Below are 144179 nucleotides of genomic sequence, written 5' to 3'. Positions count from 1 at the left end.
TAATACAAAACCGATACGAGAGGCTCTCTGGCGCGTATGTGCTTCATAGTTTCCAAATAGTCTGAATTATGGAACAAAACCAAATAAAAATCTCAAATTTATCTTAGAGCAATCATTTTAAGCAATCCACCTCGTGACATATCTATAGCATTTCACTAATGACTGACCTTCAATGTATTCTTGTAAATATGAAAAGTGAATAATCAGCGAATCATTCTTACTTAGTTATGATTTTTCTCTTCGACACAATGATGGACTATTTAGATTCAAAAACCTGAAAATAATGATAGTAATAATGAGAATGCAAGTCACCTGGAAATAGTTTATCAAAATCTGCGAGCGCACTCGAAGTTTCCCTCCATATATAACCCGACCTCCTCGTTTCAAAAGCAGTAGCTAGATATGGAAATTTATAGGCAAACTTAGATGAAAAGTAAAGTATTATTTAAGCTTCTTAACCTAGCTTTGGCAATGGCACTTAAAACATTATACTCAGATAGACCTCGTCGAATGCTTCAAAAATGTCAATACTGGGTTGATGAATAGTGCACACCACAGTTCTTCCAGTGTCAACAGTATTACGAACAACTCTTATCACAATTGCTGCAGCCCGTGCATCAAGTCCTGATGTAGGCTCATCCATGAATATAATGGAAGGATTTGCAACAAGCTCCACCGCAATAGTTAAACGTTTTCTTTGCTCTGTTGATAAGCCACTGCTACCTGGTAAACCAACTATAGCACTCCTTAGTGTATCAAGCTCTACCAAACGCATCACTTCTTCAACAAACTCCTATAGGAAAGTGTGCAAAAAAGAAAATGAGAAACGCAGTGAAGTGAAACTAGACTAAGTACAAAACAAATATAAATTGCTGAAAGGATTATGCAGCTCACAATTTTCTGGTCCTTGCTAATTTCTTTGGGAAGACGGAGACTGGAGGAAAACCAGAGAGACTCCTCAACTGTGACTTGAGGAGAATGTATATCATTTTGTTCAACATATCCTGAAATTCTGGCAAATGTTTCCTGTACCTTTGGGTATCCTGATATCTTAATATCCCCTTCAATGTATCCACCGGTTTTCCTTCCGGAAAGTAAGTCCATCAATGTAGTCTTTCCTGCTCCGCTTGACCCGACTAAGGCCGTAAGAACGCCCGGAGTGAATACTCCACTAACATTTGAGAGAAGTTGCAATCTCGTTTCAGGTATGCCTTGTGCTTTCATTTCCTAAGATATTTGACAAAATAAAAGAGGGAAATTGAAATGTGAGGCTTCACATCAGTAAAATATATACGAAACAGCAATAAATAAATAAATAAACCACTAGAGAATCATACCCTAGGCATATCCACAAAGTAATTGACATTATGAAATGTCATTGCTAATGGTTCAAATGGAAGAATCATTCCCTTCTTACTGCTGCCCTGAGCAGATGCAGAATCTGATGTCAACTTTTTGCTTTCAACTGCAAAGATATTTTGAAATTTGTGAAGGAATTATCACAATCCTTTAAAACAGGCATACAAGCCGTATATATGAAAAATAAGTTGATGCTGCATATATCAAATAAGACTAACCATCCTTCGTAACAGAATCTTCTTTTGTGTCTTCTGGTACAATTGCCTTGCCTCTACTTAAAGCTGTCGTGAAGAGAAAAACTATATAAGAGAATCTTTAGATACATGATGAAGTTTAGAGAAAGGAAGTTGTGAATGAGTTTAATAATTTAAAGGATAACCCACGATTCAGGTAGGCTAGGGCCAGTGTCACGGTGATGTTGAAAACCACAGCATAACCTACTAACACACCAACTCCAAGCCAATACCAATATTTAGCAGAAGGTAAACCATGTTGATGAAGCACATTGTATCCGACGGTATTGTTTCCGGTAGCAGATATCTGATACATGTCTCAAAAATTACATGTCTAGCATATTAATCATTACCAGTAAACAGAAATTTGAAGCAAGCATGTTGATTAATGCACCTTTTTCCACCTTGTCGCTGTGAATTCGTTAATGGAAATTGCTCTTTGCGCATACTGTAATGGTGACAGACATGAAGCCCAAACCCACCATGGCTTAATTTGGTCTGAAAGAAGAGTAAATCAATCAACAATATATATATATGCATGTATTTCTTTTAGAAGAATCAGCACCAAAAACATTTTATCTTCTATTCCAAGGTAAAATATATTACACAACATACCTTTAGGTATAACAAATCCACCCAACAAAAATACAAGTAAAAGTGCAGCTGACCCAAAGATATTTGCAATGACCATATCTCGAGCAAGGGAAGCAATCGTTCGAAATAGACCAATTGCCATTTGGTGTACTACGAATTGTACCAAGATGAAGCGGAAAAATCTGAATACAAAAACTAGAAATAATGAGAAGCAATTCCTGATAGCTAAAAACATCATGGGAGAGAGTGAAATAGGAGATACCTCCCAGCAGAAGGGGCAAAACCAACTGTGTAGTATAAAACACAAGACCATACTACAGCTTCAATAACAGAGTAAGGTACACGTATAATCCAACTGACGACGGACCATATCCATGCAGGATGAAATAGATTATCGCTTTGTTTGTAAAACACTGGGAGCCGAAATATGAGAAGTGATAGCTCAGAAAATCCACTAAACATCATATGGACCACCCCGAAGAAAAGGCATGAGAGGTAGAGGTTGCCATTAATCTCATCTACGGGATGTAGTTTTGTTCTTAAAAAAATTGTGCTCGTGAAAAAAGCCACAAATGCAACCTTAAACACGTAATGCATAAATTCAAAAGTGAGACACGTGAGAAAAACTTCTAAAGAAAAATTAATGACAAAAAAAATAAAAATCACAATATTATGCCATGTATAATATAAATCAAGCAAAGAATAGAAGTAACAGTGAAAAAAAAACCCTCACAGATAGATATGTAGATAAGTAGTGAGTCAATTCTAAGTTTATTACTGAAAAATGAAAAAGCATAATACACAAAAGTTCTCACTTCATATATCATCAAGCCATAGATGGTTAAGAATGTCAGTGTCAAATTATGATGTAAAGTTGATCCGTAAACATGACAAGCGCAGAAGTGGCAACTCAAAGCCTACCTGGAATGTCCTGAAAATGTAAAGGAAACTCTGCCCCTTCATCAGTAGTTTTTCTCGTGCAAAGCAAGAATTTAAAAGCTCCCATCTTGATGCAGCATATTTCGTTTTGGACAAAGCTGAAGGATGGCTTTGAGATTTATTATATGGTTCACTAAGTGTTGACTCCAGAGACTTCCCAAATCTGGAATTTTTAAATGCAATGGCCATTTCCGAAACGGGAATGAACATATATGGCTTCGACGGATCAGCCCAATATTGAGCTTGATCTTATTTAGAGGTCACCTGACGACGACGACAGCAACCACTAGTTAGGTAAGTACCTAAAGAAGATCTAGCCATATATGCAGCTGTGAAGAAATGAATACCTCTTGAAGAAAATCTGCAACCCCCTTTTGCGGTGGCAGTTTGAATCCTAATGACTCAAAGAATTCCAAAACTTTTCCTCGAGGGCCCTGATACACCATATATCCCTCGGATAACAACATTATATCATCAAATAGCTCATATGTCTCCGGTGCAGGCTGTAGCAGACCCATAAGTACAGTTGCTTCCATTAGATGAACAAAATTTCACATACATTTTACTATTTGGAACGTGGTAGAGCTATCAAGTCCAGTGATATTTCATCCATAAAAAGAGTTTTTCTCGGCCCAACAATCATCTCTCCTGCACGGGGACAGTGTAGACAATTATAATTAGATGCAAAGTAACAAAATTGTAATGCATCATCCAAAGCATTATAATTGAATTATAGATGAAGTGGTTAAATGCACTTGTCCTAGATTTGATCTTTGGGCAACTTCTACCACACCCCTTATTAAAAAAAAAATTGAATGATAATCTTATATAGTGTCTTCCATAAATAAATCAAATCATAATTCTGAGTAATGTCTTCCGTGAATTAATTAAAATTGCATCGTAAGAATTTAAACTAAAAAAAAATAGAATCTTATTTGACAGAACTCAGTGACGACAAATTTGTATCAAGAGAGATACCTGTAGTAACTCTTTTCCTTTGGCCACCGGAGACACCCCTAAGCATATCATTTCCGACGAAAGTGTCTGAACATACGTCAAGACCAAGAACTTTTAAGACATAATCTGTTGAAATGTTATGTGTTTTACCCCCAATGGATGATGCCTGTGCAAAATCAAAGTAAAAGCAATAATGCAGTAAATAAATAAAGAATGGAAACAAAGGCACCGATCTATCATAATATATGTTGAGAGGTCCACCGGTTTCGGACAACACTTTGAATATTTCTTAGAAAAAAATCGATTATTGATCAAGTAATAGCATACATGCCCCTAAATGTCATATAAGGACAAGGGTTCAAACACTATCAACTGTGAGATGCCCACATCCCTTTACTAGGTAGTCGTGTGCCATGCATGGCTCAATCTAATAAGGCACTCTCACTTCGTAATCCCTATCGTTAATTTGGGTGGTCAATGGAACCGGATGGCAAAACCCTAACTTAGGATAATACCAGATTTATTTAGGGGTTCGCCGCTACGGACTAATGACATTTCAAAAACTACATCAAAAGGGAGTCGACCTCCCTCAACAATATATATTAAGTATATTAAGCATATTTTAAAACTAACCTTCATGAAAGCGTCAATCTCCGGAACTGGGCGTATATTCCTTTTCTTTTCTAGTTTGGTTAAATCTTTCATATACCCTGTAAGTATAAATTAAGTAGGAGAGAAGTGGTGAGATAAAAGAAAAGTTAGAAGCAAAACATAAATATTCTCAATAGAATAATATAAGTAAATCGATAGCGTTCTAAGTTTATATTATGTAAATCTTAGACCACTGTAGAGATGATCGACTTCATATTATCCAACTAAACTATATAGGTTGAGGTCATTCTCGTCATAGTCTACATAAAAGAGAGTAGTGTATCTGCAATCTGCAATTTTGAAGAGGTAGAAACTAGGATCTTCGCATTAAAATTGATCAAAATTTGTAAGAATGTGAGAAGATTTAATCAATTTAATACTTTTTTTAAAAAAAAATTAAAGCTTTAGCGTTTACAAATATTTTAGAGTTTAATTAAAAATTTTAAAAATTTTAGAAAACTTATGAGATTTATAAAAAAAAAAACCCAATTAGTATTCTTTTTATATGTTATCAAGAAGTCCTTTTTTTTTATGTAATTTACATAATTTCGATTACCAATCTTTTATGTATTTTGGTGTCCCTAATCATCCACTCGTTTTTTTTTGTCCAATTCCGAGTTTGTATAGCATAGAGAAAACTCTATAAGATTAATCTTTTGGGCCCGCTTCAATCAATTCGTGTTGGATAATAACTTCTTCCCCTTATGTTTTCTTCCACTTAATTAAATAAAATTTTAAAAATTTTAATTTCTGAAAAATTTTGGGAAAGAGACCGTCCAGTAACGGGGTAATGAACAAGAATTCTGCTTTAGTGGGTGCACATTGACTTCCCAACACAAATAGAATGTTTCGGGAGTTATTCTATCAAATATTTTTTTAAACGCGGTTCAATTTTACTATATTAACTAATGTACTAAACTTCATGATACCAATTGTTGGTCACCAAATTAATATATCATAGTATTCAAATTAATTTTGTACAAAAATATTTTTTAGACTGCTTTTAACCAAAAGCTAATGTTCAAAGTGTGAATTAAAGTGAAATTTAGGTAAGTGACTAATATTTGGTGATATTGAAAGTAAACAAACCTGCCATGCCCTCACTTGCACCTTGAAACCTAGCAGCAAAATCAAATGTTTCTCGAACAGTTAGCTCTGGTAGGTGATCATCTGTTTGGCTAATGTATGCTGAAGTCCTTCTAACATAGAACTCATCAAGTTTTGTGCCGTTGTATGTAATATCACCACTCACCTGCACAGCGTAAAATACAAGTCTTTTTTGTATTGACAAGAGCTTAAGAGTTAAGTGCTACTTCATGTTCCAAGAGTCTGCTAATTTTAGACTTTGGTTTATAATTTCATAAATAAGGCAGGTTGGGCTACACAGTCAAGCAAACCCAACATACCATCTTAGGCTAAAACGTTGGCAGTTTATAAGCCACGTGCAATTGTTTTGACCAGTGGCATTATAATTACGTCCTTTCACCAGGTGGTGTTCATGAATCACATATGGAGAAAAACAACTTGAAAGGTGACACGGAGTGACTCGTGAAAATGACGGGAACAGGTATGCAAATGAGTTACATCGTGTGATTTCCCCAAAAGTTGATGGAAGGCAAGCATGACTTACATTCAAGGATTTGCGATCAAGTTTCCCAGCAAGAGCTAAAAGCAAGGTGGATTTGCCCGATCCTGGTGGTCCTAAAAGCAACGTCATCCTAAAACAAGCAGCAAAGTAATGGGAAAACAAGATCATTTAAATTTGCGCCATCATGTGAACCATAAATATTTATACCTTCCTGGTTTAACAACACCACTGATATCTTTCAAGATATGTAACCGGAATTTATTTGGACGTAAAATCCTCAAACCCATTAAAACGTACTGTCAAACAACATAATTGCGGTTATTAATAGAATATAAAAGAATACCAGAAATGAATCACAGATTTGACTTACAAAAAAATGAAAGAAAAGAAAGATACGTAAAGTTACCGAACCTCAAAGAAGTCACGAGCAACGTTGACTAAAGTAGGTAAAGCTCTTGACCCAATTTCTGCATTGGCATTGATGTTTAAGTTCTGGAACCTTACTTCAACCTTTGGCACCTCTATTCCAACTCTGCAAAAAATTTATACTCATTTACATCTAATTACGTATATCCAAATTTAATGCCCATCAACTCTACCTTGTTTTCTATTCAAGAACAAGTTTTCTTTTATTCTGCACCCTAGGCCAAAAATTAGAATTTGCGATTTGTGAAGAAAAAGAAGTGAATACATCTTAATTAAAAACAGAAAATTAAGGATCAAAATTAATAAAATCACAACGAAAACGAATTACCTATCAAGGCGATCTTTAATAGCAGAGAGAAGCTTATAATTATCTTGATCATCACTAGCCAATGCGTTCTTTACAACCAGTTCCCTTCTAGCTCGATCTAGCCTCGTCACATCAATCGTCTCCGTACTTCCAGTTTCTCCGCCTCCTTCTACTCCTCCGGCTCCTACACTATGTTCAATCTCCGATGGAGTCCTTCTCAAAATCGCGAAGCGTCCTCTCTTCACCGACGGCAACCGAGCGATCGCTTCTCATATAAGATCTTCCTCATCTCGCTCAACCACCTCTGCGGTCGACCGTCTATGAAATGACTCCTCATTGTCTGCCTATACGTCGAGCTCAAAAGCATTCGATTGCATCCTACCTAATCTCTATTTGTTTGATTTTATTCTCCTTCTTCTTCTTCTTTTTTTGTAAAAGAAAATACACAGAAAGTGGTGAAGTTTTAAAGTTTTTTTATAGAGTTAGTTAAGAGCTCCAAAAGGAGGAAGACACATAAGCTGATCGGGTAATGTTTAGATTTTTCCACGTGATTAGGTAATTTTAACACTTGAGTGGTTTGGAACAATTGTAGTAAATCTTATGTGAATATCTAATCTCAAATCAGTTAATATTAGTTAGGAGCTTAACTTTAATGTAAGGATAGAATAGATCAAACCAAACAAATCATGTTATGTTTTATAAAAAGTTGTTAGCTTTTATTTAACATTTACTAAATGGAATGGATTATTTTAACATAGTTTTCAACATGCCTCGTGTATTTTATTTAAAATTGTTCTCTAAAAACATAGAAAAATTGTCTAATTTTATCTACAATAATAACTCTGAAAGTCAATTATATTGCTTCCACAAATAAACTTTTGTATGGAAAGTGTTATATCTTTTTTACCCAAAATCAATTTATTTTCTTCTTTTTTTTTTTTTGAACAACCGCAATTTATACAACCAATATAGCTTGGTCTCGCAACATCTTCAATTCAGCAAGTGTGAATAGTAGCTGCAGCAGCGAATACGCTAAAGAATTATGGCAGTCATCACCCACGAGGTGGGTTAGAGTTAACATGGATAGCAGTCTCTCAAAGCAGACATCCTTTGCTATTGTGGGTGAGTGATTCGGGATCATGAAGGGAACTGGTTAATTGGTTTTGGTATGAGAATTAGCAGATCTGGTATTTTTCAATCGAAAGTAAGGGTATTTTATGAGGGACTTGTTGTTGCTTGACAAGAAAGGTTTCGACAAATCGAAGTGGAAAGTGATAATGTTGTTAGTAATGGATATGCAATTGACAATAAGACACTTGTCAACCCACTAACTCTGTTTGTGAAGTTTAAAAATTTTATTGGCAGTGTACCAAATATTATTCCTTTTAATATTTGTGTTATAATATATATTTAATTTTTAATAAATATTAATTATTGGAGTGCATTTAATATTTTAAATATGATTTATTTATCTTTTTAAATTTTCTTTTACTCACAATTTAAACTAATTGTTCTTTTAATTTCATACATATTACAAATACGTTATTATTATTAATTTCAAACTTTACGTTTCATAATTTATTCTTTACTGTTTGTTATTTTTAAACACAAACATATGTTCCAAATATTTTTTTTTTCTATTTTTCTTTTAGACGAAACATGCAATCTTAAAGTTTGAGGATATTTGTCCAAATAAAAATAAATATATATTAAAGAGGCAATATTGTACTGATTAATTTGATACCTAACAAGCAAATATCAAGTCATTAATGGGGAATTTTAAAGTTGTGATCTATTGTCCAAATGTTTACCTTTTTCACTATTAATCTAAGTTTTGTAAAAGTTTGACTTTTAAGTAAGCTCTAAGCATACTATGTGTAATCAAATAATTTTTGACAAATAAATAAATTGATAATACTCACAAATGTATTAGGGTTTAAAAATATAATCAAAATATGGTCCGTAATGCTTTCAACATTTCCACAATTTTTGTTGCCATGTCTCAAATTTCAAAATTTTCCTTTAATACGATCAATAATTCACAAATTTTACACTAAATAAATTAATTAACGACATTTTTCTAAGGCAAAAAGTATTCAGCAATGACTAATACAATTCATATATATTAATAAAAATATGAAATTTTAAATTAAGAATTTAAAACGTATTGAATTCACTAATAATATTAATACAATTTATATATATACTAGGGTTAATGCCTACTTACCCTGGGGAATTAATAAAATTTTAATAATATATTTTATTATTAATAAAATTTATTTATAAAATTAATTTTATTAAGTAGTATATTTATTTAATAAGATGATTATTCAAATAGGTTAAAATAAATGTTAAAATACTTGTGGTTGAAGGTTACTATCAATCTTTAGAATTGCATGTGATTAGGTATTTTAACATTTGATTGGTTTGTACCAATTGTAATCAACCGGGCTTAACTTTTAGTGTAACAATAAAATAGATGAATCGAAACAAATCATGTTGTGTTTTATAAAAACGTGATAGCATTTATTTAGAATTTAAAAATTATTTATTTTTTAGTATTATATTATACTCTTATAAAATACTTGTCAACCCATTAACTCTACTTGTAGAGTTAAAAAACTCTACTAGTAGTGTACCAAATATTATTCCTTTTAATATTTGTATTATAGTATATATTTAATTTTTAATAAATATTAACTATTGGAGTGCATTTATTATTCTTAATAAGATTTATTTATCTTTTTAAATTTTATTATAATCACAATTTAAACTAATTTTTCTTTTAAATTTCATACATATTACAAATACGTTATTATTATTAATTTCAAACTTTACGTTTTATTATTTATTTTTTAATGTTTGTTATTTTTAAATACAAACATATGCTCCAACTATATGGTTTCGGGTGATAGAATTTTTAATATTTTATTTAAAAATGTTGAAAAATTATGGACGGCCATATTAATGTATTACAGATGAAAGTCCATCCAATAGAACACCAAATTGGTCGAACAAATACTTTTTTTTTCCTTTTTCCTTTTTCCTTTTAGACGACACATGCAATCTTAGAGTTTGAAGATATTTGTCCAAATTAAAATAAATATATATTAAAAAGGCAAAATTGTACTGATTAATTTGATACTAAATATACTCTCCAAACACAACCAAATGTATAACCTCCGCATACAACTAAGTATACCCTCCAAACACAATCGATATACCCTTCAACATAATTACTTAAACATGTATACTTACTATTTTATACACACTTGAGATTTTAAGAATGAAAACATAAGTGTTCTTCAAAATTGAAAAGAGATTTTGTGTTTAATGAGCTTAGGAATAAAAAAGAATAAACTAATTTCGAAAGAAAAACTTTGATTTGGTGTTGTTAAATAGCAAACCTCTTTCTAAAAATTGGGCCATTGCCCATTTAATAACCTCCAATTTCTTCCCTTTTTCAAATAGGTCCTTGCTTTTCAATCAAAACAAATTTCAAAATTATTTTCAAATCAAACCTTGTTTTTTAAAATCCGTTTCAACCAAATTAGTTTCTGGACACCTAATTTTAATTTCCTAACCAAAAATTATTAATTCTATTTATTTTAACATTTTATACAATTAATTTCTAATTATTTTAACTATCTAACCCAATTACGGTTTTCGATTCACTAGCCCCCGATTTACTATTTCCTTTCATTTTTTAACGGCTAAATTTCAACTCTAATCCTTTTATTTTTCAAGATTATATAAGAATAGTTATTTTTTAATTTGATCTCTATACTTCGCCCAAATTTGAGATTTAATCTCTATACTTCAATTTTGAAATAATTTGGTATCTTAACTCTTACAATGCCATTAGTTAATCTAAATACTTTATTTCGATTAAAATGTTTATGTGAATTTTTAAGAGTTGTTAACATTGTTAAAATTCTCTACAATATTACACTGTCATTTTGTTACATGGATAACAAGTGAGTTTTTTTTTTTAATTTCAAATTTTCACGACTACAAATTTAACAAATGAATTTTAACAGTGTTAATAAATAAATCTACATTTTTAAACTCGAAAAAGTAGAGAGACTAAATTTTTTAAAATAAATATATGAATAGTAGAAAACTTAAAGCATATTGCAACCTATAAATTTTTACTCTATAACGAACAAAAAAATATTTAGCCCCATGCGAAGCATGGGTGGGAATCATACTAGTTTTAATTAAAACTTATTTACTTATATGATTTTTAATTTATTAACAACGTTCGTATTTAATTTAAATGAATAATGGTAAATTTAGCTATTAATGTTAACATTTTTTATCATTTTATCCTAATTTTTATTTTTCAAATGTAATGCCCCAAAATTTGAATGTTTGACTAAGAAATATTAGTGTAATTAAGTTTCTTTATTTGTGGTTAAGGGTTTTGCATATGTGGTTAAGGTCAGAGGTTTGAGTAGTATTTTAGAAAGTTTTGCTATTTATTTTAGCATAACTATTTCCCCTGAATAGTTAATTTAAGTTTAATTCTATGCAAAACTATAACATGAATGAGTTTGCTGGGTTGATGGTTAAGTTTTTTATATTTTCTTTGGTTCTATGTTCAAATCTCAACAGAAATATTTTTTATTATTGTCAGAATTTTGATCGGTGGTTTTAACCATTAAATTAACGTTCTTTCCTCTCTCTCTTTTTTCCCTTTTTGTTGCACTGATTTCCATTCCTCTTTTCCTTTTCTTAAAATTTTCTTGGTTCGTTCCTTCTCATTGGTTGTTGTTAAATCCTTTGCAGTATATTATGGTAAGTGCATTCATTGTATTGTTGATTGAAAGTTAATTGTGTAAATCTCATTGTGAATTTCTTAAAAACGTCGGGTTGTTCTGTCGAAATGACTTCATTTTTGTTGAGTTGAATTCTTATCATTAAACAACTTTTGGCTTTTTTATTTTAGGCATAGGTGTCGGAAGTAACGTTTCTTGATAGGTTATGCGAGTGGTCACCGCTGATTCGTTTGTAAACGTTAGTTCCGTTGGATGTTCATGTTGAGGTTTTCGAGATAGTTCAGTAAAGGTTAATTGTGTGAATTACATTGTGGTAGTCATTTAATTGGTTTTCATTTGGTTAATTTAGGCTTTGGGATTCCACTGTGTTGTTTCAACGTTAAAACTGCTTCAGGTGCGTACCAAAAACCCAACTTTCTGCGAACTTCAGATGCCAAAAAATATGGTTGTCAACACCACATGGTCGTGTGGTAGACCGTGTGACTCACTATTTGCCACTTGTGTAAGGCACACGGACTTGTGCCAAGTCGTGTGAGGCACACGAGCGATCTTACGGTCGTGTGCCAGGTCATGTGAGGCACACAGGCGATCGCACAGTCATGTTCTAGGCCATATAGAACCACATAAGTCACTTATATTAGGCCGTGTGAAACTACACAAGCATGTGGACCAATATTCTAATTTTTCGTTAGGGTCGTAAACGTTGTTTCTGACGAACATAGGCCTCCCATAGGGTCCGTATAGTCCGATTTGAGTAATAAAATCCATTAGCAGATAACCTATTTTTGTATAAATTGTTATTGTGTACATAACAATTATATTGTAAGCAAGCAAGTAAATGTATGTTGTTTTTAACTGGGTATAATCTGAATCTGTTACCTCGATACTTATATTTGCATCTGTTAGATTACATCAACATCGAGATTGGGACTTTGTAAAGAATGAGTGTGAAAAATTAATTATCTATTGAATTCGGTGGCGATTATCGCATTCTGATCAAGCAACTATATTGCGATTATTCTGAAACGTGACATACAATCACTGTGTTGTGTAGGGGTGGATGGGTACTTGATGCCCTATATGGTGTGTTAGGCTAAGTGGAAATGGTGTGTAGCGGATAGGGTTAGGAATCAGTATCTGAATTTGATTTATTCTACATTTGAACTTGATATGTTCTGCATCTGCATCTAACATACCATGTAACCGTATTCGACTTACTCCGTTCTGTTCTATATCTAATTCTGAGTACTGGATGATTTACGGGAAATGAAATTACAATAGTAGTTTACTGATCATTATTAAATGTAAGTTACACACACTGAGTTGCAAACTCAGTTGTTGTATGGATTTTCAGGTAACCCACAGACTTAGGTGGGTCAGCGTGACAGGATCTCGGTCATCTCTTTACTTCTTATTTAATGTTTTATCTGGATTTATACTCTTATATGTGTTTCAGATTTCAGACTATGAATTGGACTCTATATTGACTTAATTATATATGATCACGTTTGTCAAACTTTAAATAGTTCAAAAGTAGGTTTTTTCTAAAATAATGTTGTAACGCCCCAAAATTTTAATTTTTGATTTTGTGTATGTGTGACACACAAGTGTGTATCTAATTCAGTGGTTAAGTGTTCTGGGTGTATGCGTGAGGTCTCAAGTTCAAGCCTTACTTGGGAAAATTTTGGTATTTTTATAAAAAAAAAGCCTTATGTGCAAAGGGCTTAAGTTTAATTATTGGTAAGTTTATATCAGAATAGGCCTACTGGTCTGGTGGTTAACTGGAGTGTTGAGTGTTGGAAATCTTGTGTTCAATTCTCTGTGTTGGTGTGGAGACAGTATTTTTGCTCCAATTTCGGCTAAGAGTTGTGTTGGGGCAAAATTCTAAGTAGTTGTGTTTTAGTGGGTTAATAGGGAGTGACCTTAGGAGATAATTGGGGAGAGGTTATCAGAAAATAATCTGATTATCTTTTTGTTGCAAAAAAATAATAATAATAGAGTTTCAGTTTTCTCTCCAATTCCCCAAACTTTTTCTGACGTTTTCTTCTTCTTCTTTTCTCTCCTCTATCGATTCTTTCCCTTAGTTGCCGCTGAAATTTCCATTATTTTTCCCCTTCTGTTTCTTTCTTTTTTTTCCAATTGATTCAGTTGTTTATCGTTGGTTGCGTGTGTTTGATAAGTAACGTTTTGTCTATTGTTAATCGTTCTTGGTTAATCTCTAAAAGGGGGATTCCTTTTTGGTGTTTAGGAGTTAATCAAAGGGGCTGGTGGCTTTGAATCGATGCTGTGATTGTGCGAAGTCGTGGTTACTCAAGAGAGGTAAGGGTTTTGTTTGGTTGATTAAAAATGGATTAAGTGATTAATCTGGAGATATGCTGGTTGATTTTTAGTTTCTAGAGGCTTAGGAATGCTTACGTATTAGAAACGACACCAGGTGTGTACCCAAAACACAGAAAATAGGATTCAGAATGTAACACCCCAAACCCGTATCCGTTACCAGAACAGGGTTACGAGGTATTACCAAACTATCATTGTAATAGTTTGATTTTGACCCTAGTCAAAATAATGGTTTTGAGACCACATATCTAAATTAGAAAAATATTTTAATATTATTTTCCGTGCCTATTATATGTGAATGAGCAGGTGTGAAAGTCTCATATGAAAATTTTAATGTTTGTGTGTTTAATTTTGAAAAATGACCTAATCGCATAAAATGTAAAAGTTGCTTGCTACTTGTTAAAGTGTCTATTTGATATGGCTTTGTAAACGAGAGGTCCTTATGTGGTTATTTGACCATTGGAAGTTTTAATGGACATTAATAACCATCTATTATGTGATTTTATAATGGTTTAACAATGGTTATAATGGTAAAATGTTTATTATGTAAATATTATTACAAAAAACATGAAAAATAAGGCCATTATGTATGTTCATCCACCGAAAATAGAAAAGAAAACCTATGTTTGAAGAGCTTTAAGTTTCAGCACACACAAGGCTTAATTAAGGTATGAGTTTTAATCGGTTTTTGATAATTTTTACGTTTTTGTGATTGTTGTTAAGTATTGTAACTAGCCCATGCCTCAATTTCTAATTTTGTTGATGATTTGAAAATGTGCCATGGATGAATTCATGAGCTTTGTGATGTTATATGATGAATTAAGAAAGCTTGATGTTGGGTTTGAATGTTTTGTTTTTGGATTTTCGATGAATTTAAGTAATTTGGGCTAAATTGTAAAAATGTTATTTTGAGGGACTAAAATGTGAAATAAATTAAATGTGTGGACTAGTATGAGTACTAGGAGAATTCATCTAAGCTTGTGTATATGAAAATTATGTGTATTTTGTGAATTTGTAAAATAGGGACTAAAGTGTCGAAATGTGAAAATATGAGGGCTAGTTTGTAAAATACCTAAAATATGTGTTTATGGATTGAACTGAATTATTTGGTGAATAAAAGGGTTAATTTTGAAAACATATAGATTAAGAAAGGAGGAATTCGGACTTAGATCGAGGAATGTCGAAGGTTATCAAGTAGACAATTCAAATCAACAATTCCGAGTGCGAGATAAGTTCGTACGTAATAAATAATGCTAAAGCTATGTTTTAAGGCGTTGGTAATGCATAAATTGTATAGATATTTGATTATGATTTGAGCATAATGTTATTCAACTATGCTTGGCACTAAGTGTGCGGTTTAATATAGTTTCGGCTACAAATGGCACTAAGTGTGCGAGTTGGAATAGCTTCGGCTATATAAGGCACTAAGTGTGCGATACCAACTTAGCTTCGGCTAACTAAAATGGCACTAAGTGTGTGGAATCGTTTTAGCTTCGGCTAACCCTTACAGCACTAAGTGTGCGGATGTTAAAGTATGAATAATTTACGGAAAGTCTTGAATTACTCAAGCAAGAGGTAAGAATGAAAGTGAAAAAGTATGGGAAGATCCAGGTATGTATGATACCTTTGTGGTAGATGACATTATCTAGGTGAAGTTCATTGAATTATTATGAACTTATGGATCAGATTGGTATAGATTTGATAGATGATTTGAAAATTTATATATATTTATGTATTGATGTTTTATGTTTATATACTGTTGATAATTGTAATACGAACTTACTAAGCTTTTGAAAGCTTACTTTGTGTGTGCGTTTAAATTGTTTTATAGATATCGAAGCTACCATAAGCTCGGGGACTGTCAAGGATCATCACCATACTATCGAACTCATTTTGGTACTTTTGAAAATGTAAATATTTTTTTTAAGTATGGCATGTATAGGCTAGAATGTATATGTATTTAATCTTTAATATGCATATATGTTATGCCATGAGAGTTGGCTAGCAAATGGTATGTTTGTGCTTAGTTTTGGTAATGGTTTGTGATTCCAAATTGTGTATGCTTGTAATGGTTATATAGCCTTGTATGTGGTGGTCATTTTGAAATATGCCAAGTTGAGGAAATGGTAAGTTTAAGCATGGGTTAGAAGGTGCCATAAGTAAGTTATGAAATGAGTATTTTGGCATGTTGTTGTAATAAGATTTTTAATGTGTTTTGGTATGGATTTGAATAGGTTATTAAATGATGATGATTTAGTTATAATGAAGCATGTTTTGAGTATGGAATTGGCTAAAAATTTTGGTATATAAGTTGTTTAATATTGCTTGTAGGAATGACCCAAATAGGGGTGGCAAGTTGGCTTAAACCAAACTTGCATTGTGCCACATGGTCAAGGAACACTGGCGTGCCTTGTGGCCATGTATGCAAAGCAGTAACCTCTTAAGATCACATGGTTGAGACACATGGGCATGTTATATGGCCGTGGGCTCAAGTCAATAGCTAGCTAAGTATCACACGGCCATAGCACACGGGCGTGTCTGTTGGCCGTGGGTGAAAGTCAGTATGTATGCCTTGTTTTGGCACGACTGGATCACATGGGCGTGCCTGGTGCCCGTGTGAGGCACACGGCCTGGTCACAAAGGCGTGTGATCTCAATAGAATTGAAAATTTTTTTGAGTTTTGAAATTTATGAATGTGTTCGGTTTAGTCCCGACTTTCTTTAAAAGTATGTTTTAGGTCTCATAGACCATCATAAGGGATGAATAGTTGATGATTGCTTATGTATTAATGTTATGTGATATCTGTGATTCTGAATCGGTCTGAAATGTTCTGTCTGTCTGGTAATGCCCTTTACCTATTTCGGTGACGGTTACAGGATAGGGGTGTTACAATCACATCATAACATATACATATCTCATACATTTAAACATTTAACACATACATCATTCATATACAATCATATTGTCCCTTATAAGGCTCTATGAGATCTTAAAACATGCTTGGAAGAGATTGGGACTAAACCGATAACATTTGAAAACTTTGGGAAACAAAGAAAATTTTCTTAAATACAAAGGTCACACGCCAGTGTGCCCAAGCCGTGTGCCTCACACGGCCACCAGACACGCCCATGTAATGACACGACCACATGCCCGTGTGTTAGCCCGTGTGCCACACATGACCAATAGACATGTACGTGTGTCTAGGCGCCGTGTAACTCTCTGATTTATTTTAACTAAGCTCCAGCAGGCACACGGTCGAGTCACACGCCTGTGTGTTCAACCGTGTGGATGAGAAATAGGCTTATTTAAGCCACTTTTCCTCACCCAAACTCAATCACCTATAAGCATACATATAAAACCATACTCTCATTCAATTTGGCAACCAAAACAACCATTTCAAAAACACATTATGTGCCATTTAAAAATCCAAGCAATACCATTTGTGCCATCAAACACATACCAAACCAATATGACTTGTAAGCCAATATATGCATATAATCTATTCAATAATTCAAACAATTTGCATATCTTCATCTCACCAACTACTTGCCAAAACATGCCATATTTAATACACATATACATAACCAATATTTAACCAAGTTAAGCCAAATCACGTGGCTTAAACACATCAATGCGTATAAGCTTCAATAGCTAAAATAACTCATACATCTCATATCATCAACTACCCTATACATGCCATATTACCAATTTCAAATAGTTCAAAAATGCCAAATCAACTTCTGGATAGTGTGATGAAATCTTCAATGACTTCCAACCCGAGCGAGCTTTCAAATCACTGTAAAATACATAAAATAAACAGAGTAAGCTAATAATCTTAGTAAGCTCCTATGACTAGTATGTACTATATACAATTTAACAATTAATTCAGAATTAGAGAAACATGAGGACATATAAATCAGCTCCATCAAAATCAACACATAATACAATAACAACCTGGTAATTCCTGTATGTATTCATAGGTTTTCACTTACGCATCATATGAAATTATTAATTATCACTTACTTGTCGAGCGTGTCACGTATACCTGAACTGATTCATATCATCATTTCAATTCTCGTACCGTTATCTTCTCCGTTGAACCATGGAAATAACATCGAATATTTTGTATCTTGTACACTAATGGGCATATATGTGGTTAAACTACCTATATCACGATTCACATATATAACATTTGTTCATACATCATTATAACCTATATTACCATTTCAATACAATCCAACCAAATTTTCCAAATGCATAAGCATATAAAATCATCAATTCCATGTAATTCACATTACATTATGGCAATTCATTTCTATTCGTATAAACTGTAATTCATTCATATAACCAGTAGTTCATCCGTATAAATAGTAGTTCATCAGTAATAACAGTAATTCATCTGTATTAACAATAATTAATCCATATAAATGCATATCTTATTCATATGATTAGTAACAGTAATTATGTTCGCTGAACCTATTAGAATATCGAAGAATACTCAGGTGATACACTCTAATTATATTAATCAGTAATTTGTCAATTCATTATTATTTATGCTCTTTCAAGCCATGACCAGTAAGCTTCTCTTGAGCTGATAAACAGTAAGCTCATACGAGCTGAAACGGTAAGCTCCATTGAGCTGAAAATAGTAAGCTCTCACAAGTTAATATACCGGTAAACTCAAACGAGCTGTGGTGAGTCCACAACAAATGCAGGAGCTCGACCAAAATGGTAACCTAGTAACATGTCACTCGTATTCTACGATTTTCTAAAGTTTGAACGGGGCTCGGTATTTTCCAACTTCATCACTTAAGCATTTAATGATCAATAATTCAATTTATCAAATTATATACATTCAATTCAATTAAATATATACATTTAAAAACTCAATTTTCATATTTAATGCATATGATCATACCGAATCCATGTAACCTATATAACATTTGTGACATTTCACTTCCATTCATGTAAAAAGTAATACAATCATATAATCGGTAATTCAAATTTCAAGTGGATTATTCATTCAAATTATACACATAAATTTTAAAAAATTACATGTATTTAATAATTCGGTTCTACCTATACGAACTTCCACTTTTCGTTTTTCCCAATCTAGTTCTGATAATTGCTTATCTTGATCTACATATAGTATCAAATTCAGTATATTAACTTTCAAATTATTCAATTTAACATATAATACACATTTTGGAAAAATTATGCTTTTGCCCCTAATGTTTTACATTTTTACAATTTAGTCCTTATCACGTAAAATTGCAAATTCATGCAATTTAAGGAAAACCCATGCTAGCCGAATTTTACCCGTACTACTAGAAGCCCATATTTTCAATTTATTCACACATCTAACCATGAATTTTACACTTTTCTCAATTTAGTCCTTAATTGACATTTTTGTCAAAAATCACTTTATAAAACATGTTAATCTAGCTTCAAACATTAATAATCTATCATAAAACATCTAAAAAACCAAACATTAAACAATGGAATCATTCAAAATCTATAGCAATTTCAAAAACGAAGGTACAAGCTAGCTAGATTAAGCTACAACGAATTCAAAAACGTAGAACTCATTAAAAATCGAGCTAAAACCGTACCTTAATCAAGATAATAGTGTGCCGAACCCAATAACTCTTCCATGGCTGTTTTCTTTATTCAATTTCGGTGAAATAGATGAGAAAAATAAACTTAAACTTGTTTTTGTTTTATTTTATTAACCTTATTTACCAATTTACTAAATTAACCTTTAAAAATATTAAAAATTACACCATTTGCCATGTTATCATCATCCACTAACCACAATTGGTATATTTATCACTTAAGTACCTTTACTTTAATATTCTATAGCTATTTGACACTTTTGGCTAATAGAACACAAGTTTTACGAGTTACGCGATTTAGTCCTTTTTACTGAATTAACCACTCAAACGGTAAAATTTCTTTATGAAATTTTCACACAAACATTCTATCATACTGTAAAACTTAATAAAATAATCAAATAAATATTTAGACTTCAAATTGTGGTTCCAAAACTACTGTTCCGATTAACCCTAAAAACAGGTTCTTACACAGGGCAAAGTCGAAATTGCTTGCTATCAAGAAATAAGAGAAATAAGAGAAAATGATGCGAAAAAAATTGGAGAGAAAGGAAATAAGGGTGTTATAAACTTGGAAATCAACATTTTGCACTAAAATAGTTTGGGACAACAGTAGTAGTCTAACTTTGAAAAATCATCAAAAATAGTAAAAATTGAGTTAGAGATTGAATAAAATATGAAATTAAATTTTATTGAGTTTAGTTTTTCATGGAAGAAACAGTGAAAGCAATGGAATTGTAAATTATGAGATATAATAAATTTTGTAAGACAATGTCAGAATGATTTCAGGTTCCCCTATTCTGACTTTGGAAAATCATCAAAAATTGTAAAAAAACAATTAGTGGCTTAAACTTATATTTTTAAATCCTTAATGAGTCTAATTTCAAGAGAAACAAATGGAAACATCATCCAAATTCCGTATTAAGAGATAAATAATTTTTAGCAAGGAAAGGTTGAAGCTATCAAACAGTAGAATAGGGATAAATTTGAAGATTTTATTATACTTATTTGATAAAATATAAATTCTAAAAATTTTATGGTATAAAGGTATTTGAGTCTAGTTTCAAAAACATCAAGTAGATCTTAATTTGGAATTCTGTAGCTTAAGATATAAATAATTTAGTGACAATGAGTCAAGTAGACAACTTTGAATGAACATATAAGTAAATAGTGAAAACATATATGAATATTTAGCTAGCATGGGTTACATTAAAAATGGATCACACGGCCAAGGACAATTTGGGCCGAGTGGGCCACATGGACAGATCACATGGGCATGTGAGCCCATTTTTACTGAAATGTTTCTAAGGTTGCACGGGTCGCTCAAGTCGACTGTGAATCTACTTTAAGGTCGGTAAGCGCTACTTAGACCTCTAAATGTGTGAAATTGACTGAATGATATATGTATGGAGCATGTTAATGTTTGAACTGAATATATGTACTGAAATTGCATAATAGCATATCATCCATGTATGTTGCATTGCATTGGGTTGGGGGTTGTTATTCGGAGGAAGTGTACTGAAAGGCTTTAAGCCTAATTTATTGGTAGCTCAGCTACAAACTACTGTTTTGTGCCGCATTCGGTACTACTTGGAGTGTAGGGATGGGTGAGTTGATTATATCCTCACACGGAGTGTAGGGTTGGACGAAGATGGTGTGTAGAGGCTGGTTGGGTAGGATTTTGCTACTGCATAATTGTTACTACTACTGATACTGTGATGGGCTAAGGCCCTACTGCATTTTTGACACTGTATTGAAATGGGCTAAGGTCCAAACTGTCACTGATATTGAAAAGGGCTTAGGCCCAAGACTGTTCAACTATTCACTGTGAATAATGATTGTTTGTTTGTTTCTGCGGGATGACACACTAAGTTTATGTAAACTCACCATTTTTGTTTAATGTGCACAGGTAATCCCTAGACTTAGACGGATCAGTGCGACAGAGGACTCAGTGGTGACCATAATAATATTGGACTTCATGGTTTTCAATTTATGATTTATAATTTAATTATTTTTTTATTATTTGGGTTGTAATTTAAGGACCCTCTGGGACTTTGGTTTTAAATTTGGGTTTTTATTTTATGGATTTACACCTACTGGTAGTAGGAAATTCGGTTTTCAAAAAGTTAAAGTATTTTCTAAACGCATGATCACTTAAACTATTTTATTAAAGCTTCCGCAACGAGGGATGTTTCAAAATAAATGTTTTAAATGAATAAAGACAACTTCCTAAGTTCTAACAAAAGTTTACTAAAGATAATAACATGGAATGTTTTCATCGTAACAACGAGGTTTCAAAAACACTATCGTGTGACATTGCCAAATACGACCATAACGTCTAGGCCGGGTTTGGGGTGTTACATTTAGTGGTATCAGAGCCAGGTTACAAAACTCAAATGTGGATTATGAGTTTTTATAAAAAAATGGGCTTTCGAAAAATTGATTAATTTCTAAATAATTTGAAATGCTTTTACCGAGTAAGTGGTACACTAAGTCTTTGGCGCCGATCCTGTAAGTATTCTGAACTATGATCTATTTTAAATTGAAACTGTTATAGATAGTATATTCTGAAACTACTATAGGTAGTAAACTGTACTGAAAACACTCTAGTTAGTGTATACTAAAAATTGGAAAAAAACTAAAAACTGAAAATTATAGTGAAACTGCGATTTACGAAAACGAACTCTGAATAACCGGTACTATTTTCCATAAAACATTTGTTAATAAACGCTAGAACTGTAACTGATTCATAAAAATGTTAATACTGATAAACGTAATTAGGAAATGAGCGCACGAGGTATCTGCGGACGGGGTACTAAAGGCTGAGGTAGCGGCGGCAGAGAAGCTCGAGTTGAGTCTTTTTCACTGGGTAGCATACCGAATTTGGATACAAGTGAGACGACAGTGTCGCTTGCTACTGAGACTGGGTCTTAAGATCGCATGGCTGGGGATGACGCATTGTCCCAAGCTATGCTAAGGATTTTGGAGAGGGTCGCTAGGCCCAATACTGGATCTGGGGGCTAAAGGTCGGTTACAGAACGACTCTGGTCCAATAGAGCTGAGCTCTTCAAGGGTGTCGTTGGAGTTTCCTCTAATGTGGCCGAGTACTGGATTGAGGCCACGGGATCATGGATGACTTAGAGTGCACCCCAGAGTAGAAATTAAAGGTTGTAATCTCATTGTTAAGCGATGAGGCTTATCAGTGGTGGCTCACTATAAGGAGGGCACTCAGCCCGAACGTCTAACTTGGAAGTTCTTTAAGACCGCATTCCAGGGGAAATATGTGAGGGCGAGATACGTGGATGCTCGTAAAAGGGAATTCTTGAATCTAACTCAGGGAGATCGATCAGTGGCTGAGTATGACACCGAGTTCCTGTGACTGAGCCGCAATGCGCAAGGTATGGTGGCCTCTGAGCATTAGCAATGTATTCGTTTTGAGTATGGGCTTAGAGATAATTTGAGAGTCTTGATAGCTTCGCAGAGAGAGCGTAATTTTTTTGCACTGGTGGAGAAGGCGAAGATCACCAAAGAGGTTAAGCGCATTGAGCGCCAGAATCGTAACCGCGAGAGGGGTAAGAATAAAAGGGATCTGGAACCCTCGAGTTCTATACAGAGGCCAAAGAAAAAGGCCAGAGCTAATGGGCCGGTTAGAGTTCAGCCCCCTGTTACTGTTATTTGACTGCAGTCATGTACTGATTGTGGTAGATGCCATCAGGGCGAGTGTTGGAGAAGGGCTGGGGCGTGCTTGTAGTGTGGGTCATTGGAGCACCGTATTAGGGAGTGTCCGTTGAGGGCCGATCAGATTCAAGCTCAGGATACTAGTATGGCACAGCCACAGAGGGTAATGCAGCAGCCATCGAGGGGCCATGGACAGGCCAAAGGTGGTAATGATATGAGTCGTGGGCAGAGAGTACTGGACAAAGGTGCTAGACAGGCTGAGACGAGACAACCGGCCCTAGTTTATGCTGCTCGTCCACGAGAGGATGGAGATACTTCGGATGTCATCAAGGGTATGTTCTTTATTCTTGATGTACCATATATTGCCTTGATAGACATAGGGTCTACTCACTCATATATAGCTACCAACATATCTAGAAACTTAGGGATTTCAGTTGAGAGCACTACAAGTGAGGTTACGGTACTGAGTCCATTAGGGCAATCTGTTAGAGTTAGTAAACTGTACAAGGACATTCCTTTAGAGGTACAAGGGGCAATTCCTGGCTGATTTGATGAAGCTTCCATTTGGGGAGTTCAACCTAATTTTAGGGATGGACTGGTTGGTCAAGCATCGTGTTAGCTTGGACTGTGCGACTAAAAGGGTCATACTTAGGACTGAGGAGGATAAGGAGTTAGTCATGATTGAAGAACGTCGGAATTACTTATCTAATGTGATCTCTACATTGATGGCAGAGAAGATGGGTCGTAAGGAATGTGAGGCATTCTTAGCCTAAGTAAGTGTTTTGGATTCTGGGTATTCTATAGCTAAGGATATCAGAATGGTAAAGGTTTTTTCGGACGTCTTTTCGAAAGAGCAACCGAGGTTACCTCCGAATCACAAGTTGGAATTTAGGATTGAGCCATTTCCAAGTACAGCTCCGGTGTCCACCGCTCCTTATTGAATGGCGCCGAAGGAGCTTGTGGAACTTAAGGCTCAGATTCAAGAGCTGTGCTATTGATTTTCGAGGTAGTTGGGAGTATTATCTCCCGCTAATAGAGTTCGCCTATAATAATAGTTTCCAGTCTAGCATCCAGATTGTACCTTACGAGGCACTGTATAGTCGTAAGTGTCGCACTCCTTTATGTTGGACTGAGTTGGGCAAGCTATGTGTTCTGGGTCTTGAGTTAGTATGGAGACTGAAGATAAGGTTAGACTGATTCGGGATAGTCTGAAAGTGATATCTAACAGACAGAAATCTTATGCAGATCTAAAGCGTCGAGAGATTGAGTATTTTGTGGGGGACTTCGTATTTCTCAAGGTCTCGCCATGGAAGAAGGTACTGAGGTTTGGTCGTAAGGGCAAGTTGAGCCCTAGGTTTATTAGACCTTATCATATTCTGAAGTGAGTGGGACCAGTTCCTTATCAATTGGAGCTACCTACAGATTTGGATTAGATTCATGACTTGTTCCACATCTCTATGTTGAGGCTCTATCGCTCTGATCCTACTCATATTGTTCCTATTGAGGAGATTGAGGTAAGGCCAGACTTAACCTTTGAGGAGGAACCGATTCAGATTCTTGATCGTAACGTTAAGGTTCTGCGAAGGAAGTCTATCCCTCTGGTGAGGGTTTTGTGGCGTAATTATAGTACCGAGGAGGCAATGTGGGAGCCTGAGGATACGATGCGTCAGTTGTATCCTCATCTGTTTTGATCAAGTAAATTTCGAGGACGAAATTTCCTTTTTAGGGGGTAGAGTTATAATGCCCTCAAATTTTAATTTTTGATTTCATGTATGTGTGACACATAAGTGTGTATGTGCTTCAGTTGTTCAGTCGGTTCTGACTGCTATGAAATGAGCTGACTTTGTAAGTCGATCAATAATTACCCAGATAGCATTATTTTTGGTTGCTGATATCGGTAATCCTGTAACAAAATCCATAGTGATACAATCCCCTTTCCACTCGGGGATACTAATAGGCTGAAGTAGACCTGTTGGTACCTGATGTTCTGCTTTTACCAGCTGACATGTCAAACATTTACCGACAAATTCAACTATGTCTCTTTTCATCCTTGGCCACCAGTATAATTCTCTTAAATCATGATACATCTTCGTACCTCCGGGGTGTAAGGAAAATGGACTATCATGAGCTTATCGAAGAATTAACTCTTTAAGCTCAGAAGTAGCTAGAATACAAATCAGATTTTGGAATCTCAAACAACCATGATCATCAATACTAAAGTTTTCTGCTCTGCCATTCTGTACCATCTCTCTTTTTCAACAATTTATCATCTTTCAACTGTGCTGATCTAATCTGATCAAACTTTATCGGCTTTACTCTTAACTTGGCCAAAAGACTCCCATCATTATTGATACTGAGCTGTGCAAACATTGCTCTTAATTCAATTACAGCTTTTCTACTTAGTGCATCAGCTACAAATTAGCTTTTCCCGGATGGTAATCTATAACACAGTCATAATCTTTTAGGAGCTCTATCCACCGTCTTTGTCTCAAGTTCAATTCTTTTTGGGAGAGGAGATATTTCAAACTTTTATGATAGGTATAGATGTAGCATTTCTCACTGTACAAATAATGTCTCCAAATCTTAAGAGCGAAAATCACAACTGCTAGTTCCAAATCATGAGTCGGATAGTTACGTTCGTGTGGCTTCAATTGACGAGATGCATAGGCTATTACCTTTTCATTCTGCATCAGTACACAACCCAGACCACTCAAAGAAGCATCACTATACACTACAAAATTTTTCCCCGACTCTAGCAATTTCAGAACTGGTGCCTCTGTTAACATTTGCTTCAACTTTTCAAAACTTTCTTGGCACTGATCATCCCACACAAACAGTACATTCTTTTGTAGCAGCTTGGTCATCGGCAAAGCTATCTTCGAAAATCCATTTACAAATCTTCTGTAATAACCAGCTAAACCAAGAAAACTACGTACCTCTGATATGTCTCTTGGTGGTTTCCACTGTACAATCGCTTCAATCTTCTTTGGATCAACTCGGATTCCATCTGAAAATACTACATGACCCTGAAATTCAACCTCTGACAACCAAAATTCACATTTACTGAGCTTTCCATATAATTGTTTTTCTCGTAATATCTGTAGTACAATATTGAGATGCTGATCATGCTCTGAATCTGACTTCGAATAAACCAGTATATCATCAATAAAAACTACTACAAACTGGTCTAAATACAGTTGAAAGATAGGATTCATGAGATCCATAAAAGCAGCTGAAGCATTTGTCAACCCGAATGGCATCACTAGGAACTCATAGTGACCATACCTTATACGGAAAGCAATCTTTGGAAAGTCGTTTTCTTTTACTTTCAACTGGTAGTAGCCTGACCTTAAGTCAATCTTCGAAAATACAGAAGCTCCTCTCAACTGATCAAACAAATCATCAATGCGAGGCAGTGGATACTTATTCTTGATTGTTACCTTATTCACTTGCTGATAATCAATACAAAGTCTCATCGAGCCATCTTTCTTTTTAACAAATAATACCGGAACTCCCATTGAGATATGTTCAGTCGAATAAAACCACGGTCTAATAAATCTTGCAACTGTATCTTCAGCTCTTCGAACTCTGTAGGTGACATCTGATACGGAGGTATAGAGATTAGTGATGTGCCCAGATAAACCTCTATAGCAAATTTAGCTTTTCTATTTGGCGGTAAACCCGGTAGTTCTTCGGGAAATACATCAGGAAACTCACAAACTGTCTGAATTTTACTACACTGGCTTCCAACCGAATCTGAATTAATAACATATGCCAAATATGCTGAACAACCCTGTTGAAGTAATTTACTAGCATTTATTGCTAAAATGATACGTGCTGGCCCATTAGTACGAATACCACTTACTTCAATCCGATCTCCACTTTCTGTCTAAATACTGAATTTCTTTTTATAGCAGTTCAAAATTACTCCATATTCAGATAACTATTCCATTCCCAGTATTATATCAAAATCCCCAAAAGGCATAATCAACAAGTTAACCGGAAAAGTTTTATTCTGTATAATCAACGGGCATCTTGGACAGATCTGATTCACTAACACTGTTTGCCCTAACGGACTCGACACCTCAATAGACACTCTAGATATTTTAGATTTTAATTTCCTCGACTCAACTAATTTTGAATTAATATAGGAGCGTGAAGACCCGGGATCAATAAAAGCATTAACAGGCTCAAAATATAATTAAAATATACATGTTACCACATCATGAGCATCGCCTTCTTCACGAGTTCTGACCACGTAAGCTCTGGCTGGTACTCTGGCTTCAGACTGCTGGGTAACAATATCACTGCTCCTTCTACCAATACCTCCTCTAGAAACCGAACTACCTCTACCTGATCCTCTATCTCTAGCAGTAGATACTGATTTCTATGATGTCACGGGTGCAGAACTATCTGTTTCGGACAATCTATGATGAAATAATCAGTAGAACCACACTTAAAGTATCCCCTAGTCAATTTCCAACAGTCTCCTCTGTGTTTCTTTCTGCAATGCTCACAGTCTGGAATTTCTACACTTCGGGATGGACCTCTCACACTACCAGTAGATATTGTCATCTATTTACCCCTGCTTCTTCCACATTTGTCCGATTTAAAACTGAATCTCCAACCACCCTGAGATTCTTTTGGTCTTTTCGGCTGAGGATTCGAACTGGTAGCTCCCATACGCTTCTCAACTGGTCGAACACTTTCAGTCTTTTTATTAAGGCCCAACACTTGTTCTACCATTTTAGCTCACTCAATCAAGTCTACCATTGCAGTAATACGATGTGATACTAGTTGTACCTTGATCTCGTCTTGTAAACTCCGTAAAAATATTTTACAATTATTAGCTTCAGTTGGAATAAACTCAGAGGCATATCTGCTAAGTCTCGAAAATTCCCTCTCGTAATCTATAATTGACATATTACCCTATTGCAGCATTAGAAACTCTTGCTTCTTGTCTTCGATATACATTTCTCCGATGTATTTATTTTGAAACTTTTTCTGAAATAAATCCCAAGTTATCTGATTCTTTGGTAAATGTTGAACCATTGATTCCCACCATAAATAAACCTCCCCTTGCAGTAATGATACAACAGAAATCCAACTCTCTTGGGGGGTACAATCCAATTGCTGTAAAATTCTCTTAGTCGATTCCATCCAATTTTCAGCAGTTGATGGATCAAATCCTTTTAGACCCATAAATTCAGTGGCACCATACTTTCTCAATTCCTTTATCGGGGCCCGTCTTTGAGTTGGAATTGAAGTCGTAGCAGGAACAGTTCCCGCTACTCTTTGTAGTGCATCGACAATTTTTCTCAATATATCAGAATCATCTCTATCATTTCTTCTTTCTGCTCTAGGAGATTGGTTTTTCATCGGGTTAATACTAGGTGTTACCGATTCAGTTTCATCTAACCCGTAAAATTCTTCTTCTCCAGTATGTATTTCTTCATCAGTATCATTTATTCTTTCATCCGACATCTTTAATCTATAAAACAAAATAAACAAATAGGTCAGCATCAAAGATCCAGACTCAATTTCGACTCGACAGTGGCATGTACTTCTAAATTCACTTATGAGCCCGATTTAGCTCGAGAATCGACTAAACCTGATAGCTCTGATACCAACAATTGTAACACCCCCTAACGCTAAACAGTCGCCGGAACAAGATTATGAGGCATTACCAGATAATCGGATAATTTATGATTAATATTCAAATAATTATCGAACATATTATAATATAATCATAAGTTCGTATAAAACTTTTTCTAATTGACTCTTTTTTTTTAGAAAATTTCAATATAACTCCTTTATAAATATTTAACCTTCCCTGCAAATTCAAATCGCAACCAATTCAAAACCAATATCACAATCCATATAATTTCATATTTAAATACACCTAAACATAGCTTAACATCAACTCAGTAATTTACTAAGTAAACATTCGCATATATTGTTTAATTAAATAAACTTCATTCATTCTATTTCAAATTGTTCCCAACTATACCAAATATGTTATGATAATTCTATTTCCATTTCATTAAACCAAGTATCAAAAGATCATGTTAGTATTAATTATACCAAATATATCATATAAGTTTTCATACCCTTTCATTGTTTAAACACCAAAATATCAAATATCATTCTTTACAACAAAAATCATATAGCATTTTAAAGTATTAAAATAATACCTATGTACATGCCACTTTTACTAAAAGAAGAATACATCATCGAGTTTGTGCTAGAGTTGAGATTGTCTCGATGCTGAACCGAAACTCTGAATACCTGTTAGCCTGCGCACAGAAACAATCATACGCTGAGTATTTTATACTCAGTGGTATTACCATAATTCAAATTATAAACATAATAATCATGTAAATTAAACCATCTAACTTTAATATTTACTAAACCAATTCAAACATAAATTTGTCATTCTCAATATATTCATACAATTTAATTTAGCTAATCATCAATTGAAATCATAAACATTCATGTTGAACCATTAGTTCATGCTTTCTATTCTCATACTCACATTCAAATCATATTTTCAATTCATGTTTCATTTTTACATTTCTTTCAGTGGCTCAACCAATTCATTTTATTCAACTTAACTATTCTTTTAATTACCCCTAGTAATAGACTCGAACTTTGGCGGATACACGAATCCAACCAAACACACCAATTTGGCACTCATTGCCTCATCGGATAGTTCGAAGCAAAGTTGACACCCAGTGTCTCATCGGCCTAGCCGAAGTAAAGTGGTACCCAGTACGTCATTGAATCTATCCGAAGTAACAGTATGACACCCAGTGTCTCATCGACTCGAGGTCGAAGCATCCCTGAATACTTCCAATCCTATGGCATGCCAACTATATCCGACTCAGCCTGACTAGTTAATAGGGTTTCTGGATCACAAATAAATCTCAATTCAATTCAGTCGCAATTTCTCACATTTTCAATTCAATCATTTTCCATTTTTCAATAAATTTTCAATTCACATATTCATAATTCAATACACTTTCTCAATTCAATATGCATTTCAATTATTCATATATAATCACAATTCAATTTAATTTCATACAATTCAATACTAATACTTACTATGCATATTAACTTAAAATTCAACAATTAATAATAATTAAATTCGAATTATAGTAATACTAACACGTATTTCTCATTCAATTCAATTTTCTAAATTCAATTCAATAAAATTACTTACCTCAATATTTATTTACTATAAAATAAATAAATTTAAAATTAATACTTAATAATAAATAACTTGAATTATAGTAATACAAATCCGAAATTCTTGATTTACTCCTCGGTAATCTTCTCCTTTCTTTTTTGAGCCGATATCTCTGGTTCTTTGTTAACTACGAAAATTAAAATAATTATACTATAATTACAACACTAATTAAAATAAATAATTGAATTTCTAATCAATTCCTACCTTATTCCCAATTTAATCCTAGATAATTTTACTTACTTTTGTTATTCAATTCATACTTTATTTCTATTCAAATTTCCTCCATACTTACATTTAATTATTAATTTTTTAGTATATTTTCCTAATTTCAAAATTTCTTCAATTTAATCCATACAACATAAAACTTATAGCCTAGTTTATAATTTAATCATTTAATCAATTCTAACTTAAAATTTATTCAATTAAATACCTAATTCTTCTTTCTGTTCAACATAAACTATACTTAAAAACTTATGAACTTCCAAACTATCAACTTAATTCTATCAAAATCTTGTTTTAAGACTTCTAAAATATCAAAATTAAAAGAAAAAGGCTTGATTGACTTACCTATCAAAGCTTTAAACCCTAAACCCTTAGTTTTTCTTTTTCTTTTTTCCTTTTCTTTCTTTCTTTTCCTACTACCTTCGAAATGCTCTCTGTTTCTCTCTCTCTCTCTCTCCCTCTCTCTCTCTCTCTCTTTTTCTTTTGTTTTGTTTCTTTGTTTTTTTTTATTTCTTTTATGCTTTATTATTTTATTAACATAATATAATATAAATATCATATATTAAAATTTCTTTTACTTTAATATTAAGTAAATTAATTATTATATAACAAGTGTACACATTTATATTATTACAAATGTCATTATCTAATTTGTTTTTCAAAAAAAATCTCATAATTTATTTATTTAATTTAATAAATATCTTTAACATAATAATAATTAATAAATATCTATTTTAATATTAATTACATATATTACATTTGTACACATACATGTTATTACATTTGTACCCTATCATCCTCATACATTTGTCATAACTTTAATTTATTTGTTATATAAAAATCTCATAATATAATTAATACAATTAATTATTATAAAATATATTTATACTTAAATTATAAGTAATTTGAGTATTTAAATTACAAATGTACCAATATAATTTTTACAAATGTATATTTTTATTATTATAAAATTATTTACCATTTAATTTATTTAATAATAGTACTAATAATAATAATCTAATATAAAACCATTATGTTAATTAATAATTATAATAATTATATATAATATTTAAATATAACCTAAAAAATCTTAGGTTTTAATACATATATGCCGCCTCAACTTTTGTAAATGATTTAATTACTATTATAATCCTTTTCATTTTCTATTACTTTATAATTAAACTTTTACCCCTTATTCAATTTAGTCCTTTTTACTAATTACTCTAAATTAAGCTAAATTCACCTAATTAAAACCTAATTAGACATACCACTAGGCTCATAATTATTTTTATTAATTATTTTTGAACTTATTTTACTAAGACGAAGGCCCTATAACTCATTTTTTCGATACCTATGAATTTTGGGTCATTACATACCGGTAATGACGTCAGGAGCATCTCTGTCTTCTCGGTGATGTGCACCATAATCCAAAGCAAGTTGCCTCGCTTCAGTCTGTCCAGCACCTCTGCCCGGTGCTCTCTATCCATGACCCAAACTATTACCACCCCTAGCCTGTTTCCGGCCCCTAGGCGGCTGCTACACTGCTCTCTGATGCTATATAATACTCGGAACTGAAGCTCGCATCTGATTTTCTTGCTTTGGACACTCTTTAATACGGTGCTCAAGAGACCCACGCCTCAAACAAGTTTTAATCCTTCTCCAGCTCTCGCCCGGATGGCGTCTCCCACAATCACCACAAGGTAGCATCCCAGTAGAAGCAACAAGGCCTCTCACTCTAACTGGCCCATCAGATCTAGCCTTTTTCTTAGGCCTCTGCACAGAACTCGAGGGTTTTGAATCCCTCTTGTTCTTACTTCTCTCCCTATCTCTATTCTGGCACTTCGCGCGCTTAACATCATCAGCTATCTTCGCCTTCTTGACCAGAACAGAAAACTCGTGCTCCCTCTATGAAGCTATCAAAACTCTCAGATTATCTTTCATTCCATCCTCAAAACGAACACACCTCTCATATTCTGATGCCACTATACCTCGAGCATAGCAGCTTAGCCTAAAAAATTCGGCCTCATACTCGGCCACAGATCGATCACCTTGCGTGAGGTTCAAAAACTCACGCCTGGGAGCATCGACATAGCTAGCTCCCACATACTTGCTCTGAAATATAATCTTAAAGAATTCTCAAGTCAGACGATCCGACTGAGTTCCCTCCTTAACCGTTAATCACCACTGGAAAGCCTCATCGGGAAACAGGAGACTGCACCTTCAATTTCTGCTCAGGGGTACAACCCAAATCATCCATAATCCTCTCAGTGGCCTCCAACCAATACTCATCTACATTAGGGGCGACTTTTGTGACACCCCTAAACAACTCCATTAGACCGGAGTAGCTCAGTTACTGACCCTCAACCCCCAGATCTAGAATTGGGTCCAATGACCCTCTCTAATATCCTCAGCATGGCTTAGGACAGTGCGTCGTCCCTAGCTGAATGACACTAAGACCCAGTCTTAGTAGCAGGTGACACAGGTGTCTCATTAGTATCCAAATTTGGCATGCTGCCTAGTGATGAGGACTCAGCTCGAGCCCCTCTAGGACTTCTACCTCAGCCTCAAGTACCACATCCATGGATACCTCATGTGCTCATTGTAATTTCGAAGTCTTATCTACATTAAGAGTTTTATTCATTAGTTCAATATTTATTAACATGTGTTTTATGTAGTAAATATCAGAAGTTCAGTAATGTTTCTAAAAGTTTCAGTCTTTATTCGTTTCACTACAATTTCCTGAGAGTACCAACTATAGTGTTTTTAGATTATGCTATCTAACAGTATTTTAAAATAAATTATCTAAGTTTCAGAATACTTACAGGATCGGTGCTGGAGACTTGGCGTACCACCTTCTTAATCAAAATATTTTTAAACCATTTGAAAACCAATTCTTTAAAACATATTTTGAAACCCAAAATGCACAGTCAAGTTTTACAACCTGGCTCTGATACCACTAAATGTAACACCCTAAACTCAGCCTAGATGTTATGGTCAAATTTAGCGATGTCATATGGAATAGATTTTGAAACCCAAAATATTTTTAAACCATTTGAAAACCAATTCTTTAAAACATATTTTGAAACCCAGAATTCACAGTCAAGTTTTACAACCTGGCTCTGATACCACTAAATGTAACACTCCAAACTCGGCCTAAACGTTATGGTCAAATCTAGTGATGTCATATGGAATAGATTTTGAAAACGGGGTTATCTTGGTAAAAAACAATTCTGATTATTTAACTCCTATTTGTTTATATTTATTCCAAAACGTTCATTTAATTAGTCGAAGTGTCTTCAGACGTACCTCCTTTTAGCAGAAGCTTATAAAATCATTAAGTTTAGGAAAAATCGTTCGATATTTTTGTAAAGCCTTTGTTTTTGGTAAAATCTAAGCTTTTGTCGAGTTTGGCAACATTAAAAGCATAATACGCAGTCAAACCCAAATTAAAACAACAATCTGAAAAGTCCACATTTTACAAAAAAAAATACCCAGAAAGGAATCAAAATTTTAAAGTAAAACCAAATCGGAAATAGTACGTAATAGGTGGTCATCGTCGAGTCTCCCGTTACAGCTATCTGCCTAACTCTATGGATTACATGTACAGATCAAATAGAAAGGATTGAGTTTACATAAACTCAGTGTGTAACCCCACAGTATTAAGCATGCACACACATATAGGAAAACAAAATCGGTCAGATACAGATTTAGGCCTAAGCCCATTACAGATACAGATATACAAATCAGAATCAGAATCCTAACCCTATCCTCTACACACCATCTTCCACCATCCCTACACACTATGTGGGGTTTAAAATACCTACCCATCCCTACACAACATATAGTACCGATGCGACACATAACAGATATAATGCAGCCATGCTGCTAGATAATATGCGTAAATTGTCTTTCAGAACACATCCTCCAATATACATCATCCCAACCCCAGTATCAGATACAGAAATATACAAGTACAAAAAAAAAATCTAACATGCTCACATGCTTATGATCATATACAGATAACATATAATAGTGCAAGTAGATATGCATCAGAATTCTAATCAGGACAAACTATCAAACAGACAGTTCATACAGATTAGGGTTTAATTAGCCTTTATCGACCCTACAGTAGACCCACAGTCGTTTGGAATGACCCGTGCAACCCTAGGGAAAAATTCAAAATAAATGGGCCCACATGCCCGTGTGGGCCCATACGCCCAAATTGGCCTCACTCATGCGGATCACACGGCCTGGCACAGATACCACACACCCGTGTGGCGTGCTTGTGTGGACCCACACGCCTAATTTGGCCTAGCTCGTGTAGTTCACACGGCCACACTTCGGCCATCACACGGTCATGTCTTGCACACGGCCTTGCTTTCGTTGATCACGCGGTCGTGTCATCGCGTACGGCTTACCACACGGCCGTGTGGCATCAATAGGAGGGTTTTTTGGCTTTCGTCGAATCTCATTTCTCTGTGTTTCGGGTACACATCTATTATCGGTTTAATGTGAAACCACTCTTAAGCCTTTTGAACCCTAAAAATAACGTATCCAAAAGCCCAATTTTAGTATCCTCTTCGAAAACTTAACGGAACTAAACTACAACAGAAACTCACTACATCCAACAATGTATCCGCATACTTTCTAGTGACGGAACGAACCCTTAATGCTTAAATCGCTGTAGGGTCACCAACAGAATCTCGATCTTCCCCTAAACAAAGAACCAAACAACCCCCTTTTAGAAGACTAACCACAAAACAAAAGGTAATAATAAAACAGTTACTTACCGAACGAGCGCAATCGAACGTTGAATACAACGGAGACAATTTTGGTAAATCGAAAAGAAGGGAAAGAGGCAAGGAACGTATCGCCCCCGTACCCGAGACCATCACCGGAGTCGAGCATGAGGTGTTAACGGACTTAATTCATTAATTAAACAGCTCAAACAATTTATCTTAAAATTTCTAGACAAGCTGGCTAACTACATCATAGTCGCTTAAAAATTCATATCTCGAGTTACAAAACTCAAAATCCAATTCCGTAAATTTTACCTAAAACTAGACTCATATATCTATCTACTAATTTTTTTCTATAATTTTTGGTAAGGCAAATTAGTACAGATTATTAGTTAAATTCTCTCATGTTTCAAGGTTCGACTACTCTGACCCCTGTGTATTACGAATCAAATATATCCCTGTAAAGAGTATCAATGATTTTCCATTTATTTATCATAAAACTAGACTCAATAAGGATTTCATACATGTAAGGAAAAACTCCTAAGTGTTTTTGTACAATTTATGGTGAATTTTTAAAGTCAGAACAGGGGATTCAGAGATCGCTCTTACCCTATTCCACTAAAATTTAAATATCTCATAAAATATAACTCATTTACTGTTTCGTTTCTCCTATATGAAAATAGACTCATCAAGCTTCGATTCCATAACTTATTCATTATTTAATTCCATTTCTACTATTTTTAATGATTTTTCAAATTTACATAACTGCTGCTGTATGACACTATTTTATAGCCAATTTCACCATTTTATGGTTTTCCATGGAATAGGTAATACATTAAGTATACATAACACTAAATATAAATTTTGATTAGACATTCCAATAGCTAATCATCAACAAGCATTTCCACATCACTCATTCACCATATCATAAGATTATCTACACAAAAGGATTATAATGCTATACATGCCATATTTCCAAAATATGCAAGCCACTTTACCGAGATGGTCCGTTGATAGTGTGAGTGTGCCTCCAACCGTCCTGTTCTCCAAGCCGGCTTGTCAAAACTACAATGAATGGAAGGGAGGGAGTAAGCATGAATGCTTAGTAAGTTCACATGTAAATAGCAAGTAACATAACCATGCAATAATACGAAGTCCACATTTGCATAATATCACCAAAGCATTCATATCATATTATTGTTATATTGAAGTCTCAACCTGAGGGTTAAGTACATTTCTGTACAAAGTATTCGTTCCACAACACTTACCAACTAGTCACTTTCATCTCGAGAATTCTTCCATTTCGCTAGAATTTTACCCGTTGAACACATTCAGAATATAATTCGGATACATGGAAAGTTTGCACATAAGTGCCACATATGTAGCCAAGCTATCTAGTACGCATAGTAGCCTGCACTTAGTACTACACATGCGACCAATTATCCGGTACACGTAGTAGCCTGCACTTAGTACTACACACGTGACCTAACCATCTAATACACGTAGTAGCCTGCACTTAGTACTACACACATGATCGAAGTTATCGGGTACGCATAGTAGCCTGCTCTTATTCATCATATAATCATGTTCACATGTATTTTTACTTAATCGATTTTTCCGTTGAACTCTTCAGAATAATAACTGATACTCAGTAGCAATTCTTATTTAACAAGTAGCACACATAATTTGCATATTTCTCAATAATAACCACAAAGCATAATATTTCATGATATTAATCATCATATCATATAAATTAAATTAAATTACTTAAAATGACAATTATGTTACTACATTTACACATGAACTTACCTCGTATGCGAAAATGGTCATTTTTACCATTTTTCCATAACTTGGTATTTTGTCGATTTTAGCCCGAATTTCGATTTTCCTTACTCTATCATTTCAAATATAGCCTAATTAGGACTCATATTATTCAAATCAACCCAAAATCATATTTTGGAAAAATTATAATTTTGCCCCTAAACTTTCACATATTTACACTTTTACCCCAAATCTCATAAATTAAAATTCATCCTATTTTCTTATGTTTTATGACATGCTGATCATTTTTCCCTTCTATAGCAACATCAGATTCTCACTCTAACATGTAATTATGACTATTAGGTATTTTTACCGATTAAGCCCTTTTACTCGTTTTCACTTAAAACCGAGTAGCACAAGTTGTCTAACATAATTTAAAACCTCTTATTTTATAATAAAACACCAAAATACACAAATTTTACCTACGGGTATTTTTCCAATTATGAAACCTAGGTTGAATTATTGCTAGCATAAGCTAAACCGAGCTACCGGGATTTCAAAAACATAAAAATCATTAAAAACGGGGCTTGAAATCACTTACTATGAAGCTTGAAAGTTGAAGAAACCCTAGTGATGGAGAGAGAAAAATTTGGCAGCAACTTATGGAGAAGATGACCATTTTTGTGTTATTTTTCCCATTTTATTTCATTTAATATCAAAATGACCAAAATACCCTTTCTTACTAAACTTTCAAAAATTCCATCCGTCCAAATTTTTTTCCATAAACTTAGAAATTGGTAAAATTTCTATTTAAGACCTCCTCATTAATATTCCAAAGAAATTTCATACTAAAAACTTCTAGAATGCAAGTTTTGCAAATTATTCGATTTAGTCCCTAATCTCAACTTAAGCACTTTATGGGATAGAATTTCATCACGAAATTTTCACACAATCATGCAATCATATCATAAACCTCAAAATAATTATAAAATAATTATTTCTATCTCGTATTTATGGTCACGAAATCACTATTTCGATTAGGCCCTATTCGGGATATTACAAGGAAAAATCGGCAGAGAAAAAGGGAAAACAGACGACAAAAGCTGGAAGAGTTTTGGGGAATTTGAAAAAAAAACAAAATAAAAATAATAAAAATAAAATTAATTAACAATTATCCCTATATGCCTCAAATTACTCCCCTCTCTCCCATTAACACCCACTTCTTAGAATCCTAGCTCAACCGAGACTCTCCAAGTCAACTGAGCAAAAACTTAGTACCCATACTCGTGCAGGGACTCGAGCACAAGACCTCTAACACACCAACTCCCTTACCACTCGAACCAGTAGGCTTATTCTGATATGAATTAACGAACAATATAATATAAGCCCAAAGAGCAAAGGTAGAGCTTAGATCCAAAAATAGCCAAAATTTGCTAAAGTAAAGCCTTGAACTTAGACCTTTCACACACACCTAGAACACTTAACCACTGAAGTAGATACAGATTTGTGTTAAACAATTACAGAAACATAAACAAATATTTTGAGGCGTTACAGATCTCATGTTATTTTGACGGAAGATATTGAGATTCAACCTGATTTGTCATACGAGGAAAAACCAGTTGAGATTTTGGCACGTGAGGTGAAAGAGTTGCGTAAAAAGCGAGTTTTGTTAGTGAAAGTATTATGATGTAGTCATAGTGTTGAGGAAACGACTTGGGAACTGGAAGAAACTATAAGATACCATTACCCCCACCTCTTTTTAGGTAAATTTTGGGGACGAAATTTATTTAGGGGGAGAATTGTAATGACTCGATAGTCACGAGTGTTAGAAAGTGCATTTTCGGGACTCCATTTTCATCAATCAAACTCATAAATATTTATTAAAAATATTTATGAAGCTAGTTGTGTGGTTAATTAGGTTTTGGTTAGGTGAATTTGCATGAATTAAGAGTAATTAGTTATAAGGACTAAATTGCATAAAGAGTGAAAGCTAAATTATAGATTAAAGAAAAATTAAAAGAACTAAATAAGAAATTATGTCATTGCTTATAAATGAGGCAGCATAAGAGAAATATTTATAAAACTTAAAGTTAAAATAAATATATTATAATATTATAATATTATATCTTAATTATTAAGTATATATATTATATCATATATAATTAAGATATAATATTATAATATTATATATTATAATAAGAAAATATAATAAATAAAAGAAACAAAAAGAAAGATAGAAGGTTAAACGACATAGAAAGAAAAAGAAAAAGAGAAAGAAGGAAGCCACGGCCAAGGGTTTCAAAGTTTCCAAGTTCAATTGGTTAGTCAATTTAGTCACTTTTTTTAGTAATTTTTATGTTTTTAGAATCCTGGTGTTAAATACTACCCGACTTATACTCGAAATTTTAGAAATTATTGAGTTTTTAAGTGTTGTCTAAAATTATTGAGTTTTCAAGTGTTGTCTATGTTGAATAATTTTAGTAGTAGGAACTAAATTAATAGATTTTTAAGTTAGAAATAAAAAAAGATTGAATTGTAAAATAAATTGTAAATTTTGAGTATTAGGGACTAAATTGTGAAAATTCAAAATTTAGGTATTTAAGTGAAAATGGGGATTTAAATTTAGTTTAAAGTAGAATTTGTATGAAAATATAAGATTAATTGTGAAGAAATAAAGTTAGTCTCGATTTAGGGATTAAATTGAAATTTAGGCAAATATTGAGTAAAAATTGAAATATTAAATATGAGATTGAATTGTATTGTATTAATGAATTTTAATTGTTTTAATTTCGTAGCTAACATCGTACCGAAATCCTAGACTAAAAAGGAAAAAGATAAAGTCGACGAGGAATAGTTCGGAATTTTCGGTTTGTATTTCTATAGTCCGAAACTAGTTATTAATTGTTGTAATTTTTATTTAATGTATATGGTAAGTGTTGAGGTAAATAATTGATATTTTGATAATTGATTGAGTGAATTGAATTGGTAGATATATATATTGAATACATTGATTTTTGTATTGAAATGATTATATGTGTAATTATGTGATTATATGAAAAACCAGTATTGGATATTGATTATATTTGAAATGTGAAATTAAACCCTATTAATTGTATCGGGCTGAGTCGGATATAGATAGCATGCCAAAGGATTGAAAGAGTTCAAATATTTCTTCGACTTCGAGTCGATGAGTCACTGGGTGTCAATTTACTACTTCGAATTAATTCGATGAGGCACTGGGTGCCAATTTACTTCGGTTTAGCCAATGAGACACTAGGTGTCAAATAATTACTTTGAATTATGCAATGAGGCACTGGGTGTCAAACTTGTGTGTTGGTTGGATCCGTGTATTCATCCGAGTCTGAGTCATGTTAATAGGGGTAAACATATAATAAAATTTTATAATTGATATTGAAATGACTTGGTATAAGAAATGAAATTGATATAGTGAATCGAAAATAGAATGTGAAATATGTTGTAAATACATGAAATACATGAGTTATATACTTCTGAATTGAATATGGAATGGATAGTGCCATTGTTTAATTGATATGTGAGCAAATTATGGAAAGCTATTATATAGTAAGTGATGAAAATTGAGTATGGTATATAATTATGTATTCATGAATTGAGTATTGCATGACTAATGTCATTGTATGAATAAATATGGTTTGATATGTGAATAATCATTTATATAGCAATTGTGTGAATTAGGATATTGTTTAATAAAAAAAATGATAGTCATGATACTAGACATTAATATGTCCTTATAATTTAATTGTGCCTATTATATTGTCTTGTCTTTAAATATTCGGATTATAGAAATACCACTGAGTTTTTACTCAGCGTACGGTTTTGTTTTCTGTGCACAAATTAGGTACAGTGATTTTGAAGAGTTGTAATTGAGGTTGTGAGCATCCATCTCATCACATCTCCAAGTGCCAAGAGGGTATATTTCAAAATTACTTAGGAAGATCAAATGTGTTCCAAGTAATAGGGACAAAAATATAAGTTATGAAAACTTAATTTTTTTTAAATGTTCAAATATATTAGTGATTAGCCAAAATCACTTTGGCACCAAATGTAATATGCTTATATCAGGTTCTTTGAGTCGAACCGGGTATAAGAGTGTTACATTTAGTGGTAAATTGCTTCCTTGATGCAATATTTTTTTCGTGAATCCAAAATTTAATAACTTCAATTTAGTCAAACATTCCTATAAATTAACTAAGAACTTTTTAAGGATTCTTTTTTAATATTGGATATAAATACATCTCGTTTCTTATTCAATGCAGTTAGATTGATTCATACATCGAGTTACTGGCTCAAATTCAAAAGATCGCTTGAAATTTTAGAAGGTTTTAGTAAAAATATTAAACTTGAAAAATAAGTTTGGACAAAAATTTTAGACCTGTGTAAGATTTGACCTAAATTTGAGTTTGAATATCTGAAGCCCAAGCTTAACTTGACCTAATCCATTTTTAAGTTTATAATAATTTATAATATGATATTTTTATATATTATGTAATTTATAACACTTAAAATTTAAATCTCTATTAACATATAATACTATTATAATGTAAACATTAAAAAAAGTTAAAAGATAATTATTTATAAAGTTTTAATAAAAAAATATTAAATTATTAAATATTAAATTAAAATAATATAAATATATATTAATTTAAAAAAAATATTATTGACGGGCCTAAAATGGACTTGAGTTAGCTATTTACAAAAATAGACAAACTTAGGCAAAATTTTACGCCCATATTTTGGGTCAGGCCAAACTTGGTAAGTATAAAGGGTATTAATATAATGTTTAGACCTAGCCTAAACCCGATCCAACCCATGAACACCTCTACATGTAATGCTTAAGTTGAGTGTATTTAATAATTAGCATAATTGCAAAATAAACCCTTAATGTTTGAGGGTTTTTAGTTTTTTTGTCATTAACCTTTTTTTTTATTAATACCCTCAACATTATAATTTTTTAAAAAATTAATTTAATTTTAATAGTAAATATGAATTGGCTGTCAATCAAGTGTCAATCAACTAATTAAACATATGTGACGTCATAGATGATGTCATCTTTTTTTTTTTTTTCATTTTGTTTCCATCTTCATTCTTCCTTTCCCTTCCTCAACTCCTCTTTATCTTCCCTATAACTTCCTCCCTTCCTCTCTTCCTCAACTCCTCTTTCTCTTCCCTTTTTTTTTCTCTTTGAACAACGGAGATAAATCGAAGCCTTCCGACAATGAAATTATGTGGAGTGCATTTAAGGTCTCGGGTTTACAAGATTTCTCCCTATTCAAAGCTTCAAATTCTATTTCTTCTTTAGTTGTTTTTGTCTTGGGGATTGATTTTCTGAACCAAGATGATTCCATGATTTTGGAGATGGTGATTCGGGTTTTCGAGTTCGGGTCTAAAAGATTGGATATTAACCTCCGAGATTCAGCTCCCATCTCAAAAAAATAAAAATAAATAAATAAAAGATCCTGCCTGGGCAAAGGTAGATTGCTAGTTTTGTTGTATACTTGTTTGCTTATATTTTAAGCAGGAAATTGATGATTGGATTGCTCTATTTTGAACTATTGTAGGACAATGTAATATTCCCTACAGTTGATGAAGAATTGTCTTTCACCCAAGAGCATGCTGGAGAAGAAAGTCAATTCAATGACTTTAGGTGTTTGATTGAAAGTATTCAAAATGCAGGAGTAGTTTCTATTTCAGCTGCTGAATTTTATTTCGACTTGGATCACTTTCTCTTTGCCCACCACTTTCATGGCGACATTCTTCCCTGTTTGAAGGTTATTCGCATGGTAGACTTTGGCGAAGTTTCCTTGACCCAACATACGACCAAGCTTGTATTTTCCATGGAGTAAAGATGGGTTTTCGATTTTAGCTTTGTTCGCCATTTTTGAATTGTAAAAGCTCGAGAAATTAAAAAAAAAAGAAAAAACAAAGAAAAGAAATTGATACCCATGGAGTAAAGATAGGTTTTCAGTTTTAGCTTTGTCTGCCATTTTTGAACCATAAAAGCTCGAGAAATTAAAAAAAATAAATTAAATGAAACTGATATCCATGGAGTAAAGATGGGTTTTCGGTTTTAGTTTTTTTTTAGATGAGAAAGAGGAGTGGAGGAAGATAAGAAGGGAGAAGAAGAAAAAAGATGAAACGAAATGAAAAAAAATTCTTAGATAATGTCTTCTATGATGTCACAGTGGCCAGCTTATTTTGTTGATAGGTGCTTGATTGACGGTTAACTTATGTTTACTGTTAAAATTAAGATAATTTTTGAAAAAATCATCAGGTTGAAGGTGTGAATAAAAATAAGGTTAAGGGCATAAAACCAAAAGCCCACATTAAGGTTTTTCTTTTTTGCAATTCTACCTTAATAATTAAATATAATAATTTATTTGATCCTTTAATTTTATAAAAAAATTATTTTAACAGTTTATTTAATTTTTCGTCTCTCTTAATTCTCGAATTTACGTTTTTTTATCAAATCACCTCAAAATAGATAAAAAAGTTAGAGGTGTTAACTTTAAAACGTGACACACATGTGGTAGTCCATGTGTATACTACATTAGTAATTAATTAATTTTCTTTAAAAATTCAAAAAATAAAAAGAATTCAAAAATATAGAAAATTATAATTTTTTAAAATTTTTTAAATAACATTATAAAATCTTTAAAACCTAAAAAATTATTAAAAATAAAATTTGTTTTTATATATTTTTTAAAAAACTTTTTAAAATCTTTCTATATTTTTTTGGAATTTTTTGAATTTAAAAAATTAATTAATTGATAATATGATTACATGTGGACTTCCACGTCAGCAAAGTTAGCATCCGTTAATTTTTGAATTCATTTTGGAGTGATTTGATAAAAAAAAAAGAGAGGCAAATTTAAGAGTTAAAGAGACGAAAAATTAAATAGAAGGCTAAAGTAACTCTTTTTTTTCTGTTAAGTTGAAAACCCAAATAAGTCATTATACCTAATAAGTATTAACATATTAAATTAATTCATAATATTTTTTTCAAAAAAAATATTATGAAGTTAAAGAGAAATAAAAATCTCGAATATATATTTTATAAAATTTTCAAATAATATTAAACGACTTATTTGCGAACAAATAAAATTTAAAATTTTGAAATATGTAATTAATAAGTTTTTAAACATTTTTATTTAATTTAGTTTAGTCACTAGCTTGTTTTTGGTATCTTTTATATTCGTTCTATAATTTATGTTTAAGATTTGTGGTTGTTCCTTTAATAATATTATCTCTAAAGTTTGGACTTGCATTATTTCAAATTTAAGAAAGTAATTATTAATGTTATTTTTTTGTCTAAAAACAAGTATTTTGTAATATGAAAAATGAATAATATTCGGTACACTTCTAGTAAAATTTCTAGGTTCCTCCGTAAGTTAAGGGTTGACAAGTTTCCTATAGAGGTATAATAAAATATTAAAAAAAAAGACACATGATAATTTTTTAAGGTTATTTGCGGAATAAAAAAGATAGATTGTTAATGTATCAAATATTAACTGTATTAAAAATATAAAGAAAATGTTCCTTTAATATTTGTTTAAAATTTTAATAAAATATTTAAAAATATAATGCTATTTAGCAGTTTTCTAATACTTGTTTATACTACAAACAAAGTTTTTTTTTAATAATTTTTACAAGTATAAAATTTTAATATTTGTTTTGTAAATTACACTTCAAAAAATTTATTACTTTTAAAAACTAAATGTTGGGACATTGAATGTGATTTTATACATTTAATTTTTTAAATTCTTTTTTAATAATGTGTTTTTAATTTCTATAATTAGTATAAAGTAAAATGTGTTATTAAAACTTTTGAATATAATTAAAATATATTAATTCTAAAAACTCCACTAATAGTATATTAAATAATTTCTCTTTAAATATTATAATAATACAAAAAATTCAAATAATAATTGAAACATTTTTATTTTATTCATTGTAGAATATAATTTTATTTCATATAATTAATACAACACTACATTATTCAAAATAATAAAACAATTTTTATCATTATTAAAATATTTGTACAAACTATAAAAATTGATATATTGTAATTTAAACTCTTCACTATTTAATTTTTATTTTTTCCCTTAATATTGAAAATTTGACCATAATGCTTCCTAGGTAATATATAATTAATATATTTATAAAGTTTCATGTATAAAATATAAAGTTATCTATTATATAAATAATTAAAAATTATTATTTAAATCTAACTTAATATAATCTTTCTTTTTGTTAATGGAGACATGATAATTTAAATATAAATAAATTATAATATAAATTTTAAAATTTTTATTATTATATAAATTCACTTAATAAAAATTTTGTAGTTGAGTTAGATTTCTTGTTTATAAGCATGATAAGTTTTCTTATAATTAAATTTAATTAACTAAATATTTTAGTAAAATTAAAAATATATGATAAAGCTTATAAATAATAAAAAAAATTTAAATAAGAAATTTAGTAATATAATGAAAAACTAGAGCATATTGCTTTTATATATAAAAAATGATAAATATAAGATTAGATAATCAAGATGGCAGTAAGTTTACAAAATTCACAAACTCAAGTAACTCCTGTGGCGGTAGCAACATTAAGAAGAAGCTAAACTGTTTTGGGTTAAGTGTCTTCTCTTTTTGCCCTATGTTGTACCGAGTGGTTGGGTGAGTTGGTAGGTTAATGTCCCTTTAAATAGATGTCATTAAGGGAATGATACTTGCTTTTAATGCATCTATTTTGCTTTGTCCCACTTAAACTGTAGACCATAGCTCTGTAATTCATTGCTCTATCTTTTTTGGAAGTTGAGAAATTTTATTGATAAAGTGAAGACGCTGAAAAATAAAATGCAAAAGGCGAGTAAGACTGCCACTGTAGGCCCCATCATCCCAACATCAATACCGAAGGATGTTGATACATACTCCTTCACAGTGCCTTTAAATGTTGGTTCAACAATCATGGTTTCGACATCGCCAAGCTGAGAGCTGATAATACCCTTTAAGCTCCATGCAACAGGACAAACGTAATAGAACCAGATCCACCATCCTGGAATTCTCTGCACAAAAAGGTGAACAATAATCAACTAGAAATTTTACTATCACTTTTTCAGTAAGATATCGACAGTAGAATATGCACTACGTACTGGCTTTGGGACAAGAAAACCAGAGTGGAGATTCCATAAAGAGTAAAAGGCAGAAGAGAGGACTGATGCCGTATGCTGAGAAGGTGTGAGACCAACAGCCATCAAACCATAAAAGGTGAAATATGTGAAGGTAAGAAACATGAAGAGAAGATAAAGAAAAAATTTTCCTGCATAATATAACAAAAAGATTCATATAAGCAAAGTTGCATTTATTGGAGCAGGTTCACAAAATTTTCTTGTAATTACTACTTGGTATGATCAGATATTGGATTCATGAAATAAATTTGATCCAAATTATTGGAACCCACCATTGTTTGAAAAGTCAAATGGGATGGGCACCGAAAGTAGAAAGTAATATTGGTTGGCAAGTTGGGTTAAAAGTTGACATGGGATAATTGCAATTTTGGTCCCTAATTGTATAGGGACATTGCAAGTTGATCCTTGAACCTCAACTATAAATAGGCCTAACCATTTCTTACTTTCTTCATCCCATAATTGCCATTCTCTACTTAAGGCATTATTCTCTCTCCCTATTTGTAAATTTCACTTGTAATTTTTGGAGTGAAATATATTTGGTAGTGCCCGAGGACGTAGGCAAAATTTGCTGAACCTCGTTAAAATTCTAGTGTTCTTTATTTTTTATTTTGCATATTTTGTGAATGTGATTGTAGTGATTTATTGTGCTATTAAATTACGATAGAGGGATATTCTGGCTAGGAAAGACTTGGTATTTAAGTGATCTTCGTGATCTACCTCTCTTTCCTGGGAATTGAACTTAGTGTGATTTTTCAGTACAATATTTTTACTCTTTCACACGTTTCCGCGCAACAATTGGTACCAGAGCCAGATTCGTACTTGGGGAATACGACCGTTTACGGTACTATTCACGTATACGGTACTATTCACGTATACGGCACTATTCACGTATATGGTACTGTTCACGTATACAGTAGTTGGGATTGAGGAGAAAAATGACAGCAGCATCGTCATCAGCAAAGACTACTGTGACAAATGCAAAATTTGAAGTAGAGAAATTTGACGGTACCAATAATTTTGGTATGTGGCAATGTGAGATCCTGGATGTCTTATGTCAGCAAGAGCTAGATATAGCCCTTGAAGAAAAACCTGACAAGATGGATGACAAGGAGTGGGCCAAGATCAATAGACAGGCGTGTGGTACAATCCGCCTATGTTTGGCCAAAGAGCAGAAGTACTCTGTCATGAGGGAGACATCAGCGAAGAAGTTATGGGATACACTGGAAGAAAAGTTTCTAACGAAAAGTCTTGAAAATAGGCTTTATATGAAAAAGAAACTTTATCGATTCACGTACGTACCCGGTATGTCGATGAATGACCATGTAAACTCATTCAATAAAATTTTAGCAGACTTGCTAAATTTGGATGAGAAATTTGAAGATGAAGACAAGGCATTATTGTTGTTGAATTCCCTTCCTGATGAATATGATCATCTTACCACCACATTGCTTCATGGGAAGGACACGATCACATTTGATGCAGTCTGTAGTGCGTTGTATAGATCTGAGACTCGAAAGAAAGATAAAAGAGATCACAGAGATACAACTGCAGAAGTCTTAACAGTAAGAGGTCGTTCACACAGCAGCAAATCTGGTAGAAGAGAAAAGTCCAAAGGGAGACCCGCCAAAGATGAATGTGCCTTTTGCCGTGAAAAAGGGCATTGGAAAAAGAATTGTCCTAAGCTATAAAAGGGCAAGGCTATTTCTAATGCATGTGTAGCGGAGCATGATGAGGAGTCAGACTTTAGCTTGGTTGACATGGCAATGGTATGTCAAACGGATGAGTGGATTTTGGATTCAGGATGTACTTACCATGTGTCCTAATAAGGACTGGTTTTCTAGTCTTAAAGAGCTAGAAGGTGGAATTGTTCTTATGGGCAATGATAGTGCTTGTAAGACAATGGGAGTAGGTACAGTCCAATTGAAGAATCACGACAGCTCAATCCAAGTCTTGACAGATGTTCGCTACGTACCTAGCTTGAAGAAAAATCTCATCTCATTAGGGGCCCTAGAATCTAAAGGGCTCACAATCACTTTGAGAGATGGATTACTAAAAGTAGTAGTTGGGCAATTGACGGTGATGAAAGGCACAAGAAGAAATAACTTGTATTTTTTAAATGGAAGTACAGTTATTAGATCAACATCAACAGTTTCTACAAAAGATGTAGATTCAGAGGCTACCGGATTATGGCATATGCAATTGGGACATACTGGTGAAAAAGCTTTGCAGACATTGGCGAAGCAAGGCTTGTTGCAAGGTGCAAATTCTTGCAAAATGGAATTCTGTGAACATTGTGTTCTGGGCAAGCGGGTAAAATTTGGTCCAGCAATTCACAATACGAAAGGAATTCTGGACTATGTTCACAGTGATGTGTGGGGACCTACCAAAGTGGCTTATTTGGGAGGTATGCACTATTTTGTTACTTTTGTTGATGATTATTCAAGAAAAGTATGGATGTATCTAATGAAAAGAAAAAGTGAAGTTTTGGATGCATTTATGAAATGGAAAAAGATGGTGGAGACTCAGACTGGTCGAAAGGTCAAACGACTTCGATCAGATAATGGCACTGAGTACAAAAATGATCCATTTCTACAAGTATGTCAAGATGAGGGCATTGTGCGACACTTTACTGTTCGGGATACACCACAGCAGAATGGGGTGGCAGAACGCATGAATCGAACTATACTAGAGAAAGTTTCATGTATGTTGTCTAATGCTGGATTGGGCAAGGAATTTTGGGCTGAGGCAGTTATATATGCGTGCCATCTAATTAACCGTTTGCCATCAGCTGCAATAAATGGAAAAACTCCTATGGAGATGTGGACTGGTAAATCTGCTACTGATTATGATTCTTTACATGTATTTGGTTCCACTGCATATTATCTTGTAAAAGAATCTAAGTTAGACCCAAGAGCAAAGAAAGCATTATTCTTGGGTATAACTGATGGAGTAAAATGATATCGTCTCTGGTGTCCTGATACAAGGAAGATTGTTTTCAGTAGAGATGTGACTTTTGATGAATCAACCATGTTAAAGTACAAGGATTCACAAAAGGATGATAAAACCAGCAGTACTTTACAGCAGGTGAAGCTTGAAAAGGTTAACGATGATCCAGCTAATATTGGAGGAACAAATGATGAAGAGGTTTCTACTCAAGAACCTCTACAACAACAAGATTCAATTGCATATAGAAGGCCAAGAAGAGAGATTTGTAAGCCTGCTCGCTTTGATGATATAGTGGCCTATGCACTTCCAATTGCAGATGATGATGTTCCTTCTACTTACACAGAAGCAATAAGTAACCCTGATGGTGTAAAGTGGAAGCAAGCAATGAATGAAGAAATGCAGTCTCTTCATAAAAATAAGACCTGAGAGTTGGTGACACTACCCAAGGGAAAGAAGGCAATTGGATGCAAATGGGTATATGCAAAGAAGGAAGGATTTCCTGATAAAAATGAAATTCGATACAAGGCTAGATTGGTAGCAAAGGGTTACGCTCAGAAAGAAGGAATAGACTACAATGAAGTGTTTTCTCCAGTTGTGAAGCATTCGTCTATTCGGATTTTGCTAGCGTTGGTTGCACAATATGATCTTGAATTAGTTCAGCTTGATGTGAAGACCGCATTTTTACACGGTGATTTGGAAGAGAAAATCTATATGACTCAGCCAGATGGATTCAAGGTTGCTGGAAAAGAAAATTGGGTTTGCAAACTGAAAAAGTCGCTTTATGGATTGAAACAATCTCCGAGGCAGTGGTACAAGCGATTTGATTAGTTCATGAAAGGGCAAAGGTACACAAGAAGCAAATTTGATCATTGTGTGTATTTTCAAAAGCTACAAGATGGAACTTTCATATACTTGCTCTTATATGTTGATGATATGCTAATAGCATCTAAGAGCAGAGTTGAGATTGAAAAATTGAAGACTCAACTCAATCTCGAGTTTGAGATGAAAGATTTAGGAGAAGCTAAAAAGATTCTCGGCATGGAAATATGGAGAGATAGAGCTCATGATAGAGTTAGCTTGTCTCAGAAGCAGTATTTGAAGAAGGTACTACAGCAGTTTGGCATGAACGAGCAGACAAAACCTGTAAGTACCCCGTTGGCTTCTCATTTCAAGCTTTCTGCACAACTATCTCCTTCGACGAATACGGAACGAGAATACATGTTGCAAGTTCCGTATTCTAATGCAGTGGGTAGCTTGATGTATGCAATGGTGTGTACAAGACCCGACATTTCACAGGCAGTTAGTATAGTGAGTAGGTATATGCATAATCCTGGAAAAGGACATTGGCAAGCTGTGAAATGGATTCTACGGTATATTCAGAAGACCGTGGATGTTGAATTACTGTTCAAGCAGGATAATACACTTGGTAAAGGTGTTATTGGGTGCGTTGATTCTGACTATGCCGGTGATTTGGACAAGCGAAGATCAACCACCGGTTATGTGTTTACACTTGCTGGAGGACCAATAAGTTGGAAGTCTACACTACAGTCTACAGTTGCATTGTCAACCACAGAAACTGAGTACATGGCTGTAACAGAGGCTGTAAAGGAGGCTATTTGGTTACAAGGTATGGCTAAAACCTTGGGGTTGGTTCAGAAGCATATTAACGTGTATTGTGATAGTCAAAGTGCTATTCATTTAGCAAAGAATCAAGTCTATCATGCACGTACAAAACATATCGATGTACGATTCCATTTTGTGTGGGAAATTATTAAAGAGTGGAAAATTTGTCTTTAGAAGATCAAGACTGCAGATAATCCCGCATATATGATGACCAAGGTGGTAACAGCAACCAAGTTCGAACATTGTTTGAATTTGATTAATATCCTGCAAGTTTAACAGTTGAAGAAGGCACTATCAAGTATTGTTGTCAAAAGCAGAAAGAATTGTGTGAAGATAAGATTATCCTAATCAAATCTTCAAGGTGGAGATTATTGGAACCCATCATTGTTTGAAAAGTCAAATGGGATGGGCACCGAAAGTAGAAAGTAATATTGGTTGGCAAGTTGGGTTAAAAGTTGGCATGGGATAATTACAATTTTGGTCCCTAATTGTATAGGGACATTGCAAGTTGATCCTTGAACCTCAACTATAAATAGGCCTAACCATTTCTTACTTTCTTCATCCCATAATTGCCATTCTCTACTTAAGGCATTATTCTCTCTCCCTATTTGTAAATTTCACTTGTAATTTTTGGAGTGAAATATATTTGGTAGTGCCCGAGGACGTAGGCAAAATTTGCTGAACCTCGTTAAAATTCTGGTGTTCTTTATTTTTTATTTTGCATATTTTGTGAATGTGATTGTAGTGATTTATTGTGCTATTAAATTACGATAGAGGGATATTCTGGCTAGGAAAGACTTGGTATTTAAGTGATTTTCGTGATCTACCTCTCTTTCCTGGGAATTGAACTTAGTGTGATTTTTCAGTACAATATTTTTACTCTTTCACACGCTTCCGCGCAACACAAATATATATTTATCAAAAGAAAATTCATGTTTGTTTCTTGTTGTATTTGAAAGACAATTTGACTTAAAATAAATAGCATAAAATGGGGTTGTTAAAGGTAAATAAGATATCTTACTGGCTGTTCTTTCAAAATTAATCATGAAATATGTGATGACTCCAAACAAAATTGTTTGAACAAGAATGTATGGGAGCTCCACAAGACCCTGTTCCACAAAAGAATTGGAGCAGCATGTGTTAGTACCTGCATTTTAAGGTCAAAATAAACTATATACTGAACCAAATTTCCTTCAGGATCGCGCCAATTACCTGGGCCGCAGCATAAGAAATTGGAGCATAAAATCCTGCTGCTCTCTCTCTATAGAATACTGTTCTTTCGATGGATACAATTGGCTGTACTGAGGAAGCATTATTGACCCCAAGAAATATGCATGAGGAATAAAGGGCACCCATAACCATAAACAAACCTTTAGTTGTATGCCTGCAGAAACAATATATACACCAAAGATTTATTGTATTCAGTTTGTAAAACAATGGCAGACAAAATTTCAACTATTACCACGAAAATGGAGGTCCAAAATATGGACAACGATTTTGGTACACAGAAACATGAAATAACCAAAATTACTTGCCTTTGGTTACCAACATCCCAAAAGACGGAGCCATATATTAGTGCGCACACCATTGTGAAAACCAGTCTCACCAAGTTATAACGTGGACTTCTCCAGTACACAAGAGTTTGCTTCTTGAGGCAAATCAGAAACTGAGACAGTTGGTCTTGTGAATAGATGGAAGAAAACTTTAAAGGTTGTGAATCTGGTGGTGGAACACTCAAACGTGTAATGGAACCTTCCACTTCCCTGTAATGAGTATATCAAAATGTTTAATCATGGTGGTCGAAAGCAAGTTAAACCCACTAGTAACATGACATCACAGTAATGACCTATATTGTTCAGAATTTTGGTATATATCTGCAAAGTCTCTATCAGTTCTCTGCTCTACTGCAGGGTTTGTAACCTCAAGCATCCAGGTTGCCGGGTTGTATCCATCAGGAATAGAGGGAATGCCATCAATGCTCTACATTAAAGAAAAGAAATATTAAAATGTAAATAGTCACCATTCTGATCATTAGCGAATATGCTGAAATCTCGTAAATACCTAAATAAAGGTCCAAAGGAATGTGAATGTATTCAGTTTCCTTGGTGCATTGCAGTTATAGTCTTGCTTGGTCTCAAACTTGCATGCTAAGTACTATTTAAATTCAAAAACCTGAAAATAATGATAGTAAAGTCACCTGGAAATAGTCAATCAAAATCTGCGAGCGCACTCCAAGTTTCCCTCCATATATAACCCGACCTCCTCGTTTCAATAGCAGCAGCTAGATATGAAAATTTATAGGCAAACTTAGATGAAAATCAAAGTATTATTTAAGCTTCTTAACCTAGCTATCGCAATGGCATTTAAAACATTATACTCAGATAAACCTCGTCGAATGCTTCAAAAATGTCAATACTGGGTTGATGAATAGTGCACACTACAGTTCTTCCAGTGTCAACAGTATTACGAACAGTTCTCATCACAATTGCTGCAGCCCGTGCATCAAGTCCAGATGTAGGCTCATCCATGAATATAATGGAAGGATTTGCAACAAGCTCCACCGCAATAGTTAAACGTTTTCTTTGCTCTGTCGATAAGCCACTGCTACCTGGTAAACCAACTATAGCATTCCTTAGTGTATCAAGCTCTACCAAACGCATCACTTCTTCAACAAACTCCTGTAGGTAAGTGTGCAAAAAAGGAATATGAGAAATGCAGTGAAGTGAAACTAGACTAAATACAAAACAAATATAAATTGCTGAAAGGATTATGCAGCTCACAATTTTCTGGTCTTTGCTAATTTCTTTGGGAAGACGAAGACTGGAGGAAAACCAGAGAGACTCCTCAACTGTGACTTGAGGAGAATGTATATCATTTTGCTCAACATATCCTGAAATTCTGGCAAATGTTTCCTGTACCTTTGGGTATCCTGATATCTTAATATCCCCTTCAATGTATCCACCGTTTTTCCTTCCGGAAAGCACGTCCATCAATGTAGTCTTTCCCGCTCCGCTGGACCCGACTAAGGCCGTAAGAACACCTGGAGTGAATACTCCACTAACATTTGAGAGGAGCTGCAATCTCGTTTCAGGTATGCCTTGTGCACTCATTTCCTGAGATATTGGATAAAAGGAAAACAGGGAAATTGAAATGGATGGTATACACAACTGCAATAACAAATCCACGAGAGAATCATACCGCAGGCATATCCACAAAGTAATTGAGATTATGAAAAGTCATTGCTAATGGTTCAAATGGAAGAATCATTCCCCTCTTACTACTGCCCTGAGCAGATGGAGAAGCCGATTCCAACTCTACGTTTTCAGCTGCAAAGATTTTTTTTTTTTAATTTTGTGGAAGAATTATCAGAAGAATCCTTTAAAAGAGGCACAGAAGTCCTATATATCTATAAAAAAAATGATGTTGCATATATCAAAGATGACTAACCATCACTACTTTCAGCGTCATCAGGTACAATTGCCGGGGCTTTACCTAAAGCTATCGAGAAGAGAAAAAAAAAACGGATACAAGAGAATCTTGAAATACGTACATAATAAAGAGTTGGGAATTAATTTAATAAATAAAAGGATAACCTACGATTCAGGTAGGCTAGGGCCAGAGTCACAATGATGTTGAAAAGCAGGGTATAACCTATTAACACACCAACTCCAAGCCAATACCAATATCCAGCAGAAGGTAGAGCATGTGAATGAAGCACATTGTATCCAACTGTATTGTTTCCAGTAGCAGATATCTGAAAAATGTCTCCACAATTACATGTCAAGCATATCGATCATTATCAATAAACAGAAAATTGATGCAAGCAAGTTGATTAATGCACCTTTTTCCACCTCGTGGCTGTGAATTCATTAACAGATATTGCTCTTTGCGCATACTGTAACGGTGATAGCCATGTAGCCCAAACCCACCATGGCTTAATCTGGTCTGAAAAATGAATAAATCAATGAACATCAATAACATTTTTATCTTCTATTCACAAGTGAATTATCTCACGGCATACCTTTAGGCATAAGAAATCCACCCATTAACATTACAATTAAAAGTGCAGCTGAGCCGAAGGTAGTGGCGACGACTATATCTCGAGCAAGAGCAGCCACGGTTCGAAATAGACCAATTGACATTTGGTGTACTACAAATTTTAATAACAGGAAGCGGAAAAATCTGAGTCCAAAAACAAGTAGTTAGAAAAAATATTCCTGATAGTAAAAGCCTAATGGGAGAGAGTGAAAGAGGAGATACCTCCCAGCAGAAGGGGCAAAACCAACGGTGAAGTACGAAACACAAGACCATACTACAGCCTCAAAAACAGAGTAAGGTACACGTATAATCCAACTGACGATAGACCATACCCATGGAGGATGAAATAGATTATCTCGTTGTTTGTAAAACACTGGGAGTCGAAATATCATAAGGGGTAGCTCAGTAAATCCATTAAACATCAAATGCACCACCCCGAAGTAAAGGCATGAGAGGTAGAGGTTGCCATCATTCTCATCTCTAGGATGTAGTCTTGTTCGGAAAAATAGTGTGCTCGTCACAAATGCCACAAATGCCACCTTAAATGTGTTATACGTAGATTCAAAAGTGAAAACCACGAGCAAAATTAAACTTCAAAGTAAAAGATTATATAAAAATATCATTGTCCTAAGTTCCTACGTGATAGCAGTCAAGCGAAGAAAAGATGAAACGGTAAAAATTCTCTCTATCAGATACTTTGGTAATTCTAAGTTCATTATTGAAAAAAAAAAAGACAAAACAAACATAAAAAATACTAAAAATATTTTCCATGAAAATTCACATCCTAACCATTCTCAACTCATGTATCCTCAAATCATAGATTGTTCCTCAAATCATAGATTTTTTTTCTCAGCAAATAAAAAGGTTTTTAATTAAAAAATCACCAAAAAAAAGTCATGAAACTAGAAAAATAAATGCCAAAAAGAAAAAAAAATGATGGCCGCAGCAGCACCATCTCCAAAAGCATAACACAACTATTAAAAGCCACACCATACCCAAATAATACCAAATAATAAACAATAAAATAATGATGAAACATGCTTGTGTCATCAACTGAAAAATAAACTTTGTATAAACCTAAAATCACATCTTTACATAAAATATTTATCACTTGTCACTCATGTATGCTATTATCTCAAATGAATTGTCAATCTGCTACTTAATGAATCACAAAAGAGACTAACAAATCTATTAAATGACAACATATGACGAGTTAAGCTAAACTCGTACAAATACCCCTCGCGACCCTAAAGCTAGGAGACTAACTCATTGCCCTCTCCTAACTCCAACTGTGCAATCTTCTTCTCAAGCTTCTTCTCCTTCATAACCTTCTCTATCACTCAAATGCTACGACTCTCCCTCCAGATAGGATGAATCGACCATAACCCCCTCCACGCCATATTTTGATATTAATAGCCATCAATTCTTCAACCACTTGGTTTTCATCCCTTGAGATGGCAAGCCCACCTTTCTCCAATTGCCAATGAATCTTCTACTTCGTTCCTTAAAATTTTCTTTTGTTTTCATTAATAGTATCTTATAGTGCCTTAATCAAATCTTCTCACACTTTCTGGTCCTTTTTTTTTCCCTTCATGCCTTTAGACATTCAATTGCTTTCTAACTTTTAAAATCTTTGTCGATTTCCTTTATATACCTGATTGGCTTTCTCCTATTTCTTTTCCCCGTCACCACTCCTCTATAATTATTAATATGGGTTATCTCCTTTAAACCATTGTAAACAGGATCTGAAGAATCTATAGCCTCCTCATCCAACCAATTTTTGTCAGCTCCGCAATATGGAATCACTGAACCTACTACATTTAAACCAGTCTGATTCAATTGCTCAACAAAGGGCTAATTCTAGCATAATTCATCTTGAATATTCAATACAAAACTTATCTTGAATATTCAATACAGAACTTACACCATCATCAGCTGGATTACAAGCCAAATAAGGTTGCAGGATCGTGCTTTAGGCTCTGCTTCGTATCTAGGACGAAAAAGAGTGAGGAATGATTAAACTAAAAATTAAGAAAATGATTATGAATCTTAACCATTTGATTAACAAACTTACCATCCATACTATCAGCAAAGCCTAAATGCTTTTTCGCCAATTTTCTTAGGCCCCACTTGTATAAAGGATCAAGTCAGCCAATAAAACTTATCCATAATATATCGATTTTTTTTTTCTTTTAATCTTTTAAGCCATGAACGTAATTATCAGTAATGCTATCATCATTTACGTTCCTCAATAACAGTAAATGTGTCGCAATCACATGCCTTTTCGCATAGTTTTCGACTTATCTTCAATATATTCAAACTCTCGATTTGACTGACCATCTTCCCCCTCCTTCCTGATAAACTTAGGTATGCTATTTTCCTCGTATTATTCAAGGCTACCTTACCCTAATGATATTTACTAACTTTACTGAACCATAACTACTGGCTCCACCTTGATGATTTGACCTCATCAATCAAGTTTTCACATTGTAGCCTTATCACTTCACCAATCCTTGACTTTCTATTAGTGACGATTTAAATGTTACCTCTGACAAAAGAATCCAAGTATCTAGTACCTGTGTCAGCTCTTATAAATTCTCCAAACTTCTAGACAATGTTTGTGAATGCTTGGATTCTCCAAGTGCTAATAGGAATATCATAAGAGGATATCCAAGGAATCCTACTTTTAACTTTAATGTTTTCAGACCACCGTACAATTTTCTTAAACACCTTCCTTAAAACAAATTGCTATGAATCGTTGAAAGAATCAACAACTTTTGAAGTTTGCACCTCATTACAGTAAAGCAAGACCATTTTTTTTGAAGATTCTTCTCAAGAATATATCCCCTCAACTCTCGAATCATCCGAGTTAGTTTCGATTTTGCTAATCACGAAAAGGGTATTGCACCATCCCATCCAGTATCGCTTCTACTATTTGTGGTTACCTGAGACACTTGTTTTTGGGTACTAAAGATCCTGACAACAGTACTGCAAGGGAGCAACATTCCTTGCAAGAGAACTTCTTAAGCGTGCAATTCTTAGGCAGCATTTGTTGACAACTCTACTTGGGATCAACCTTCATCTTCGGAAAGCTGTGAAGATAATCTTGGGAACAACTTTCATATTGGAAAAAGTTGTGAGTCTAAGCTTAAGAAGATTGGCAAGATTTTTGGTTTGGCTCACTTAGCTTGGAAGCTCATATATGAACACTATTAAGAAGTTGCTTCTCAACCTTTCTCTATAAAATAAGTGCTTCCTGCCCTCTCCTCATAGAACAAACTGTGCTTCCTCTTATGTAACTGTCATTGTACTGACCACCTATATAACTCTCTCCCACTATCCACGTTCAATAACCTCCTTTTCTTCTACTATCCATTATTTACTCCAGGTTCACCTACTTTCTTAATAACCTCCCTTTCATTACTTTGAAGGGTTACAAATAAAGAATCAGATGTTTCATTCGGGGGGCTTTTTTTATTTTCTATTTTAAATTTAAGCCTGTTGTTTTAATTTTCTTTGCATCTTTCTTTAAACAATCCAATCAACCATTATAGCTTTCACTTAATCATCTATTATTTTCATTATCACCACTTTCCCATCGCACTTATTTTTTAGGGTCTATTTTAATCATTCTTTTTATCATCTCTCCATGACAATTCATTATACTAATGTCAAGGGTCACAGTTCAAAGCCTATGACCATCACACAAAGAGCATCCCATGAAGGTTAATCTATTAAATGAGGCTCATTTGACCCGGTTCGAAAAACAAGTGACAAAGCCTAGCTACTTGATGCTTTGGTGGCACAATGAGACAATTATGAGAAATTAGAGCTACCTCGATAAATAGGAAAATTAATCTTAAAATATTTGTAATCTGATAGGATTTTATTTTGTAATCTTTGAGATTGTGTAAATTCTTTAAATGTAGATAGATTCGATCTCATTTGTCGATGTAAAGTTAGTTATATCGTTGAAGATTTCCAACGTTTTAATGAATTTTTGTGAAAATTGCCATAAACATGTCAAAAATTTTGATACCATGAATTGGATAGTTTTGAGTAGTTTAAAGGTTGATAATTAGTTATAGGTGAATAATTAGATGAACGGAATCAATTTTAGGCAAAAAGATTAAGTATAAACCAAGATAATTGAAATTCAAGTTTGTTATGTCAAAGGTTTCAATTACAAGAGAATATAGCTTAGGCTTGCATTTTTGGTTTGTTTAGGTGAATCTTTGGTTGCTAATTGATGGTGTATGTTGTGTGGTTACTATGTGTGAAGCATCAAAATCGTTGGAGCCGTCTACGTGTAAGGCAAAAGACAAGGAAAAACTAGTTTAAGCTTTCAGCAATTAGGTGGAAGCATGATCGATGAGTGTTTGGAATCACTACTTGTAAACACGATTCATAGCGTTATTTGAGAGCTTAGGAATAACCTAAACCCTTATCCTAAGTTTCGAGTGTAAGCTTTCTATTTCTCTTACTTTATTTTGGTAATTATGTGATTATGTGAATAATTGTGCATTGATATTATAATGCGATATTGTGATATGAGACATGTGTAATGACTATTGTGAATTGTGTTGTGGGGATGATATACATTCCAAATGAAAATGATAATAATATGCTAATAATGCAAATATGTAGCGAAAGAGAGAGTAATTTTGGTAAGTATATATGTGTTGAATTGTGGAATGTAATATTATTATGGCAAGTAATATGTGAGAATCTTGTATGTGATATATGATGTACTGATTTTAATACACACATAAGTGGTCAGATATGTAATGGCTCACTGAGCATTGTTGTGACATTTAAAGTGCAAGTAAATGTGAATTCAATAAGCATGCATTGTGTACAAGTTGTGATGTAAATTGATGGATATGAACAAAGATGATGTGCATTAAATCAGTAATTAAAAATGTGTAATTGTGGATATTTTGGCCTTGTGATATCTTGAAACTGTTGGATATAGTTGACATGTCAAAGGATTGTGAGTACTCACTTATATGTATTGTGTTTTTGAGCATTGAAGTCCCAGGACAGGTTGGAGAGATAAGGGAATATGAGCTAAGCTCCATTCAATGGGACATGTTTGAGTGTTGGAGTGTGTTAACTTTATACTTCACTTCTTGGTATATGTTTGACTCTATGAGTTAATTGGTGTGTTGGAGATCCGTGTATCCGATGTGTGGTGACAAGGCCCACTGTCATGTTTCATAGCCTCAAGTGTCAAATTGTCGTTTAAATGTGATCTTATATATTGTGATAATACGATGTGAGATGGATGCATAAACATGTGAATAATACGTTAAATGAGTTTATTTAAATTTCATGAAAATGGTAGTATGTTCTCCTAGTAAATTGTATATGTAATTGTGGGTTGGGTAGTTTCTATTTAACTTGTGAATGCATGAGAAAATATCAGCTAAACCTATGAAATAATTAAAGAATTTATCCGTTGTTTAGTCTTGATGAATTATTGTTAAATGAATTACATATACAAGCGAGTGGAGTGTAATTGCATATAGGAGTATATGTTAGTTTATGATTTAATGAAACGTGAATATGTTATTTTGGCTTGGTTAGAATATGGTTGTGAACGTGGTTACTTTGACATTCATTGAGCTTGTTTAAGCTCACCCACTTCTTTTTAAACCATTGCAGATTAGTTGTATTCCGATGTGAGTAGTGTGGTTCCAAGGGAGTGATCCAAGGGAGACCTTTACATTATTCGTAGGTGTTTATTTATTTGTTTATGATTTGGGGAAATAAAGGCAATGTGATAGAAATGTTGCATGACATTGCCATGATATTTTTTATATTTTATAGCTTAATTGTTCCTAAGAATTATAGGCTTGGACCTTGGTATGTTGATTCTTGCTCAGGCATATTTTTGATGTTTTGAACTGTTATTTTAGTCGTTTTGACATTGGTTTAAAGAGGTAAATGATGCATGTTGATTAGATATTTGTTGGAATAGATTAAATGCTTAGATGTGTTATATTTTTGTGGTCTAAAGCAAAGGTATCAATATTCGGGTTATAAAAAAACTATATCTCTATTATATTTTGATGTGCAAGAAGTTAGTATTATAATTTGTATCGATACCTTACCATGAATATCGACACTTGAGGTAAAATAATCAATACTTTAATAAAGGTACCAATAATTCTCGAGACTTTGATTTTTAAACGAGATACAAAATACTGATTTGGTATTGATTTTTCAATCGGTATTTATACCCTTTAAGAGAAATACCGATACATTTGTTACAGTATCAATACCTATGTGATTTATTCAAAATTTTTGTTAAGTGGTTTAAAAGCATGTTTAAATCTTGTTATAAGCTTGTCTGATGTATGTTTAGCATAATTTAATGTTGCTTACGGTATTCATGACTTAGAATATTTATAAATGATCAAATGTCATTTTTTTTTATAATCGCATGTTAATGAGATGTTTTATGTTATGTTGTTGATGAGACAGTGGTGTACCACCGTGTTACTCAAGCTCGGCGATTGGACCGGTATAGGATGTTCAACTGCGATGGCGACATTCCTGTGGATGAAAAATGGTCGACGACGGTGGGTGTTTGGTGGTTGAGCAATAAAGAATTACACTCCTACTGGGACTCTACTAGAGAATTTGATTTCAGATTAACTATTTCAAAAATAATATTATTTTAATAGATTTAATATTAAATTTAATTTAATTTTATATTAATATTATTTTATTAATTTAATATTAAAATGATTATCATAATATTAAAGTAATTAAGTTTAATTATAGTTGAACTCTTTAAACTCTCCCTATATAAAAAGAGTCTTGGGTCATTATTTTTTACATACTTGAATTTAAGAGAAAGTTGTAGAGAGAAAATTCTCTAAAGAAATTATTTTAGAAAATTTCTAGAGATATTTTTCTTATTTTCAACTTGGCCAAAGTTGAAAGAAATTGTGAAATTACCCCACTGCTAATTTTTGTGAAAATTTTTCTAATTTGAAGCGAGCCTACACTCGGCAGAAGTGAACTTAAGGATAACAAAGAAGACTACACGGTCGAAGTGTTCATCCTAGACGAATAAAAAAAAGTACAATTTTGGTTAAGTGTTTATTACTTTAGATATTACAACCAAGTTCTTGGTTTGGAAAATTTCTTTAAAACTCTGATTTTTCCCTAAATTTATTTTCTACTGCGTTTTCTAAATCTGATTTTCCAACAGATTGCAAGTAGAAAGGGTTGATGTTTGTGGACATTGATATCACAGGCAGGAAGAGGAGTGCTCTTGTTGACACAAGAGCATCAGACTTATGTATATCGAAGAAAGCAGTGGGTAAACTTGGTCTCTCGATTAGCAAATCGACCAAGAAGATCAAGACGGTGAATTCCAAAGAGGTCCCAACTGTGGGAGTAGCATAAGAAGTTTAGCTACAAATTGGTGAATGGAAAGGTAAGGAAGATTTTATGTAATTGACCTAGATGATTACAATTTTGTGCTTGGCTTGAACTTCCTTGACTGAGTTAATTCCATGTTCATTCCTTTTTTCGATTTTATGTGTATCTTGGATACTCAACAACCACAATGGCTTGTACCGGCGAGTTGAAATATGAGGAGTGGATCCAAGGTACTGTCGTCAATCCAGCTAGTAAAGGATGTTTCATATGGGAGGGACATCGACTTGGTAGAGCGAAGTGCTACAGAGTCCTTCTTGGAAATGGTAGAGGCATAGTAAACCGATATGAAGCTTGTTGAGCCATCAGAGGGGCTACTAGCTAAGAGAGAGGTGAGTTGTACATAAAATTTGAGGATAAAGTGGTGATACAAAATGGGCAGACAATTCGAGTAAATGCAACGAGATAGGTACATCTCAAACACTTTGGTAGTGTTTTTCATTCTGACTTGTTGGCTTGGCATGGACACAAGGGTCCTTTCAGAGTGTTGAAGTAGGGAAGCTGAGGAACTTACAAACCAGAGTTGGTAAGAAAACTCAAGATTAACCTAGTGTTCAGTGTGGGCATACTGAAGCCTAGTTGTGTGGATCAAGTCAATCCTAATCGAATTAAATTACAATGTAGGAAATTAATAGTAGTGGGCTCTTGCGAACGAGATGTACCAACGAGTGGAATGGTTCGAGCTAGGAGACGACAAAAGTTGAGGCAAATTTTTTGAAGGGTGAGACTACCCAATTGTGAGACTAGTCGGGAAAGAGCCAAGGCGACGAGAAAGTTCGATGGTGAATCAAACTAGTGCCATTGTGAGGACGTTGCGATAACAGGTGGGTGAGGATGTCACGGTCTATGGTTTAAATTCTGTGATCATTGCACAAAGAGCATCCCATAAAGGTTAATCTATTAAATGGGGCTTATTTGACTCATGTGAACTAGCCCGATTCGAAGCACAAGTGACAAAGCACAGTTCAATGAAGCTTTGGTGGTCTAGTGAGGCAATTATAGGAAATTAAGGCTACCTCGGTAAATAGGGAAACTGTAACATCCCAAAAACTGAGTTAGAAGAAAGTGAGTTAGTGAAACACATGTTGGTTAAGTTCTGGGTTTGAATTAAGATTTTGAAATGTATGACAAGAAAATTGATCTGGTTCAGTGGTTAAGTGTTCTGGGCATGTGTGTGAGGTTCTAGGTTCGAATCTTATTTCTTGAAATTTTGTTATTTTGCTAAAACCCTTAGAGCACGTTTGGTTCGCTGTATTGGATTAGAGGTGTATTGGATTGGATTAGAGGTGTAATGGAATAGAGGTGTAATAGCAAATCAACTGTTTGGTTGAATGTAATGGAATAGAGGCGTAATAGTAAAACTGTGTTTGGTTGAATGTAATAGAGGTGTAATAGCATAATGGAGAAAACTAAAATGACCAGAATACCCTTAGCATAAATTTGTTTTGGTAAATGATTATTGTTATTGTTATTTAAATTTTAATAAGATTATTTATTATCAAAAATAAATAATTTAATCATATTTAAACATAATTATTATTTAATATATTTTAATTAAAATATATAATTTAATAAAATTCTTAATAATTAGCAGAAATTTGTTTTGGTAAATTATTTTATTTAAATTTTAATAAGATTAATATCAATAATAAATAATTTAATCATATTTAAACATAATTATTATTAAATATATTTGAATTAAAATATATAATTTAATAAAATTTTTAATAATTAATATTCTTATATGAATTTACTCAAACCATAATATATGATACTGTAAAATATAAAATAACATAATTATTATTAAATATAATATAATTAAAATATATAATTTAATAAAATTCTTAATAATTAATATTCTTATATGAATTTACTCAAATCATAATATATGATTATAACTAATATGATTTAATTAAATATATGATTTAATAAAATTTAAAATTATTATAACTAATATGATTATAGTTTATGAATTTGTATAATTTAAAATAATAATTATTACATATAATTTAATAATAATATATAATTTCATAAAATTCTTGATAATAAAAATTTGGGTATATGAATTTATACAATTTAAAATAATTAATATTAAATATAATTATATAGTGATATATAATTTCATAAAATTCTTAATAATAAAATGTTCTTATATGAATTTACTAAAATCAATATATAACTTGAGAATTATATTATGCATAAACATAATTAACTTATATTAAGAAAAGGTTAGATGAAAATGAAATTGTACATTAAAATCCATATGTTATATAGTTTTACAACATCAAAAAGTTTGAACATTGATATTTAATGGTAAGAAAAAAATCTCCTAACCCATTCCAATCGGGCAACTGAAGGTAAACTAAAGAAAACGATCATTTGAGTTGGATGGTCGGGAATTTTACTCAATGCATCATATCGTTGATCGTCGGTTAAACCTTCAATTGACCATAAGGCTGAATATAAATTTGAAGCTCTCTCTTCCATATGTTGTTCTGACTTCTGCTGAACTACCACCTCGGAGGCAAAACTCCTACTGATTTGATCGCCAACGGCCTGGATTTTCTCCCCGAACAAAGTGGCAGCCTCATTAAATGAAGAAAACACATTATCACGAGCATCAGATTTCTTCTTTCTCTTGTTTGAAGATGAGGAACCCCCTTGGTCTCGATCTCCTCGCGGATCCGTACCAGAAACATCCATGTCATCTAAAGAGACGTCAGCTTCGCAGTCATAGAATGTGTTTCTCTCTTCATTTATATCTGTAGTACGTTCATCATCAGCATGTATTTCTTCAAGAACATCAGCAGCTGTTTGAGCATCTCTCCCAGTTGCTCGATCTCTTGCGTATACGGTAGTAAGCTGGTCATAGTAAGGGAAAGTACAAAATCTGAATTGGGCGGCTTCTTTGTGACTCTAAAAAAATGAGGAAATCATATTAGTCGTAAGTTTGGTAAAAATAATATAATAAAGACTTGAAATAATCTTACCTTTAAATAGGACTCCCAAACCGCATCTTCAGCAACAACGAGCTGCCTATGCTCGTCCCAACCAAAACCGCTATTGTTTTGGCCATTAAGCATGTCGTAGACGATTGACCACTCCCTTTTAAGTAACCTAATCCTTGATTCAATATTAGGTTTCGCCTTCAACATTGCATTTGGTAAAACCGTTTGTAGCATTCTTTCCAACTCGTTCAAATAACCGGCTTTGAACCCGGTATCAGCATTAAATGTTCCAACATTGTGCAGGTCCACCATGCTGGAAACTAATGCTGCATCTTCCTCGGGAACCCATTTTCTTTTGCTTCCTCGAGAAGCTTGAGCATTTGATTCTGGAACACCTGACATAATGATCTTAAGAAAAAAAAAATAAATTATATTAATTACTATTTTAATATCATGATTCAAAAGGTCAACACTTTATAAAATCTAAGTAATTAAGTTGAATATCATGAATCAAAAGTTCCATAGCACAAAAAATTTAAAATTATAACACATGCTGAATTAGAAGAAATTATATTATAATTTCTGTAGTTTAGTACAATACAAAAATCAATACAAAAGTTTCACAAAAGTTTCACAAACTAATTTCTAGATGCTTGCCATTCATCGAACATTTGGTTGGCTAGTTCCATCCTCCAAGTAGCCCAAGCATCCGATGGATGAATATTTGTGATATTCGGTTCATCGTCATCCACCACATTAATTGTAGGTAATCCTTCTCCCACCTCCGCTTCAATGGGATCACTACTCATATGGGTTCGAATAAAATTATGGAGCAAACAACATGCAATAATAATTCTATTGTGCACCCTTACAGGATAGAACGATGGACTCCTAAGTATTCCCCATCTAAGTTTTAATAAGCCAAAGCATCTTTCAATGACATTACGTGCTGAGGCATGTTTCATATTAAAAAACTCTTGCGGAGAACTTGGCTGATAACCCTGACGCCACTCGTTCAAATGATATCGTTGTCCTCTAAATGGTGCAAGAAATCCCTCACAATTTGTGTATCCAGCATCAACTAGATAATAACAACCTATAAAATAAGTTTCATATTAAAAAATGATTAATTCAGCACACAAAGTGTGATCTTAATGAATAAATCAAAGTCCTCTAACTATACACTTTACCATGAGGAACTTTTAATCCATGTCTTCTACTAATGGCATCTCGAAGAACCCGTCCATCAGCAACTGAACCTTCCCAACCAGGAAGAACATAAACAAATTGCATCTCAGGTGTACAAACACCTAGCATATTTGTTGCTATGTCACCTTTTCGCGTCCGATATCTAGGTTTATCAACTGTTGGAACCCTAATCTTGATGTGGGTTCCATCAAGAGCACCTAAGCAATTCTATATCACATGATATAAAACCTTGAGTTAGAATACTAATTTAAATCTAAATCAAGTAAATGTTGTTGAAGCTATATATAAAACTTAGTCCTATACCTTAAACCATTTCCACCTTGTGTCAGAAGAATCGGCTGTAATTGGCTCCGGGTTTTTAAATAACACATCTTGCAAGCGTATGACAGCATTTAAAACACTATGAAATGCTCTGCTAACAGTTTCCCCGGACCTTCTAAAGTGATGCTTGATAACTCGATTTTTCAGGTGATGGGAGATGATATGTAAAAACATTGCTACTTGCTCGTCAACGAGCATGAACCTTGACGACTTCAATCCCCCTATCGATTCTAACATCTCACATAATTTAAAAAAGGCAGCTCTATTCATCCTAACTTGTTCAATACAGGTCTCGTCACTAGCATATACAAGCCTATTCACATAATCCCGTTTTGCATAAAAATCTACGGTATAGGACCTAATCCTTGGTCTATGTAGGCTAAGGCTGGCACCCATTCTAAATAAGAACCAAACCACGATTCTACAGATTTCCAACCATATTGTCACAGCAATACTAATTCTTTTACGCCTCACACTTTGTGCAATTAAAGGCAGACGAGCCATTACTGCAACATTTTAAAATTAGAACACACTATCAAAGAATTGAAGTTGCAATTACACATTATCGAATAAAAATAAACAGCACAAAATTAGAACACACGAAGCAAAAAATTATCTACTAAATGATATCGTTGCAACTTTAATTTCATTTCTTTATCAATCACCCAAATAATTATGAAAGAGTATATTTAATTACTGATGATTAGTTTAATTAAGGTTTTCTTATTTCAAAATAAGTAAAATGAAGAATGAGGATTTGGTTTAATAATGAAATTGAAGTTTTATAACTTTTATAACATTTTAAATGGTAATTTCATTTTGTAAAAATATATATAACTTTGAAGAGGACTTATTTTTTACAAGAATTGTTACTTATCTGTCTAGTATCAAGTTTAAAATACATGTTTAGCATTTTTTCATCAAAAAATTATTATTATTAAAATTTCAGAATTCTATAGAATTTATTAATTTAACAGCCAAATTTGACTTTTTAAGTAAAATTTGTATAATTTTATTTATCATATTATATATACGTTAATTTTAAAAACTTCCTTACACTTTCACAATTATAATTTATGTATTATAGGGAAATCATATTATGAATGAGGAATATTTTATGTATAATGTAATTGACTTAAAATCTAAGATAGAATTAGACAATAATAAATTTCAGTCCATTTATCCATTTTTATAATTAAGATAACATTATTTCCATTATAGGGGAAAAATAATGTTTGAATCAATTAACATTTGTTTTAAATAACATGTATTGCGTGCATAAAAGGTTAATTATAATCCATGAGCATTTAATTTCTTAAAAAACTTATATTAAATTTTAATATATTATGTATAATTGAGGTAAAATTAATTGAGGTAAAATTTGAAGGTTGGTATTTGTTAGATTATAACTAAACTCATTATAATTTGGACATTTAACTATATTGATTAGTTAATTAAAATCACCCAAATTAATTGACCTAAAATGATATGGTATAAATATATTGATTAGTTACTTAAAGCATGTTCAAAGTTTGATCATTGAAAATTTTTTTTATTGATGATTAGTTTAGTTAAGGTTTTCCAATTTCAAAATAAATAAAATGAAGAATGAAGATTTAGTTTAATAATGAAATTGAAGTTTTAAAACTAGATAATAACATTTTAAATGGTAATATAATTTCATAAAAATATATAACTTTTATCTCATTTACATGTACAAATTTATCTCATAAAAGATTTGTAGGCATAATGCTCTTTAAACAAAATGTTACCTAATAGTAAAAACATATAACTTGGCTGATAAATTCAAAAAGAACAATGGTCATGCAGCAATAACCATAACCATACAAACAAAAGCTTTAATGAGCATTACAAACATACAAACAAAACCATATTCATTTGGGAAACAACAGAACCTACTACATCAATACTAACCTGTAATGCTCAAATCTGGGACGACTGCGATGTGGAAGTGTTGGAAAAATGTTACCTGTAATGAGAAAAGTGCTCGGATCAACCTTTTTTATTTTGGGGAAAATATTTATGCTATAGCTAAATATAGTATATCAAAGCACAGAACAACCATACACCAATCATCATCCATGAGCCATATTTTAAATATGATATCGATCAAAACAGTATCTAGATAGTTTATTAAATCCCCTTGCCTACACATCATCAATACTTACAATTATGCAACAATCACCTTTTAAGTACTTAAATGGACCGTTAACTTTCTTGAGTAGTCTTACCTTCTGCTCTATTCCAGGAACTTTGAGAACTTTATTATTAACCTCTCTCTTACTGCAAAAACATAAGAAAAATAAAACATTTAGCCACTGGTTATAGGCTTATAGCAGATACTGATAAGCAGGAACACAAAAAGAGGGAACTATGAAACTATTAAGTCCAATTGCATAGCTTTCAAAGGATTCACTGGATTTTCTTTGTTCTGTATGATACCAGGCGACAAACCATTAAACCCAATTCCAAGTTCAATAACCTACACTGAACTGCCTCCTCATTTCCCTCATTATTTGTAATTAGTTCTCACCTCCCTTTTTTTCCTAATAAAAGGCCGAACCAGCAAGTGCCCTCTTTTCATTACAATATGAGAAGACTAGATAATAATTTTTCTTTTGTTTTTCAAGAATGCTGGAAGCAGTCATGGCACAACCATAAAACCAACCATATTAAGTAAATTCAGTGCCTAACATCCTACATGTAGTAAGTTGCACTCAGTTAATACATAACAAACCACTGGCCTCTAATTCCCCCACATTCATCCCCATTAGCAAACAACACAATGCAGGCATATGTATCATCAACCGAGCAAAAAGATTCAAACTAACTACAAAAGTGATTTGATGCTCATAATTTATCCATCAAACCTAATTTCAAAAGGAGACAACAACAATTGATAAGCTAATTTAGCCAATGATTTCGCTGAAGAATGTAGGAGAAACATCATTTGCTTTAGATATGCAATCATCAAACATTACCTTTTTATCATGATCCAATGCCAAGGCCTCATTATCATAACTTTTTGATCAGTGAACACACAAAAACTTCATTTCAATCAAAATCACTTCAATGTATTACTATTATTTTGGATTATGCAAATACTCAGAAATACATGTCATTTCACATTATACCAAAGTTTTGAGTACCTGAGAATCTTCCCAGTTTGTTCATATATCAGACTATGACCCCTTTTTTTATAAAAAAATAAATAATTTTAGATAGATAATTGACAAAGCAGAGAAAGTCTAACATGAGGGACAAGAACCTGTTAGATTAGCCAAGGTGACTGCCTGGCACCCTCACAAAGAGCTTCTGGTTCTTTTCCATGGTTGATACAGAGATTTTGAACCTCTTTGAAAGATGCAGGCAAGTCATCATTGGCTACCAAACACGACTCTTTTCATCATGTAAGACCTCTCTCCTTCTCAGTTTTTATGCACACCAATGGTGAACACAATTCTTGGTATTTATATATTTTTAAAAGCAAACTCTAGTTGACATTGTTAATGGCTATGTCACTGTCCAGTAAAATGGAATATATTCTGGTAGTCTTGAATGGAGAATTCTTGCACAAGGAAAATGTTCTTTTGATGAATTTTATTAATAAAAATAGGATCAAACATCTATGATATCAAATGAAAAGCCACATCTTTTGATGAAATCATTGACTCTTTTTTTTCCTGTTAATTGGTGACAGAAAATAGGGGTTGATAGTGGACAAGTTGAGCAATCATCAATTAGCTTTACAAAATGAAAATCCCAGACCAATATCTCTGCCTTTCCATTTTTGGTCTACCCTTTTAATTGAATCCCTATTGGAATATATTCTTCTTTCTTTTTAAGTAAAGTTGAAAATTATGCAGAGGCAACAATGGAAGTAAAAGAGAAAATTGCAGATTACAAATGTTCAGTTGCCATCTTTTTTCTTTCTTTGGTCTAATATTCGTTTTATGCTTCGTTCTTTTTCTAATATAACCTCGTTCGATAACTAAAACTACTGAAGAATAAAAGATTCATAACCATGAAATCAGCATTAAACTACTGAAGAGTAAAAAACCACAAGCGCAATTATACAATAATTCCAATGAAAGCAGCTTTAAAAGCAGTGCATCCATATACACAATAATCTCGATGAATTAAGCAACAATGAATAAAATAAAATAGCAATTTCAGCAGAAATTAACTTGTAGGAACTAAAACAGGTAACACTTAGGTGACGATTAAGCTTAAAAAAGTAAAGAGAAAAGCATGCAGAGGGGTTATCTACAATTGGGAAAAACATTGAGATACATGTACTACAATTGGCAGATTATTTTAGGTCAGAATTAAAACTCACCTGATATTGGATGCTACGTGATGACCCGAAAAACGCTTCACTCTTTTTTCAATGGATTAAGCTATCAGGAATTTCCAATTTTGTGAATATAATGAAGAGAAAAAGAGAGAGTTTTGGTGTGCGGCGCAGATAGGGTTGGGAGGAAATGGGGAAGGAAAATTAGACGCCGAGACGAGAAGAAACGATGACGACAGAATAATCAACGGAAGCAGTGGGAAATGGGAGGAGAAAATGATTAGGACGGAAGAGGAGAGGGTCGGGTAGGGAGGGAGGGTAAAACAGGGAGATGGGGAGGGAGGCTGGAAGTAATAGCTAATACAGCGAAAAGGGAAGGGATTGGAAAACACGGGAATTTGGGGATTAGGGGCGTAACCGATTACGCGCGTAATACCTATTACAGCGAACCAAACGCCGGAATAGGGGCGTAATGTAATACGCACGTAATCGGGGCGTAATGGATTGGGTAATACGGCGAACCAAACACGTCCTTACTTTTGAACATTGGTTTATTAGTCAAATTCAGTCAATTGATGTCAAGAATTAGCCAACTAGTTCAATGGTTAAGCTTATGTATACTCTTTGGCCTTGTGTTCGAATCTCAACAAAAGCAATAGGGAATGTTTTGTTTTTAAATTACTTGGCATGGTAGTTATTTTTGGTTGAGTAATTAAATTCCAAAAAACCTCCTAGGCACTTACATTTTCCCATTTATGTTTCCTTCGTTCCCCCTTTTTTCTTCAAATTTTCTTCATTATGATTTCTTCTCTTTAAACTTCCTTTTTTTTGCTATGTTACGTTACACTAATTTAGTATGGGGTCTGTCTTCTCCTCATAGTTTAATTCGTTGGCTGGTAAGTTCGATTTAAAGTTTTGGTGTCGAAAGTTCTTCGACGTAATTTCAATTTTGGACTGTTAGTTTTTAGCGATTTGACTGTGAGTTAATCATTTGCTGGACAATCATTTTTCATTTAGGGGTAGAAACTCAACCTTGTTGCTTCTCCTTCAAATCCATATCAGGTGGGTACCGATAACCCCACTTTTATTTTAAGTTTAGGCATCAAAAAATTGATTTTCGACTTCATACGGTCGTGTGGTAGGCCGTGTAACTTACTGTTCACAAAAAACTAGACTATCTATGGTTATGAATTGTGCAGGGTTCACACGGGCCAATGACATAGGCATGTGTCCAGGCCGTGTACCTCTCTATTTACAAATTAGGATCACAATGGCAAATGACACGGGCGTGTGTCAAGCCGTGTGGGACTATGGGCAAGCACACGGGCATGTGTTAGACCTTGTGGAGTCACACAGGCCAATTCTCCAGGCCATGTAAAACCTCACGGGCATGTGAAGTAATATTTGGAACTTGGCCCTCAGGCCACAAGCGTTGTTCACAATGAACGCAAGCCTGTCGTAGGGCCCATACGATTTGAATTAGACTATATAACTTGATATCTGATAATCTGACGATGAACAACTTGGGAACAATATGTGTGTCTGCTATGTTGAACTTAAGTACGTAGGAACTATCAGAACGTAATGTGCTATTATATAATGTATGAATTACCCAGGTATGATTTGTATTCTGTTAAGTTTGTTGGTACGCCTCTGCGCTATTCTGTTGATAAAGAATATGCGATATTTGAAAATGTTGGATTGATTGTTACTGATTCTAATTTATAACCCTTTATATTATTCTATTGATGAAGAATATACGATATCTGAAAATGTTGGATTGATTGTTACCGGTTCTGATTTATAACCCTTTACGTTACTCTATTGATGAAGAACATACGATATTTGCATATGTTAAATTCCTTGTTACTAATTCTAATTTATAACTGTGCATGTGACTTCATGGAAAATTTGATATGATCTGTTGAGGTTTGATCAGTTTGTCTTCCAAAACATGGGCTCCCATGTCTACTGATTTTGTTATTAAATGATATCATGATTTACATTCTCATCACTCTGATTCTGTATATACATGCCATGATACACTGCATGAGACTCGGGTTGATGTGAAAGGAGGAAGTTTCTGGTAGTTTAATTATTTGCATTATATTTCGCTCTGGTGGCTTGACTGTAATATGGTGGTTTGACCACATATATCTGTTCAGACAATTTTTAACTGCAAATATTATGGTGTCATTGTCCATAGTTATCTGTTGGTGTGATCTGGCTAGACGAGTCTTAGGAGAACTCTATTTGGTGTGTGGCAGAGTTGGGTAGGACATTTTATGATAAATCTACATTCTGATTTGTTTGAAAAATATTGCATCTGCATAAACATACATGCTCTGTTATGTCCTGCTTTGTCTTGTTCTGGTTGATGTGTATTGTTTTGTTATATTTACATTCTGGAAATCTCTGGGATACCTACTTTATTTCATTTTGTTCTTATAGTCGTTATCATATTCTCCATGTTACTCTAATTTATGTATTACGTTTTGTTAATTGTAATTGATGTTGGTTATACACTGGGTTCTATAGCTCACCCTTGGTTTATCTTTGTGTCTTCAGGTAAGTCTCTAACTTAGGACCAGATGGCATGTGGGAGCTTGGATTGTTTTTCTATAATGCAAAAATGTTCCTAATCTTTTGGGTTTGAAATCTGCTTCTGAGCTCGTCTTAGTTTTTGCTAAATTTGTTAGTAGTTAATAATTTTTAACACATAACTACAAAATCACTCAAATCAACAAAACGGATTTTGGTTTCCAACATTAAACTCCAAAATTTTTTTTCTACCATGAATTAAGTAAAATTTTGAATGTTTTTAGATAATCATTAAATCAATTTTCGACGTATTGATGTAACTCCTCCAGATTTGGTCTTAACTTTTAGGCCGGGTTTGAGGTGTTACAGAAAGTAATTTTTAATCTGATAGGATTTGGTTTTGTAATCTTTGAGATTGTGTAAATCCCTTAAATGTAGATAGGCTCAATCTCGTATGTCAATGTAAAACTAGCTATATCTTTGGATTTGAGGGAGCTCAACTATACATAGAGAGCCTCCCCCTTATTTTAGATCACCCATTGAAACCTATTGTTTTGTATTCTTTGAGTGAAAGAATATATTAAGAGCATCTACTCAAACACTTGGCGTGTATTACTTTTTTGTGGCTATTATGTTCTTTTGAGCCTTCTTTTGTATTGAGTTGCTTTTTCTATATTTTCGGTGCCTTCTACGATATTTTCGGTGACTGAGGCGCATTCAGAGCAAAGAAATCACCTAAGGCCGGACGAATTGCGAAATGAAAGGTTAAAAAAGCCTCTACAAATGTTAATTATTGGATCTTCTTGCATTGAGTCCATTCATTTAATTTATTCAAGTCATTTGAAACATTCTCTATGTTGTGCTCCATATCATCCATATGTGATACACATGCACGGATGACGTGAAATTTATTAAATTTCATTCACCGAAGTTGCCAATTTTTAAGTTTGAGAAATCAACAGATTTGTAACGACTTTTTCGATGGGATTTAGGTATTTTGCGTTGAGATGTCTTCATGGTGTTCGAAAATCTATCTCTTAGCTTCAAAATGCACTTTAAATCACTTTATTTTGAGTTTGGGAGCTTAAGTTATGACTGCTTTAATGAAGACTGCGGGAGTAGAATTTTTTGGATGGGATTATAACGAAAATTATGAGTTTTGGGCTTTTAATCGAGTTTAAATCATACTAGGTTCAGTTTGTAGGCTTAATTTTTATTATATATGAGCCAAATATTTTATTTATTATTTATTTATTACGAATTTTGGATATTGTTTAAGTATTTTAAATTGTTTAGGAGTTTTATGTTTCTTAGTCAAACAAGAAAGTTTAGATTAAAAATACTTCTTATTTAGATTAATTAGAGTTTTAGTATACTTCAGATTTTTATCTGGATGTACTTAGTTAGCCTATATAAAGGCTTCTTCATTGTTCATTAAGCAGATAATTGTTTTCGTTAATAAAGCTTTCAACTTTGGGAGTTTATTTCTTTGTGTAAGATTTCTTTCTTATGATTTTTAGTAGTTTTCTTCTCGATTTTCTTCAAGGAGTCGTGGGAATTCATTCTTCACCCTTCAAATTGCCAAGGATTAATTGTGTTTGTTGGGATTTATATCTTAAAGGGTTCAATTGGATATTTATCCTTCTATCCAACATATCCATCGATTTACTCGTTCATCTAAATTTCTATTTCTTATTTATTTCTTATATTTATTTTTTTATTTCCAAATTTCTTCTTTTACTATTTTTTTATTTCTTTATTACTAAATTTGTTTATTTCTTCTTTTCAGATCAGATCCAAATCATTCCTTTTCGAGTCAAACAACTTGAATTCAATCCTTCTTTTACTCTCTCCGCTTCAATCTCTTATCAATATGGATTGTGCCGTCAATAACCTTAACCACTACTTTTATTCCTACCATTTCCTTTACAAAGGCGACTACTGTGTCACCATATAAGTACTTCTGCAAAAGCTCTACCTAGGATTAAATCTGGCAAGATTTACCATTGACAATTTACTAAAGAATTTGTCTCTATTGAAACCACAAATTGCCTAATATGCTTTAGCAATAGTAAGAAAAAACAAACCTTAACCCATTATCAATTTTTATTCCTAATGATGAAAATGTCAACTATCTTGCCATACTTTCTACAAAATTTTATTAGCCATGTTTGACGCACTGTCATTGATCAAATTATACTTTATTTCACCTTCATTAATAATTGATTTCGCCATTTTTCTTAATAAACATCAAATATGTTACATTGTTTGAAGCTATAGTTTTATTGGTCTTACATTCCTCTATTAATAATTTATTCCAGCACCATTATTGTTGCGATAACTTAGAGAACATGAATTTGAATGCATATGAGTGTATAATTTTTTCTACTTCAAAGAATGAGGTTTTGAGTAATTTAGGTATAGCATAAAAAATTGTGGTAATTCTAAATTTTCATGTGGTGGTCATATGGTTTATACCTTCAACATTAAATTAGGTTAAGAAATAGAAACACCTAAATTTATCTACCTTTTATCATATACCCATCACTTTCAAGATTCAAGACAGAAAATTTGAGTAAAATTGGTACTTAGAGAAAAATAGGAGTTGCCAATGAGGTTGATAACTAAACAACATATTTTCTTACATTTTGTCCAAGAGTTATTCGTGAACCAATGATTTAGTAAATAACTAATAGAGTTCAACTTTTGTTCTTATTCCTGGGTTGTTGGAACCCTTTCAACAAAAGCTAGTTGTTCATTAGAAATTCTAATAACATGATTTTCTCTTGTGACAAAATTTAGTAGTAATTAAACAATTTCACTATGAATTGGTTGGAGTGAAACAATGATGGTTAAGAATCAATGTCACATTATGATGTAAAATTCAAAGGTGAACATAATAAGTGCAAAAGTGGAAGCAACCTAAAGCATACCTGGCATGTCCTGAAGATGTAAAGGAAACGATGCCGAGTGATCAGTAGTTTTTCTCGTGCAAAGCACGATTTTAAAAGTTCCCATTTTGATGCAGCATATTTTGTTTTGGACAAAGCTGAAGGATGGATCCGAGATTTATCATATGGAACATTAAGTGTTGACTCTAGAGACCTTCCAAATCTAGAATTTTTAAATGCATCTGACATTTTTGAAACATGAATAAACTCATAAGGCTTCGATGGATCAGCCCAGTATTGAGCTTGATCTTTTTTAGAGGTCACCTAACAACAACAACTAGTTAGGCAAGTACCTAAAGAATATCTAACCATAAATGTAGCTATGGAGAAATGAATACCTCTTGAAGAAAATCTGCAACACCCTTACGCGGTGGCAATTTGAATCCTAATGACTCAAAGAATTCCAAAACATCTTCTCGAGGGCCTTGATACACCATATATCCCTCAGATAACAACATTATATTGTCAAATAGCTCATATGTCTCCGGTGCAGGTTGTAGTAGACCCATGAGTACAGTTCCTTCCATTAGATGAACACAATTTTTCACACATTTTACAATTTGGAATGTTGTAGAACTATCAAGTCCAGTGGATATTTCATCCATAAAAAGAGTTTTTCTCGGCCCAACCATCATTTCTCCTGCACAGGGACAATACCATAATTTGTCTAAACTAAAAGTCAAATGATAACCCTAAGTAAAGTCTTTATTTTTTTAATTAATTAATATTGCATTATAAGATATTAAAAACAATCTCATGCTTCCAAGGTTTAAGTATAGAAATGTAACTTTGTATATAACATCAAATGTGGATAATGCAAGCGATAAGAATCTTAATTGGCAAAATTCAATGATGAAAAAATTGTATCAAAGAGACACCTGTAGTAACTCTTTTTCTTTGTCCACCGGAGACACCTCTTTGCATGTCACTTCCGACGACAGTTTCTGAACATACGTCAAGGCCAAGCACTTTTAAGATATAATCTGTTGAAATGCTATGCTTTTTACCCCCGACAGATGATGCCTATGCAAAATTAAGTAAAAGAAACAAGTTTGTAAATAATAATAATAATAATAATGATGATGATGATGATGATGAGAACAATTGCATCGATAATTCTCATAACTTTTTTCTTCTTTTAAAAAAACTGACCTTCATGAAAGCATCAATCTCCGGAGCTGGGCGTATATTATTTTCTGTTTCTAGTTTGGTTAATTCCTTCATACACCCTGGAAGTATATATTTAGTATTAAAAAGAAGTAGTAAAATAAACAAAAGTTAGAAGCAAAGCATAATCATTGTTTATGAAAGATATGGTGGAGGAGATTAAAGGCAGTTCACATGATGGTGCTAAGAGCCATTAGTGTAGGTTTTAGGAGAGTTGGAGAGTTGAGTGTGCTTGTAATCACTAACTACTATTTGGTAGTAAACATTTTATTATTAATAATTTTAAAAAACTGAGATATTTCTTTTTCAATAAGTAAAATGTCTTTTAATGAAGTTTAACACTTATGTAAATTGATGGAATACATAAGGCTTTACAAGTGAAATGTAAAAGTTATAATTATGAGATCCCTATGCATTAAAGTTGTGCTGCCAATATCGTTCTTGGCCATTGTATTGTCAAAACATGACATAAAAATGCTTAAAGGTCGGCATCTGTTAAACCTCCATGAATGTAATACATATAACTAAACTCATAAGTTGAAAGATAGGATACTTGGGGACAATACGTAAGTGCTTGTTACGAGAATAAGTATACTCAAAATGACTTGCTATGAGAGTTCCATTTGATATTTCACTCACGTATTTTTTGGAAATAATCTCATGTATTAGTAGTGTAAATAAACCTTAGACTTGTGGCATCGACTTTTTTAATATGTTGAGTGTTATACTCTTATTGATCACGAAATGGGTCTACCATGACAAATGCTTAAGGTAGAATGTCTTGGATATAACATAACACTGTAACTTTCTCCGGAAAAATAGATATTACATGAAAAAATGCAAAAAAATTAAACACCTAATAGTGTTTTATTGAACAATCTGATTATATGTTCTAATCATATTTGCTCTTTTTAACACAATGCCTAGAGCTACCTATAGCCCTCCATAACCCGTAAATAGGAGGATAATGCGCTTCAACGCACTCAAACCCACGTCCTCCTGTACTGATAGTAATGACCGTACCAATCGAGTTAAGACTCAATTGGCTTAAACATCTAATAGTTAGAAGTTTAATTTTTATAAAGTTTAAAAAAATAAATTAAGGTTAGAATTTTATGAAATATTAAATGTTAAGAATTTAATTTAATTTTGATCTTTATTTAATGAATTTATAAATAAAAGTTATGGAATCTATTAGTTTTTAAAAAAAATTGAAATCCATGTTGATTTGAAAAAATGGTAGTTATCGAAAATACTTTTTTAGATTACAATTCAAAATTAAAATTGTTTTTTAACAATCTTATTATAGGTTCTGATCATAAATGTTTTTTTTTGAAACAATGCCTGAAGCTATCCACAGTACCTCCCCAACCCATAAATAAAAGGATAATACACTTCAGCGCATTCGAACACACATCCTCCCGCATTGGCAACAATGCCCATGCCAATCGAGTTAAGACTTAATCAAAAAATTTGTTTTAATCAAAGAAATTTAATTTTGGTCAAGTCTAATTATATTACAATTTTCTTTATTTAAATTAAATTTGAGAAATTTTGAAATTTCCAAGTTGATTAAATAGATCTAATGTTAACTTAATATGTTCATAATTATTATGAATGTATGATGGATGGTTATCGGCATAAGATATGAATGGTTTATCTATTTTTTATGATATTTATTTGGAATAGGGTATGCACATCTTGCCTTATTCTTTTACCTTGGGTTGTGCAATTCTCTTCTCAAATGTAACTCAAGGTTTATTTATTTTCAACCTAATTAGTTATTGATGAGTTTTCATCATATAAATATATTTTTTCCAAGTCGAAAAACATTACCTTGTAACAAAATAGCCCATCCTCTTTGATAAAAGTTTTCTTCTCTTAATCTTCTAAAGCCAATAGGATTTGGTTATAGTTTAGGAACACACCTATGAAACTTAAATGTTTGTGTCTTATTGATGCATCGACTAGTTATCAATCATTAGGACTAGGAATCTACCTTTTGGGAAAGCCTTGTTAAAATTAATAAAATGCATACACATGCACAACTTCCCATTATCCTTTATCACCATTAGCACATTAGAAAGCCACTCAGGTATACCACCATTGATGAAATCAATTGCTAAGAGTTTTCACACCACTCTTTGACCGCTTAGATTATTTTTGTGAAATCCTACGCTTCTTTTATTTGACTTCAAGGTTGACATTTAAAGAGTGTGTAATGACTACGTGTCAATATTTGACATGTTGGAAATTGTAGATTTCAAATTCATTATTATTCATGAGCACTTATTAGAAAGTGATGATTTATTCAATGGACACATTTGATTTCCATTAGTCATAATTCCTAGAAAAACATATCCCATGGAAATCAAATGTAAAGGGTTGTGACTCTTCAAAATAGTGTCCATTGAGTGTATATAAATAGAGGGTCTATGTTGCTCACAAAGATATTACAATCAATTCTATTTTTCAAAAATTAGAGTAAAAGTTAGGGAATTCCTCGATTTTACTAATCAAAGGAAATTCAAAAGCTTCATTGTATCCCGGGAGGAACTTTGTCTTAACCCTCTAGCAACTTTGTGTAGGGACAAATAGTTCTCTTTGAAAAGCATCACCCGTACCTCGAAGTATACTATTTAATTCAATATTGTCTCCGGATCTATCCTCTCCACTCAAAATTTCCAACATGATATTTTTTGTTGATCATATAAACACATCAACATTCTCTCTAAGCAAGCCATTTAGGATGCATTTCTTGTTCTTGGGGAAGGTAGGATAGATTTGAGTTACTCTCTTGGGTCGTTATGGTAGAGCTATAAATCTTCTATCTACCCTTTAAATTGGTTTATCTAACCCCAAACACCCAAACTTCCCAAGCTCATCATGCTCTTAGTAATTATGTTTACCTAGGTTTCTATTATCATTCTCCTGGCTTCTTTCTTTGTCATTTTCCAAAAATATTATGTTAGTGATCTTTGTCTTCATTAAGTTAATTGGACAAAAGTAATGTGGAACTATCTCACTGTTTTTTGTTTAGATTGCATATACCCCAGTTTAGTTAGGGTTAGGAATATTACCTTCATGCAAATGGTCACTAGAAGTAACTTGGCCTTTTGTATTAGTCGTTAACCAAAAAAGGGATATGTTGATGGCTGGTCCATGAAAAGAAATTTTACAATTACTGTTGTGGTATGCCTTCAATCACCCATAGTAATTAGGAGGGTGATGGATACCTTCACCTCTATGAACTGTTCAGCGAAATCAAATATAATGTTCTCCCTATTCAATTAACCTTTCAGTGAAATACGTCATCTGTGTTATCACTATATACTAGTATAACCTCTAATGATTTCTCATCATGATCATATCATAATCTTCTTTTTGTTTCCATTTAGTTTGTTTCTTTAGCGAATTTGCATAATTATATGGCACTTTAGTTTGTTTTTCATTTTCGTTTCATAAATCACATAAATTCTAGTTTCAATGTTATTATAGTTATTTTACTACTTCTTTTTTTTAACAAGTTTTTATATGATTTTTATGAAAATTAGAAAGCCTTTTTATTAGAGATTTTTGGGTGTAGATTAGCACAATGATCGAACAAAATAAGAGGAAGCTAAAAATACAAAGAGACATGAGTGCTACAATGCCCAATCATGAAACTTTTAGGTTAATATTCTCTTAATTTTTCTTTGGTTTTACAAAGCCAATTTTGTTCTTTCCACATCTAGAACAACTCTTAATCCTAAAAATCATTATGCAACACATTTATATACCTAGTTTATTATAGTTAAGAGAGAGAGAGAGAGAGCATTACAATAGTAGCCATAATTGTTTTTACTTTTCTTTACATATTCCTTGTTTTAAGAGTAATTGCATAGATTTGCTTGTGGATTTCAATCAATTCTCGGATTTGGTATTGAAGAGAATTAAGTTTCATGGGAACAATATTTCTTATCTCTTTTGCAAGTTTATCTATCATTATTAATCATGTATTTGTTTTGAATTTCCAGATGAATTAATATTTCCTATTGATTGGGGAATTGTAAGTTAATGGCTTAGTAATTTAAGTGGTTAGTTTAAATGTTGATAAGATTAACTATTTAATTTGTAATTACAAATTAATAAGTAATAGTTAGGTTAATAAAAATATTAAGAGAGTGTGTGACAAGATGTTGGTTGGATTTTAGCAATCTAATCGAATAATTAACAACCAAACTAAGATATACACCAACTGTTAGGGCTACCTATAAGATACAACCTATTTAGGGGGTGGAGATGAATGAGAATGATGATTAATGATTTAGCTTATGCCTATAAAATATACACTAACTTAGGTATTTTTTAGACACTTGTTAGTTATTCACTAACTCAGGTATTTATACCTTGATGTTTATATCCATTAAGATCCTTAAATTGACTATTAGATGAGATTTGATGTTTATCCCCATTAAGATCCTTAAATTGACTATTAGATGAGATAGATTATTAAGTTCCATTAACTGAAGACTCAAAGCTCCCCTATCTTTCTACCTTGCTCAAGATCTAAGCTGGCGAGGCATTCAAAGGGGTATAGGTATCAAAATCGTCTTATGGGGCTCCTCTTCTCCTTTGGAAGTTTTCATCAATGAATGCCCTATAGAGCCTTTCTTTGCATTCTTAGGGGATCATAAGAAGTGTTGCCTCTCAAGTTACCTCGAGGTTAGGGCTTCATTTGTATTGTTCACTATTCAAGGTGACAAAGTTAAACATTCACATTTCTTTTGTCTTAGTATAGTTGCTTACTCTTTCATAGAGGTTATATAGCCTCTCAAGTTTGTCGTCAGGTAGAGCATACTAAAGGTTATCATGGCTTATTCTACAGATGAATAATGACATGGAAAATTTATTGGTTAACATCTTGGTTATCTAAGTAACGTTGAAGTAGCATATTTAGTATCAAGGTAGTTCATTAGATTGTTATTAGAGGGAAATAAGACCGGCTGGACTTAGAAATTGGGTTTATTGGAAAGTGGTTGAAAAATAGCTATGCTTGTTCAAAAAATACAAATGGTTCCTAGAAAGATGGTAAGATAGGTTCTACTCTGTTACCTAAGGGTTATGGGGAAGAATCTACATTTGAGTGCATCTGAGGAACCCAAAAATTTCCATGTGGTTATTTTCCTAAACTAGGTGATCCTCCGAGTGCCAAAAGTTGTAGGCATTATCTTGCTAGTGACCTTGGAGCAAGGGGGTCATTTAAATAAGATGCCTATTACATCTTCTTCGGCCTTGTTCTATAGAGGTTGCTTAGCTTCTTTCTTAAATATTCTAGTTGTTCCATAATAAGGGCATTCTACCTTTGAGAGAGGATCACTAGTGGCTAATATTCTTCATCTTTGGCTACTCTATTTTGATTTCAATGTCAACCAAGGATCGAGGAAGCTATGTCTTCTTGCTCCGGGGTGTATTTTTTATCTACCACAATTTGTTGTGGCAAATTAAGCTCTATTAAAAACTTAATGAGCTTGTAATCGAGCAATTTGTTATCTTTTTATTTAAATTTATAGGCTTAGTACTTTCACATTTGAATTAAATAAAATGATTTTTTTAGTGTGTTTAATGTCCTATTAAGCCAATCTGGACCTAAGGAGGAAACTAACTTGTTGGTTAAGTGTGCAAGAAAACATTTTAGGTCGATGAGCCAGTGGATTGCCCTGGCTATCAAAACATTCAAATAAAATGTCACAACATCCAACTTCGAAGCTCAAAGGGGAACATCCAACTATCGGTGTTGCGATAACAACTACCCAATGTCGCGATAACAAACTTCAAACCTAGAGGGGGATCATTCAGCCTTCGATATAGCGACAATAACCATTTAATGTCGCGACATCCAACTTCAAACCAAGAAGGTGTTGGAACATTTTCAAATATTTATAGTGTTCCAATAACTATAAATGAAATGGTATAATTAATCAAAACTTATATATTTTGGTTATTGGTCAATAGTTATATCACTTGGTTTTTTACAAAGAACTATAACTATTCAAACAATATTACTTGAATAGTTATGTTTAATTAAGAGATATTAATGAATAATTATGCATCTTTAAAAGATGTGATTATTCAGAAAAGACACCTATTGAAAGATGTCTTTATAAAGAGACATGAAAATTCCTATAAATAAGAGTGAGATTTCATTTGGAAAAAATGCCAACAATTTCTCAAAATTTCTTTCTATCCTTCCTCCATCTTCTACTATTATTAGATTGTTTTATAAATAAATACTGCAGAAATTCTTTATATAAATTGATTTTCTTATTATACTCTACTCAGTGCTTAGTGGACTTTTTTCATTAATGCAAAACTCAAATAGTCATTGGGCTTCATTGTATCCTCGAGGCTCATTTGCTTGAAACTTATTTGCACACTGAGTATAGGTGGGGGCGAATAGAACCTTAAAGATAGTGGCTTGATACACACCTTGGAACATTATCCTATTGCTTCGTTTCTTGTTCGAGTTTTTGTTTGTGTTTCGTTCATGTGTTTAATATTTTCCTCACCAAATATTTGCACTAACAGAGGGGTTGCAATCGATGTCCAATGTCGCTACAACAGCCCTAGGATGTCGTGACACTAGTCTGAGGAGGCCCAACTTACAACTAAAGGTATTTTCGTCCACACAATGATAATTAGCATGTTATAGAGTTTGTAACTTGACCTAATTTGATCATCAAACCCTAACATTATAAATATTAAGCTCTTAAAACCTTATTAAAGGGGTTCTCTTCAGCAATTAATTGTTTTTATTCTTAGAATTAGGGTTTCAATTTAGTTTTTTTGTTTAAACAATTTGTTATTTCAAATAAAGTTCAGTTTCAGTTCTTTTAGCAATTTTACTTGTTTACTTTTGTTTCTACTTCAATCAAATCAAGATCAACATTCATTCAAGGGCCTCAACAATCAAGCTTCAATAAATACTCACGGATCTAGATTTCTCTTATCCTTTCTCTAGTTTTTACATTTATTCTGAATGTGCAAAATTCGATTAGTGAAAAATGCATCTGGTATGACAATGAACTAAGAACCCTAGGAAGATTGACAAGCGGAAATAGGAATGATTGGCTAAGGGTTGGGATTTACCACAACTTAGAGCTAGTTTGACAATGCTTTTGAAAAGTGTCGTGGAAAAGTACTTTTGAGAAGTGCTTTTGAAAAATTTGGTTTAAAATTTGAGTGTTTAGCATTACTGTCAAAAAGTGCTTTTGAGAAATAAAATGTCCATTTTAGACATGTTATTATCAAGTAACAAATATATATTTAAATAATATTTAAATTAGTTAATATTATTATATTTTAGTAAGAATATAAAAAATTATATAACTTCTTGTTAATATTTTAATATATAAAATATAAATTTTAAATATTTTTAAGCAATAAATATTAATTATTTATAAAATTTAATTAGAATATATAAAATATGTTTTAAATATTTAAATATAACTATTAAATATTTGTAATTAGTATTTTAAAAAATAATTTTATTTTTAATTAATGATTTTAACATATTTGTAATTAAGTACCAAGAAAAAAAAGGGAAAGTACTATGTTATTGGAGGGGTGAAAAAGTAATTAAGCACTAAAAGTGCTTTTGGGAGAGGAAAAGCTAAAAATTTTAGCTTCTCCTTTTTAGAAGTGCTTTTGAAAAGCACTTCTGAAAAGCTAAAAATTTCAGCCAAAAGCAGCTTATTCTGCACAGCTTTTCTTCCAGAAGTGCTTTTGAAAAGCAATGCAGAACTGGCCCTTAGTTCGAATAGGTTAAGCGAGATTAAACCCTATGATTGATGACCTTCGGAAGAAACCTAGGTAGATGAGGCCGAAAGGATAATCTACTTAACACCAACTTAACCTAACCTGGTTTAAGTATTAGTTTGAACAATAAGTAGTTTGAATTGATAAATTAATCTAGTTATAGGCTAAAAGGTATTAATTAGGTTAAGCATTAGCTAAGTCGTTAAAAACCTAAATCTGAAGTTAATCATGAATACAGATGCGAGTTAATCTTCTATCTACTTAACTTGATTGAAATTCAATTATTTCATTTTAGTAATTATTTGTATGTTCTTTGATAAATCATCTTGTTATTATTTTCTTGTCATAATATAATTAGTACGTAAGTATTATTTAGACCTAGTAGTGTGTTAATTTTCAATTTAGTTTAGGAAGACCTTCCTTAGGTACGATCCTCGCAATACTTCACAATGTTCTGTTGTAACACTTTAACTATATTACAATTTGACATATATACTTGCAGATACTGCACTTCAATTTTATATTTAATTGCAGTTTTATAGGCCCCACCACATGCACGTCGGGATGTGGTCAATTTGCTATATGAGATTTTCTCTCAAATGTCAAATGGTTTGGCCAAGTTAAAGCTCTTGGATGAGTTGGCATTTCATTGTTTATTTATTACTTTTACTCGAATTGGATGAGGATGATTTTCAGCTGACCTTGCATCTTAGAATATTTTTGGCAATTTAGGGTGGAATTTTGGACTACAAGATCTTTTGTTGCAAGTAGTGGTGGTGTTGGTTCTTAGTATCCCTGGTAGTGTCGTGGGGCTGGCAGTTGATCTTTATACCTTGGATAATGTTGTGGAAGGAATAGTAGGCAATATTATTGTGAGGTGTTGTTCATAATTGAAGTCATAGGGGATGTAAGGCGCTCATGAAAAACCGAATTGGCGGCAATATCCAAAGCCGCTTGATTATTGCAAAAAAGAATCGTGGGACCTCTGGCCGGTTGATCTAAAAAGGCTAAGAATCTGTGTAGCCAAACAAGATCACTAGTAACCATATTGGAGTACCCTGGTTTGATATCCTCGACATGTAGCTTTTTGTTGGTATGTTGCTTGAAATGATATAGAAGGGTTATATTGTTGTTGAAGCTTAGTTAAATTTCCTTAGGTTTTTCACAATTAGGTTGTTTTAATTCAATAAAGACATATTTCTTGTTCTCTTCTCACAGATGAAGCTAATTGTTGATGCAAGATGTTGCATAGTAAGTTATAAGAACGGTTCACACGATGATTCTGAGAGCTCCTAGTCTAGGTTTTAAGAGGGTTGTAGAGTTGGGTTTTTCTTAGACAAGGTCTTTGTCATGATTCTAGAATCTTGCACTCTTTGGAGAAAGAAAGGATTTGTAAAGAGAGAGTTTAGACGTGGGCCCATCGCCACTTAGTGTCCTACTATAGTAAAGTTTTGAAGTACTCTACTCTACTTGGATGTAATTGAATATGTTTTGACTCAACCTTTTTAGAGTCAATGATAGAGTGATGGGAGTAGCTGGAGTGGACCTTGACATGAACTTGTGACAGCCCACATGATGGGCATGCAAATGTCTCTATTTGAGTAAACCCTCATGTTTAAACTTTCATGTAGCCAAAAAAGAAAGTTTAATTTAATAGAATAATTATAAATGTTTGAATAATTGGAATTGTAATTTTCTTTAATTAAAATATAAAATAATTAAATTTCTTGAAATAAAAATATATTAATAAAATTCTAAATATACAAAAAAAATATAAAGTCTTGGAAGATATTTTAACGTCGAAGGGGTGTAAAACACAATCTTAGAGAGGGGTGAAGCCAGATGGAGTCAGTGAACAAAAATTATGTTCCAATGGGTGCACGTTAACTACCTAAACTAGATATAAATAGAATGTTTGTGGGTTCTTCTATCAAATAGTACTTGTAAACACTGTTTAAAATTGCTACATTAATTATTCTTTCCTAAAGGTGTAAACTTCATGATACCAAATTAATATCATAATATTTGAATTAATTTAGCACAAAAATATATTTTAGACTGCTTTTAACAAAAATCTAATATTTGCCGATATTGGAAGTAGACAAACCTGCCATGCCCTCACTTGCACCTTGACACCTAGCAGCGAAATCAAATGTTTCTCGAACAGTTAGCTCTGGTAAGTGGTTATCTGTTTGGCTAATGTATGCTGAAGTCCTTCTTACATAGAACTCATTGAGGTTTGTGCCATTGTATGTAATATCACCACTAACCTGCAAAGCATAAAATAAAACTTTTTGTATAAGGAGAAAAGCAAGTTGAAAGGCGATACCGAGTGATTCATGAAAATAACAGTAACAAGCATGTGATTTGCTCGAAGATTGATACTTACCTTCAAAGATTTGTAGTCAAGTTTCCCAGCAAGAGCTAAAAGCAAGGTAGATTTTCCCGATCCTGGTGGTCCTAAAAGCAACGTCATCCTAAACAACAAATTACTAATCTCCAACCACTACCAAGCTTTTATATTAAATGGTTTATACATTAAAACACATGCAAGTAGTGAGTCTTTACCTTCCTGGCTTAACAACACCACTAATGTCTTTCAATATGTGTAACCGACATTTATTAGGACGCAAAATCCTCAATCCTATTAGGATACGCTGTAAAACAACATTATTGTGGTTATTAATATAATATCAATGAATATCCATCCATCATACTAACAAAAAAAGATGAACAACAAGAAAGATACGTAAGTTACTAACCTCGAAGAAGTCGCGAGTAACATTGAGTAAATTAGGTAAAGCTCTTGACCCAATATGAGCGTTGGCTTCGATGTTTAAGTTATGAAACCTTACTTCAACCTTTGGCACCTCCAATCCAACTCTGCAAAAATTTACACACTAAATTTATATCTAATTACCTATATATCGAATAATAATATTGAAATTTAGTATTTAGTATAAAAATGTTTTTTTTATAATTATTTTTGAACTTACAATTATATTAATAGTTCTAATAAAAAAATCAATCATTATAAGTATTGAACTGAATAATTAATTCTATACATGACTACACTCAAATTAAATTAACTACAACCATAATAAATCTAAAGGTTAACTTACATAGATAAACTCAAACTTAAAAACTTAAAATTCCCAAGATTTCATTCTCTTACACCTTTTTATTCTAATTAAAATCATTATTAAGTTTTGGATAATTATAGACAAAACTAGTATAAATATCTTTTATATAAAATTGGTTAAATTCAACTTTTAGTTTTTGTATTATACGTAAGTTTGGGTTTAATCTCTATACTTTAATCTAGTCATTTTTAATTCTTGTATTTTTCGAATTTTAAATTCCAATCCTAACCAAACAATATTTTTGAATTTCATTATATTATTTTCAAAGTTTGATATGTCAAACATATTTTCACATAATTTATTTTTTTTCCACGTGTTACTCACAAAAAGCTAGTTAACGGATTAGCAACTATAGTTTGCATCCAAATTAAAATTTCAAATTTCAAAAAGTATAATGATAAAGAAGGCTTAATATCATTTTTGACCATTGTACTATAAGGAAATTCTAAATTTAGCCTTTTTTTACTATTTTTTGTTAGTTTACCCCCTCTTCTTTTATTTTGTCACTTAAGTTAGCCCCTTGACCGTTTTGGTTAATTTTTTTTATGTGGTCGTTTAAGCCGATCAAATCTATACACTTGGTCAACTAATTCAAGTTGTTTTAATGACTCAAATGCCAACATTTGATTTCAATTTATTTTTATTAATAATAAAACATTTCCATTTTTTTTCTTTATTAATTTCTCTTCTTTCATTAAAAAAATCCAACTTTTTTGGCCAATGTGAAACCATAGGTGTTACACGAACACCATCTTCACGCACCACCATTTTCTTTCCTCCGACCAATCACAAGACGTCATCTTTCTCCTTTTTCTTTTTTTCTTTCTCGAGTTAACTCAAACCTCAAGTAAAATGTTACAGAACTTAAAAGATAGTTAATTTCTGTTTAAATAACACATTAATTAAACGACGCGTTTAGGCAATAGAAAGGCTTTAATGATACGAAGCATTTTGGATTGTAAGGAAGTTAAGTGACACGGTGCAGATCACCTAGGTTGTTAAAACAGATTTAGTAATGACTTTGGGAACGACTTTGTAACTGCCTGCCCTAGTTGGACATTAAGAGCCATTCATGCTTTTAGTCAATCATTCAAGAAAAATCTAAGGAATTTCTTTATGTTCTCTCTTTCTCTATTTTATTCTCTTCTCTTCTCTCTATAAATTAATTCTTCCGTATCAAGGGTATAAAAGCCTGTTGTTCTCTCTTAGTGGGTGATAGTGTTACCACGGGTACTCAAGAAAAGGTGGGGCAACTAAAATAGGAAATCTCCAAGTTATAGATTGATATGGACAAGAAATTAGAGGCTCGTTTGGCAAGTTTTCAAGATTATTTTCGTGTTGAACCCAAGAATGAGATGAAGCATCTTTTTGAACAATGCTTGGGCAAATTTGATCCTATTGTTGGTTTCGTGTTGCAAAGGATAAGGGTAAAGGACTACTTGGGGATGCTCCTCTAGGTTTTCCACCTAAAGTTCCTACTATTATTGTTCCTGTAGTTTACTTGGACAATGCTATTTCAGGTTCAATTCAATATGGTTCAATGGAGGTTTGATCTCGTCCTTGCGAGCTCGATTGTCCTAAGTTTGATGGGACTGACTTCTGAGGATAGTGGGCCAAGATGGAGTAATATTTAGAGGGAGAAAGGGTCCCTAAAACAATTAAGGTATACAATCATGTTGCATCTAGAAGGAAAGGCATTAGACTGGAACCTTTTTTACACTTAACAGCAAGGTGGGTTCTTCCACTTGCTCAACTGGGATATATATTTTCAAAGCTTAAGGGACCTATTTGGTTCAAAGGTCTTCTAGGATCCCAAGGCTGATCCATTCTCTTTGAAGAAAAAGGGGTTTGTTGATAGCTATCATGACTCCTTTGTAAGTCTCTTAAACCAATTACAACTCTCAGAGGCTTATGCCCTTAGCATTTTTTTGAGTAACTTGAAACCTGAGATTGATTAATATCTACGTTTGCTTAAACCTAAGTATCTGGTTGAAGAGTTCTTACTAGCTCGACAAGTAGAAAACATTCTTTCCAAATACCCAAATGAAATGCCTTCTCCCTATGCCAAGTTTTCCTATTCGCACATCTACTCTTTTTCATATTCCCATATCTTTCCTAAAGCCCTCAAACTTTCCTACTGGTATCCTTAAAAAATTTCCAAGGCCTAAAATGCAATTTTACATTTTAGGGGGGCTGGGGCCCATGCCATCCCCCTTGGCTTCGCCCTTGCCCCCAATGAGATTGAGGAAAGAAAAAAGAAAGGCCTGTGTTTTTGGTGCAATGCCAAGTATGTTCCCGGACATAAGTGCACCAAGTCCCAATTGTACCAGATCTTGCTAGATCCTACTCCTACAAAGGATAAAGAAGAATTCTTGAAATGTCAAAAGCATTTGGAAGAAGTCCAACTAGACCCAACCTAACTAATTCATATGTACTCTACCTTCATGTTATGTCTCAAAGACCCAACATGATGAGCTTCACTGCTCAGTTTGGTAATAAAAGGGTAGTGGTTTTAGTGAACTCTGGTAGTAGACAGAATTTTATTGATGGAGCCTTGGTTATAAGCCTTTTCTTTTTTTTTCTCTTTTCTTTTTTTTTTCTCTTTTTTGTAACAGTTTAAACTCAAAGCGACTGCAATAGATGGAAGGTGTCATACCCAAAAATGGGCTTAGAAGAAATAAGAATAAAATGTAGTTTTAGAATTTTTATTTTCTTTCCTTTTAAAGCATAAGTTAAGAGAGTTAGAATGCCTTAAAAATTATTTCTGTTAAAAAAAATTAGCAAGAATAAGCCTGCCAGTTCAGTAATAAAGCCTTAACCTTAGCTTACCCATAAGTTTTAAGTTTGAAACGAAACCCCTTGTGTACATTCAACCAAAATATTTTATTTTCCTATTTTTACCTCATAAAAGTGTCGAATTTAAAAATTAGCCCAGCCAAAAACCTTTTTTTAAAAATTTAGTCCTTAATTTAAAATAGTCCTAATTCTACATAAACTCTTAAAACCTATTTCAATTAGGGAAAATAGTTTTATAAATAGCCAATTTGAATCAAACCCTAGAATATTTACCTAGAAAATTTCAAGAAAAACATCCTCAATCTCTTTTATTTCCAAATCAATTTTCAAATAAAAATGAGTCATAGTTTTAAAAATCATCTCTCTCCCTCAAGTGGATCTTCAACCTCTGCTTCCAAATTAAGGTTTTTGTATCTTCAAATCAGATGTGGGATCTAAAATTAAATAATTATGTATGATTAATTGTAGTGTTAGAAAAAGAGTAGTTTGTAGGAGAACCTCTACGAACCCTTTACAAACCACCCTTGCATTTGAAGCCCTATAGGTTAGCCCCCTATTGCAAACCCTTATGCAAAATTATATAGGAATTAGTATGCGAGCTCTTATAATAAACATGTGAACCTATAGATTATCATGTGCAAACCCTAATTGTTGTTACATACGGACCTGTAGAATATTACATGCATCTATTATTACATGCGAACCACTAGTTATATGTTAATATATGCAAACCTATATGTTGTTACATGTGAACCTGTAGTTTATTACATACGAAGTCATATGATTACATGTGAGTTATTTTATTACATGCAAACCTGTTACATGTAAGACTATATGTTGTGTGAACCCTTGGTACATACGAGCTTATATGCGAGCCTGTATATGTGCTAGATAATTAGGATTGATAGTTTACATAAAAATTTTGTACATGTGACACTGTTTGTTTCTACTCGCACAAATTATATGATTATATGTGAATATAGCTATGAATAAATACATAATAGCATGTTGAATAATGATAGTATGTGACAATAAATGTACTAAATAAGCATAGCATCAAATATTGATAACAAGTATGATATGATGAGTATATGTGCATAATTACATGAAATTGGGTACGAAAAACAGATGAGTTCCATAGGAGACAATGTCAATTTAACTCCACACCGAAAGTCAATACTGCAAGAAGTAGGCGGCAATGTCATCCAAAACAGATAAGTCGAGATGGTAGGTTAATAAATCACCAAACTGGGTCTATTGGGATGATAGTTTATTGCAGTAAAAAGCCACAAAAATTGAGCAATTGAGATGGTAAATTATTGTAGTAAAGGTCATCGTCATAGATGACAAGGGAACGACCACCATCACTGTAAAATAAATCTGGGATGGTCATTTTTTATATGTGTTTTTAGTGTGTCGAGCGATGCTCAAGGGCGATTAGGAAATTTGCATGTGAATTGCATCATAAATATATTATGTATATGCATTGATTTACTATATGTTTCTTACATTATGTTTAATATGCTATTATGCTATGAAATAAATATTGTACTATTTGATTAATTATATATAATGGTTTAAGATTAATCTCATACAGAGCCGTTGTAAGCTCATTCCCCCTTTCTTTTCCTTTCAGGAAGCATAGAAAATTAGGACTCGAAAAGGCATCAGAGGAGCCTCAGATTAGCAATTCTTTTTCGTTATTATTATTTTAAAGTTTTTATTAAAGTTTTCTTTAATTGTTTTATTTTCGAGGTTGTAATTATTAATTATTTCTCGCTTTTATATATAGGGTGAAGTTGTTTAACTTATTTATTCTGAGGCATGATACTTAGCTAATAATTTGATATTTGTATGTTTTTCGGTTTAAAAAACCATTACTTTAAATGTTTTGCTTTACAAAATACAAGTTTTGATAAATCTTTTCCTTGAAAACCTTAATCATTTTTCAAAACTCCATATTAATAATATTGTAATCAAATTGCTAAGTAAAACCAGTTTAAATTAATGAATGTTTTTCCTACAAACAAAAAGAGTTATTTTTTTACAAAATTAACTCAAGCAAAAGAATAGCTTTACAGGATCACTTCGGTTATCAAAATGTAACCCCTTCAGCTTAACCGAAACTCCTAGACTGAGTTAGGGGTGTTATAGAAGGACAGTGTCCACTAGTGGCCTATGTAGGGATATAGCTTGGTAGGTAGAAATGGCTCATTTTCTTACTGATTTTATGGCCCTTCCTTTCAAGGGATGTGATATAGTCATTGGTATTTAGTGGATGTTATCATTAGTGCCCATAGTGTGGGATTTTGCCACCTTAACCATACAGTACCTTCATTAAGGGAAAGTCTATATATTGCAAAGGATTGTGCCTGAGCTATCCATCTTTTGCATGGGAAAAAAGTTATGAGGTGTCTTTTTCTTTTGTGGGAAATTAATTGGGACCTTTTATTGATAGTCATGGCTACCAAAGATTAGGCCACTTTGACTATTTCTACCCCTTCCTTTCAAGTAAATTTAAAGGCTTTATTGGATCAATTTAATGATGTGTTCAAGCAACCAACAAGTTTGCCTACTACTCGATTGCAAGATCACAAGATTCCTTTGAAAGATGAACAAAAGGTTATGAAAGTGGAGCCTATAGATACCCTGCTATACAAAAAATGAAATTGAGAGGAAGATAATGGAAATGTTATAAGGCTAGACCATTAGGGCTAGTAACAGTACTTTTTCTTCCCCAGTTGTGATTGTCAATAAGAATGATGGCTCTTGAAGGTTGTATGTTGACTACAAATAGTTAAATCAACTCACAATTAATGATAAGTTTCCCACACCTATGATTAAGGAGCTCCTATATGAGTTGGGTTGCCACTTACTTTTCCAAGATAAATTTGAGGTCAGGGTACCATCAAACCAAGATATGTGAACCAGATATCTACAAGACTACATTTAAAACTCATAAGGGTCACTATGAGTTCTTTGTGATGCCTTTTGGCCTCACTAATACTCCTTCCATCTTTCAAGCTCTTATAAATGTTGTTTTCAAGCCTTTGTTAAGAATTTCAAGTTGTCTTTTTTATGAAATTATTGTTTATTTAGCTATATGATCTAATCATTTACTTCATTTAAAGGAGGTCTTTACTTTGTTGAGGCAGCACTATCTTTATACCAAAATGAGCAAATATAGGTTTACAGCCTATAAGGTGGAATGCTTGGGGCATGTCATTTCCAATGAGGTGTGGCTATGGACACTTCCAAGGTGGATTGTGTGGCCAATTGGCTTGTGCCTTAGTCTATCAAGGAGTTGAAAGGGTTCTTGGGATTTTTTGTGTATTACAGAAGATTTTTCAAACATTATGAAGTGTTAGTCAAGCCTCTTACTGATCTTCTTAGGAAAAATAAGTGGAAATTCAATTAGCAAGCCACTCAAGCTTTTCAACAATTGAATAAGATAGTTTGTTTTGCTCCTATCCTTGTACTTCTTGAATTTAAATCTAAATTCTGTATTGAAATAGATGTTTGTGGCATGGTGTGGGGGTTGTTTTACACCAAGGAGGGAGGCCTGTTGCTTTTTTAATTAAGGCTTTTGATATCAAGAATCAATCCTTATTCATTTATGACAATGAGATGTTGACAGTTCTCATGGCAGTCAAGAAATGGAGTGCTTACCTAGTTGGTACATATTTTAATATTAGAACATACCGTCAAAGCTTGAGATCTGAAAAGAAACCTATCACTTCATTCCAACAAAAATGGGTGGCCAAAATGTTGGGATACAATTATGAAATTGCGTATAGGAAAGGGGTGCATAATATTGTGGATGGTAATTTGTCAAGGAAGCTAATGGAGTCTTTTTCGCATCAAAACCAAATGAGTGGCAGTTCATTGTTGTCTGAATTGTTTTTCAAAGTTCAAATTTCATGAAAATTTGATTCTAAGTTACAAAGGATTCAATCTAACATATAATTGAATCTTACTTTGCACCAAAAATACTCTTATGATGGTAAGTACATTAAAAGAAAAGGTAAGATTACAATAGGGGTAAATGGTAAGTTGATGAAATAACTTTCTGAATATTTTCATAGTAGTGCATCGGGAGGTCATTTAGGAGTTCATATTACAAGAATTCATTTATCCATCTTGTTGTATTAGAAGGGCATGACAAATGAAGTGAAGTAATGGGTGAAAGAGTGTGAGGTGTGTTAGAAGTGTAAAAATGATAATGCTACTAAACCTAGGTTGCTATAGCCACTACCAATTCCTAATCGAACATAGGCAAAATTCAGTGTGGACTTCATAGCGGGCCTTTCTAATTCAAAAGGCAAGGACACCATCCTGGTGGTGGTTGACACATTGACCAAGTATGGTCATTTTGTGGCCCTCTCACACCCATTTACAATAGTCATAATAGCTTAGGAATACCTCAATAACATCTACAAACTCCATGGGGCTCCAAAATCAATTTTGTCTAATAAGGACAAGATTTTGTTTCTACTTTCTAGCAAAAGTTATTTAAAAGGTTGGGCACTAAATTGAAGCTTTCTATAACTTACCACTCTGAAATTGATGGGCAAATAAAGGTGTTGAACAGATGTCTAGAGGGGTATTTGACGTGAATGTCTAGTGAGAAACCGAGGAAATTTATGTTATGACTGGCTTTGGCTAAATGGTGGTACAACACTTCACGCCATTCAACAATTAGAACTTCACCTTATGAGGCTTTTCTATGGGCAAAGTTCTTATAGCAGCTCGTTTTTTAGTGGAGTCGAAAATGGTGGTTTCGAAACCCTAATTTTGGTCATCGAGACTGCAAATATTATTTTTTCATATTTACGAGTCTAATTTAGTAGTATATTGAATTGGGGTCTAATAATTTTATTAAATTTATAGTTAATTAAGGTACAATGACTAAATCGTAAAAGCGATAAAAGTTAATTATTGTGGATTTTTATGTAGTTAAAAGACCAATTGAGTAATTGTACCCATTTCTTATGATAGTTAGTGGATAATGATGTTAAAATCCACTATCTTAAGCTAATGGTGATTATGGTTTAATTAAGTTTAATCAGTTTAATTAATTAAAGTTAAACATGGTATATAAGCTAAAATAAAAGAAAAAGATGACACTTATCATCATCTTTTCATTTTTTTTCTCTTTTTTGACTGTCCATAGCTAAGAAATAAAGGGGTTTGAGTTTCAAGCTTTTATTCTTCAGTTGGTAAGTGATTATAAGTCTATTTCTTGTAAATTTCATATTTTTAAGGTCTTGGGAGCTTGATTTAACTAACCTATGTACCAATTTGTAAAACTGTTAAATTTTTCAAAAGTTTCCATTGATGATTTCTTAAAGCTTTTGGTACCAAATTGTTAGATTTTATGCTTAGAAGTGAAAAATGACTATTTTGTAAAATGAATTTGTCAGTTTTGTCATAAAGGAATAAAGTGTAAAATTAGTAAATAGTGGGATGAAATTTCTATGTTAATAGATAGAAGAAAGTGATGGAAGGATGTGCTTGAGATCAATTTCAAAATCGTAGCTCAATTTTGAAAGTTATGACTATTTAAGTTTTAAAGACTAAATTGAATTAAATGCAAAACTTTAGGGGTTTCATAAAAAAATAAATAGGTTCATGCATACCATGGAATGTCAGTAAAATGTTTGATATTGATAAATTGAAATGAATTATCATATAGATTGGGATTTGGACCAAACCTAGATAATAGCAAAAAAGGCAAATTAGTGGATTAGTCTTCGACATCTTGTTAATTGCTCATTTTTTCAGGTAAGTTCATATGATGTTATTGTACTTAACTTGCAGTGTAATTGAATTATAAATGCATGACTATTTCATTATAAAGGGAACTGTTTACAAAATGGTACAAAAAGGTGAGACATGAACTAAATTTTAAATAATTGATCATATATGTACAAAGTGGTGCCCGTATGAACGTAGTAAAGATTAGGATACAGTTGGCATGTGAATAGGGATAGTTGCGCCCTTGTATAGGTTTAGCACTTCGATTCCCTCTGTTTAGCACTTTATTTCCATTTGTTTAGCACTACGGTGCTCTTTGGTGTGTAGTTACCCGTGTATTCGATTTTATTTACTAAGTTCATCAAGCTAAAAGGTCATATATATCGAGAAATGATATTGAAACGAATTGAGCTTGATAAGCATCTGGTAATGAGTTGGATTAATTATGAAAAATGACATTGGACTGTTGATTTATAGTGAAACAGAATGTTACATGTTGATTCATTATATGACATAATTGTATGAAAGCTCACCTTGTGAATTTCTATTACCATGTTTAGGTCCTATTTGTCAAATTGAATAATATGTTATATACAATTGTAAAGTAAGGTAAGTTAATTTTTATGCTTATAAACTTACTAAGCATAGAAATTGTTTAATCTGTTGTTTTTTCTTTTCTCTATAGTTTGTTCATTTGCAGAACGTATCAATCAGATCAGTTCAGAACTCACACTATCCAGTTGTCTTTTCAATAGCCTTTTGAATGTTTTACGTGCGATTATGTGGCATGTATATAGGTGTCTCTTAATGTTAGCTAAAATTATGGAATATGTATATGTGATTTGTAATATGGAATTAATATGGTATATATGAATAAATGAATTTGATTTTGTTATAGTTACAAGTTGGCAAATTGCTTGATTGATGGCTAGTTGTATGGATAGTATTTGGTGAATGGAAATGCATGGAATAAGAAAGGCATGAAAAGGCTAGATGCACGGTTAAGCTAAGTACATGTTGTTTGAGTTGATTGTATGGTTTAGTACCATATATGAATAAATGAATTTGATTTTGTCATAGTTACAAGTTGGTAAATTGCTTGATTGATGGCTAGTTGTATGGATAGTATTTGGTAAATGGAAATGCATGGAATAAGAAAGGCATGAAAAGGCTAAATGCATGGTTAAGCTAAGTACATGTTGTTTGAGTTGATTGTATGGTTTAGTACTATATTTTATCATTTTGGCTTATTCAAAACATTTGAGTTAGAACATGATGTACGGTGTGCAATTTGTGAATGATTTGTGAATTTTTCAAGTTTGAAATGTTTTGGTTAGGTGATTATATGATGTATACATGTTTTGGCTTGGTATTGTGCCGGTTTGACATGTGCTTTTAAGCACCATTTGAGTTTGAGTTGATTTGAGCATGAAAAAATGACCAAAATGTATGATTTTGACATTCTGGCACTAAAGTATCGATACCCTATATAAAGGTATTGGTATTTAGCATTTTTCCTAAATTTTCCAAACTTCTAACCTCAAAATAGTATCGATACCAGACTAAAGTATTGATACTCTATATCATGGTATTGATACTTTACAAGGGTATCGGTACATTTGATCTTGTTTTGTTTTTACAAAAAGTAGCAGAATATGAAAATGGTATCGATACCAAGATAATGTATTAGTACCTAGAGAGAAGTATTGGTACCATTAGTTTGGTACCGATAACATTTGATTTATCTTAATTTTTGGAACATCAAAGATAAAAATGGTATCAGTACCTGATATGGGTATCGATACCTGTTCTCAAATTTTGAAAAGTTTATAAATTAGTCATTCTACTTGCTCGGGTCAACTTTAGAACTTTTAAAAGCTCGATTAAGACTCGATTTTGAGTGTGTATCATATTTTTAATGAATTTATGTTTAAATAAAATATTTACATCGTATTTATCTATGATTACTCTGACAACGGCATTTTGTAGCTTGGACTCGACAACTAGGTCGAGCAAGGGGTCTTACAATTCTCTCATATATTTGCATTACCTTGCTAGCATGTCAAGTGTAGCCACTATGGATAAAAGCTTACGTAATCGAAAAGCAACTAGGCAGTAACTGAAGTTTTGATTGAATGGACCAATGCTTTTCCAGAAGATGCCATGTGGGAGAATTTGGTAGAGCTAGAAAAAAGGTTTCATTCTTTTCATCCTTGAGCACAAGGGTGCTTTAAAGGAGGAACCAATTGTTATGGAATTTAAAAGTTAGTTAATTTTTGTTTAAATAATGTATTAATGAAACGGTAAGTTTAGGCAATAGAAAGGCTTTAGTGATATAGGGCATTTTGGATTGCAAAGGGTTAAGTGATATGGTGGGTATCACCTGGGTTGTTATAACAACTTTAGTAACAACCTTGGCAATGACCTTTTAACTGCCTTCCCTGATTGGCCATTAAGAGCTAGTCATGCTTTCAGTCAAGCATTCATGGAAAATCTTAGGAATTTGTTTCTCTTCTCTCTTTCTATATTATGTTTTCTCTTCCCTTCTCTTTATCAATTAATTTTTTTGTATCATAGAAATCTAGCTTCCTCATTTTATTCTAACTTCGTCCACCTTTTTTTGATGTCAAAGCTTCGACCGATGGCCACCCTTAGGCTCCTTTTTTCTCCTCCTTCAACTGGCTAGCTTAATTTTCCCAGAAAACCCAAGGAAAACTAAGTATCCCCTATACTTTCATATCTTGGCCTCAATCAAAGGGTTCCTTAGGAATCTCTTGGACTCATCCGTTTTCCAGTCTATTTTTTCTCTTTCCCCCTTTTTTTCTCCATTTGCTTCACTTTTTGGGATGTGCATTTCATCTCTTAGTTCATCGGATTCCACCATAATGAAAGACAAGGAAGAAACGGGTTTGATTTCTTTTTTGTCTTTGGTAGAGGATTTGAAAGGAAAATAGCAACGATGGACCAAGAAACCAATGGAAATTCCATGATTGGAGCATTGGGTTTTCTTGATAATGACAAAGAAACTCAACTCGACATTGTTGAACCCGTATTTTGTCTTGTAGCTTTAGGTGTGGTGGTTTCTTGAAGATAAGAGAAGAGTGTGAAGTATAGCAGATAGTTGGCATTTTATTCAATGAAGTTCAATGATGGAATGTGAACTGAAGTGTTATATATATATATGTATGTATGTGTGGCGAAATAGTGATAAGAAAAAGAGACGAAGATATCTAGAAAGGTGAAGAAGTTTTACAAGTGGAATGATTAATAGAGACGAAAAGGGGTTGGATTTAGTAGATTAAGTGATTGAAAAGGGGACACCAAGAAAAAGAAATCAAAATTACATTATGGCATTTTATGGATTAAAATAAGGAGAATTAAGTGTCCACATGTTATTTTAAACATTTAGGCCAGATTTTTCTAACGGAAAATGGTCAAGAGACTAACTTGAATGATGGAAAAAAAGTAGAAAGATCAAAGTGATAGAAAAATTAGTTAAAGAGCCGAGTGAGAATTTTCTTATAGTATTAAGTTGATTGAGAATGATTCAATTTGAGAACATAAACAAAATATACAACTTTATGAATAGTAAATCATTAATCACAAATTTAACTAGATTTAACTACTACTATATTCAAAACTGAACTTTCAAAATTCAAAGAATAAATGGACTAAAACTACCAATTCCAAAAGTACAACAATTAAAAGTGACCAATTTAAAGTATAGAGACTAGATTTAAATTTTAAATAGAATGCGGAGACTAATAGAAAATTTTGAACCATAAAATTTAATGCCACCAACTCTAGCATGTTTTATTCAATAACAAGTTTTTTATTCTCTACCCTAGATTCTTAGGAATTTTTTAATTAAAACATTTTTCATGTCTATTTTACACGAAAATTAATATTTTTACGATTCATTACTATCCGTCCTAGCAATATTGTCTCCAAATTTAAACCTAAATTCTTTCTCTGAAAATACGGTAAGCCTTACACTACATCAACACTTACTAGTTAGATTGCTAGTTTTTAGTTATTCATAAATTTACTTTATACCTTTTTTTTCACAATTTAAAAATCAAAAAAAGAAGTAAACGAGTTTTAAAATGTTAAATGGCGAAAATTAAAACTTGTGATTTGTGAAGAAAAAGAAGTGAATAAATAGTAATTAAAAAACAAAATTAGTAATATCGCAACGGAAACGTGTTACCTATCAAGGCGATCTTTAATGGCAGAGAGAAGCTTATAATTATCTTGATCATCGGTAGCCAATGCTTTCTTTACAACTAGTTCTCTTCTAGATCGATCAAGCCTCGTCACATCAATCGTCTCTGCAGTTCCACTTTCTCTTTCTCCTCCTTCTGTATCATGTTCAATCTCCGACGAAATCCTTTTCAAAATTGCGAAACGCCCTTGTTTCATTGATGGCAATCGAGAGATTGCTTCCCACATAAGGTCTTCCTCATCTTGCAGAACCACCTCTGCATTTGACGGTCTATAAAACGACTCAGCATTGGCCCCTTCTGTATCAAACTCAAAATAGTCGCTTGCATTCGATCTCCTCATAGGCAATCTCTCTCAATGTATCTTTCTTTGTGTAAAATGTTTAAAAGAAAAAAGGAAAGTGTTTAAGTTTTAAACTTCTATAGAGAAAAGAATTGCTAGCTGGCCCTGGAATTTTGAAGATGTAGTGAAAAATCAAGGCTACCCTTGCATTTTTACACCAAAGATAAGTGGTAAACGTGAGATTTCCTAACTTCTAGAAATCTTGCAAGATTGTTGGAACTTACAAGCACTTTAGTTTTCTTTGCTTTTTGTCTTCATTGTCTGCCCTATTCTTACGTTAACATAACTCAACGCTACAAGTGACACCGTGTATTTTTTTTCTTCATAAAAAATCAAGAAAAGAGAGAAAAAATTGTAATTTTCTATAAAAATTAAACTTATCTTTAAAATATTTCTGACCCATTCTTTATATAACTACTAAAGAAATGAATAAATAACTAATTTTTCATATGTAATCTGACCAACAATGATAGTTGTAAGAGATTTATTGTTGGTGTCCTCACCCATTTTCAATTAAAATTAAATAGTAGTGGGAATTTTATTTTTTTACGAAACACAATGTTGTTACTAGAACAGGAGACTTATTAAAAAATAATCTGTCACCCATTTTTTTTATTAGGTATGATAATAGTTTTAAATAATAATAGTTTAAAATTCCTTTACAAGATAATTTTGGGTCTATTTTGAAATTTGGTGAAAAATATTTAGGTCCATGAGTTAATTATGCTCAAGAAAAGTTTTAACACTCTTATAATATCCAAAATCGATATCTTATTAAATAAATATTGTCAAAAAGTTTAAAAATTAAAATTTTAAATATTGATATCTAATTAAGATATTTTTTATAAAATTAAAATAAATTTATTAAATGAGTGAAACAATTCTATAACAAAACTAAAAAAAATTCTCGTGTCATTTGATTGAATAAGACACAAGAAAGAAAACAAATTTTTTTATTCCCTCGATTTTGAAAAAGATATTCATTAATTAATGATGATTGATGAAGTTCCTTCCGTATTTTGTGACTAAAACTTTTAGCTTCTATCGTAATTTAAAAAATAATCTTTAAACATTTATTGAGAAAATAATTTACTTTAAAAATATTTTTGTACAATGTACATGGCATCAAAAGATTATGATTAAGGAAATACATAGGTGATAATTTAAAATAAATAAATAAAAGTATGTAAAACATCACTTGAGTCGATATTATAGAACTGAATTATATTTATTGATTGTATACATGTCTCATGCTTAGAGCTTTATCCAAACAACCATGCAACCTTAAGTTTAGAATCTAAACTCGATTGGTAGTATGCCTAAATAAACCTTCGAGTCAGCATCTTACTCCGGATCGTCCCTAAGAAACTTGGCAAAGTGAACAAGAGAGCAACAAATCTTAAGAGGATGGAAGCTCTTATTACTCAAATGACTTATGTGTGTACAAATGAGGGTCGGGAGTCTCTATTTATAGGCAAATCCCCAATATATGAACGGTGGAGATTAAATTACAAGGTTCACTATGAACGATGAAGATCTACTCTCTCCTAACACTCAACTACTCGTAATAAATTCTATACAAGTGATTAAGTGTGGACTAATCTATCTACATCCATCTAGAATTCTTCAAGGCTATACGGGCTCATGTAGGCCACACTCTCATGGAGTGATATTGGACCCTTGATGGTACTTGTTGCTCTTTGATGGCCCGAATAGATGCCAAATTATGTTAGGAAGTGACATACACATGTATTTAGGAGCTCAATTTTCATTGGACATGATACACTATTGGCCATAATTTATTCATATATAAAAAGAAATAGCATAGTAACCATCACAAGCAACTTGAAGACACAACTAAATATTTATACATATTATCAAAACACAAAGTGGCAACAAAACATGTATGCAAATGTTTTGACATATAGGATGTAACATCCTGATTTTGGACTTAGTCGGAACAGTGGTTTTGAGACCACAAATCCGATGAGGAAAATTTTATTTTTATTACATTTTTATGGTTTACGATTTCACGAAATGATTTCATGAAAATTTCGTTCGAAAATTTCGACATTTGGGCACTCAATTTAGTAAAAAGGACTAAATTGTAAAAAATGCAAAAGTTGAGTTCTACATGTTAGAGGTACCAAATTGTTATGAAATTTTAAATGGGATTTCCTTAAATGATAATTAAACCATTGTATAACTTTTTGGACAAAAATGGCCTTGTTGGGTAAATTTTGAAAGAATAGTAAAAAAGGGCATTTTGGTCATTTAGGGGTAAGACAAATTTTAAACTCCAAATGTGTCCCTTTCTTCTTGCTACAGCAGAATGTACCAAGAACAGCCATAGTTAGGGTTTTTCCAAGCTTCCAAGCTTAATAGTAAGTGATTCCGAGCTCCGTTTTTAATGTTTTATGTATTTTTGAACTCCCGATAACATGATCTGCTCATTTCTACCATTATTTTGAGCTAGGATTTATGTTTAAAAATTTACCCATGAATGATATGCATGTATTTTGATGTTTAATGGTAGAATATGAAGCTTGAAATTGTGTTAAACAACTTTTGCTAAGCAATTTTACGTGAAAACGAGTAAAACGGTATAATTGGTAAAAATACCTAATGTTCATAAGTACATGTTAGAGTGAGAATTTGATGTTTCCATAGAAGGGAAAAATGATCAGCATGTCATAAAACATAAGAAAATAGGAAGAATTTTAATTTCCGAACCTTGGGGAAAAAGTGAAAATATGCAAAAGTTTAGGGGTCAAAATGCAAATTTATAAAAATATGATTTTTAGACCCATATGAATAGTTTGACTAATTAGTAGGCTAAATGTGATATTATAGATCAAGGAAATCGAGATTTGGGCTTAAATCGGGAAAATACAAGGTTATGAACTAGAATGGTAAATTGTCATTTCTGGATCCGAGGTAAGTTTGTACGTAAATAATTTATCGATTCTTTTTATTTTATTATATTTTGTTATCATATGAAATGTGGCTGCTTATAGAATGATTATTTGTTGTAAATTGCAAATTGAAAAATGACTATGAATAAATTGTAACATGTTAGAAAGTGAGGAATTTCCCGGTTAAGCCTTCGGAATAGAAACGATACGAATGATCTATTGTGAGGTCACGTATGTAGTACTAAGTGCAGGCTACTACGTGTACCGGATAATTGGTCGCATGTGTAGTACTAAGTGCAAGCTACTATGCGTACCCGATAACTTCGATCACATGTGTAGTACTAAGTGCAGGCTACTACGTGTACTGGATAATTGGTCACATGTGTAGTACTAAGTGCAGGCTACTATGCGTACCAGATAGCTTTGGCTACAAGTGTGAAAATATGTGCAGGCAACTGAGTATCAGTTATTATTCCGAAGAGTTCAACGGGAAAATCGATTAAGTAAAAATACATGTGAACACGATTATATGATGAATAAGTGCAGGTACATGTTTATGAAAATTTTGAGCAATATGCTCTATATTTGAGTGAACTTCGATAAGACAAAATGGATTAAGTGAAATTATGTAAGAGTGAATTTTAGTAGTAAAACAGTGTTGGACAGCAGCAGTTGTGTGACTTTGAAAATTCACAAAAAATTGTGTAAATTGAATTAAATTTCAAATAAATTATGGAATTAAATCTTAATGAGTCTTTTTTCATATAAAAGAAACATGGGGAGAAAAAGAGGTGTATATTATGTGATATTATAATTTTTTTGAGACAATATCAGAATGAATTTGAGATCCCCAGTTCTTACTTGGAAAATTTTTTAAAAATTTTTAAAAAATAATTATGGGTTATAATTCATATTCTTAGAATCTTTGATGAGTCTACTTTTAATAGAAACAAACGGTAACATTATCCGAGTCTCGTACTATGATATAAATAAATTTTAGTGAAGAAAGGTCGAAGCTTTCAAACAGCAAAATAGGGGAAGCTATTAATAATAAAATGTACTTATTGGATGGACAAAAAATTCTTAAAATTTTATGGTGGAAAGATATATGAGTCTAGTTTCTGGTAAAATTTACGGATCTTAATTTGGAGTTCTGTAACTCTAGATATAAATGATTTAGTGACTGTAACTCAAGAAAGCAGCTTAACCAAAACATGTGTAAATGTACAATTGCGTTCGTTTTACTATGGAAAGCATGTTAGTAAATTGCTTATTATTATTTCATGCGAGCTTACTAAGCGTAAATCTTACCCCCTCCTTTCCATTTCTTTTAGTGTTGTCAGGTTAGCTCAGGGTTGGAGATCGTCGGAGGCAGCATCACACTACCAAGCCAACACCTTGACAGTATAAAAACATATGCTAGAATTATCAAGTGAGTGGCATGTATAGGGACCTAGTTTTATAACATGTGTTATTATAATTTGGCCAAATATATTGGTCTTTAGTGAGCTAATGATTCTGACTTATAAATCTAGCTATTTATGTTATGTTTGATATGGGTGATGTGCATATGCTTGTTTGTCATGCATGGTTGGTAATATGTTATGTGTTGTTGTGAATGTTTAAGTCCGTTAACACCTTGAACCCTGTCCTGACGTTGGATACGGGTGAGGGGTGTTACATAGGACAGTTTTCATAGCATTAAATTTCACATAATGTTCAAACAATTAAATTGCCTCCATTAACAACATTACATTGCGTAAAATGGGAGGATGAAATTGAAAAAGAAATGTATTTGTACCGACAACCCAAGTTTGGCCTTTGATCTTTTTTATTTTTAATAAAAGAAATAAGGATTAGTTAAGTAATTAGACCATTGTTAAAGTTGCCTATTCCATTAAATTTGGAATCAAAGGCCACTTTAACTTGGGATCACATACTCATTTCTTTTATTATTAGGATCATATGAAACATGTAGTTGTAAAAGTGGTAAAAGTTAGTCATTATGGATTTTTAATTAGTTAAATGATCAATTCAGCAATTGGACCATTTAGTATTGATAGTTAGTGGAGGATGATGTATAGTTTCACTAACTTTTGGTTAATTAAGTTTAGTATTAGATTAACTAAGATTTAATTTAATTAATTAAGTTTTGTTAATTTTAATCTAAGTATACAATTAAGAATAAAAATAAAAATAAAACCATTTTTGTGTCCACCTTTTTCCCCATTGTTTCAAAGAAATAAAAATATGTTCTTAGGCTTTCAAGCTTTTGACAAAAATTTGATAGGAAATCTCAATCACTTTACTTGTAATTTTTATGTTTTTAATAGTTTGATTTAGTTAACCCGTGTACCAATTTGGAAAATTGTTAAAGGTCTCAAAATTTTCCATTGTTGAATACTTGATGAAATTGGTGTGAATTTTTTAGATTTTAAGCTTAGATATGAAAAAAGACAAGTTTGTAAAGTTAATTTGCTAATTTTTGAACATAGGGACTAAAGTGCATAAAATTGGAAATTGATGTTAAATTTATGTAATCATTAAGAATAGACGATTGTAGAAGGATGAAATTGAGATCGATTTTGAAATTGAAGCTCACATGTGAAAGTTATAGCAATTTCGATTTTAGGGACTAAATTGAATAAAATGAAAAAATTTTGGGAATATTCAAAAAATAAAATTGAACTGTAATATGGATATAATAGGATGTTATTAAGTATTTTGAGCGGAAAAAATGAAATGAATTATCATATAGATCAAGAATTGAATCAATCGAGGGATAATCAAGGAAAAGGAAAATTACAAATTAGTCATTGATGTTTTGTCCGTTGTTGTTTTTACTCGGTAAGTTTATATGGAAATTAAAATATTAATTCTTGTTATATTTGTATTGTATTATGTTGTTTGTTTGTTGTATTGATGTGAACATAGAGACTTTTGGCCTCGAGTGAACTAAATAGTAATGTTTGGTACATATATGAAATTATGGACAAATAAGATGTACTGAATGGATATGAAATGTTTATATGATTGGAAAATATGTATATGATGATGTTACAATGATTAAAATTGTAACACCCTGTCACCTGAGCCGATCGTCGAGTCTGAGTTATAATATGTCACATTCGTTGCAGAAACAACTAACATCAAAAACACTATGGATAATTTATAGATACATTCACGGCTATTATAAATTTATAAGAAATATGATAAACATTTAAATTTAAACTTTAATCGAGCTTACAACAGCTTTTTAGTTGACTCGACCATGAAATACGACTTATTTGCAAATTTTCTAAAATTTCATAACAAGCATTGATACCCCTAGGTAGGTACCAATACCATTTTAAGCTTCGATGTTTGAAAATTATTTCTTTAAATCACTGGTATCGATACTTGTCATATGGTATCAATACCTATTTAAGAAGTATTGATGCCCATTTAAGTATCGATATTGTTTTAAGATTCTTTTTTTTGTAAAAATCAAATGTATTGATACCCTTGTAAAGTATCGGTACCCTGATGTAGAGCATCGATATTTTAGTCTGGTATCGATACCGTTTTGGCATTCTATTTGTTTGAAAAACTAATAAAAATTTTTCAAGTATCGATACCTAAGCTAGGGTATCGATACCTTATTGCCAAAAATGTCAAAAACCTCCATTCACTTGTCCATTCCATGCCCAACCAATTTGGTTCAAACGATGCCTTTAGGCACCCTTAAGAACCTACAATTAAACTCAAAACCATACATCAAAAGATACAATTTACCCAACATCAATAATCCACACCAAATATAAACCAAAACATGACCAAATTATGCTTATCATGACCAAACCATATTCACACTAACATAAACATACAAATTCCACTTACCAACAACTATAAGCATCCTATTTACCTATTTTGAATAATCATTTCCACAACTATATAAACCTTTCTATTTTTTTCCATCATTATTATAAGTAGTATACTTTTATATATATAAATATATAGAGAGATTAGACTCCTGATTTTCTATTACATAAACAAAAAAGGGGTTACAAGGCGATGAAAGGTAAAGAGTTAAAGAATATAAAAGGTAAAAGGTTGATATTAATAACATTCACAACAAAAATAACAAAAAATTATTTTCATCGGTCCAAAAAAAATTTTAAAGTGAATCTTAATTTTTGTAGGGAACTGACCTCTATGGTTTAAAATTTAAAAAACATAATAGGTGACGAACATAACAAAACCGACCTCTATGGCCATTTTGTTAATACATTTCTTGCAGGCGACGAACATAATAGGCAAATTATATCTCTCTCTTTATAGGCATTATGGTACCGTAGAAATAAGTGTGTGAATGAAGGTTTCAAGTTCTCATTGCAGGAAACTTGAAGTTTCATCCGAGGATATCATCAAGAGATATGCTTAAGTCATGAGAATATAAAGAGTTTTTCCAGTTCAATGACAGAAAATTTATGGAGACCACCTAATAATGGGTTTATCAAAATAAACTTTGATGCTTCTTTTCAAAGGGACTCTAGAACTTCTATTGCTGTAGTTTTAGCTAGAGACTGCAAGTGTAAAGTTGTAGGGGCAAGTAATTACACTGATGAAAATATGGTCGATTCTTTTGTGGCCGAAGCATGAGCCTGTGAAAGGGCTATCTTTTTTGTGGTTGACATGGGTTTTCGTCGAATTATCTTGGAGGGGGACTTTCTGACTATAATAAAAAAGCTTAAGACATCTGCAGAAGATAAATTCACTCTCAGATCGATTATTCATAATATTCGTTCTATGAGAAGAGTTTTGAAAGTGTTTCTTACATTTTTGTTCCTCGGGAGATTATCAAGGCAGTTCACACTCTTGCTTTGGAAGGAAGAAGACGGCAAGTCTCGTGCATCTAGATTGATGGGGTTCCTGAATCGATGAAGAAGATGGCTGTCATGGATCGGACGATTTGGTTCCAGAATAAGTGAGTTTTTGGAGTATGCTCTGATTTTGGAGAAGGTTCTTGCAAATCTCGATGATTATGTTTAGAGCTTTCAAGTTTCTTCATTTATTCCTCTCAGATTTGGGTTTCACAAGATTGGAAGAAAGTTTGGCTGATATTTTCTCTTCTCTGTGACGTTTGGGTTTTGGCATGAGGCGATTTATTTTCTCATTTATGGTTTTGCTTGTTTTCTATGTGCGTCTTTTTATCTGGTTTTGTTGACTGTTTCGATTTTGTTTGGTTTTGTTTCGTATGCTTTTCTCTTCTGGTTCTGATTGGATGTTGGAGTTAGTTTTTGAGCCATGTGCCATTATTTCTTTCATTAGTAAATATCAGCTTTATTCTAAAAAAAACAAATTAAATGAATCGAATATGAGCACTAATTAATCTGATCAACTTTTTTTAAAATAAACAAAAAAAGCATTTTGCATTTTAAAACAATCAAACATAATGTTGGAATTGAATACTGTGAAAAATAAAATAAATAAAAATAAAGAACACACAAATTTTACGTGGAAACCCTTTCGGGAAAAAACCATGGGCAGAGGAGAAGAAAATTCACTATGTCAAAAAATTTGAATCAAATACAAAAGGAATAGACTATGTCTATTTTTAGGCTTGCAAAGCCATATTCTAGTAGGATTGAAACACCTTATCCTAATCAATATAAAATAGATGGAGTTTAATAAGGTTTTAAAAACCTTATTCTAAAATAAAATAAAAGAAGTCTAGTTCTATATGGATTTTACTTTTATTTTATTTTCCATCGTATTTTATTTAAATAAGAATTTGGGTCACTTAATTCTAACAATCTCCACCTTGACACAAATTCTCAATAAACAAGTTCTTCATCGTGAACTTTCAATAAACAAGTTCTCCACATCTTCCATAAAACCCCTTAAGGATTTAACTTCAACAATGAACACCAACCAAGTCTAAGCAATGCTCAAACTTGGTTATAGGAAGTGACTTAGTCATCATATCTGCAGGATTTTCATGAGTACTAATTTTGCTCACAACAATATCACCATGAGCAATAATATCACGAACAAAATGATACCGAATATCAATGTGTTTTGTTCTCTCATGAAACATTTGATCTTTTCTAAGAAAGATGGCACTCTGACTGTCACAAAATACTGTGCTGATTTGAAGGTCTTCATTGAGTTCACTAAATAGTCCCTTCAACCAAATAGCTTCTTTACAAGCCTCAGTAATCGCCATGTACTCAGCTTCAGTGGTAGACAAAGCGACTGTAGTTTGCAAAGTGGCTTTCCAACTAATTGCACAACCTCCGATTGTAAAGACGTAACCTGTGAGAGATCATCTTCTATCAAGGTCTCCAGCAAATCAGCATCAACATACCCTATAACTCCATTTTTAGTTCTTCCAAACTGTAAGCAAACATCAGTAGTGCCTCGTAAGTATCTTAAAATCCACTAAACTACTTTCCAATGTTCTTTATCGGGATTTTCCATATATTTGCTAACTGCACTGACTGCATATGATAAATCTGGACGTGAACAAACCATAGCATGCATGAGAGATCCCACTGCACTAGAGTATGGAACATGTGACATGTACTCAATCTCATCATCTGATTGAGGAGACAAGGCCGATGAAAGTCTGAAATGGGCTGCTAAAGGAGTACTAACAGGCTTAGCACTCTGCATATTGAACCTGCAAAAAACTTTCTCAATGTACCCCTTCTGACTTAGGTACAATTTACTTGCTTTTCTATCTCTGAGAATCTCCATACCAAGTATCTTCTTTGCTGGTCCTAAATCTCTCATCTCAAATTCTTCACTTAATTGGGCTTTAACCTTTCTTATCTCTCTTTTATCTTTTGCTGCTATCAACATGTCATCAACATAAAGAAGTAGATACACAAAAGAACCATCACTGTTTTTCTTAAAGTAAACACAACTGTCTAAACTACTTCTTTCGAAATCATGAGAAGTCATAAAGGAATCAAACCTCTTGTACCACTGTCTTGGTGACTGTTTCAAACCGTAAAGGGACTTTCTCAGCAAGCAAACATAGTCCTCTTTTTCTGAGACTATAAAACCCTCTAGTTGTTGCATGTAAATATCTTCCTCAAGTTCTCCATGCAGAAATGCAGTTTGTACAGCTAACTGCTCAAGCTCTAAATAAGGCATGGCCATAATACCAAGCAAAGCTCGAATCGAACTATGCTTAACAACTGGAGAGAACACATCTGTGAAGTCCACTCCTGAAATTTGACTGTAACCCTTTGCAACAAGCCTTGCTTTATATCTGGGTTCTTCAACTCCTAGAGTCCCTTCTTTCTTTTTAAACACCCATTTACAACGAACAACCTTTTTACCTTTAGGAAGTTTCACAAGGTCCCATGTTCTGTTTTTGTGGAGTGATTCCATCTCTTCTTGCATAGCAAACATCCACTTTTCTGAGTCTTCACAGCTAACCGCCTCAGAATAATTAGATGGCTCTTGATTCGCATCTATATCTTCAGCCACATTTAAAGCATAAGCAACTAGATCAACCTCGGCATACTTCTTTAGAGGTTTAATTTCTCTTCTAGTTCTGTTTTTGGCGATAGAGTACTGTGGTGAAGAAGCAACTCTATTCTCAATTTTTGTTCTGGCTTGAGGAGTTGACTCTGTATTAATTTGATGCTCCACCTGCTTTTGATTTTCTTTATTGGAAGAGTCTTTAAGAGATAAGTTAGGTAGCATAGCAGTTTCATCAAAACAACATCTCTGCTAATCACAGCTTTTCTATTTTCAGGACACCATAACTTATACCCTTTTACACCAGCTTTATAACCAAGAAAAATGCATTTAATAGATCTCGGTTCCAATTTTCCATTATCAACATGAGCATATGCAAGACACCCAAAAATCTTTAAATCAGAATAATTAGCAGGATTACCAGACCATACCTCTTGTGGAGTCTTTTTCTCAATGGCAACGGATGGAGATCGGTTGATCAAAAAACATGCAGTAGAGGTTGTTTCTGCCCAAAATGCCTTCGGTAAGTTGGCATTTGACAACATACATCGAACCTTCTCCATGATCGTTCTGTTCATTAGTTCTGCAATGCCGTTTTGCTGTGAAGTATGACGAACTGTCAAGTGTCTCATGATCCCTTCTGACTTGCACAATCTATTAAACTCATCAGAACCAAACTCTAAGCCATTGTCTGTGCGGAGGTATTTTATCTGTTTTCCCTTCTGTTTTTCAATAATAATTTTCCAAGACTTAAATGCGGAAAACACATCGCTTTTCTGCTTCAGGAAAAACGCCTAAACTTTTCTGGAAAAATCATCAATAAAGGTTAGCATATAATTAGCTCCACCTCTCGAAGGCACTCTGGATGGCCCCCACAGATCAGAATGAATATACTCCAACGTTCCCTTCGTGTTATGCATTCCTCTAGTGAATCGAACTCTCTTTTGCTTCCCAAAAACACAGTACTCACAGAAATTCAGTTTGCAAATTCCTTACCCATTAAGAAGTCCTCTTTTGCTTAATTCTACCATGCCATTCTCACTCATATGCCCTAGGCGCATATGCCAAAGTTTAGTAATATCATCATCTGACAAGGAAGAGGGCCCTTTCATCACAACAAGGGACCCTTTGGAAATCTTTAAAACCCCACTTTCAGTTGTGTATCTGTACCCTTTTGAATCAAGAGTACTCAACGAAATTAAATTTCTTTTCAATTCTAGAACATGCCGCACGTCACTAAGTGTTCTGACAACTCCATCAAACATCTTAACTTTAATTGTTCCAACACCTGGGATTTTACATGAAGCATTATTTCCCATCAAAATAACACCTTCAGATACTGTTTTGTAAGTTGTAAACCAATCCCAATTGGGACTCATGTGGAAGGTGCAGCCTGAATCAAGTATCCACTCCTCGCTTACTTTAGAATCATTGACAAAAGCGACTAGAAGTTCACCATAGCTGTAGTCTTCTACAACATCAGCTTCACCGGAATTTTCTGGTTGTTTTCCCTTTTAATTCGCAACCTCCCTTTTAATCTTATTTTGTAGCTTATAGCACTCAGATTTAATGTGCCCTTTCTTCTTGCAGAAGTTACAAGTTTTACCTCTGTTTGAAGACTTCGATCTACCCTTAGATTTACCACGAGGATTTCGTTCCTGTGTCCTACCACGATCATCATCAGCATTCCGATCTTGTCTCCCACAAACAATGAGACCCTCTCCCTGAGAGTCGGGTTTAACCACAAGATGCTTCATCTTATCATACGAGGTTAAAGAATCATAAACCTCATCAACTATGTAATACCCTGAAAATTTTTATAGTAAGATATTATCCTTGATATAGTAAAATAAGGAAATAAAGTGACAAAAAGGGAAATTTTGAGTTATGTCAATATTGAGAAGTATATTATGATATATTAATTCAAGAAAGGACTAAATTGTAAAAGTGAGAAAAGTTTTGTTGCACAAGAGTAAATATTCATAATTTGAGGGGTTAAAGTGTAAATAATTTAAGAGTGGAATGATCTAGAAACTAAGGAAAATGGATGAATTAGGACCAAATTGAATAGATGAAGAACTATGAGGGACTAAATTGTAATTTTACCAAATTAAATGATGACTCAAGGATGGAATTTTAAAAGATAATGAAGGGCAAAATGGTCAATTGGAAGAGAGAGAAATCTAGAAAGTAATAATGATGCTAGAGATATTTTGATATTTTATAATTATTTAATTAGATAAATATTATTTTATTATTATTTTATTAGTATATAAAGAAAGAAAGATAAGAAATTCTCATCCATATTTTCCCATGCACTAACGTGAGAGAAAGAGAGGAAGAAAGAAAGTTTTGCTTTCTTTACAATTTGGTCCTTTTACCAAAAATTCACCATTTTCACCCAAAAATCAAATGAATTTCCATAGCTACCAAGAGACAAAAATGTTAAGGAGAGCATGGGGAGTTAGAATATCAAGTTGGATTCAAGAAATAGAAGCTGGAGGAGAGAGAAAATCAAGTTAAAGATTAGTATCAATAGAACAAGGTAAGTATATCAAGATTTCAATATGTTTTTAAGTTTGTTACTATTGACAAAGCATGGAAATAATGTTATAGTAGAGTTTTCTTACATAAGGTCCTATGTTTTTGATATGTTAGTGGAGAGAAAATAAGAGAAAGTGATGAGAAATGGTGTAGAAAAAGAAAATAAGGGTGTTATAATATGGTAATTAATAGCTTGCACAAAAACAGTTTGGACAGCAGTAGTAGACTAACTTTGAAAAATCACCATAAATTGTAGAAATTGAATTAGAAGATGAAAAAAATATGGAATTAAAGCTTATTGAGTATAGTTTCTTATAGAAGAAATATTATAAGCAATGGATTTTTAAATTTTGATATATAATAAATTTTGTGAGACAAGATCAGAATGAATTCGGGTTCCCCTGTTCTGACTTTGAAAAATCATAAAACATTGAATAAAAATAATTATGGGATTAAATTTATATTTATAAAATCCTGAATGAGTATATTTTTAATAGAAACAAACAAGAACATCATTTGAATCCTGTATGAGGAGATAATTAATTTTTGGTGAAGAGGGGTCAGAACTGTCAGACAGCAGAATAGGGGTAACTTTAAAGAATAAACTGTACTTATTGGATAAACCAAAAATTCTGAAATTTTTATGGTAAGAATATATATGCGTCTAGATTCAGGAAAAATTATCAGATATTAATTTGGAGTTCTATAGATCCAGATATAAATAATTTAGTGACTATGATGCAGATAGACAACTTGAATATTCATAAAAGTAAATAATAAAAATTATGGATAATGATACTTACAAGTGTGTTATCTACATTAAGGATGTGGAATGGAGAGGAGAAGGAGGAAAAATATGTATGAATATTCATCTAGCATGGCTAATTTGCATATTTTAGGCTTAGGGACTAAATTGAATAAAAGTAAAACTTTATGGGCAATTTTGTAAATATGTCAGAAATGACCAAATTGCATGAAATGGATTATTTTATTATTTAAATTACAAAATTGAATGAAATTATTAATTTAATTTAATAGCTGGAAATAAGGATTAAATTGCAAGAATTTTATTTTCCTGACCTTAAGGATGAAATCGTCATTAATTAAAAGTTTAGGGGCAAAATGGTAATTTTTCCTAGAGCATTAATTAAATGCATTAGAATATGAAATGAATGAAAATGATGATCAAATTTATTTATAAAGATCCGGGCGACTCAAATATGAGACTTGATCATGGAAAAGAAAATATATCAGATTAATGAAATTATAAACACAAACAAGCAATGAGGTAAGTTCGTGTAACTTGAATTATATTCTTAAATGCTTGAAATGTGTGTTATTGATTTGAATATCATTTGAATGTTCATTGTATGAAAATTTATGAAACATTGATATATTTGATAAAATGGGAAGAAATCCCGGTTGAATGAAAGGAAAATTCGATGGATCTTTGAAAAGGAATTGACAGTAAAAAGGATCTAACCCGGACGGGTGATCCTATCCTGATATAGCCCTCCCGAAGAATATGTGTAAAATGGATTTATCCCAGACGGGTAATCCGAATTAGGGTCTGAATTTAGCCTGGACTGGTAATTCAGATCCAAGCTCATTAGAGTAATTGTCGTTGCAGGGGATTTAGCCTGGACTGGTAATCCCGACAATACTCTATGAGTTTATATTACAGGGGATTTAGCCTGGACTGATAATTCCACTGTAAGGATGAGGTTCGCGGTAGTGTGCTCTCTGATATGAAATGTGTAAGACCATGGTTGAAAGATACCATGGCAACTTGTGTGTAAGACCATGGTTGAAAGATACCGTGTAAGACCATGGTTGAAAGATACCATGGCAACCTGATATGAAATGTGTAAGACCATGGTTGAAAGATACCATGGCAACCTAATATGAGATGTGTAAGACCATGGTTGAAAGATACCATGGCAACATGACAGAAAATGAGTAAAACCATGGTTGAAAGACACTATGGCATCATGTCAAAGATAAATAAGACCGTGGATGGGAGACGCTATAACATCTGTTGAACAATTGATATTCAGGTAAAATGCATCAGATGACGAATGGTTATATGAAATGGTTGTGTGAAATGTTTACAAGAACTGGTCATATGGAAATATATGTACAAAAGCGTTGTATGAAATAATTATGAAAATGGATAAACAAAATAAGTATAAGTACATGGAATATAATTTATGTTAAGTTTGATATAAGCTATTACCAGAATAAATATACATAAAATATATGGAAATGATGAAGCATAAAATATTGATATAATGAAATGAATGATATATGCTTGTGAAGAAACGGTAAGAGCATGATATATTTCATGACATGTACATATATGATTATCTTTGATATGTTGATACAAGGAAATTATGTAATTGAGACTATTATTAAACTCAAGTGCGACATGTCGAGAAAATAGATATATCAATGTTGAATTTATATGAGATATGTGCAATTATACTAACAATGTTGTTGTTTGATGCTTATACAAGTGCCAAACTGTTGATTGAATGGTAATATATTTATTTTATATGATGCATTGAATCGGTAAGTATTTTAATTTTTTTAAGTGATCTGCAAATGGTAGTAATGCTCCGAAACCCTGTTCTGGCAGCGGATACGGGTTAGGGGTGTTACAAACTGTGAGAGACTCGCGACTATATAAAATCGTGTCTCTAAAGGTTGAAAAAGACGGGGGCAACGAACAAAGTAGAATCAACCCTAGATCTTCCTTATCATACTGAACCTCCATGGCCTCCAAGTTTGAGAGAATTTCTTTAAACACTGTTAAGTGTTCATGTACAGACGCACCCTCCTCCAAACGATGAGCATAAAGACGCTGCTTCATATGCAACTTGCTTGTTAGAGTTTTCGACATACATATTTGTTCTAGCCTCTTCCATAATGCAGCGGCAGTTTTCTCTTTCATCACATCCTGCAAAATTTCGTTGGACAAATGCAGATGTAATTGTGTTAATGTCTTTCAATCCTTACGCTTCTTCTCTTCATCTGTTAATGTCGAAGGAATCTTATCTATCCCTAGAAGGGCATCCTCCAGATCCATCTGTGCAAGAACTGCTTGCATCTTAATTTGCCACAACGCAAATCTGGTGTTGCGATCCAACAATGGAATTTCATACTTCAAAGACGCCATTACCGTGATCGAGATGAATAACCCGGAAGCTCGGATACCAATTTGTGAAAAATAAAATAAAATAAAATAAAGAACACACAAATTTTATATGGAAACCCTTTCAGGAAAAAAATCACGGGCAGAGGAGAAGAAAATTCACTATGTCAAAAAATTTGAATCAAATACAAGAGGAATAGACTATGTCTATTTATAGGCTTGCAAAGCCATATTCTAGTAGGATTGAAACTTCTTATCCTAATCAATATAAAATAGATGGAGTTTAATAAGGTTTTAAAAACCTTATTCTAAAATAAAATAAAAGAAGTCTAGTTCTATATGGATTTTACTTTTATTTTATTTTCCATTGTATTTTATTTAAATAAGAATTTGGGTCACTTAATTCTAACAAATACAATATTTAAATTGAAAATTGAATAACTGTAAAAAATTATTTTATAATTTTTTATATATTTAAGTACAAAAGGAGAGAAATCTTCTAAACTCAAAATACTCTAGGTAATTAAATTTTTATATTTTAATATCTTATGGAAACAAAAAAATAATTATTTAGTACACCACTAGCGGCGAAAAGTTTTAACTACACAAGTAGGATTGAACTTTTGTCATGTATCTCTAAGTAGTATTTAAAAAATTAAAAAATAAATAAAACTTATGACAAACTTTCAAAAAAAACTAAATTTCTATTTTAATAAATGTAGAAAAATTTGAAGATGATGTGAATATATAAAAATGATAATATTTATAATATTTTTTTTGAATGAGTTGACTGGCCTTTTATTAAAAAACCATAAAAATTAATACCCAAAAATTTTGGGCTCAGGTCCACTTGGACTGTTGGACAAACAAATAAACGGAAATGGGCATACAATTTATCTTTTGTAATTAGCCTGTTATTGAAATAAATAAAATTAGAAACAAAATAATGAAGGTAAAAAAGAAATAATTAATAAAAAGGAAACATATTGATATTTCCCAATCAAATCGAACAGCCTGGCCACCTTTAATCCTATCATCTTTTCATGTCAACAGCCGCGTCTGTTCAGAGATAGCTCTTCCCCAAAAAAATTTTCTATGTACCTGCAATATTTGACTACTCCATTTTTCTACCACAACGATTTCAGTTTGGATTTCTTCTCCATCTTCCTTCCGAAACCAGATCTATGTGGTTCAGCGCTTCCCCCACCAAGTATGATTCTTCCCTTTTTTCTAGTGCTTGTTTTGCTAGTTTATGGGCATGAGCATTCTCCGATCTGTGGATAAACTAGAAAGTGATCTCTTGAAGACTAGTTCTTTTACTCTGAATCTCTCTAGTAATCGCTCCAAGTACTGATTTGTCCATATTTGTCGATTGACATGTCTTGATGACTGTTTTCGAGTCTCCCATTATTGTTGCTGAAGTTAAACCTATTGATAATACTAACTTGATGGCATCTAACTCTGCATGAGCTTCTACTGCAAACGGGGATGAGATATTATAATGGAGAGTCGTCTTTGAGGCTTTTAGCTCACCCATCTGGTCCCAAACCACTAAACCCGAAGCCGATCTAGAATTTCTTTTGTTGAAGGCTGCATCAAACTGTATCGTTGTACCTATTGTCGCCCTTATTTGGTTATGAACTCTTTTAGTATTAAAGGTAGGCTTTTTTTATCGTACCCCTTCGAGTTTTACTATGTATCTTCTGATTTTTTGTGACAGATCCTTATCTGAGATAGTTTTTCTTTCATGAACATACTGATTCCGTGAGCTCCAAATGAACCATAAAGCGCAGCAAAAAGTCCAACACTATTCCTTAGTACTCTTTTCAAAAACCTAGGTTAGCCACTCCCAGATATTTTGATTCATATGAGTTGTAACCCAAAAGAGATTAAGGTTTTGCCATACTTCAATGATTGTAGGGCATTGTTTAAAGACATGGTGGCTATCCTCTTCTCCGGAGCAACAACGAGGACATCTGACGTTAGTGGTCACTCGCTTGTGTCTAAGGTTGACTAGTGTAGGCATATAGTTCTAAGAGATCCGTCATATTGTTAATGTAATTTTTTATGGTAGCTGTAAATCCCATAGTTTTCTATAGAAGTCTTTGATTTCGGTCTATATTAAGTAACTATTAATATCTAAGTTAGCATATTGTAATAGTTTATATGCGCCCCGTACTGAATATTCTCTAAAAGGTTCTTCTTTCCACACTTGAAAATCTTCATGGTTAGCTTCTGCAAGAGGGATTTGCAAGATTCTTTGGGCAATTTCTGTTTGAAAGGTATTACTGACTAACTCTGTTTTTCATGTTTTATTTGTGCTATCAATTAGATCCGAGACTAATTGTAGTTCATCATTTTCTTCTCTGTTTTTCCAACCAACTGCTTCAATTTCTGGAATCCAATAATCATTCCATATAAAGATCACATTTCCTCTTCCAACTCTCCAACAAAGTCCATCTCGAAGAAGACCCTTTGCTACCCAAATACTCTTCCAGGTAAATGAAGGTAAATTTCCCAACTGTGCATTTAGAAAGTTCGAATGCGAAAAGTATTTTGCTTTAAGAACTCTGGCCAGTAGAGAATTTGGATAATTAAAAAGACGCCAGCCCTGCTTGGCTAACAACGCAATATTAAATTGACTAAAATTTCGGAAACCCAAACCTCCTTTTTATTTTAAAAAACATATGTTTTTCCAAGAACACTAGTGAATTCCCTTCTTCCCATGTCCCTTTTTCCACCAAAAATTAGCAATAATGCCTTCTAATTCATCACATAATGGTTTTGGTAATAAAAAACAAGCCATTGAATATGTCGGTATAGCTTGTAAAATAGCCTTAATGAAAACTTCTTTTCCACCCTGAGACAGATATCTGATACTCCAATTATCAATGCGCTGTTTTAGTCAATATTTCAAAACTTGAAAAGATTCATTTTTTCTTCTACCAACTATACTCAGCAACTCTAAGTACCGTTCTGGGTCGTTTGAGCTTCAAACTCTCATCTGATTAACCACCAATTATCTATCTTCCTCCGATGTATTTTTACTAAAAAGGACAGTTGATTTGTTAAAGTTCACACACTAACTCGAACTTTTTTTGTACTCACGTAGAATCTCCTTGATTACGAAAGCTCCCTTTCTTGTTGCCTTATCGAACAAGATGCAATCATCTGCAAATAATAAATGAGGCACCTGTGGGCTGCTCCTACTAACCTTGACACCTTTTAAGAGCCCTTCTCTTGTTCCTAGTCTCATTAGGCACGATAAACCCTTTCTACATATTAGGAATAAAAACAGACTCAAGGAATCACCTTGTCGAAGTCTCTTGGTTTGATAAAAAGTTTCTCCAATATTTCCATTAACAATAGTTGAATAAGAGGCAGTAGACATGCACTTTATAATTGAATCAATCCATTTTTGAGCAAATCTCATTCGACTCATTATGCCCCTAACAAAGTGCCATTCAACTCTATCATAAGCCTTACTCATTTCTAATTTGATCGCCATGAAACCCTTTTTCCCCAATCTCTTCTGTTTTAGCGAATGTTTAATTTCATAGGCTAACGATACATTATCTGATATTAATCTTCCTGGCACAAATGCACTATGTGCTTCATTAATACATTTATCAATAACTCATCTAAATCTGTTTACTATAGCCTTTGCCAGTATTTTATAAATAACATTGCATAAGCTAATAGGTCAGAAATGTGTCATATGAGAAGGATTGGTGATTTTTGGGATAAACACTATGTGTTGAGTTTATTGGACTAACCTTTATATCTCCATTCAAAATGTGTAAACAAAAAGAAACGACATCTTTCCCTATAATATTCTAGCATCGTTGATAAAATAAGGCTGGGAATCTATCTTCCTCTAGTGCCTTTATAGATCTCATTTTGAACAATACCTCTCGAATCTTCTCTCCAGTATACGGCGCTATAAGCTTTCTATTATCTTCCTTGTAAATGCAACGATCAATACCCGTAAGTGTTCATTAATGACTGTATTCCCTACTGTGAATAAATTCTGAAAATAAGCCCGTGCAATACCCTCAATTTCCTAAAGGTCTTCCGTTTCCCCTCCACTAATATTTTGTAGCTTATTAATCTGATTTCTCTGCCGCCTCTGTGTTGCTTGGCTATGAAAAAAAGTTGTATTTCTATCGCCAAATTTTAACCAGTTCAATCTAGCCCTTTGTTCCCAGTAATATTCATCCTTTTCAATCCCAAAGTTTAGCTGGATCTTTGTATCAATCATCTCAGCCAAATTCCTATCATCCTTTCAGCTTCAACCAGTTCTGATAATTTTGCTGCTAAGAACTCTTTTCTACTCTTCCTGTTCATTCGTATTTGTGCAGCCCATTTTTCCAAGCTTTTTCTTAAGAATTTTAACTTTTACAATAAGTCCCCTAATGTCATTTCCCATTTATGTTTGACTTCATCAACAAAAGAATCCTTCAATGTCCATCAAGCTTCAAATTTAAAACTATTTCCTTTTCCACTTTCATCTTCTCTTTTTGTGACAACTAAAAGAGGGCAATGATCAAAAAAAGAATGGACCAGATGCTGAATATTTGTCTCGAGAAACATTGACATCTATTTCACATTGGCCACTCCCCTATCCAATCGTTCTTGTATATTTATCACTGGTAAATTTCCTCTTTCCCATGTAAACCAATTACTAGAAAACCCCACATCATTTAATTGACATTCCTCTAATATTTTTTGAAACAGTTTTATTCTTCTTTCATCTCTAGGCAGACCTCTTATTTTCAAACCCATACATAATTTCATTAAAGTCTTCACATACAAACCAATGGATATCTTCATCATGATAGAGATTTTTCAAAACAGCTCATAGTCTTTTCTATCTTGAACATACGGGGTTCCATAAAAACCTATAAGTCGCCACTTATCATTAATTTCAGAATCTTCCACTATCACATTAATATGTCTTTTAGAAAAATTTTGAAGCGTGATATTAGTATCATTTCGCCATGCCAAACACAATCCTCCTCTAGTACCCTTCGATCCAACTTCGATACCAGTTGCAAAGCCACAACTCCTTCGAACTCTCCATTTTGATTTTACAAAGTTTAGTCTCCATAAAGAAAACTATTTGGGGATTATAAATCTTTAGCGAATGCCGAAGTTTTTGAATTTTCCGTGGGCTCCCCAAACCACGGACATTTTAGCTTAAGATTTTCATTGTGCCTAGTTGGCTTGCCTCTTAGCAGCCGCCAATAATAAATGATCCAGTTCCACCATTCTCTTGTTCCTTGACATTACCTTATTAATTTCATCTTTTTCTTGTAAGTCGTCAATTTCCCCTCTAGATCTCTTCTTTCCCTCATCTCCTATTAATGCTGCATCCTCAGATCATGGTTCATCGAAGTATGGACCTGATCTAACAATGCATTTTCCATCCGTTGGCCAAAAAATGATGTCTTCCCTTCCAAATTAAAACCAAGAACTGGATCCACAATCTTTTTAAATCTCTTTTTATTTTTCGCCTTCTGTTGGCCATTCCCTAATCCTCTATTATTTTCACTAATTCCTCCCACATTCCCCTCCCCTTCCTCACGTAGCTATATACTATTCATAGCTAAAGCTCTTCAAGATTGAGCTCGCAAAGATAAATCCTAGCCCATTTCAGCAACTTCCACTCCGAGTGTCATCGTTGCTTCACAAAAGGAACCGCTATGTCCCAATCTTCCACAGTAGAAACAAAATAATGACAATCTCATATTTAAAACTGACATATGAACGTCTCCCACAAAACAAAATATGTTTCTTTCTTTTCAAAGGATGCCTTACACCAATTTGAACTCGAATTCTCATGAAATTTCTATTCTTTTTCCCAGTTGCATCACCAAATTCTCAGAAAAGACCAATAGGGACATCAAGAATCTGTACCCAAAAAGGTGTCGTGACTAAAGGCACTTGTAATGGATCCTCCCCCCATTACAGATTATAAAAAAGCAATGATTATTAAAGGTCCAAGGAAAACCCTTAATAACCCTTTTCAAATCCATAATGTGAAAAAATTGGAACAAATATCTTTTCTCCCCTAGATTTCAGATCTGAACACCCCGAACCGAATGCCACAGATTCGCCAAAATACTCTTCATTATTGGAAAGTGAATTATGCTAGCTGTCAGGAAACAACCCACTAGTTGAAAAATCTCCCCCGTTCTTTCCCTGTTCAGATCTGTTTGTATTTGAATCACTTCGTCTTCTTCTTCATTTATCGTCAGTTGAGCTAATTCATTTTCCATTGATGCAGATGCAGATCTCCACCTTGGCTATCTTTCTTCAAACTGTAGGAGACAAATGTGCAAGATGCGCCGACTTCAAGCAATAGAAAACAAAAAACAGCAGAAAAACCTAGAACTCTTGCCAGAGACGACAGACAATAACGTGCTGGGGTAGCAAACTTTCTTTTTATATTTATAATAAAATTTACAATACTATAAATACATGAAAAAAAAAGTAGAAAATTTCCAATTTCTTTCTTTTCCATTGTTTTTGTTTTTCCCACTTCTTTTCTTTCTCTTTCCCTCCTACCCCAAAACCGTAAAATGCAAAGAGACAGGTATCGGCTACATGAGTAGGCATGTCTAATGTGCTAGCCATTTGTCTTACTTTTTTATAGTGTTGTAGATATATACTAAAGTTTCCAATAACACCGTATATTTATTCTCATCTTGAAGAGGCATATACAACCCTTCCAAATGGAATCTTGAATTTTCATATTGACATTAAGAATGTTTGCATTTGTTTGATTCCATCTTGTAATTTGTTTATGGATTGAGTTTACTCTCATATTAATTTATCCAGACTAGTAACTATTTTCCGGTAGAAGAAAAAACAAAGTGACTTCTTGAGCATGAAGCATTAAAACTCTATTCCCCCATAGAAAGGAGCTTCCTACTACAAAAAGGCCAAACTTCGAGTGAAAATATGGGTTGTTGGCGTTGATGGGGTTCATTGTTTCTCTACTTTGTGTTTAATAATTAAAGGAAAATAGCAGGTTAGTGAAGTTATTATGGTCACAAAAACTTTAACTGCTTATAATCCAAAAATGTCACATAGTGTTTTCCTAACAATGGGGTCTTCTTTTCCATAAAAGACAATGTTCAGTCAAACTGTTCTGGGTTTTGAATTGTAGAAATAGATAATTGGGAAGGAATGGTTTCTTAGTTGTGGATCATGAATTAATGATGTGGAGGCATAGCTTCATAAACAAATCAGTCATTCTTAGTGATGGGTTTTATTTTACCAAGTGGTGAATGCAACACAAGGCATATTTGAGAACTTTTGCTAAGACAAACAAAAAAAATATTATACTCAAAATATAAGCACAAAAAGAAGCCGAAGCAACTAACTTTATTGATACAAGACAAGCTCAGATTGATATTACAAAAACGAAACATCAGAATTAAAAGAGGGGAAATTTGGAGCACATTTACCGGGTCTTGCTATCGTAATCAACCACCTCGGAATCGGTAACGGATCGTGAATGTTGGACGATGGAACGACCGATGGAATTGATCCAATCCTCTCTGTCCTTCTCCGTATCGGCGACGAAATACATGGTTGAATCTCGTGTTGATAGCTCGAAAGCGAAGGCCTTTTTGACGATATCCTCGGCTCCCTTGACAGTAAGGCAAAGGTCCACCGATACAACGCCGCGTGGAGCGGAGGTGCGGGCGACGGAGCCAGGGTCCTTGAACCATAACAGCTTGCCTCGCTTCAAAACAAACCACCGGCGTCGCCAAGTTTTGATATAATCGCCTTGTTTTGTTAACCAACCAGCTCGTTCGGGGTTGGTCCAGAAATCGACGCCTTTGTAGTCTTCCGGATTCGGATCCTGACGCGTTGCGGCTCGCCATAGATTCTCCATTGCTTTTAAAGTTTTAAGAGAGAAGAATTGGACAGGGAGTCAAGGACTTTTTGGATCTGTACTTACGAGCTAGGAGATGACGATTTTTGCTATGCTATAAAATCAGTAATTAAGCTTTTCGATATATTTTAAGATGGATCTAACGGCACCTATAAATTATTTTTTTAAAAAATAAACAATGATTATTTGCCCCTCCATTCTAATAAAAAAAATTTATTTCATTTGTCAAATCACTTAAAATAAATGAAAAAAATTAATTCTAACTTCTCTAATATAGCATTTACATATATACCATGTCAACAACTAATTATTCTTTAAATTCAAAAAGTTTATAAATATTATTTAAAAAATTTAAAAAGTATTTAACAAGTATAAAATTTATTTAACAATATTCTATCATTTTCATAATTTAAAAAAATTTATTTAATTGTTGCATGGTATACATGTAAAATATAACTTCAGTAAAGTTAACAATAAACGCTAGTCTTTTCATCCATTTTAAAGTGTTTTGATAAAAAGTGTTAATTTAAAGACTAAAAGAAACAAAAAAAAAATAAATTAAAAGTTAAATTATTTATTTTTATGAAAAATAATGAACCAAATAAGTCATTATACCAAAAAAATAAATCTATCTGAAAACTCACTTATTCCCTTGCATCTTATGAAGCATTTTAGAATATGTTTATTCACGTTTTTTAACAAACTGAAAAATTAAGGTCTAACAAAATTAGTGTTGAAATTTTAAGTATTAAATCTAAGTTATAAAATGTGTAATATATTACTTATAATTAATTATAATATATAATATATTGTTTGATAAATACAAATTTTAAGTTATAAAAAATTATATTTTTATATTTTATCCTTAATTTTTACATATTTCACCTTATTCTAAACCAAAAAATAAATTTTAAACTTTTTGGGTAATATGATATTGAAAAAATAAAATAAAATTGAGTTAATTGAAAATATTATTCATTAAGTGATAAGTAACTCTTATCTACTTATTATTTTCTGTACTTTTTTGTAAAAAATTTCTATCAAATTGTTTTAATTTTAGATTATCAAACATATGTACAAAATTAAATGCCTAAGTAAATTTTAAATAAATAAAAATAACATCCTTATTTTTCATTTATATACTTTTACTAGTTTTCTTATTGCACTTGAAAATTCTATATATTAATTTAATTAAAGTAGATTGTTTTTTAATATAAATTTATAACATCTCATTTATAATATAAAAAAATAATATATAAATTTAATTTAAAAATATGATAATTGTTATGAGACTTATTTTAAATGAACAATATTTTAAAATTGTTTTTAAAATATGATAGTTAGTATAAGACCTAATTTAAATAAATAATATTTTAAAATTTATAAACAATATTATAGGAGAGAAAGAGAGAGAATTTCGACTACGATAAAGAGGCTGACAGTGGACGGTAGTGTCGGCAACGGTTGGAGAAAGGTTCGACAATTTGGGTTTCTATGGTGAAGGGAATGAAATAAAGAAAAAGAAAACAGAAGAAAAAGAAAACGAAGAGATGATAAAATTTAAAAAAAAAAAAACACAAGAGTCAATTACAAGAAAATGAATCTTACCCATGTAGAAAATTGAAAAAATTAAGTGAAAATTTCCAAAATCCCACATCAATTTTCCGTAAAATATCCAACAGTAATCAAAATATTTAATTTCAAAAAATTCAGTAATTTGAGTGACCAACATAAAATGAAGTTAATAGTTTAGTACCATTTTTATACTTTACCATATTTATAAAAAGTTTTAGGGGCGAGGATAAAGCATATACTAAAGAGAGAACCCCCCCTCTATACAAAAATCCAACGGCCAGGGATAAAGTGGCCAAACACTTCATTTTAGAAGTATTGAGAAGACATTATTTATCAACAAATGAAGACTCTGCAAGATCGATGGCACGGGCAAGAGCGGCGGCTTTATTCTCACATTCTCTCTGTTCTTCAGCAGGGACACTGTCTGCAACTATGCCAGCCCCGGCTTGCAGGTGAGCAACCCATTCTTGACGCTTGCTCGCGTCTTTGTATGAATACATAGTGTCATAACGGGTCGCTGTCGGAAAAACAATGGTTCTCAGTGCGAGGGCAATATCCATATCACCGGAGAATGAAATGCCTCCAAACCCACCACTATATGGTCCCCGCCTCGTAACTTCTAATTGATCAATCAACTCCATTGCTTTTACCTGTATTTCAGTGTAAGAAAATAGTAAACCAGAATGAAGCAAAGCTTATGACCACCACTAGAAATAGAAATATGTCGGTGAGAAGGAAAACCTTTGGGGCCCCACTAACAGTTCCGACAGGCAATGCTGCACGCAAAGCATCCCAGCTAGTTAAATCGTCAAGTAACTCTCCTGTCACCTGCATATTTGGTGTAGAATTGTCACTACTCACAATGAACAGCAGCATAATAAGCATTGTAAAGCAGCTTCAATAATGGCAGAAAGCTTAAAGTTTACATCTCCTCCGTTAAGGCCATATATGTACTTCTAGAAAGAAAAATCATACCGTTGAACTGATGTGCATAACATGGGAATATCGTTCGATATTCATCAGCTTTTCGACCTTAACAGATCCTGGCTTGGAAACCTGCACAAATATAAGTCCAATCTTACAGCCAGTTTATAAAATGGAAACTATAATCAAAGCTCTAATAGAGTATATTGCCAACATGATTGTCTCAACATTCTAAGTTGGTAACAAAGCTGCAAAATTCTATATATTTTCCAATGTGATCTTGCAAATCCATAAATTGACCAAAGTATACATTAGAACTTCTGCACTACTTCAATGAAAATTTAGAGAAATAAACCTTTCCCACATCATTTCTCCCCAAGTCAACTAGCATAATGTGCTCCGCACACTGCTTTTCATCAGCCAAAAGTTCTTTTTCCAGCATTAAATCTTCTTTAGGTGTTTTCCCTCTTCTAATGGTCCCAGCAAGAGGTCGATTAGTAATCTTTCCCTGTCAACAAGATATAAAAAGCGATAAATGTCAGTTACAGCAATCTAATGTTACAACACTTTTGCCAATCGTGAATGAGGGGCAATGAAATGGGAAACCTCACTCTAACAAACCAGAAGACAAAAAGGAACTGGACATAAAAATATTATTGTGTCAAAGTACTCATTCTAATACTGCAAGAATTACCTTCTTCACGCGTGTAAGAATTTCCGGACTGGAAGCAACAAGTATACACCCTCTAGCCTGATCAAAGGATAAATGTGTTGAAAAGCTAGAATATCAAAATTAAGCAAAGCATTTCCAACAAGGATAAGAAGGCAAAACCTGCAAATATGTCATGTATGGGCTTGGATTAACAATCCTGAGGGCTCTGTATATTTCAAATGGGTCAGCAAATGTTCTACGTTCAAAACGCTGACTTAATACAATCTGGAAAATATCACCAGCCAGAATGTGCTCTTTAGCCCGCAACACAGCCTCTGTGTATGCATCACTTGTCATGCTTGAAATCTCCAATTTTGGGCCAAAAAGACGAGTATACAACTTGATTGAACCTGCAGGCAGCTTTGGGCTGAAATTGACAAAATAAAAAAATTATAGAGAGAAAAAGATGTTTAGAAAGGTATGGGATCATTAAGAAACAATCACTCACGGATCTATATCATGTACTCTAGATACTAAAGTTTCCAATCGTTTCATGCCATCATTATAGGCCTCATCAACTGAAGAATATTGATCTAACCGCACCCAGTGAATCAAAAATGCTTTCTGTGTTCAACAAGTTAATAAATCAAAGCCAAGATTATTCTCAAAAACATCCATAAAGTTCAACTATAATTTAAACCAAGACTGCATATCAAGATGCGTAATGTCATCCGAAAGGGGGAAAAAGAAGTGAAAATCACAGGAATGTAGGCATCATCATAATGGCCTTTGAAACAGACCTAAGTTAAAGACATATAATAGAGTAATACACAATTCCACTACATAAATTTGAGAAACACTTAAGGAAATAAGAGATGCCACTTAAAGACATACTCCCTTGCCGATAAAACAAATGAGACACACCAAGAAAGAAATTATACATAGACTATAGGACAAATGTAAAATACCTTCTCAACATGATCAAATACAATGACATCATCATAGAGGCCTAGATGAGCATCTGGAAGGTTTCGGTCATCGAGGGGAGCACTAGAGAATGGAAGCTTCTTTTTCTCTACGTACCGCACTGTGTCATATGAGAAATAACCAACCCAGCCACCTGAACAAAGACATTGTATCATTACACCATAAGTTGGTGTCTTCAATAACAAAAGCCTTCCATTCTTCTATTTTATCCATCAAAAACTGATGTGACACCTAAATATTTCCAGAAATGTCAATAAGTAGTACGGCTCCAGAGTGATTTTATAGACTAGCACGTATAGAAATGGAAAGACAAAAAGAAGAAAAACAAAAAAAAACAAGATCAGAAATATCCAAAAACAAAGTTGATGACAGGACCTTCACACAAAAAACCAAAAGGGGTTATGGTGAACATCAGCTGAAGCTAAAGCTATTAAGTCCAAATTACTCACCACAAAATACTTCTGGAAGCTCATCTATACGTTGGGGCTCCCATTGCTCCATAATTCTCCGTGGAACGGTCATTGGATCGTCCACAATCTCCTCTATCTTACTCCCCTCCTCATGGTTCATAATTGTAACCATATTTTCTTTAGCCACAATTTCAATGCTTGGCTGAGCTCCAACCACACTATACCTTCCCTAACACGAATTAGCCCAAAATACACATCAACATAAACATTACTAAACCATAGCCTATAAACATATAACAGGCGCGCGAAGAAGGAACTTACAACACTGGAAGCCATCAAACCAGGCTCGACAGACTCGAACAAAAAGCTCGGAGCATCCCTATCATCTTCCTTGACTAAACATCTATATGCTATCACCGGAGTCAAGTGATCCGAGAATATACATCGGTAAAGAGGAACTAAATTCCCGTTCTTCGAAGCTTCTCGAAATTTCACTGACTGATCAACTGGTGAAAATTCAAATCATAGAAAAAAAAACTTTTTTCTTTAAAAGTTCATATACATTACTTTCACTGAAGAAGGTGAAGAGGCAATAAGTTGAACTATTGGGGGGGGGAGTTTGAAATTAGTAATTTTAATCTAAATTGAAAGGAAAATGACATCTTTGTCTACTGTATGCTTCCATGAACAAAAACAGAATCATTCAAAAATCATTTATTTTATTTTATTTTATTGAGATTGAGATTGAGATTGAGATTGAAGGGAAAGTAATAGTACCTATGAGGGAAAGTAATAGTACCTATGGAAGGAGATGATGAAAGAGAAGTGCATCTGAGCGTACGGACGCGGGAAGTGGAGCCAACAAGAGAAATGGACCTTGAACGGGAGCCGGAGAATCTGGGGTTGAGGTTGACGGAAACGGTAGAAGAGAACCGGAGGGGATTAGACAGAAGCTGACGGGAAGGAAAGGCTAGGGTTTCGATGGCGGCCATTGCAGCAATTTATTTTGCCTATTCAAAAGTGTGAAACTGATGCGCCAAAAATTACGAAAGTTATTCAGTTCCAGAAAATGAAGGCAAAAACTTAGGGATTTGCGCTCATTGTAAAGGAGAGAGAAAGTCGGTACGGTTTGTTGATTTAGATCCGTCATTGGAACCTAACGTTGATTGGGCTTGGATCGGGTTCCAACCTTCTTTCATTTTAATAATATGCATATTTATCAATTTTATCATTTTCCTCTCAATTCTTTTTTTCTTTTTCTTTCATCTCATTATTCAAATTTAGGTTGTTAAAATTTTATTAACACTCACGTGATAGTTCTCGTATACTTAGTTGCTTTCTTGTATTTAAGAATAGATTGTATTTTTAATTTATGTATTGAAAAAATAGATAAATTAACTTTTTTACATTTCAGAAAGAGCAAATTAATCTCTTCACTAAATTTTTATCTGTTAAATGATGACATAGAATACTCATTTAAATAGCTAATTACTAATTTAATTCCTGAACTATTGTTAAAATATCATTTTATTTTTTAAAATTTTTCTTAACAATAATTCTAACAATTAAAAAGAATCTTAAATATATTAAAAATTATGTTAAAATTTCAACAAATTAAATTTTCAACGTTTATAAATTTTGCCATTTTAGTTATAATTTTGAAATTTTTAATGACTTTGACCCTCAAAATTTACAAAATCTATGAATTTACTCTTAACTCTAAAATATAAAAAAATTTGTTTTAAAATTTTTTAATCATTTATAACCCGCCAACTAACCTATATGAGATATTAAAAGAAAAAAAAGGGAAACTACACTCGCTATCTTTAAATTTTGGTCAAGATTATATTTTGGCCATCCAATTTTTAAAACTTACGTAATAGCCATTAACGTTACCGAATTGGAACATTTAAGATACCCACATGTCATTAAATAATAATAGATAACCTCATGTTAATTACAATTTAAAAATAATCAAAGCTAGTTAAAACAGAAGTTCATATTATAATAATATATTTTTGAGTCAAGAGTGCTCTCTTAGGTTTCCCGAAGAAATAGTGAATACTGTGGTTGGGATGAAGACGAGCGGTGACTCTGGAAAGATTGATGATCGAAACGAGATTAATCTCCTTGAAGAAGAGTTAATTCAATTAACAGTGAAAAGTTCTTTAGTTACTCCAAGTGAAAATCCGACGCTGCTTTGTACTGTTTGGACGAGAAAATCATACAACCCAGATAGTCTGCGTGCGCAATTACGGAGTATCTGGAAAACAAAAAAAAAAGTTTAAGATTCTCATAGTGAGGCAGAATTTATTTACAATTTCTTTTGAAGATGAAGAAGACTTAGAACAGATTCTGGAGGGACAGCCATGGTTTTTCCGAAAACAATTAATCATCTTCAACAGATTGTCTCAACCCGTGGAGCGTAGCAAGATGTAACTAATTTTTTCCCCTTTCTGGTTAAAAGTTGGTCCATGCCCGCCAGAATGTGACAAGAAAGATTTGATGCATGCTATTAAGTCTACTTTTGGGGGAGTAATCCCGGCAGAGATAAAGGGAGAATTCTGTCGCATTCGTGTGAACTTGAATATCCAAAAACAGTTAAGAAGAGGTATCTTTGTTTCTTTGTGCGGAAAAAGGAAATCCTGGTTACCTTTCAAATACGAAAATCTCCCAACTTTTTGCTTTGGTTGTGGAAGGATAGGACATGGGGTCAAAGAATGTTTGGAAACTCAAAAGGGAGAATCTCATACAGCTAAAAGGACTATCCTTTCTCGTTAGCTCTTAAAGCAGAATCGTCCATAGTCGGGAAAGAAAGTCTAATTGTTGGCTCCATAACGAAAAAGTCAATGCATCAGTGTTTTTACACGGGGGAGGAAGTGGCAAACAAAGAGACGAAGTTATCACCGGTAACGTCAGACTTGAATCTTCGGCCGGAGAAAGTAGATGTCGTGCAACAGGACTCTATGATTAGGAAGCGGAGAAATTGTAGGAATGTTTTAGAGATATAGTTGAGAGGAATTCGCTACAGATATCGTCTAAAAAAAGGGAAATAATTTTAAGGGATAATGATGAGGGAATTCGCTACAGATATCGTCTAAAAAAGGGGAAATAATTTTAAGGGATAATGATGAGGAAATCTCGCCTAAAAATTTGGCTATAAAAAGGGAGGCACAAACAGACAAAACTTGCCGCAACCTAGAAGCTGGTCAAATAGAAAATTTAGTACAAATGGGGCCCACAAAAGTGTTGGAGAGTAGGAGTACAAGCAGGTTTAGTAATGAAGTTGAGCCTAAAATTAGCCACTTATCAGTGGGATCAAACAGGCTAATTGAAGCTTCTCAATTGGGCTACAGGAAGATGAGCTGGAGGCATCTATCCAGCAGGGAGGAAGAAGATTCCATCATAGGGGAGTATATGAGCGGAAAACGAAAATTTGACCCAGAGATGGTGAGAGTCTCAGACTTGAATGTCGAAGCTTCGACTAAAAAAGAAAAATTAGATTATGGGAATTCGGGAGGAAAAGAAGTAGTAGATGAGTCTCTGATTATTAAGGAAGGTAGTGCTGCAATTTCACAAATTACATCGGCGGCTGGCAAATGGCCAGCTAACAGAGATCAATGAAAATCCTAAGCTGGAACGTCCGAAGATTGGGGAATTCTCGGGCGACTAGAAGGCTTCATCACATGTTGAAGCTTTATAAACCCCAAATGGTCTTCTTGATAGAGACAAAGTTAGACAGCATTAGAATGGAACGGTTATGGAAGCGGTGAGGATTTCAAAATGGAATGGATATCTCAGCAAGTGGTGGTTTAAGCCTTGCATGGAATGGTAACAATTTAGTTCAAGTTTATAGCTACTCACAAAATCACTTTGATGTGGAGATTAATGAGGAAAATAGTTTGCACAAATGGCGTTTCACTGGGTTTTATGGTAACCCAAATCAATCAAATAAACATGAGTCATAGAATCTACTACGCAGATTGAAGAATAACAGCCATCTACCATAGTGCGTATGTGGTGATTTCAACGAAATTATGTATGCACATGAGAAAATGGGAGGACGAACAAAAGATGAGAAACAAATGGAGGCATTTCGGTCAACTCTAGAAGTTTGTGGTCTGGCTGATATGGGTTTCAAAGGAAAAAAGTTTACTTGGGAGGGGTAATTTTGCTGATACAAATATCAGAGAGCGTTTGGACAGGGAGGTCGCGACTCGAGAGTGGCTGAATTTGTTTCCTGAGTATGAAGTTCAACATTTTTCACATTCTTTCTCTAATCACTGCCCAGTTTTCATTATGACTATGCCGAATGTACAAAGCATTGGAGGTAGTTGTTTTAAATTTGAATCTTGGTGGGTCACTGAGCCATCGTGTGAAGAAATCATAAAGGACGCGTGGCAGAGGCAATCTGGTAACGTTTTGGAAAAATTTGAAAATAGTCGTTTGAGCTTACAAAATTAGGCTAAGACTATCAAAGGGGATCGTGAAAGAAAATCGAATATTCTAAGGGAAAGACTGGTTGAACTTGACAAGAAGAATAGAGATAATGATATCATTGCCGAGATCATTGATGTAAAGCTTGAATTAAATTGAGAGATGGAGAAGGAGGAGATGTACTGGGAGCAGAGGGCGAGATTTGAATTGGCTAAGCCAAGAGGATAAGAATACGGCCTTTTTCCACAGTCTAACGTCCCAAAGACGTAGAACAAATAGAATACGACAGATGGAAGATAACAAAGGTATCCTCCGTACTGAAGAAAAAGATATAGAAGTCATAACCAGGAACTATTTTATGAAGCTATTCGAATCTAAAGGTGTTGGTAATACAAGTCACTTACTCTCAGGTTTTCGTTGCACTATCACCGATAGCATGAATCAAGTGCTGACTGCCATTTTAAAGAGAAGGAAATTCTTGAAGCAATTAACAGTATGGGGCCGACAAAAGGGTCTGAACCTGATGGTTTTTCGGTAATTTTTTTCAAAAATTCTGGCATATTGTAAGGAGGGAGGTAAGTGATTTTTTTTGGAAGTTCTTAATCATGGTAAAACTTTTGATCTATTAAACCATATGAATATCGTACTACTACCTAAGAATCCTCATCCAAAAAACCCATCTGAATTTAGACCAATTAGCCTTTGCTCGGTCTTTTATAAAATAATTTCAAAATCTATAGCAAACAGGCTACAGAAAGTTTTGGATTATTGTATAGATCCGGCTTAGAGTTCTTTTGTACCGAGAAGATTAATTACTGATAATGTTCTTCTGGCATATGAAATTCTACAATCTATGAAGAACAAAAGGATGGGAAAAAGGGGTCTTATGGCTCTTAAGATTGATATGAGTAAAGCGTATGATCGGGTGGAGTGGGATTTCTTACAACAAATGATGGCAAAAATGGGGTTTAATGGGTCTTGGATTCAGCTCATTATGAGATGCATCAATATGGTTACGTACTCGGTTGAGTTGGATGGGAAGTCGGGGGAGATTTTTATGCCAGGGAGAGGATTACGTCAAGGGGATCCTTTGAGTCCTTTTCTGTTTCTTATATACAGTGAGGGACTATCTACATTATTAAAACTTGCAAGCGCAGAAGGATTGTTGAGAGGAATAAAGGCGAGTCGAAGAGGCCCCCAAATTACTCATCTTTTTGCGGACGACTTTGTTTTGTTTGGAGAAGCAACCGAAGAAGGTACCAGGATTTTTGGAAAAATCTTAAAAGAATATGAAAAATGCTCGGGACAAATGCGTTAATTATGGAAAGTCCACAGTCTATTTTAGCTCCAACACAATTGAAGTAATTTGTTCAGCTATCTCAAGTAGACTGGGGGTGAAATGGACGAATAACGCAGAGAAATATCTGGGCTTGCCAAGTATGGTGGGTAGGAGCAAAAAGTTAGCTTTTCAACACCTAAAAGATAGTCTTAAAAGTAAAAATTGATTGTTGGAGTTCTCGCTTATTATCACGGGCAAAGAGGTTTTCATTAAAGCAATGTTACAAGCTATTCCTACTTATACAATGGGTTGTTTTTTATTACCGAAGTCTGTATGCGATGATATGGAGAAAATAATTGCCAAATTCTGGTGGCAGAAGGGGTACGGGAAAAGGGGGATTCATTGGTGTTCATGGACCAATTTATGCGAATTGAAGGAATTTCGCGGTCTTGGTTTTCATGATTTTGCAAAGTTTAATTTGGCCCTTCTGGCTAAGCAGGGTTGGAGATTAGTTGAAAATCCCAATTCTCTTTTAGCACAAACGTTAAAGGCCAAATATTATCCGAATACTGACTTTCTAAACTCAGAGTTAGGACATTTACCTTCATATACCTAGAAAAGTATATGGGCTGCAAAAGGCCTGTTGCAGTCAGGACTCTGTTGGAGGGTGGGAACGGGCTGGAATATCAATATCGAGGAGGATGTATGGGCTCAGGATGATGAACATCTACTTATTAAAAAAATAGTGAGTAATCCCGATTTGTTGAAAGTAGCGGACCTCATTGATTGCACAAATAGGTCTTGGAAAACTGAATTGATTAAAGGTACCTTCTCTGAAGTAGATGCCCAGCGAATCCTCCAAATCTCGCTTGCTCGTTTGCCACAGGATGACTTTCTGGCTTGGAGAGGCGAACCGACAGGCGAATACACAGTCAGAAGTGGGTATAGATTACTTTTACATGGCAATTCCATCAATAATAATGGATACAACCCAAGTGAAAACAGGAAATGTTACAAAAACTTGTGGAAAAGTGACCTCCCTTCTAAGTTAAAAATTACAGCATGGAGAGCCACTTTAAACTACCTTCCTACACTATCAAATCTACGAACTAAAAGGCTCATTACTGATGATGTTTGTCCGAGGTGTAAACAAGAAGTGGAGAACAGGAACCACGTATTTCGTGACTGCACTGTTTCAAAAGAAACATGGAATAGCTTAAACTTTATTTGGCCTGTAAACCTAGTAGATCTGGAATTTATGGAGTGGTTTACCTGGATTGTTTCAAATAGCAGAATGGATATCTGTCGTTCTTTTCTGTATACCATCTGGGCTATCTGGTTGGCCAGAAATAAATGGATTCATTAAGGCAAAAAAATGTCAAGAGCAGAGACAGCACGATTTGTTTCAAAATACTTACATGATCTCAACAACGTTAAACAAGGTAAGCTTGCCTTTAGCCTGATAACTGCAGAATGGAGGCCACCGGACCAAGGTATCTGTAAAATCAATTTTGATGCAGCAGTAGATCTCAAAATGAAGAAATTATGTTCGGGACTCATAGTCAGAAATTGGAAAGGGGAAACTTTAGTCACTAAAACCACAACCCATGAGAATATACTTACGGGGTTTGCAGCTGAGGCCGTTGCATGTTTACAGGCAGTTCTCTTGGGAAGGGATCTGGGATTACAGAGTGTTGTTATCGAAGGGGATTCCTTGACGGTGATCAAAAAAGTCCAGAACAAGAACAAAGATAAGTCAGTACTATACGCATACATCCAAGACATTCAGGAACTATGCAAGTTTTTCCATGAGATTCGATTCCATTATGTAAGAAGATGAGCAAATGCTAAAGCACATGACCTAGCATCGAAAGCTTTAAGAATGGCAGGAAATACTTACCTTACTCACGATCCAGTGGTTGCGAGAGTCACTGAAGCAGAGGTCGATCGGCGATGGGGGTGAAGCATACCAACAGTCTCTATGTTAAAGGAGAAAATTACTTGGGTTACCAGTCTTTTGTTCTTCTCCGAGAGCTGTAAATGAAAATGAAGATATTATTAGGGAAATTTCTAGAAAAACAACTCATAACTGCTGGGTTGTCTCATTTATGTTTTATTTTATTTTTCATAGTCTGGAGGTCCATTCATTAGGCCGATTGTCTAATGATTTTAATTGGTTTATTCTTATCAATACAACCCAGTTTCTTTCAAAAAAATAATAATCAAAGCTAATATTTAAATAAATATTTTATCTTAAAATTAAGTTACCCTATATTTGTTTGATTTTTTTTAAAAATTACTATTATGGTAAATTAAGAAAATGTTTTAGAGTTTTGAGATAAATTTAATTGTTTAAAATATACTGTTAAAAATATTAAAATAAATCTTTAAAAAAATCTAAATTTAATAATTTAAAATTTATCTTATCCTACTAAATTTGTTATTCTCTTAAATTTTACTATTAACACAAGTTATTCAAAATATCAGAATGAATTGTTCAAAAAGAAACCAGATTAAATCTTTTATCTAATTTGTAAATAATTAAAATTAAAAATTAAAAAAAAAACTATATTATCACTTTTTCTTATCCAATAAAAGCCTTAAAGATAAATTATTATAAATACTAAGAAAAATTTTAATTTTTTTATATAAATTTTACTAGCTTAAAATATTGAAATAAATTGTTTTAAAAACATCTATATTAAATTTTTTATCTTATTTTTTTAAGATAAATATTGCAAAATATAGACAAATTTTGATTTTGGCAATTTTATATATGCTCTTTTGGACATAATGTCTAAAACTACCGTAGTTCTTTCCCAACCATAAATAAAAGGATAATGTGTTTTAGTGCATTCGAACTCACATCCTCCTGCACTAATAACAATGCTCATGCCAATCGAATTAAGACTCAATCGACAGTTTTTGATGGATTTTAGTTACAATAAAATCGTATGGAATTTTAAATTTATTATAAATATAATTAAACTTGATGGTTAACATAATTTACATGTTAAAATGATGTAAAAGTGCTATTAGTTTGCCTCTTTTTTTTCCTTTGTTGCATTATTTTTTTTTTGTTAAAACTAATTGAAGATATTTTTTTTCATTAATTGATTGATGAATAGCATAGTTTATTGTTTAAATTCTTTATTTGAATAAATATGTGATTATTAAGAAGTAATTTGATTTTGAGTAAATAAAAAGTATTGGTTTAAAATTATATTTTGATAGTTTATTATTTTTAATGTAGAAATTATTAAATTTATTTTATTTTATTAAAAATTTGAAATAAATTATTACTTTTACTTTTAAAAAAAGAGTTATTCAGAGTACCATATTTATCTTTCAAGAATTATTTAAAATAATATAAAATATTATATTAATAAGATTAAAAGTAAGAAATAAATATTTTTTTAAAGATATGTATTTACTTTTATCAAACAACATAATTATATTCAGTATTTATATTTACTAATTTACCAAATAATTTTTAATATAAATTCAACACTTAACAAATGTAACAGTAAAATTTAATACTTAAATTTTCAACATTTAAAATTTTAGCTTATCAAACTCACTCTAAAACTATAAAATTTATATTCCAATTATGCACTGAAATTGCAAGAAATTACACATTTCCTTTTTATTACTTATAATCTTTTTTTAATTAAAAAGAAATATATCATTACGCTAAGGTTAAATCTTTGCTTTCTTACTACAAACTATTTGACGCTTTGGTGTTTTTTATATTCAATTTTAAGTATTTTAAAAGAAAAAAAATTTATTTATACAATTATTTCTTGCATAAGTGAACTTGATTACAATACTAGTTAATTTTTCATCAAAACTATTTGGATTTTTTAATTAAATCATTATTCAAACATATTTTGATCACGAAGTAAGATCATTTTTTCCCTTAAGCTATAATCTAAAACTATAGTTTATAATAATATTTATTACATTATTGAATAATTTTTATTTTATTTATAAATATTATTTTGTAAAAAATATTTGAAATAATAAAAATACTATAATTTCTCGTATATAATTCAATACATAATTTTTTTAATTACAAATATATATATATGTCAAAGTTAAAACTTTGTAATATATCATAGTAATGGTGATAGATTCGAGATAATGAGGAGAATGATAGGCCATCTGAGACTTGGCCTTTTGTGCATCACTGATACGGTGGGTCTCTTAAGACTTTTGGTAGTTTTTTCTTGGTTAATCAATGTTCATCGTCATGTTGATTTGATGATGTGAGGCTAGGATGCAAATTTTAACAATTTGATCAAGTTGATGCATCTTTAATTTGTTTCTTAATTATTCCAGTGTTGCAATTATTATCAATTTGTCCTTCTCTTTTTTTGAGATTACATGGCATTTATGCATTAGTTTGTAGTGATTTATTTATCGTTTATACTACGTGTCATACACATTTTTATATTTTACATACATAAATATAAATATAAATATAATATTTAAAATTTTAATCTTATTTTCACAAAATATCTTCAAATTAACTCCCAAAAAGGAATATGCAGGTTCGAAGCTTGGAGATGACATTATTGAGAAAGGCAATTATGAACTCTTAACATGAACCATAAAACAAACATAAATAATACAAAAAAAAATATCTTCAAAATAGGTACTGAGCAAAATTCTAAAAAGTATTATTTTCTTTTCATTAAAACAAGGTTTACGCCCAGCGTTCTTGACACTTGGATCGTTAAAAAAAGTTAACAAAAAATAAACTATAAAAATTAGAGCACTAAAATTTTTTGAAGTTTTTACGGTTTTTCATTTTTTACACGTAATTGTCTAATTTGTTAGCACACGGGTTCTTGTGGCGTTCTTTCCCGTGCTGTTTCTAGTTACTATTTTCGGTAATTGTTGATAGTTTGGGGATTAAGTGGGTTCTATGGGGGCAATTGGCCTTAGTTTTGATAGGACAATGGAAGATAATCTGGCTGCTCTGAGAATTGCGGAGGCTAAGGAGGATGTGATTCATCTCCTAAGGCTTTCCACTGGTCGACATTCTTTGTATGAATTTTGTTTTGTGGGTCGTTTTGCTACTGCTAGTGTGACACATTTCCCTGCTATACGCAATACTCAAACGAATTTGTGGCATCTTTTGGGAGGAATACAAATTACTAACTTAGGGGAGAAACGATTTCTCTTTCGTTTCTTTAATCGTGTCGATTTTGATCGGGTTGTTAAAGGAGCACATTGGACTTTTAACAACCATATTTTGGTCTTTCATTGCTTGAGCCCTTGTGAGGACCCTCTATTGGTACCTTTGATCTACTCCTACTTTTGGGTGCAGGTTCACAATCTACCATCTGGACTATTTTCGAAAGTTGTTGCTCAGGCATTGGGGAATTTTGTTGGGTTTTTTGAAGAGTATGATGTCAAACAGGCTGTTCACGGAGTTGTTCCATTCTTGCGGATTCGGGTCAGAGTTGATATTCGGGCCCTTTGAAGCGCTAGAAGAAGATTCAACTATTCTCTAGGGAATTTGTTTATGTTCAATTTCGCTACGAAAAGCTTACACTGTTCTGTTTCTTGTGTAGTTGACTGGGCCATGGTGACAGTTTCTGCGCCATTCACTTGGCAAAGGAAGTCACTGCAAATGATATGGGATGGGATATTTCTCTGAGAGCGGTGGGATATTAAGCCACTGTTATGGACATTATTTAGTTGCAAAAAGAAAATCCTGACGTTTCTCATAGGACAGATCTTTCGGGCACCTCTAAGACTGTAGGTTTGCTAAATACCCTACTGGTTCCGTTTCTCAGGGGTCTCCATTCTGTTTTGGAGGTGAATTTAGACGGGATTGTGTTAAGGGCTTCAAGGAGTCTTTCGAGTGTGCATGATCAAGTTCATATGATCCATGAGTCAGAAAATGCTCATTTGACAAGGATTGATATCAAAAAGAGACAACGACTTGGTTGTTCCTCTGGGTATTTTTCTGAAGGTTTGAATTTACCAAGGGCTGGAGATAGGTGATCTACTACTTTTCATTTGAATATATCGGTGGCCGCCAATAAGCAGTCTGACAGACAGCTATGAGGTTCTTTTGTTGGAATGTCCGTGGGTTGAGGAATCTACGGGCTATTCCTAGGCTTTAGCATATGTTGTGTTCGTATAATCCTCACATCGTTTTCTTCATAAAGAAGAAATTAGATTGTAATCATACGGTTCGGGTGTGACGTTGATGTGGGTTCATACATGGTATTAAGATGTTGATGGAGAGTACGCGAGGGGGTCTTAATTTAAGTTGGTGGGCGAATGTTCTAGTGGATTTACGAAGTTTTTCACAGTTCTATATTGATGTGAATGTTAGGGAGACTGCTACGGATGCATACTGGCATTTTACAGGTTTCTATGGTTCTCCTGATTTAAGACATTGGTCTGTAGCTTGGGATACACTTCAGTCTCTCAGGCATGATTAGAGCTTGGCTTGGTTGGTGTGCTATGATTTTAACAAAATATTGTACTCTTTTGAGAAGATTAGAGATGCTTTGCATGATGAAAACCGCATGTCCTACGGTGTCTTATCTGATTGTTTCTTGGATGACCTCGGGTTTGAAAGACCTTGGTTTACGTGGGAATGTAAAAACTTGCGACAAACAACATTCGAGAGCATTTGGATAAAGGGTTGCAGATTTTGCGTGGTGGGCTCGTTTTTTGACTTTTTCGGACCACTAGCCTCTTCCGATTGATACTATCTATTCCTACCGTCCCGTTGTGAGTTCTTTCTAGTTTGAGGCTTGGTGGGTTTTAGAGGACACTTGCAAATCAAAGATTTGTTATCTTTGGACGGGTTGTGTGGATAGTGTCTAGCAACTTTTGGCTATATTGTGTCAAGGTTTGCAGCGATGGATGGCTGACCTTTATAATGGTAAGAGTGGCCAACTCAATCATTTCTATTACAGTGTCATGACCTATAATTTGGAGGACAGAGATGACGAGAATATTTTGGATCTTTTGACTGCAAAACTTGACCTAAATTAGGAAATTGATAAGGATGAATTGTATTGGGAACAGAAAGGTAGGGTGGATTTGTTGAAAATGGGTGACAATAATACATGGTTCTTTCATGGATCGACTAGTCAACAGAAACGATTCAACCGGGTTAGTTGCCTGATACAGGATGATGGTCGCTTGGTTAAAGACAAGGCAGAGTTGTTTGACGGGACTACTACTTACTTTGAACACTTATTTTCCTTTCAAGGGATTGAGGACCCAAGTCGTATTTTGGAAGGGTTGGGGTTTATATCACCCCGGTTATAAATCTTGCTCTTATAGCTCAGTTCACATTGGAGGAAATTTCATTGACTTTAAAATCAATGGGTCCAACGAAGTCTTCGGGACCTTGATAATGCTTTAGAATAACGTATTTTTATGTATTAATCATGTGTTTATTCTAGGCTTGGTCATACTTATTTGAGCTATTTATGTCTTTTTATCTTTTAGGGACTGATTTGGAGGCAAAAACAAAATTAAGGGACAAAAGTGCGAATTTGGAGACACAATGGGCTGATATGCGACATAGGAAAAAGATTGTGCCAAAAGTGCGAGCATGGAAGACACAAGAACTAAAAACGCAAAAAGAAGAAATTTTATTTTATAAGACTCCATTTTATTAGGATAATTAATATTAAGATAAT

The 144179-nt window shown here is 33.1% G+C and overlaps 4 protein-coding genes, 2 long non-coding RNA genes and 2 pseudogenes across 22 annotated transcripts; 3 read left to right on the top strand and 5 right to left on the bottom strand.

Annotated features, from left to right (window-relative positions):
* The window catches only part of LOC107961025 (ABC transporter G family member 31-like), an 11843-nt pseudogene extending 3648 nt beyond the window's left edge, over positions 1-8195 (bottom strand).
* Positions 8196-42556: 34361 nt separating this feature from the next.
* Positions 42557-43849, top strand: LOC107961499 (uncharacterized). The gene is made up of 2 exons (XR_001701311.2): positions 42557-42942; positions 43031-43849. It is a non-coding gene; the product is annotated as an uncharacterized lncRNA (long non-coding RNA).
* A 2163-nt stretch (positions 43850-46012) lies between these two features.
* LOC107960054 (ABC transporter G family member 31-like) lies at positions 46013-102401 on the bottom strand (annotated as a pseudogene).
* LOC121232185 (uncharacterized) lies at positions 65451-72580 on the bottom strand. The gene is made up of 4 exons (XR_005930456.1): positions 71563-72580; positions 69455-69506; positions 69138-69192; positions 65451-65640 (listed from the first exon to the last, which is right to left on the bottom strand). It is a non-coding gene; the product is annotated as an uncharacterized lncRNA (long non-coding RNA).
* Positions 102402-119312: 16911 nt separating the features above from the next.
* LOC107960052 (uncharacterized) lies at positions 119313-125032 on the top strand. Of its 15 annotated transcripts, none has more exons than XR_005930454.1 (6): positions 119313-119534; positions 120045-120162; positions 120245-120332; positions 120557-120606; positions 120748-120822; positions 124614-125032. XR_005930454.1 is itself a non-coding variant. In XM_041117706.1 (5 exons), the coding sequence occupies exons 2-5, from the start codon at positions 120261-120263 to the stop codon at positions 124651-124653; spliced, it is 237 nt and encodes a 78-aa protein (XP_040973640.1). In that variant the 5' UTR covers positions 119321-120162; positions 120245-120260; the 3' UTR covers positions 124654-125032. The 15 variants fall into 15 exon arrangements, 3 of the variants coding, with proteins under 3 accessions (XP_040973638.1, XP_040973640.1, XP_040973639.1); XR_005930455.1 differs by having other exon boundaries at positions 119319-119982; positions 120094-120162; XR_005930453.1 differs by having other exon boundaries at positions 119320-119982; positions 120094-120162; positions 120748-120832.
* Positions 125033-125685: 653 nt separating this feature from the next.
* LOC107960053 (pleckstrin homology domain-containing protein 1) lies at positions 125686-126374 on the bottom strand. Its single transcript, XM_016896259.2, has one exon. The coding sequence runs from the start codon at positions 126231-126233 to the stop codon at positions 125796-125798; it is 438 nt and encodes a 145-aa protein (XP_016751748.1). The 5' UTR covers positions 126234-126374; the 3' UTR covers positions 125686-125795.
* Positions 126375-127905: 1531 nt separating this feature from the next.
* LOC107960051 (anthranilate synthase alpha subunit 2, chloroplastic) lies at positions 127906-131936 on the bottom strand. Of its 3 annotated transcripts, none has more exons than XM_016896255.2 (11): positions 131581-131936; positions 131103-131287; positions 130821-131010; positions 130353-130504; positions 129893-130008; positions 129565-129811; positions 129427-129483; positions 129088-129240; positions 128784-128864; positions 128550-128636; positions 127906-128458 (listed from the first exon to the last, which is right to left on the bottom strand). In XM_016896255.2, the coding sequence occupies exons 1-11, from the start codon at positions 131771-131773 to the stop codon at positions 128135-128137; spliced, it is 1785 nt and encodes a 594-aa protein (XP_016751744.2). In that variant the 5' UTR covers positions 131774-131936; the 3' UTR covers positions 127906-128134. The 3 variants fall into 3 exon arrangements, with proteins under 3 accessions (XP_016751744.2, XP_040973637.1, XP_016751745.2); XM_041117703.1 differs by having other exon boundaries at positions 131559-131719; XM_016896256.2 differs by having other exon boundaries at positions 130821-131005; positions 131559-131719.
* A 3571-nt stretch (positions 131937-135507) lies between these two features.
* On the top strand, positions 135508-137863 carry LOC107961024 (uncharacterized). Its single transcript, XM_016897270.1, has 4 exons — positions 135508-135744; positions 136078-136474; positions 136593-136660; positions 137114-137863. Exons 1-4 carry the CDS (start codon positions 135508-135510, stop codon positions 137861-137863), a joined length of 1452 nt encoding a protein of 483 aa, XP_016752759.1.
* The last annotated feature ends 6316 nt before the right edge of the window (positions 137864-144179 follow it).

The sequence above is a fragment of the Gossypium hirsutum genome, chromosome A07 (assembly GCF_007990345.1).
Source record: "Gossypium hirsutum isolate 1008001.06 chromosome A07, Gossypium_hirsutum_v2.1, whole genome shotgun sequence".
Taxonomy (NCBI): domain Eukaryota; kingdom Viridiplantae; phylum Streptophyta; class Magnoliopsida; order Malvales; family Malvaceae; genus Gossypium; species Gossypium hirsutum.
This window is presented reverse-complemented; position numbering and strand designations above follow the sequence as displayed.

What these genes read in the sequence shown, in the direction of transcription:
- LOC107960051 (XM_016896255.2), bottom strand. Translation starts at nt 131,773, where the DNA reads ATGGCCGCCATCGAAACCCTAGCCTTTCCTTCCCGTCAGCTTCTGTCT. An exon ending in AGAGTACATGATATAGATCC is followed by an intron (nt 129,812 to 129,892) that starts GTGAGTGATTGT and finishes TGTCAATTTCAG; the next exon opens with CCCAAAGCTGCCTGCAGGTT. An exon ending in GGAGAAATGATGTGGGAAAG is followed by an intron (nt 128,865 to 129,087) that starts GTTTATTTCTCT and finishes ATATTTGTGCAG; the next exon opens with GTTTCCAAGCCAGGATCTGT.
- LOC107961024 (XM_016897270.1), top strand. Translation starts at nt 135,508, where the DNA reads ATGGAAGATAACAAAGGTATCCTCCGTACTGAAGAAAAAGATATAGAA. An exon ending in AAAAGGGTCTGAACCTGATG is followed by an intron (nt 135,745 to 136,077) that starts GTTTTTCGGTAA and finishes CAATCTATGAAG; the next exon opens with AACAAAAGGATGGGAAAAAG. An exon ending in TGGAGAAGCAACCGAAGAAG is followed by an intron (nt 136,475 to 136,592) that starts GTACCAGGATTT and finishes TAATTTGTTCAG; the next exon opens with CTATCTCAAGTAGACTGGGG.
- LOC107960052 (XM_041117704.1), top strand. Translation starts at nt 119,509, where the DNA reads ATGTGGTTCAGCGCTTCCCCCACCAA. An exon ending in TTCAGCGCTTCCCCCACCAA is followed by an intron (nt 119,535 to 120,556) that starts GTATGATTCTTC and finishes CTTCATGGTTAG; the next exon opens with CTTCTGCAAGAGGGATTTGC. An exon ending in CTACCCAAATACTCTTCCAG is followed by an intron (nt 120,823 to 124,613) that starts GTAAATGAAGGT and finishes CCATTGATGCAG; the next exon opens with ATGCAGATCTCCACCTTGGC.
- LOC107960053 (XM_016896259.2), bottom strand. Translation starts at nt 126,233, where the DNA reads ATGGAGAATCTATGGCGAGCCGCAACGCGTCAGGATCCGAATCCGGAA.